Here is a 144,179-nt window from a genome sequence, read left to right on the forward strand (position 1 = left end):
TATTACAAATCGCATCAAAAAGGCAAATCAAGCATTTGGGGCACTGCAAAAAGTATGCAAATCACCCCATCACCCATCTGTAGACCAAGCTCCACCTCTTCTCATCTAACGTGCGTTTCGTCCTTTTGTATGGCTGTGAATCCTGGAACACCACAGCTAGCGACTTGCAATCCTTGCAGGTATGCATTAATCGCTCGTTACGAAAACTGCTCAAGATATTCTGGCCGAATGTTATCTCAAACAGAGACCTGTGGGAAAGAGCAGGTGAAACACCAATACGTAACCAGATAAACATTCGTAAATGGAGTTGGATTGGCCATGTTCTCAGACGCACCAACGACAAAGTAGCTAAGATGGCAATTGATTGGAAACCCCAAGGCAGTAGAAGAAGAGGCAGACCCGCTAACACCTGGAGGAGACAAATAGAGACTGAAGCAAACTTAAATGGAAAGTCTTGGGCCGAAGTGAAGCTGATAGCACGGGATATATCACAATGGAAAAACTTTGTTGTGGCCCTTTGTTCCACCTTGGAACCATAGGAATCAATATAATACAATGAACGATTTAGAAAGAGCATATTATCTAAAATTATTGCTCGTTTTATAATCCAAGCTTTGAGATTTCAGAATACTAACGCCTAAATTAAAAATTTCGATAAAAAAATAGGTTAAATTCAAAAGGGCCTAGGCAAACCCCTATTATATTTTTATATTTTAAAGCTATCTTTAAAAAAATATATGTACAATTGATCATGTCATATTGTCATAATGTTCTAATATTTCACAACTCGGCAGCTCGGCTTAGCTCTTACGCGCAGGTCTCTGCTGGTTAGTTACGATATTATTGTGTTATCGTAACTATCCAGCAGAGATAGCATTTTTTGCTTGAAATGCAATAATTTGAAACTTTTTTATACGAATTGTTTTATTTATTATTTAATTAATAGAAACAATGAATTATTATATATTTTATATTGATTTATTTGAAAATTCAAATTAAAAAGAATTTTCAAATAAATCAATAACTATAAGAAATATATAGGGATAATAGAGATTTTTAATATTAGAGTCTTTGAACCACAAACAATTTTCCAGCGTTTAATACTAATGATTTTCTGAGGTGCCCTACTTTGAAACTCCTCTGGCATATGAATTTTCGTGGCAATCGGAGCAGTCAGTTAGAATTCCCCACTGTGCAGTATATATTCCTCAAAGGTGCAAAATATTGTTCTAATTATTTAAATCGGATGAAAATTGTAAAAGTTATTCCACTTTTCGTTAACACCTTTTTTACTGGCATTTAAACATACTTTATTCCAGTGCGTGAAACATTAAATCGGATTTTTTCTATTAGAATAAATATAATATGGAATTTTATCAACGATATGTTAAGAGCAGATCTTCGAATTAATTAATTCAATTTGAGCATAGTTCACTAAAATATTAATTCAGGGAGGGGTTACTCCCTAAATCGAATTATAATGAATTTAGCACACATTTTCGTTCTTGGATAGAGTTACGCAGTAACCGCCCGTAATTGAAATTCCAATCTAATACAAAATTGAATTAAAATATTTTTTCTGCATTAAGTTTTGTTTTGCATTTAATCATTTAACGGTAATAGATTTGAATTTAAGGAAATTTTAATGATGAATTAATTCTATAAAGAATGAATTCACAAAGGAAGAAATTCAATATATTTGAAGTACCTATGAATTAATTCATAATGAATTCATTAACGGAATGGTAAGAGATAAAATTTAATTTATTTTCGAAAATGGAATTAAGAATTAATTCTTCCGAACCTTTGTTTAAGAGTCTTAACAAGTTTTCAAAGTAAATTTTTTTAGAACGAGTAAAAGCAGAACCACTTCAGATTCGCTATTAACACATTTAGAGTTTAGTAAATATAAGAGTTTTGAAAATTATTTTATAAGAGAATCAACTAAATAAGAACATTTTCTCAACTGCTTTTCGAATCTTGATGCAAACCCCACAATTTTAAAATGTAAAAAACACCAACTAAGTTATCAATTAAAGAACACTTAAGAAGAAGTATTTCCAAAAATTAAAATTTCAAGCTAAAATCATTGAATAATGAAACCACCATAGTCGGGATGGTATAATGAGTTTTTAACCTAAGCCATCCTTAGAGTATACCGATCTACTCAGAATCACTATGTAAATCGATTAAACGATGTCCGTCTGTTTCGCTGGTTGTCCATGTAAACCTTGTGCCCAAAGTACAGTTCGCAATTTTGAAGATATTGCTTTAAAATAAAATAAATAAATGTATGTACCACAGTACAAAGTAGGACACCTCGGGTATGTTCAATTTTTAAATTGATCCTATTTCTTCGTCTATGTTCCGATTTAAAAAAATTACACATATAGAATCAACTCGTCGATAACTACATAAAACCTTGCCGTAGCAATCAATTATCTCTTATAGCTTAGGAGATATTCGCATTTGAAAATTTAATTTTCCACATTTTTACCCACCCTACTCCAGTTTTTTGGTGACCGCGGTTCCAAATATTCCCCGATTTTATCCATTTTTCTTTTATAGGATTAACAATAGATGTATATATCAAATCAAAAATCATGACTGAGTCCAAAGTTACATGCATTTCAATTTAAAAAAATTAAAAAAAAACCGATTTTTCGCAATTTTTTTGGGAAAAAGTACTTTTATTCTTTTTAAGTTATCTAAAAAATTCCTAAAAGGATGTATAATGTATTTGTACTTTTTGAAAACTTAACTTTACGTCAAATATTTTAAATGTAGTGCTCGGCGAGGAGATTCTATATGTGTAATTTTTTTTAAATCGGAACACAGACGAAGAAATATGTTTATTTTAAAAATTGAACATACCCGAGGTGTCCTACTTTGGGAACCCCTAGTTCCGCTCCATGAGGTCCAAATTCAAAACTTAAACTCGACTACACTTGCTCTTTGCGCATGTGAAATTTCATTCAAATCGGAGTAAGGGTTTAGAAGTTACAGATTTATATCCCTCTTTTTTATTCTCATACCACTGTGCGACAATAAATCTCTTCAAAATTTTGATATCCACATAAAATTCAACAGAAATAAGTTTCGTATACCCATAAATCACACGACCTAATTTCATGGCGATCGGTCCATAACTAGTAATAGCTCCCATATAAGGCCAACTTCCCAAAATCATTCACGAAAATAAATTATTGAAATTTAAAATAAAATATTTTTGCACACTTACTGAGTGTAGGGTATTATAGTATGGTTGGGTTTGACCGACCATACTTTCTTACTTGTTAATTTTTGCGGTTATTAATTTTTATAAATACAGTATATTATTTGGGATTTTTTTTCGATAAGCTTTGGGAACTGATATCCTGCAAATGATGGCAATTTTTGATTGAATTCAAGCGTTATGTCAACCGGGATTGAATTCATTATTTAAATTTAATATGTGTACTACACTTTGAATAAATTTTAGCTCAATATCTCAATTATTCTTAGTTTTATTTTAAAACAAATTTGTTGTCCTCATCGAAAACCACTTTATACGAGTATAAAAATTTCATAGTTATAATAAACTCCCTTTTTAGTTTTTAACTAAAAATTTTACGTTTTTATAATATTTCTTTTTTTATACCCATTATATTTTCATGTACTGGCAACAGGTATTTAAAAAGTTAATTTTAAAATAAACTAAATAATCGTACACAAAGAAATTAATCAAAAATGTCAACAAAAATGTTTAAATCTTTATTATTCGTATAAAAATTTATGTTAATAAAATTATAATGATATATGTAGTAAATTTTGGCATATTTTATGTAGGTTTTTTTTTAAATTAATTGTGCATAAGAGAAGAAAAGTATGAAGGTAGAAATTATGAATATAAAAAAACAAAAAATTTTGTTCAACTTTTACAAACTACTAACAATAAAATAATGGGAAAATTGAAGGAATACATAATATAGTTACATATTTATATATTGTATGTAAAAGTTAAAAAAAAAATAAAACAATAAACAAAAGTATTATATCGTAATAATAAAATATGTATAAAATTCATAAATAAATTGTTCATGCAAGTGTTTATAGTTGGATTTGAGTTGTTAAGTTGATTGGTTTGAAGGTTTAGTTCAGTTAGTTGGTTGGTTGTTCTTTTCCTTGCTTCATGATTTTTTATTAAATTTTGTGCTTCTTTTCTTCGCATAAGTAGAAGAAGATATTTGTTTGTGACAAACAAAATTACGAAAATATTGGATTTAATTTTTGTGTTTTATTTTTTATTTTATTTATTTGGTAGCTTCTTGTATATTTAAACATCATTGTCCTCAATACGTTCATTGTCTTCATAAACTTGCTTACGTACATCCTCATAGGAAGGTATGCCCTGGATTGTTGTGATGATACAAAAAGAAAATTTAGAAAATTATATTAAAATGAAATTGTAAATTGTACTTTTCGAAAAGCAGACAAAGTATTTAGATATTATAATAATGTATTTTTATAAATATGTATGATGGCATGCCATGTTTATGAAATTAAATTTTCGAAAAAGTATGAAACTTTTTAATAGCAAAATAAATTTAATAAAATTTTAAGCAAATATTTTGTTTTAAAAGATTAAAGCAGTAAAGTTTTAAACTTAAAGCTGTTTATGTTGTTAGTAAAGTTTTCTAAGTGGTTAATTACTACATTTTATGAAATGATTTTGTACTTACCTTTATTTATTCATGATTTTCAATTAATGTTTTAAATGAACTTCAGTTTACGAAAATTTGTGTTGCAAAATTTTATGATTATGTTAAAAATAACAACATAAAATCATTAATTAGATAAATGAATAGGTTTTTAGTTTAAATACATTAATTAATATAAGTGGGGACTAAATCAAGCACTTGTCTTATTTAAATTCTTAGAAGTAAAATGAAAAGAACTATATGGAATTTGTATGTAAATGTATTAAACATAAAATGTCAAATGAATAATTTCCTATGACAATTCCGAACGTGGATAAAGTCTTCAACAGTGTACCCATCAACACGCTTTGACAGATTTTAATGAGGTAAATTTCGTCTTCCATAAGCGCTTTCTAACTTTATAGTATACAAATAAAACAAATAATCGAAATAAATGTGGACCGATGACGCCGCCAGCCTAAAATCTCCACCAAACAGTGACTTTTTCGGGATGCATTGGACGCTCTTGGATCTCATATGAATTGGTATCGTGCCAAATTCGACAATTTTGTTAGTTGATGTACCCATTCATCCAGAAATGGGCCTTACCATGATAAAACCATTTTATAATTTGAACGTGTATTTGAACGCTATAACCATCCAGGGTGATTTGGCAAAACAAACTGAATGATAGCCAATTTGTTCGGAAGTCCTTATTGAAGGAGCGTTTTTATGGCGCTCTAAAATAAATCGAATAGTTGATTTATTAGAATATTGTGTGAATATTTGACATTTAAATAAATATGTTCGAGTTGGATACCGGAGAATTATTCTAAAATTGCTAAATATAAGAATAATATTAATTGGTCCTGACAAATCGAAATGACCGCGACTATGTACTAAAGTGCAGTCTTTCTAGGTCATCCAAATCCAACAACATGTCAGCAGCATTATTAGTGGGATTAATAAGCAATTCAAATTCTGGAAATGGAGCATTCTACATATGTATTTATATATAGCCAGAGAAATTTTGTTAGAAAGACGAAACTTAGTCCGAGAAAAGAACCAATTTCCTAAAGAAATTAACAAACTTTATTTGAGAAACGAACAAATTTCATAAAGAAACTTTGTTTGAGAAATGATCAAATTTCTTAGAGAAACTTTATTCGAGAAACAAGCAAATTTCTTAGAGAAACTTTGTTTAAGTAACAAATAAAAATTCGCAAATAAAATTTATTTCTGAAACCAATAAATTTCCTAGAGAAACATCATAGAAACATATTCGAGAAATGAACAATTTTCCTAGAGAAAGTTTGAGCGAGAAACGGACAAATTTCCTTGAGAAACTTTAGTGAAAAACAAGAAAATTTTATAAAGAAACTTTGTTTGAACATTTTATGACAAATGAATTATCGGTTAGAGATCTTAGGAAGTCTTACTATGTGTATCCACGATACAAAACCCGAAAATTTTTGAGGTTGCTTTCGAGCACCTACACGTCAACCAAATGAATGGTATATCCACAATACAAAACCCGAACATTTTTGGGGTCGCTTTCGAGGCACCTACATTTTTTCTCGCACTCCACTTACGTCAACCAAAAAGTTAGAGGTCGAAGCAGGTCATAAAAGCTAGTATTGGTACCTCTTGGTGCATGAAAAGGTAGACAATATTAGCAACATATAAGGCAATTAGACTCTCTATTCTCAATAATCATGGCTCAGTATGGACCTCATTCCTAAGTGAGATGCAATGGAGACGTTTACAAACGGCGCAAAATAATCCACTAGGTATCCCAACCGGATGTGTCGATATGGCGAAAGTGGATCATTGTATATTATAGCAGACCTGTATGATATCAGTCAGGCATCACAATGAGTATTTGTCCAGATACTTTCTGTTGAATTGTCAAATCATCTGTATCTGTTGTAGGATTCCCTTCCACGACAGATGAACTTCCGACGCTATCGTAACAACATCCGGGTCATCATCCCATCCTACTTAGAAAACGTTGCATTAAATGGATATCTTCGAAGCCATTTATAGCTATAGATGCAACAGAATCCTAAATGAATACCTCTTCCCGATCCCGAATAGTGAGGTACACAACATCTGCCATTGTAAAATTAACAACCGGTTGTTGCAGTTTTGTCAAATGCTACCATGAACAAATTGTTTTTGACACTTTAAACCGTTGACCTGCCCCCAGAGACCCCACGATACTATGCATTTATTCCACTTATATCCACTGGCTTACGCTTCTTTGACCTATGGTAAAAAACCACTGACCCAATAAAAGATCTTATCAGATTAAGATTATGAGACTTTAACGAAAAATATAGGTCATAATTAGTTTAAAAAAATGTACTAACTACTAATTAAAAAAATCCAAATACAAAATTAATACTATTAATAAGTTTAGGCTATTAATATAAGTAGTTATGATCAAATATTTATTTTTAAAATTAGTCACAAATAAACACAAAAAATACAATGCAAAATGAATTAAATTAACTAATTAATGAAATTAATACTACAATACATAAAAAATAAAAACAGATAGATACATTTTACAACAAACAAAATAAACTAATTAAGTATAACAAGAAATGAGCTGCTAAAATAAATACATGGAATTTGTTATGAATTTTCTACTAACCTGCCAATAACCCTCTTCCCAAGTGGGGAACATGCGTTTGAAGACGCGAGGTTCATGATCTTGAGAAATGCGTATAACACTGACGGTGTCAATGGTGCGATCAGTGGGTTCGGATTTAATGTATTTCTAAAAGTAAATTTTAATTATTTTCACCATAAATTTAAATTATTGTTTATATATTAAAGCCTACCTTGGCCATGTCCAAAATTTTGCCATTTTCATCAGCTGTAGCTCCAGAACCAACCCACATATAAATCTCATCACCAGCATCCATAAGCATAACATCATCCATATCCAAATCGGCCTGTTCAAAGTGATTGACCTCTTCAACCTTAATGCGATTACCCACCAATCGGCAGTGGAAGAGACGTGGCTCCAAAAGAGGAGCACCCTTTTCGGACATGCTACGGTCATATATACCTTCACCATTCAAATCTTCCCAGAAATCATCGGGTTCAGCACCTTCTTCAATAATCTCAGCTTCAACATCGGGCCAATATTGACCAAAACGTTCCAAGCCCATGGACTTTTCAAAATCAGAAGATCCCTGCCAACGAGAAATAAGCAATCAATTATGTTTTCCTTATAAATTCTTCCTTTTAGATGATTTCTTACCAAACCAATCCAAATGTAAACCTTGTTATCACGATTTGTTACCAAAGCAAATACATCAGACGAAGACAATGATGAAGAATCGGCCTTGACCTCATAAGCATGCACATTTGATTCATCGGTACCACGAATATGGAACAATTGTGGCTCTGTGGGAGTAGATGTGAATAATGTCATCAACTTTCCCTTGAACATTTTTAGGAAATGTCTGGGTTCATGATTCTGGACAGTGCGAATCAAAATAGCATTTTGTTCCATAGCCAAAGACATAGCATCCTCGAAAGCACGTTCACGGGCATCCTGGCTGGCCTTAACACCCTCCCAAACATAAATCAAAGAACCGGTATCGCCATGTTTCGACTCGAACTTATAGGTAATAACATAAGCCGAATAACCCAATAAAGGCATGTTTTCCTCAAACTCAAGAGTATTGCGCAACACTTCATTACTGCCAGAGTTAGTGTAATATTGAGTGATTTCCTCAATGGCGTTTTGGCCATTGTCGGGCATAAAACCGATAGCACGACCACCACGCTCTTTGAGATTCTTCAAGACAGAATCGACATCGTCAATTTCGAATTCAGAGTCGTCGGTATCGTAACCCAAAGCCGAACGCACTAGGCGAGTATGGGACATGCCAGCATCGCGCCAAGTGGCAAAGTATTGCTTGAATGGAGCCGATTCAGCGCTCTCGACAATACGATGAATTTGAGTCCAGGCGGGATATTTCTTGGTACGCAAAAATTCTTGGGCCTTAGTCATAGAATCGGCCTTTTCCTTGGGTGTGGCACCACGTCCCACCCAAACATATATACCGGAACCGGTATCCAAAATAAAGCAATCGCGGGTATCCAACATTTCTTGGCGTAAAGGCTTTTGGGAGATGGGTTCAATTTTAAGGCTACCAGAGCTATCGGTTACCTTGTACAAAGTAACCGAATTAGCATCAGCACTTTCAAAGGCAGCATCTTCTTCAGCGACAGATTCATCGGGTACTTGACTAGGAGAACCGGAACCCAATACATTAAAGAAGCCTTGCTTATCAATATCAGTGCTGAATTCATCTGTTTAATATGTTTGTTTACCAAACAAATTAAATGAAAAGGAATGTAAAGAAAAGTAAGTTATGTTAAATGCTCTGTCGTTTCCTTCCTGTTTCTGTTTGTTCTACTTATTTTTCCACATTCAACTTACCAATTATTTGCACTCGAGCTCTGCCATTATGATCTTGATCTCTGATTTGATTTGCTGCACTGATGGCTTTTAATTTTTCCACACGTTTTGCTTGGGCACCCACATATACGTAAATCTCATTACCAGCATCCAATATGAAACAATCACCCTTGTTCATCGATGATACCGACAAGTTAACTTGGCGTACACGTACATTACGTTTACCCTTTACTTGGAAGAGACGTTTTTCGCCCTGGGCATTTGTTTCAACATGTTTAAAGCCAGTTCCAATACCACCCTGTTCATAACGTACACCTGCATTGCATTGAGAATGGAAAAAAATATTATTATTATTTTACTGGATATGAATGGAGCTAGGCGTAGTGTGTGTATTAATGATAATAAATGACGAGCATACCAGTATACATATTTAATATTATACGAAAATATTTTTAAAAAGGACTTTTTATAACTTAATTAGTACACGAACGTGTCTTATATGTAGCGTATGTTCATCAGCATGTGAAAATGAAGATATACACAGGCTTACATTTTGTTTTGCATTAAGAGAGAAGTCTATAACAAATATGTGGAATTTAAGATGCTCTATATCATAGTGTTTTGCCATTTTCGCAGTAAAGTTTGGCAATCAAAAACAATGAAAAGGATAGTGGGTAAAGTCCGGCCATATAATAATATCTGAGCCTTAAAGCAAAAACTTTTTTCTTTTAAGTTTAAAAAAAAAACAAGTTCGGTCAAGTAAATGAGCAAAAAGATTTTTCTTTTAAAATATCAATAATTTATATTCGTGAGTGATTTTCGAAATGGGCCTTATATGGGAGCTATGACCAATTATGGACCGATCACCATGAAATTAGGTCGTGTTTTATGTCTATATGAAAGTTATTTATGGTGAATTTTGTGTATATACCGACATTTTTCAGAGATTTATGAACGTTAAAGTGATTTTCGGAAGAGGGTCTATATGCGAGCTATGACTAATTATGGACAAACTCTTGTCCGATTTTGCGTTTGAGTCACTGTATAAATCTTATTTGTGGAGGAATTTGTGTTGATATCTATATAAATCAGATATTTACAGTTTCATTGGGGTTATGGCGACCTGTACATTTCGCAAACTGTTAACATGGACAACCAGACAGTTAGACGGACGATATAAATCGTTAAATCAACTCAGAAATGATTCTGAGTCGATAGGTATACTTAAAGGTTGGTGTTATTCATTCGACTAAAGATCGTTCGATTAATCGAACAATTTAAAAATAGCCATTTTCGAATAACGAATAATTCGAACAATTTTATGTAGAATAATCGAATAAAACGAATAAATTTAAATTTATTAAATTGCTTAAAATTTTTCATAATTTCAAATTTAAATAAGTAATAATGACTCACAAAAATTGTATTGTTTCTGAAATTCGACAAATAACTAAAGACAAAGGGACTTTCGATCACTGTAGATGAGTGTTCCGATAGCTCCTTCTATAAATATATAAATAATACTGCAAGAAGTTACAATTCTAAAAACAAGTCTTTCAAAATTTTTAACTTACGACTTGAACCAATGAAAATAAAAGGTACGGAATAAAATATTTGTTATTAGCTGGCGAAATATTAAAAGAATCGCAATTAATAATCAAAATGTTAACTTAGATTAAATTGGAGTTGAATGTGATGGAGAATGTGATTTTGAAACGTTCGTCAAAAGTGATATTAAGGATGACATTTATAATGATTACATTGAAATAGATGAAGGCCATGATCTTAAAATATATGAATAGAAGTGATGTTATTAACCGCGTACGTAAGTATTGCAAAATATTTAATAAATCGAATGATAAACACAAATATTGCAAACTAATGTTTTGTTGCAAGAAAAGCATGGAGTTCGTTATACATGATTTTGAACATCGTTGAACATCTTTGTCTAACATGGTAATAAAATTTTTGCGTATTTGTAAATGCGTCAATCATGCACTGCCTGACTTCAAATTAGCCACGTTCACTGACAAACTCTTTCCCTTTATTGTGTAATTCCCGAAGATCACTTTATTAAGCAAAAATTCAGCAACGTTGATAGAGCTTGATGTATAATACAATTTGTTATAAATAATTTAGAAATTTCATTTACTAAAGAATTAGTTACTCAATTTAAAACCCAAATTAATGAACGACATAAAAAAGTTCTTAATACGTTTATATTGTACTTGAATTCAGGATCATGTCCAACTAGCTCAAATTTTTTAAAACATAGCTCTAAAACGGAATCTAAAGGGTTTGCTAGTCAATTGTTTTGTAGATTTTTCGGGATTTAATCTGATCATAATATTTCTGTTGAAAACTTAATGATTTATTTTGTTTTCGAATGTTTTTTAACATTATCAATACTTGAATTGTTAACTTTAATGTTATTTTTTGTTTTTCTTTAACAATAAAATATTAAAAAACCGACATCAAAACTTCATTCTTTACTTTTTTAAAAAAATTTAAATTATTCGAATAATTCGATTAATTTTAAACGTGTGATCGAATTATTCGAACAAGTTAAAATATCTTATTCGAATTATTCATTTTATTCGAACAAGAGAAAAATCGAATAATTAGAATACCCTAATAGTTATACTCTGCACTATGGCGGTGTAGAGTATAACAAGAATTGTTACGCTTCTTGATAGGCCATCTATTTGTGCACTCAATGAACAATTTCTTGTTCACACATGAATTTGTCTTGTGTGGACAACTCTTGTTGATGTTATGTTCTTGTTTGAACAACGTTTTATATACTCAATCCTTCAATATAGAATTTGCCAGTTCTATAGTTCCTTGCAAATTCCATGTTTAAATTACACTACATTTTTAACACACACATACAATATGTGAATAAGGAAGACCTCGAAAAAATGTTTTAAATTTTTCCCAACTAAAATCATACAATCGATTTTATGACTTCAAGTTTATAAATCAAAATAAATGTGTAGGTAATGTTGGAAAATCTAAAATTGTAATTGAAAACAAAAAAAAAACTTATATTGGTAAAATTATGACACAACAATATAAGGTAAACTCAGTAGAAAATAAATTCTCAATTATACAATTCCTATAACGTCAAACAAAAGAAAATATGAAAAAATATGAAAAGATATGAAAAAAATCAAAATCAAAGTTTGACGTTATAGGGGTAAATATTAAAAACTCTCCCTAGTGATTCTTCCTTCTACAATTATTGGGTATCAAATTATCATGGGTAAAATCAAAAATTTTGGGGAATTTGACAAAAAGTATTTTAACATTTTTCTGTTAATACAGATATCAAATTAATGAAAAACCTTTTGTAAGTTTCAAATTATATTTCTAAATTTTCAACTTGACCATAACCTTAACCCATATCCTGTACTCATGGGTAAAACTTGTTCAAACTGTTTTTAAAAGAGGACATTAGCAATCTAAGAGGTGAAAGATTTTTTTTCCATTACATTTGGCTTCACAAAGCATCTGAGGTGAAAGATTAGCAACCTAATTTGTTTCTATGATCTATCGATATGTGTCAATGTTTTTTTTTTTTCATTTCGAAACACAAAATAAATTCAAGCCATCTGAATTCAGTTTCAACGATTCTCCAAAATTTTTGATTTTCCTCATATATTATTTGATTTATGGACATTGTTACCCTCCTAATGTACATATCTACATACCCTTCCTGATAAACCATTAAGAAACCAGAAAATAACTTGGAAAAGTACAACCATTAACCACAATAACTCCTTAAAAACAAACTTAGTCAAACATACTTTACTTCAAGCTGAACGACTTACAGTTGAAGGAAACGCCACGAAAAAAAACACACACACAAAACTAATAACCGAAAAAAGTTAAGAACATAGTTACACCCAGAGTAACAAACAAAAATATAAAAAAAGTTTTAAATTTTTACCACTACCATATTAAGAATAACAGCAAGAGTTACCATGTTGCACACACACATAACAACAAATAGGCAACCACAGGTGTGTATTTCAAAAACTGTAAACTACAATACATTTTCCAAAATTGTTTTGCTTTTCTTCGTTCCATCCTGCTTTCTATGGATCAAGAGGTACGCAGAAAACAAAATAACTAATAAGCAACTGTAATGCATACACTGACTGGAGAAGTGTCAGTATCAGTTGCAGGTGCATAAATGGAAATAGTTTTAAGTAACAACTTCTTACCATTTTTAAAGTAGCTCAAAAACAATTGCGATTCATGATCCTGAACTTCGCGATGTTGCACTGGACCACCGTTAAGTAGGTCATCAAGTTGTACGGTTAAAATGGCAGCAGCACCAGCCTCATCAACGGATGTTTCCGAGCCCAACCAAAAGTGTACATCCCAAGAGAGTTTTTTGTCTTTACCTTCGATAGTCTGTAAGATAAAAGAAAATAGAAATTAATTGTATGTATGTATAAGTATACAACGCGGTAGAAAACAATGCATAAGTACTTTTTTTAAATAAAATGCTACAATTTACCAGAACCCAGCAATTCCAAGGATACTGTCCCAAACTAGTGATTTTACCTATCATTTAGGTTGACAACTAGTTACATAACTAGCTACGTGACTAGATATTTTAATACGAGCATGTTCTATGCTGGAGGTCAATTGAATATTTTGGATTACAATGAGTCTGCCTGATAACTGGTTTAAAGTAGTCAACACATTGAATTCACATATTGGTTACATAGAGTCAGTTACCTAACTGGTTACTTGATCATCTACATAACTAGTTATTTTAACATTTACAGTTGCTAATTGAACTCAAACAGTCGTTAAAATAGACAGTCCAATAACCTATTGTTTGTAAACAAATCTTCCTCCGACAACTCTGCAATAGATTACTTCTGGTGGGTAGAAAAACTAAATTTTAAAGTGCAGTACGTTTAAACTATGGTTACTTAAAGACGCAAAAGAGACAATTGACTTCACGCCAGTATACACGGTATATTAGTATACTTAAGCAAGCCAGCTTAGTGACCACCTGCTTAGGAAATGTACGTGTTAAAATAACTAGTCACTAAGCTAGTTATCTAACTAGTTGCTGCCCTAAATGATAAAATCAGTACTTCGGAACTGTCTCCTAGAACAGCTGGGAAACTTTATGTGAATTATTTCAACACAATTTGTATAAAATTCTTCACGCTAGATTACCTGGGATATATAAAGTAACCAATTGAATTGTCTCTGGACTACAAAGAGCACATACCTGTTAAATGACCCAAAATGTATAAATTGAGTCGGACAATAGGTCTGTTCATTTACTTTTCCAGTAAATACTTGCAACGAGAGAAGAATCTAAATTTACAAAATTACTCTCTTAAATTCTCAAAAATAGTAAAAAGTAAATGAACGATTTTCTAGTAACAATTGTTTTATACGCACAATTTTCTTATCTTATTCCTTTTAAAATGTATATAAATAATGTGAGTATAAAATACTCACATTATCTTAAATTTTATTGAAAATTCTTTTTTTGACATTTTTCCACCACAAAAATAAAATTGTAAATAAATAAACAATAACACAAAACATATGAAATATAAGCTGCTAACTATTACGAGTTCAAAATAGAACTTGTAATAGTTTGCAACGAGAGAAGACTCTTTAAAATTTATACGCTCTTGCTTTTTTCTCTACTTGCTAGTTTTTTGAGTTAATGAACGCTTTTCCAGTAACAATTGTTACTAACTAGTAACAACTTTTAGTTATTGAACAAAGCTATAAATGACAACTACTGCCTATAACAGGCGCGGATCCAGATGGGGTGAAATATGAAATTTCCCCCCAAAACTGAACATTTTTTTTATATAACAACAGAATAAAGAAGTGGTCACTTAAAATCGGTACGGATTAAAGCGAGCATAATTTTTAAATGAAACAACGTATGTTAACATTTTATACATGAAACTAAAGGTAATCTATTAAGCTTTAAAAAAATATAACTGTAGGTTTATGTGTCTTTATTGCAAATACATTTTCTGGCTTTTCTTCTGATGCCTCCCATTAATCAATGTTATTCTCATTGTACCAATTCATAGTTGTATTATAGTTGAGTAATAATAACTTGGCTAAAACTTTGTATCAGATGTGTGATGTCTTATAAATGATAGCAATCGCTTTTCCAAACTCTCTTTTTATATATAATTCTGAAAATTCTTTTAAAACATGTCTGAAAAGCTTGACTCTAAAAAATTGTGCAAAATATATTTGTGCACAATTTTTTCTCTATCTTCTTTTTCCATTGTGTCTAGAGTTTTTAAAACTAAACATAATGACTTGCAATTCATTGTAGAATAACGGTAGATTTGTTGTTAAAAACATATGTATGTAAATCTTTTTCCATTTTGATAACAGGGGCGTTGTTATGATTACTAAAGGGCGTACCACTTCTTTAAAATGAAAAATGTAGAACAAATTTTAATTTTCAAAATGGTTGATCTGGATCCTCGCCTGATCTATAGGGGATACATTGAATACATGCTTAACTGCGGGGTATCTATCGAAATGTATACAAATGTATGCATATCTTCTTTATGAATGTGTAAGAAAACGTACAATGAAAATTACGTGCAAATAAAGATGTTTTTACTCATCCCTACATTAGTGTTGTATGTTTCAGAGTTTTAGGTACAAAAAATGACGTAACATAGTATTAAGTGGGGTACTGGGATTTATGAAAAAATAATGTTTATTTGGTACACTTAACAAAAAACGGTCTTAAAAACAACAATTATGAAAAGCTAATGGAAATAACGAAACTATGAAATATACACAGAAAAAAAAATGTTTGAAATCAAATTTGCTTTTTATTATTTATTTTATTTGTCGATTTTAATAAACTTTCCATATGTAATAGTTTATGTTTTGAACTTGGATTTTATAGACTAAAGGGATCTGAGTCTCATGGACCCAAATTGTTGTACCTCGGGTATATGCAAAATATTATGTTCTCGATCTGATTTGAAAGATTTCTATTAGAAGAGATCTACAAAAACAATTTTTAACAATTAAAAAATTCATAAAAGATATTAGACAAAAACAAAAAAAAACAAATTTAAAACGAGAACAAATCATTTTAAATTTATGTCCAATGTCTAGCGGCTCTAATTTATGTTGAATGGAATACGTAAGTTAGAAACTATGCGAACAAATATTATCTTAATGGAAATACTTTAGGAAGTTTCAAAACATATTTTTAAATTTTTAACATTTAAATGATCACACTTTTTTTTACAGATGCTCGATTAGCAACCTAATCGCGGACCCAAGATTTTTGGTATAGTCTACCGATATGAGTCACTGATTTTCATTTCGAAACATAAAATTAATACGAGCTATTTGAATACAGTTTCAACTATTTTTCATAGTTTTAGATTTTCCTCATATATGTAATTAAAAGCTCTCATAAGTAGTATTAAGTATTAACTGTATTAGTTTCCCATTTAAATTTGTTCATTTAGTATGTGTATTGAGGAGAAATTGGAAAAAAATATTAACGTTTTTCGTCTGTTCATTAAGCATTATTTTTTGCGGAAAACCCATCACTCAGCTTGATAAATTCTATGAGACTCTGCACCATCAATTTCAATTCAAAAAAACCAAATACTTTCAAATAAAAATTTTAAATATTTTTAGGTAAACAAAATTTAAATTTTTTCCAGTTGTTTTTTTAATTTCTGAATTTTTTTTTAATTTAAAAAAAATTTTTTTTAATTTAAAAAAAATTTTAATTTAAAATTTTTTTTTTTTAATATTCCGATTTTGACCCATTATAGGTCCAACTTACTATGGTCGTTGCACAGGTCTTTGAAATATCTATCATTAGATATCCATATTGTCTATATTAATGATTTAGTAATCCAGATATGGGTCAAAAATCGAGGTTGTCCTGGTTTTTTCCTTATATCTCAGCCATTTGTGGACCGATTTTCTCGATTTTAAATAGCAACCGAGCCGGACGAATTTCGGACGAATTAAGTTATTTGAGGGTTTCGGAAAGTTGATTTCAACACACAGACGGACAGATGGACATGGCTATATTGACTACGATATCTATAACGATCCAGAATATATATACTTCGTTGGATCGCAAATGAAAAATGTAGAAATTACAAACGGAATGACTAACTTATACATATGTATATACCCTTGCCACTCATGGTGAAGGGTATAAACAAGTGGTTTACTGAATTTCGTTGTGGCCGTACAAGCACGGAAAATGCCGAACGTTCTGGAAGCCCAGTTGAGATCTCTACATCCGAAACAATTGAAGAAAATCACGATATGGTGTTGGCCGATCGGATATTGAAAGTGTGAGAGATTGTGGAGATTTGGGTATCAGAACGCTTTCCGCAAGATGGTTGCCGCGTTTGCTCGCAATCGAGTGCACAAAGAGGTATACACATGTACAGTTTCCATGGCTAAAATCCATGAATTAGGCTACGAAATGCTCCCTATTCCGCCCTATTCTCCGGATTTAGCCCAGAGTGACTATTTCTTGTTTCTAAGCCTCCAACGTAGTACCTATTTTGTTGACCTCAAAATATTTGTTGTTTTTTGGAGCTCTTTTCACGTTACACAGTGGTATAGGACAAAAAAGAGGAAAATAAATCGTGTATCTTCTAAAATGCAAAAATAAAAACAAATTTTTAAATTTGTTATCAAAGATTGGGTTACTATATTTTATTATCGAGTATGAGATTTGAGAATTTTTGCCCGAAAATTTAATTTTACATAAAAACTAGGCCTGGTATCAAACATTTTCAATATGACTTAACCGCAAATCGTTTGAATCCCCCAATTGTATAATCGGATATATAACACCTTGTTTACGAAATTCGTAATTTATGCATAATAAAATTCATTCAACCTTTGAATGATTACACTTTTGTTAACTCGAATCTAATTGGCATTGGAACACATTTTTCTGGGAAGCTGTACTTTTATGAATATTAAAAACAAATATTTTAAAAAAGATTTAAAATTTTTAAAAGCTTTCATAAAAAACATATTTTAACGTTTAAATTACTAAAAAAAAAGCTAAAATTTGTTTAAAGCTCTAAATTTTCACCATGTGCTTTCTTTTCCTGCTAACACTTTACTGGCATATTTTACTAGGCTGTCAGAAAAATATTACCTTGAAATAGCGCACAAAAAAAGCAAAGCATTTCACCAAATAACAGCATTCCCATGCAATTTCTAAGTAAACATTTTATAAGGTGAGAACTTTACCTTACTTTTAACATCTCAACACTCGCACTTACAGAAGCACATACAGTGAATAGGGGTAAAGTGTCCATAAAATGAGGCAACATACCGCTACTTATATGCTACATTTCAATGTTTTTTACGATGCTTTTTGTTTCTTGTAAATTGTATGTTAAGGGTGTAAGTGTGAGTAGTAGAGCTCTTTTTTACCGCATAATGTTTTGTAGAGCTTTACATTTTAACTCCTCTATGGTGCAATTAAGTCAATCTTTAATGAGTTTTCTATATAAAATAAAAATCGTTTCATTCTTTATTTTTTGCTGCTGGTTTTCCAGCAAAGAAAAGCGATTTTTATGTACATATGCACGTTCATACTAACTATATACATAAATATAAAACTTTATAGGTTTAAACAAACTACACGTTTACTTTCAGTTTAAGTGCAAACAGTGCACAATGAATGTGGTGCGATATTAATAAAATCTGAGAGATTTTTCCAAATTCACAAAACAACCTCTATTAATTAACAAAGATTAACAGATTTATTTTATGAATTTAAAATGAAGCATCCGTAATGTAAAATTTTGCATGACTCTGACGAATAAATCTGGCTGAATTTGAACGATGGTATGGGCTATGTTGTCTTTGAGGGTTGCTGTGGTTTGTCGCTTATTTGCCTAGACCTGCAACTTAAGAAAACCCCACAAGAAAAGGTCTATCGGGGTAAAATTCAACGATATCAGTGGCCAGTTCACATCACCTCTCACATCGCTCGTGCAGAATGTCCAATGTACCATGAACTGTGTAGCACGTAGCGCCATCCTGTTGAAACCACATGTCGTTGGTGTTCATATCTTCCAATTCAGGCCAAAAGAAATTGGTAATCATCGACATATTGCACTTTGTGTTGACGGTGATGACGTCTTTCTGAAAGAAACCAGTATCGTCCCAAATTTGACAATTTTGTTTGATCACGAACCCATTCATCCAGAACTTGGACTCATCGGGTAAAATGGACAACGCGAACATTGCCCGAACAAAACACTCACTTTGATAAAACTATTTTATCATGGTGATTTGGCCGCTATCAACTATCAAAGTTCTGAAGTCCCAATTGGAACCCCCTTTATTTTCCTAAATTTAAATACTTTTTTTAGTTTTTCATTTTCACTTTTAATTACCACTGTATCTCTTTCATATCACATAACAACACACAAAATTTTAGGGGGTAAAAAGTTTAAAGTGCATTATGCTAAATTCTATATTATAACAGCAAACAATGAAAGAAAAAGTACATAATAATGCAGTTATCTTTTTTTAAAAAATTTAAATAAATATTTACTTACATTCAAAACAATAAAAGAGTCTCCGGTGAAAAATTTGCCATAGTTATTTTTAGGATACGCCACAGGTTCAAAGTTCTGCAAATGATATAAGAAAAAAAAACAATTCAATTAAATTGCTCAACTTTTGTTTACAATTTAAGAAAGACACACATAATAAATTACAGTATGAAAAAAAAAGAAATAATAAACAAATATAATGCGTTGTATACATTTGGAATTTGCTTAATTTTAAGAAAATGTGTTCAACAGATGTGCTGTAAGTACAAATGTCTGATTTTTATCTAAATCATTTCATAAGAATTTTGTATACTTATTAAATCAACAATTTGAACAAATATTTAAAAATTTGTCAATTATAGCCACATATTAGAATAATGTAACCCACCATCAATATGTAGTTTTGGGCTTCTATGGGGACTTGAATCAGTACATACTGATTCAAGTCCCCAGAATCAGAATTTAATAGAGTGATTAATTTCTTAAAACTTTAAATGATTCATGTCGAAATTTATATTTATGTATATCATTAAACATAAATTACACTATACAACACAAAAAAAAAATTACGAGGTCCGACCAATAAATTTTGATAGAGGATACAAAAAAAAGACACGTGTATCGGCGTTTTGAAAGTTAACATCTGAATTTCATTTGAGGGGGGGTTAAAGTTTCCCAACTCTGGCACATTCTTATTGTTAATCGTTATAAGAAACCATGTGATCCTTACATTTTAGGTATAAAATGTGTTCAGCAATGTTATGTAAAATGTTACGGAGAATATTTTTGTAGAAAATGTTAACCCTCTAAATCCTCAAGGCATGAGTCTTTTTTGTCCTTCTTTTAAAAAAAAAAGTGCAAAAACAACCATTAAAACAGGGATTTAAGGGGTTAAACTGTTCTGCAAAGAAATTATACGTGAAATTTTACTATAAGTCCCTGAATACATCAAAACGGAAAATTCAACCAGAAAGTCAGAAAAAATACATAACAAAATAGAGCATAGGGTTAATTTCGCATTTATTAAGAATTTTATTTTAAAGAACATTTTAGGTATAAAATGTATTCAGCAAAGTTATGTTAAATGTTACGGAGAATATTTTTGAAGAATATATTAACCCTCCAAATCCTCAAGGCATGGGTCATTTTTGTCCTTCTTTCAAAAAAGAACAACAAACACCATTAAAACAGGGATTTAAGGGGTTAAAATGTTCCGCAAAAATATTGTCCGTGAAATTTTACTATAAGTCCCTGAATACACCAAAACGGAAAATTCAACCAGAAAGTCAGGGGCCTATTTCACTAAGCTACAAGTTCACAATTATAAGTGTTTTTGCCTGTAAAATTGTGTACTTGTGAATAATTGTGTTTCATCAAAATACAATTACAAGTTTGTAGCTACAAGTAAATTGTACAAGTCACAAGTCTACAAGTCATACTTTTACAAGTGGTTTTGTTTCACTAAACTAAATTTGCACTTGTAAACTTGTAGAATTGTAGAAAAAAAGCTTAGGGTCTACGGAGACCCTCAGAAAATTTTTTACAAGTTACAAGTGAATTATAAATTGAAATAAAATTTGATTTTTAACTATTTTTTAATAAAAATTAGTTAAAATAAACACAAAATCCAAAAATTTTAATATTAATTAGCATTTGGTTACCTTAATAAAGAAAGGCCCTAAATCGTGTTTTTTTAAATCGATTTTTTTTGCTAAATATGATTTATGAGTGGACCATTTATCGAAATAATCGAAAACCTGGGCTTATAAAAACACGAGTTAGGGCCTTTTTATATTAAAGTAACGATTTATTTATTTTTAAATAGGTTTCATATATACAGAAGTTACCTAATTTTAAGGCGATTGATATAGGGTATCATATGGTCGGGCTTCAACGACTATACTTTCTTATTTGTTTTTTTTTTTTTTTGCATTTGGAAATAGCCACTTTGGAAATCTAAACATATATAGACAATTCTAAATTAGTACCCAAAATTGCAAAAGTATTTATTTTTAACAGTCTCCGCACATAGATTGGGTATAAACAAGTAAGAGAGCTATATTCGGCTGTGCCAAATCTTATATACCCTTCACCAAATTATAATTCAAAATACAAATTTTAAATATTTTTAAGTAAACAAAATTTGTTGTTTTTTTAATTCTTTGGAAAAAAATATTTTTCGTTTTTTTTTTTAAATTTTAAAATTTTTTTTTAAACTTTTAATATTTTTTTTGGTTTTTTAATTTTTTTTTTTGGTTTTTTAATTTTTTTTTTTCACCAAAAAATTAAAAAACAAATTCGGGTTAAAAATTATTTTTTTTTATATAAGAAATATTATTGAAATATGTTATATTGCGTTTTTATAGGATATTATAGCATTTTCAGTAATAATCACCCTTATCGCGGATCAATATTTCACATGAAATATGTTCCCTTTTCCCATTTTTCGTTCATAAACTTTGTTCACGTGAAAAAACTCCCCATGTTGGGAAATTTTTAGATGGAATTTTGTAAACAATAAACAGCTGTTACGAACAAAATCAACTATTGTGAATGAAAAGTTCAGGGAAATATCACGATAGCAATTTTCCATTCGAGGGAAATGGATATTTCATGGGAACATAAATTTCACATGTTTTTCATGATAGGGGTGAATAAATAAGAATTGTAAAATTAATATCACAATATATGTATATGTACAAGAACTTGTAATTGTAGAAATTGTAGTTTACAAGTGCAAAAAGCTACAAGTGTTGTGAAAATTTTAATGAAACACAATTCATCAGCACTTGTAAGAATTAGACTTGTAATTGTAACTTGTAAACTTGTAGAATTGTAGTTTAGTGAAATAGGCCCCTGATATAAGACACAACAAAAGAGAGCTTAGGTTAATGGATTCAGGGACTTATAGTAAAATTTCACGTATAATTTTTTTTTTGCAGAACAGTTTAACCCCTTAAATCCCTGTTTTAATGGTGGTTTTGGCACTTTTTCAAAAGAAGGACAAAAAAGACGCATGCCTTGAGGATTTAGAGGGTTAATATCACAGATTATACAGATATGCAACTAATGATAGGTGTCAAATAAGTAATATCGCACCGTATGGTTATATTGACGTTTAAAACCATTTTATTATGGTCGTGGTTTACAGAGCGAGAACAAAAATATAATTTTCAATATAAGCAACTAGTGTGAGAAACCAACTATATGACTGTAAGAAACTTAAAACAAAAATAAACATTGAAGAAGAAATATTTTATTTATTTTTGTTGTACATACATACTGAATAAAAACAAGTAAGAAAGTATGGTCGGTCAAGCCCGACCATATAATACCCTACACCAAGTAAATGAGTAAAAATATTTTTCTTTTAAAATATCAATAATTTATATTTTTGAGTGATTTTCGGAAGTGGGCCTTATATGGGAGCTATGACCAATTATGGACCGATCACCATAAAATTAGGTCGTGTGATTTATGTCTATATTAAAGTTAACTATGTTGAATTTTTTGTGTATACCAACATTTTTAAGCGATTTATGCAGGTTAAAGTGATTTTCGGAAGCGGGTCTATATGGGAGCTATGACTAATTATGGACCGATCGTAACAAAATTTGGTGACATGAATTTTGTATATATAAAACTTATTTGGAGCGAAATTTGTGTAGATACATAGATAAATTAAACATTTATGATCGATAAAGTCCAATTTCGAGGGGACATTTGTATGGGGGCTAGGTGAAATAATGGACCGATTTCAGCCAGTTTCAATAGGCTTGGTCCTTGGGCCGAAAAAGTAATATGTACCAAATTTTATCGAAATATCTTCAAAATTGCGACCTGTACTCTGCGCACAAGGTTTACATGGACAGCCAGCCAGCCAGCCAGCCAGCCAACCAGACGGACGGACGGACGGACGGACATCGTTTAATCGACTCAGAAAGTGATTCTAAGTCGATCGGTATACTTTAAGGTGGGTGTTAGACTAATATTTTTGGGCGTTACAAACATCTGCACAAACGCATAATACCCTCCCCACTATGGTGGTGTAGGGTATAAATATGATAAAATTTGTAAAAAAAAATAAATTACAAACCAAACTCAAAAACTTCTTGCAATACATGAAAAATATATCTCTTGGAAACTATTAATACGTTTACAGTCCACACTCCATGTATGGGCTGTGAACGGAAAACGCCAGCAGTCCACAGCCCATATGCAGGCTGGCTGTCCATGTAAACCTTGTGCGCAAAGTACAGGTCGCAATTTTGAAGATATTTTGATGAAATTTGATACATATTATTTTTTCGGCTCAAGGACAAAGCCTATTGAAACTGGCTGAAATCGGTCCCGAAATTCGACTTTATCGGTCATAAATGTTTAATTTATATATGTATCTCCACAAATCCGCTCCAAATAAGTTTTATATACACAAAATTCATGTCACCAAATTTTGTTACGATCGGTCCATAATTAGTCATAGCTCCCATATAGACCCGCTTTCTTACTTGTTTTTTTTTTGTCTCCTCTATCAAAAATTTATTGGTCGGACCTTGTAATTTTGGATTTGATTTTGTTGTATAGTGTTATTTATTGAGTTATATTGTGGATTTTTATGGAGATAATTTTTGTGGAAGATCTTAACTCTCTATCTCCCCTCTTTAGGGGTCAATTTGACACTTTTTTCGAGAAAATTAAAAAAAGTCCTTTCAAAAAGGACATTTAAAGATTAAGATATTCCACGAACATTTTTTGCCGGAAAATTTCAGTGGGGGTCACCAAAGATACCAAAGTTGTAAATAAAGCTCTTTACGCTTAATTAGCGAAATTTAAAAAAAAAAAATCTCACATTTTAAATAAAAAATCGCCAAAAATCTATTTATGATCCGAATGAGCTGAAATTGAAAATATAGACAGTTCTTGAGAAGATCTACAAAAAACATGCAAACATAAGTAAGTTATCTCTTTTTTTGGTTCAAGAGATATTTAGGTTTATTTATTTTTTTGAATTCTGCTCGACTTTTTTGTTTTTTTTTAGATATGGAGGCTCAATTGTTTTTTAAATATCAGCTATATTTGCTATAAAATTCTGAATAAAATCAAAAGAACTTGCTATAAAATTTGATCAGGATTGCCGAATAATCATCATATTTATGACTGTTTCTCAAACAGATTTCCAAGGTGAACATTTGTACGAAGGCTAGGTGAAATCTTAAACCGATATTTGCCATTTTCAAAACAAAAGAAACATTAACAACAGAGAATGGCAAATTTCAGCCAACTAGCTCCTTTCGTTTGGGCCCTACGTGTTTTCAATAGACAGACAGACGGACGGTCAAACTGCTATATATTTTCCGTTTAAATTATAAAACAAAGAATTCTTCTAAATCTAAATTTATATTGACAAAAAACCAATTGAAATTGAGAAATCAAAGAATTCAAAACTTTTCGAAGCCTCCAAATAATATACAAACAAGATTGGTACATCAATATGTCAGGTATGGTCTTGTTCGGTTGCTATATAAAATCGACCCATAAATCGATGAGATTTAATCAAAAAACACAACTACCTCTATTATTTTACCTATTTAGTCTATATTTCGATTATTAAGTCATGTCCATAGACAATATGTATATCAAATTAAAGGCATTTCAAATACCTATTCGGCGATATATAACAATTCATAATTTTCTTTTCACTAAAAAAAACTGTTATATATCTCAAATTATACTTCGGTAAATGGTATACAAGATTCGACCCAGCTGAATACAGCACTCTGACTTGATTTTTTACTTTGACGAAGCCTTTTGATATGTCATAGCGTCCAAGGACATTATTAATCAAACTTGCAAATCCACAATAATATGCTAAATATCTAATTTGTATCAAAGATGTAACGGAAATTTATATTAAAAAATAATAACCAAATGTGATTTTAATTATTCCTCAGAATATCTTGTAATTTCATATACAAATTTCTATTTTTAAATTAACAAACTCAAAACGTTAAAAAGTTATTAAAATTTTAAATCTTTTAATCTTCACGCTACACATGTTATTCCAATTAATGAAAATATAATTAAACATAGATTAATCTCATTCATTGAAACGTTTATCATCTTGATCTAAACTCATTTTATAATCTTTAAAAACAAAAAAAACAAGTAAGAAAGTATAGTCGGTCCCGCACGACCATATAATACCCTACAGTTATATGATCAAATCATTATTCTATTAAAATTTTAATAATTTTTTTTGTGATTGATTTTCGGAAGTGGGTCTTATATAGGAGCTATGACCAATTATGAGCCGATCGTCCTGAAATTAGGATTCCAACATGTTTAAAAGATGTATGCTCGTTTAACCCTCCTTTACAATCACAATCATTTTCAATCGAGACTAGTCGCAATGTATCAAATCGATATCAATAAAAGAAAGGCGCGTTTTAATCGATCGGTATACTTCAAGTAATATTTTTGGGCGTCACAAACATCAGCAAACCAATAAGGTGGTGTAGGGTATAAACATTAATTATCTTGCAGGCATCTTAAAACATCGATAAACAAATTCTAATGCACGCTATATACACATAGTAGGTATCAACAAACAAAACAGAAAAAACTTTAAATTAAAAAACACACAGAGATTTGCAATTTTAAATTAAAAATAAAAATTGTGTGCCAAGTAAATATGTGAACAAATAATAAAACAAAAACTAACTTTTATGTTTAATGCCACAAACGAAAATTAATATGAATTATTATTTTTTTTTTTTAATTTTTGAAATGTGGCATGTATGTTTCCTTTTTTATGTGTTTTTTTTATTTGCGTGCAATTATGTGCAAAATGTTTTTATTTATTTTGTTATTTTAATCATATTTAAATGAAAACAATTTTATTTTTATTTCATGCTTTAATAAATGGCTCATAAACATTGCACATCAACAACTGAGAGGGTTAAAAATAACAATATTATAAACATGATTTACATTAAATAAATGAATGCTGGTAAAAAGATTTATCTTTATCATTTTCATCGACAATAACACATCATCATTATATGGCTGCTCAATTGCCGCTACTTAACTAAATATGAAATATGAAATGATAATGAAATTCAGCCTCAACTAACTTTATTTATGTGTAAAAGTATTGGCTGCAACTGCAACAACATTAATAAAAATATTTATTTATTTATTTTTGGTTGCTAAAAACAATAAAGAAAACTCACCATACTGACCGATACTCTATATCCAGTCATAAATATCTAGGAATTGTTTAGATATTTATACAAATAGGTTCTTATAAGAACCTAAATATTTTGTTTATGTCCAATGTCATCACGTTATTAATTATTTTAGTGGGTTATAATGGGTTAACATGTCAGAAAATTTGTATATTAAAGAGTGAGTCAAAAAAAAACACACTAATCCAGCCAATACTTATCCTTGGTGCAAAAAATTATTATTATTTTAACCACGATAGCCTTTAAAACTATTAATTAATATTATCTTTTCTAAATCATTCATTTACAACTATTATTGCGGTCAAAATGGACAGAAAAAAAAGTACGTGTAAAAATAATTAAAACTTTTCAAAAAAATCCAATATGGACTTTCAAAAAAAAAAACAAAATAAAAGATCTGAAGGTTCATCGTCACACTGTCTCAAAAGTCATTGAACAGTACACAGTGGGGCAGAATCAAAATTTTTTGGAAATAAATCTGGCATTTCTAAACGGCTGGTACGATCGGCATAAAATTGACGTGGGCGTAGCCAAGGAGTATTCGAGTTTAAGATATTAAAACGGGCCATACAAATGATCCAGAGGCGGCGCTATTGGGACTCAAATTAGGGTAGCTTCGATATGTAAAATTTTTAAACACGTGCAATTGTTTTGTTTCCTATCCGATTTCAAAGATTTTTATATTTTAGGAAAGCGCTCGGCCAGGTCTTGAAAAAAAAAGAGATAAATCTCTTATACTTTTCGAGTTATAGGCATTTCAAAATTGAAATTTTAAAAATTTGCCATACCATGGTCCGCTTTTTTAAAAATATGGGTCGTACTTTTGGACCGAATGGACTCGAATTTTTTGTATTAGTTAGAAAACGAATAACATACAAAAGATTTCAGAGCAATATCAATTACGTATCCAAAAATAAACGATTTTCAATTTAAATATTCAAAAAATTTTTGATTTTTGCTGTTTTTGTGCGAAAAGATGACTTAACTCCTTTTTAATTAAAAAAAAACTTTCTTTAAGAACATATAACAATTTTATGTTTTTCTGTAAGATATCTTTACGGAAAATATTTTGTTATAACAAACATGTAAAATTTTTCAAATAAGTCGCCCCTACGCCCTTCGGAATTTGACCTATTTTTTTATCAAAAATTCAACTTTGGGCCACATGTTCTAAAATCCCAAAGCTGGGAATCAGAAAACAAAAAGCAGCTTTGGAAACCTTGATGTGTTCCCTATTTATCGCCAAAGTATTTTCCCAGCCCCGATGGAAATGTGGACCCTATAAGCAAAATTGAAAAAATACCATTTTTGCGATTTTCGCTCCAATTTTTAGGAATTGTGGGATTGCCTTTGACCTTTTAACAAGTTTTTTTACACCTTGTTATTTAGAATGACAAACATAAAAAACGTAAAAAATTCAATTGAGTTTCGTTAATAAATAAAGATTTTATTACATATTCATTGAGTTTTTAAAACTAAAATTTATATCAAAATTTTAATAGGATTGCAAATATTAGGAACAATTTGATCCACATTTATTCCGATCTATATTGTTTTGTTTAGATAAGTTAATTTTTGGTCATAAAAAAAAATTCAAGTTAATCACCCTTAAAGAAACAGTTTGCATTTTATCTTTTATCTAGTACGAAACAGGCGTAGGCGTATGGCGTTTACGCCATGAGTGATATGGGTGAATATCTCAATTAGATTCAAAAATATGTCACTTTAGAAATTTCGATTCTGCCCCACTGTGCAGTATAAGGAAGACTTTAACATTGAAAGAAAACTGGATCAGGAAGATAAAAGGTCTAACAGATATTGATAAGGCAAAATAAGTCGAAAAAATCTTTCGAAGAGCACCGAACACTTCTATCAGACAAGCAGCTAATAATTTTTAATGCTATGATTCTTTTGTGCACAGAGCCAAAGCTAATGCTGGGTTGAAGTCGTATCAAGTTAAGAAAGTTCCAAATCGCAATGCGGTAAAGAACTCAGAATCAAAAGAACTAGCGAAAAAATGTAGGTAAAATTGTATGTACTGATGAAACTTATGATTTTTATGTGGCTGATGGACGAGGTGAAGCTCAATAATAATATCGGACAAAAAACAAACAAAATTCTCCAAGAAGTTTCTTGTGTGGCAAGCCATTTGCAGTTGTGACAAAAGAAGCCAATCATTTGTGACATCAGGCACGATAAACACAGAAATATATTTTATGGAGTGTCTACAAAAAAGGCTTTTACATTTCATAAAATAGCACGGAGTGCCTTCATATTTCTTGCCCGATTTGGCATTATGCCACTATTGAAAAAAGACCCTTCAAACAATAATGTCAATTTTGTACCAGTGGAGACAATTCCACCCAACTGTCCAGAACATGTAAAATATCAATTAAAGAACACAGGAAAGGTATCCCAATACATGTCCGATTTTAAGCGTAAGCAGACCACTTCGTCCAAAAAGGTAACGGAAGCAACTATAAAATCTTTAATGGGAAGATTTCCGGAAAAAGCCAAGATTTTAATGTTTGATGAATTTGTACAATATTTGATTAAATTTAAGTATTTTTGAGAATTTTTATATTGAAGGGTTTAAGTTTTATTTAACTTAATACAAGTATAAGTGTTTTTTTGGCTCACGCTTTTAATTAAATATTTTTTACAATATTTCATTCTTTGAAAATAATGTTATTATCAAAACCAGAAAACTTAAATATAATGTTATACAGTTTTGATAAAATTAACCATGATAAAAATATAGAAGGTAGTTTCAATCAAATTTTTTTTTTATAAAAAGCGTTGCCACATTCCTAAAAATGATTTTTATTTTAGAGACATTTTTTACAAAAAATGTGTAATTTATAATTTAGTATTTAAATAAAAATGTATTAAGTATGTTGTGTTGGAAGTTAATGTATTAACTGAAATATAGCTTTTATGGAAATGGTCGGAGCACACCATTGGCTCTTTTGGCAAATCTTCTTCGCAAGTTTTACATACATCCAGCCACTGTTGTCGTTTGTTAGGTAATGTAGGGACTTTAAAAAAATTTACATTTGAATTTTTGCAAAAATATTTGGTATTTTCGCAGTTGGGGAAAATGCAACTCATGTTTGTTAAATCTTAAAATAATGTTCACAAATTAGCTTTGAAATATTTGAAAATGAAAATCTTACCTTTGATCCCAATTTGATAGTAATAATTTTTTATATTTTTTTTAATATTTTTCAAATTAATGAAAATTATGTATTAATTTTTTCACAAACTTCAAAGAATATATGGGAAAATTTTTAATTAATATGGTATTACTATTTTAACGAAAACGTCAAAATCCTTAAGCATGTCAGACGTAGAATTTTAAAAAATAAAGAGAGAATGAAACTACCTTCTATTTTTCTACTATGGTATAAACTAGTTTATTAAATGAGAATGAAATTAGAAATATTTTTTTAAATTTTTAAACATTGTAATAAACTTAAAATACTCTTCCATATCTTATAGCTTATAGCAGAGTAAAATCACACAATTAAAATTACAAATAAAAATAATAAAAATCATTGCATTTAAAATTATTTAATTCGAAACTTTTAATTGTTTACTTTTTTTATTTTACTATTATTTTTTCTCGAAAATTTTTTTATTATCATATTTTTTCACGGTGTTTTTTTTTCATTATTATTATTTTTTTTAATTAATTCGTTTTTTTCGTGCGTGCATCTTTAGTAATATAAAACAAAGTTGTACATTATTTTATTGTACATTTAATATTATTAATACTCAGTTTTCGTTTAAAAGTTTGTATTTTTTTATTAATATTTAACTGTGTAGTAAGGAGTGAGATCGAAAAATTCTTAACATACATATATGTTTATAAAAAAGAAACCACTAAACTTACAGCTTTAATTTTTTTTTTATTTGATTGAAATTATTATTACAATTTACAAAAAAAATTATTTTTATAGTTTTAATCACTAGTGATGAAATTTTGAACCTTTTTCGGAAACCCTTCCATTAACGTTTTTATAGTGCTTTCTGTCACTTTGCTCGAACATGTAGTCCATCTCCGTTTAAAATCTACCACACTTTTGGACACCTTTTTTGTACTCTTCAATTCTCTTTTAACAAGAGCCCAATATCTCTCCACTGGCCTTAGCTCCGGGCAGTTTGGAGGATTTGCCTCTCTTGGTACAAATACCACATTATTGTTCTTGTACCACTCAAGGGCTTGTTTGCCATAGTGACAGGATGCCAAGTCAGGCCAAAAATAAGTGGACACATTATGAAGTCTTATGAATGGAAGCAGCCTTTTTTGTAAACATTCCTTGATGTAAATTTCGGTATTTATAGAGCCCGTTGTAACAAATGAGTGGCTTCTTTTGCCGCAACTGCATATTGCTTGCCATACCAAGAACTTTCTGGGAAATTTTGTCTGCTTTTGGGTCCTAAACTTTTCTTCAACATTCCCTCGAGCATCAGCAACATAAAATTTTTGACCTGGAAGTTGCGAAAAATCTGCCAGAACATACGTTTCGTCATCCATTATGCAGCAAGAATATTTTTTTATAAAACTTGACTTCAATTTCCGTGCTCTGTTTTTGGCCTCTAAATTTTTAGTAGCGTTCCTGTCAGGAACTTTTTGAGCCTTGTATGTTTTTAAACCTGCATTAGCTTTAACTTTTCGTACCAAATAGTCCGAGCACTGAGCTAACCGGGCTGCTTTCCTACCGGATGTGTTGGGAGCTCTTTTGAAAATGCGTTCTATTTTTTTGGCTTTAGAAACATCATGTGGACCATTCCTTCTACCTGAACCAGGTTTTCTATCAACTGACAAGTTCTCCCGGTACTGTTTAATAACATTGGAAACAGTTTGACGGCAGACCTTTGTATGCTTGGCCAACTTTTTGTAAGACCAAGTTGGGTTTTGTTGAAAATATTTAATAATTTCAGTACGCACTTTTTTCTGGTCACTCATTTTAATCAGATTAACAAAAAAATTAATATAATTGACATTACACATAATAACTGACATGTTTTTCAAAGGTAACTTGATCAAAAAAAAATTCAAATAATACTTGGGTTAAAAAATGTAATGAAAAACGTGTGTTAAGAATTTTTCGATCTCACTCCTTATGTCCTTGAATTGAAATTGTATATTTTGTATATTCAACTTTTAACTTACAATTGAAATGTTTACCGAAACATTAACAGAAATAATGAAATAATTACAACAATTATTTTAATTGTTTGTGGATATAAAATAATTTATATTTTGCAGAGATTTCACTGCGAAAAGGGAGTATGATGAGTACATCTAATAGTTTCCCAGTAAAATACCCTTTAGGTTGACAACTAGTTATATAACTAGCTGCGTGACTAGTTATTTTAACAAACAAATAATATAATTCACAAAATTTTTGCTGGGTTAAAAAGACATATCATAGACAGTCCAATAACTGATTGCTTTTAAACAAACCTTTCTCCGACCACTCACCAATATAATACTTCTGATGGGTAAAATAATTACTTTCTAAAAGGCAGCACAAAATAAAAGTTTAAAGTGACTACACTCTAGGTTATTTAGAGACACTAAAGTGACAATTGACTTCACGCTATGTTACATGGGATGTCAGTGTACTTAAGCAATAAGCAAATTGTATGAGAATTATATCAACATAATTTGTATAAAATAAGTTTGTACGAATTACTCACAAAAAGTGCAGTACAAAACGTTCAAAGTGACTACACTCTAGATTACTTAGAGACACTTAAGTGACAATTGTCTTTACGCTAAATTACCTGGGATGTATAAAGTAACCAATTGACTTACCTATGCACTACAAAGAGCACAAATGACCCCAAATATATTAATTGGAGTCAGCCAAGTGTTCAGACATTAATGACAATTACTGTCTATAAGGGAGTGCAAGGGAAGAATTTGTGTATGATGAGTTCTGATCTAAGCATAAATAATGATAAATTGTTATTGAAATAATAGCTTTTATTACAATTTATCATTTATTCCCTTACGACATCTAAGAAGCGCCTACGTGAAATCAAAGCATTTTTCTTAGTTGCTTTCAGAATATGTTTCGAGATCTTCCTCGTATCCATTTTTATTTTTCATTAAGCAAAAAACAAATATTAATAAAAAAAAAACCACGGCGATAATGTCAACGATTTTATTACATTTTAATGGATTTTTTTACATTTTAATGCAATAACACCAGTAAAATATTAAAAAACATAAAAAAACCTTAAGGGAAACAACAATTACAATAAAATATTTTACACACAACTGAGTCAGTGGCCGAACAAAAACAATTTAAAAGAAAATCTGAAAGAATATACAAAGAAAAGCAAATAATTTTATAAGCAAATTGCAAAAAAAAAACACAGTTAAAACACAATACAATAATACGCATTCATGCGTCTGAAGAACGCATGTTGCATGCAACCAATGCGAGAAGGATACAGAAAAACACAATACAAACATATTTGAAACATTCTTGATAAATTGTGGAGAAGGCATGCAAGCTTATGCGCGTTAGGGAGGTCCCATTTGTGGGGAGTTAAATATATTCATCTCTTATAAGTAGTTTTCAAGTTATAAGCTAAATTCAAAAAATCGCTTTTAAGTTTGAAAATGGAAAAAAATCATTTGCTTCCTAAAACATAAATTTCTTAAGAAACTTATAATGTAATGTATAACTGCTGATTTACAATATAAACCTCTTTAGATAAAAAGTTTTAAGAATTACAATGATTCTGAATAGTAAATTCTTTCAATAAATTTGACTTCATTAGTGTGGTTTGTTCTTAAAATTTTATTTTATTAATCATTTCGTTAGCTTGGTACAAATTTACTTTTCAGAAATAAACGGTCTAAAATCCATGTTTTGAAATATTTTTGAAATCTGATAATGTTTTTTTATTAATTATTTGGTAAGATTGGTTAAGATTTTTTGCGACTTGGAACATTTTCTGTTTCATATCAGAAAGTCGAAGTTATAATAAATTTTTAAAATTATTAAATATGTATTTAATTAAAAAAATTTTAATTTACATATTTTGCTTGAAATTTAACTTTTAAAACGCGTTTTACCGCTTTAATGGATAGAATTTTCAAACCATTTTTTATATTGTGCACATCTAGAGAAAATAACATTTTAAACCATATAAGATTTAATATTAACCATTCCTGACTACTAAAAACCAAACATTTTAAAGTTGTGTATACTTTATTAGACATTTAATGTTTTCTTCACATATATGTCGGTTAACCGGTTTAACAGGTTTTTTCGAAGTCGGTTAATCGAAAAACCGGCTTTTCAAAAAAGGCCAATTTTCGGTTAACCGACAAACGGGTTTTTTAAAAATTCGGTTTTTATAAACACCACTAACAATTCTTTAATTATCATTTGTCAGATTTTTTCAAATATGTTTTAGGAAGTATGAAATTTTGTTCTTCAAAATATTTTAATTTTATCTCTTTTTTCTATAGTCTTTTAAACATAGTTTATTGGCATCTATTGCCATTTTGCTAAACAATTATATTTTTTGTAGTCATCGTTTATGATTTTTTGCAAAACTTTGCCATCAGGGTGCTTTGGTTAGATAAATATATTAATTTGAAAAGATTGTAAAAATCCGTTTTTTAAGAGACTTTCACGTTTTCAATAAAAAAAAAAGCACAGAGTGTTTATTGTTCATCGAATTCAGTGTTACTTTGATATTTCGGTTGTTTGGACAGAAAATTTAGTCAAAAATATTCGATTTCAAAATTTATACGAAACAAAAATGTTCATCATAGTTATTTTTAATGCCAACCACCACGGTGGTTAGCAAACTAACCACATCACTCCACAAAAAAACTTGGAATGGGGTGGTTTTTCATGTTTTGATTAATTTTTTCTTACTTTTTATAATAACTTACTTTTTATAATAACCTAACCTTGATTAAAGTAAAAATGATTTTAAACTTATACACAAAAAGCGTGGCTGAAAGAGTTAACCTGCTATGTATATTTATATTTGAAGTTTCTTTTCGGACCAACCAAATTACTCAAAGAGCATGATATTGCATAATATTAGAGTAAAACACATTTAATTACCTTTCCGACGAGTAGTCCCGGTCAATAACTTAACAATAGATTATTTGTAAATATATGATTTGTCTTTGATTTTAACAAATTTTAAAAATTTGTATTTAATAAATTTTTGAACATTTTGAACATGATAAATATTAGAATTACTAATAAACGACCGCACTTAAACCTTGGTTAAAATTACAGAAGGGAAACAAATTCGAGATTGTATATCAAAAAAATAATCAGAAAAAACTTGTAAAAATGGTGAAAAGGTTATGGGAAAAATGTACAACTATTTTTTTTTCTCTGGGTGTAGATTTCCAATGCTGAGAAATGCATGATTCGAGTAAGTGAGGGTTTTTGCAACTCATAAATCATAATCGGAGAGACATGATGACTATGAACGTTTGGTATACATGTAAATAGTTAGATTCAGACTCCCTTTTAATAACTATTGACGTAGCGGGGGAGAGGTCCATGGCAAAGGAAAAGCTCAATGCGTAACAATAGATTATTTGTTGGGCAAATTGGATTACCCGTCTGTGTCCTCGGAAATTTCAACGTGTGATAATTAGATATCCAATGTCACTGGTTGGATCAAGTACTTTTGCACTAGTATCTAATATTATAATCTCTAACGATTGGTGTGATATTACTTTGATGTTGCTTCATAAAAATGGGGCCATCCTAATATAAATTGTCCAGTAGTATGAGAATATTGTAACGCTTTGAAGCACATACATACATACAATATACATGAATACGTATAGGATTTCTTTATTTGCAAGAGTATAATAAGGTGGCCTTGATATTCTATTTCTTGGATTTTCGATACTACTAAGGTCTGAAATTGTGTTCCATCATCTAAAAACAAAATACTGAAATCATAAAGTCCAAGCATACAATGTTCTTAACAAACAAATTTCATGTATTTTATATTTTTAATAAGTTTTAGTTAGAGGTCTAACTTTTTTGTATTGTACAATTTTTAATCCCCATATAAAAGCGTCCTAGAAATTTAGAATTGCAACTCGTAAATATTCATCCCAAAGCAACAAGCTGCCCCTATGGACTAGATGATAGTGCGCTGGACTAACAATCTGAGTGTTACGGGTTAGATTCCCACCAGGGACTGCACAGTTTGTATACTTATGTTTTGAAAAAAAAAAATATTTTAAAATGTATTTCTAAGAATTAATCTTAACAAATTTGTTATCACAATCAAAATTTCCTCGAAATTCGCCAAATTCAACCATTAAAATTTGCATTTTTAGTACTCATTTAGCATTTATTAGAATCGAACACAGAGAACAATTTCTCTGGGAGCATCGAAAATTGCAAAAGTTCAAATTAAGTTCTCCTTAATGTATACGAATGGAATGACTGTTTAATATAAATTTGCCACTTCTTACTCTTCTTGTTGCGCTTCAGAAACTCATACATGTTTTTGCCTTAAAATTAACACACCTTTTTTAATTATAAGCCGGCCAACAACAGTTTACTCATATTTATTGTATTGTACGTCATTTGTTTAAATGCAAAAACACAAACGTATGAATATATTTAATAAAAAATGCAGTTTTTTTCGTATCAAATTTAAGATCTTATGTATACATATGTTTGTTTAATATAGGCGGATAGGTAATTGAATTTTCCTTGATTAATATAGTTGGCGACATTTTTTGTTTAATGTAGTAAGTTCTTATCATGTAAAATATCTTTAATAAAGGCTTGTTATTAAATTTCTTAAGATCCTTTTTAAATATTTGTATTACAAAAGTAAAAATTTCCCGCTATAGTTTAAAGAAAACTTTAATTTACAATAAAATTGTTTTAATTTAGTTAAATTTTAAAACTTTAGTTTAAAATGTTTAAAAGCTTTAAAACATTAAAAATTCCATTTCAGCACCTTCAAACACTTACAGAAATTCATTGTCAATGCCAGCTTTCACCCAACAATTATCTGTAGTTCAGAATAAATATTTGAACATTTCTGCTGCATACTGTTGCACGTAGATGCAGTTATAAGGGTAAATAGTTTTTACTTACGCGTTTTTTGCGTTTGACTGCACCCAATTTACAATTGTGGTTCTGACCAGGAAGTGCTGCTTTTTTTTTTGTTTACCGGCACTCTGCTATTTGTGCGGAAACTTAAATCTAGATTTTTTGTCTATAGATTTTGTAGTTAATGCGGCATTTATTAAAGCGCACAACATTTGCTGTTGGCTACTTTTGTCTCAATTTGTTTTGTAATGTTTTTCTCCCATTTTAGTAAAGCTAATTATGTCAATGATAGACTATAAGTGTTATAAATAAGTGTTAAAGGTAAGTAGATCATTAGAATCTCCTCATTCAAGGTTTAATATAACTATGAGCTGATCTTTCAATGGTGGTTTCATAGAACTTTAAAATAACATTTCAATCGTGGTGTCATAAAGCCTTAAGATCATGTTTCAATCGTGGTTTCTTAGATAATTAAGATGTGTTCTTATAGAACCTTAAGCTGATCTTTTAATCGTGGTTTCATAGAATCTTAAGCTGATCTTTACATTTTTTTTAGATAGTCTTATGATGATCTTTCCATTGTGATTTTTTAGAACCTTAAGCTAATCTTTTAATCGTGGTTTCATAGAATCTTAAGCTGATCTTTCAATAGTTTTTTCAGATAACCTTAAGATAATCATTCAATCGTGTTTTTTTAGAAGCGTAATATGATCTTGCAATCCTCGTTTCTTCAATAATCAAGATGATCTCTTGAAGAACCCTTATGTTCAAATTAACCTTATGTTCAAATCCCAATCGTGATTTTAAAGAACCTGAAGTTCAGCTCTCAATCGTGATTTAGATATATAAAAAAGTGATTTTATGAGCCTACCAACATAATATGTAGAAGGAATGATTGTGTGTCAGATAACAAAAACAAAAGATATTTAACATTCAAAACTGAAAAAAATTCAAAACATTCAGACCTGTTTCTTCTAAACCACAATAATGTTTAAAAATATTTACGAACATTAAAGGCCTTATTCATAATCAATTTTTAAATTTATCAAAGGTTTATAAAACAAATTGTGTATGGAAATTCTGTTTTATAAACCTTTTTATACCCTTCACCACCATAGTGGGGACGGTATAATGCGTTTGTGCAGATGTTTGTAACGCCCAAAAATATTGGTCTAACACCCACCTTAAAGTATACCGATCGACTTAGAATCACTTTCTGAGTCGATTAAACGATGTCCGTCCGTCCGTTCGTCTGGCTGGCTGTCCATGTAAACCTTGTGCGCAGAGTACAGGTCGCAATTTTTCGGCCCAAGGACGAAGCCTATTGAAACTGGATGAAATCGGTCCATTATTTCACCTAACCCCCATACAAATGTCCTCTCGAAATTGGACTTTATCGGTCATAAATGTTTAATTTATATATGTATCTACACAAATTTCGCTCCAAATAAGTTTCATATACACAAAATTCATGTCTCCAAATTTTGTTACGATCGGTCCATAATTAGTCATAGCTCCAATATAGATTCGATTCCAAAAATCACTTAAACGTGCATAAATCTCCTAAAAATTTTGGTATATACACAAAATTCAACAGAAATAACTTTCATTAAGACATAAATCACACGACCTAATTTCGAGGTGATCGGTCCATAATTGGTCATAGCTCCCATATAAGGCCCACTTCCGAAAATCACTCAAAAATATAAATTATTGAAATATTAAAAGAAAAATGTTTTTGCTCTTTTACTTAGTGTAGGGTATTATATGGTTGGACTTGACCGACCATATTTTCTTACTTGTTTAAATTTAACAAGTAAGAAAGTATGGTCTAAGTAAATGAGCAAAGACATTTTTCTTTTAAAATTTCAATAATTTATACTCGTGATTGATTTTTGGAAGTGAGCCTTATATTGGAGCTATGGCTAATTATGGACCGATCACCATGAAATTAGGTCGTTTGATTTATGTCTATATGAGAGTTATTTATGTTGAATTGTATTTGTATACCAACATTTTTTAAGGGGGCTATGAATAAGGGGGTAAGCACATTTGTATTGAAAATTTATTCCAAATTAGTCTTGAAAATAAACATAAAATTGTACACACAATCTAAATTAAAGAAAAACAGAAATGTTCCAACAAATCTATTCAATAGCAGATAACCCACAATCATTTCACTCCCATTAGAACGTCACATCATTAATAATATCCTATCTGAACTGATACTGTAGTAAAACACTGAATATACTAAAATTAAAAGTTACACTTACACTATTCCCTGCTCAACTTCAACTATATCAATTTGTTAATATGAATTGCATGGAAAATCTGTAACTCTTTATGTATAAATAAATTAATGTGAATTTAAATATTTGTTTGGCGACAAATGCAAAATATTCGTACCATTTCATACTTAATTATACATATATTCATGCATCCATCCATTCATCCATCCATCCATCTATCCAATCCATCCATTCCATTATACGTCTATATACATTTATTTATGTGTTTGTGTGTGGGTATGCTCAAGTATTGAGTCCTTCGCACAATCTCTGTGTAATTGACATAAATGTGACTGGATTTTAAAAGCCTTTAAACAAATGTCAACTGTTTGTTGCAAAATATGATCATCATCATCATCAACACTTTGACAACAATTATGGTCATGACTTTCTATACACAAACACATGGATGCATGCGTACACACATGTACAGTACAGAAATATTACAGTATCGGTCAAAACATATCGAATTTCTTTTTACTGATTTCCCATAAATTATATATAGGGTTAGGGTCGGGTGAGTGTTCTGACCACTGCATGACATTAACACTTTCCTGTTCTAAAAACCCCTTTACCGAATTGGATGTGTGTTTAAGTCCTACGCTTTCGCCAGAAAATCAACTCAATGCTATAACATGTCCGCCTCCACACTTTAACTGTTCCAGTACAGTATTTGGGATTTAGTCTGTTATTGACAGGTCGTCGAACTTTCCTGAACCCCTCATATAAAAAGGCGTTCAGGAGTCCAGTTCAAGTGTTATCGAGTAAATTTACAATTAACTCTCCTCAACCCATCAAAATTCAAAAAATTTAATTTAGATTCATCGGAATATAATGCCATTGTGCAACAAATGCGATATAAATAGTTTCTTCGCAGCTATGTAGCTTTTTAAACCAGCTGAAACTGCTCTTGTTTGTACAGTTCGTACACTTAAGTCTATATTGTGAGAATATATTACTCTAGAAGCTGGAGTGTAGTATGGATCTTTTTGAACTCATTCACTATCCGTGCATCTTCCTTATGTATTGCATGTATATTGTGACATGTATTGAGACATTTTTCCATATGTAAACATGTACATTAGGGTGAGTCGATTTAGCAATCGATATGTATCATCGATTTTTCGATATCAAAAATCATTTTCGAGAAGCTCTTTCATAAAAAATCTGAAAATTTACTTTTTCTCAACATTAAGTAAATTAAATTAGCCGATTTCTTTTTATTAACTACTAAAAAATCCTTAAAGATAAAAGTAATTTTTTTTACTTTTTCTTAAAATTTTGCAAATTTCTATTCCTTATAGAAAGAGTATAGCAGCATTTATTGTCTCATGTCTTTTGACCGACACTGTATGTTTGTATGTGAATATACAATTCACGAGAAAGGACACTTACACTTTGTAGAGACCAGAAATTTGTATTTGTTTGTATCGCTGATTGACATTCAATCAATATTCATACATTTTTACGTACATATGTTTACTTTATGTGTAAGTATTTGTGCTTGTTTGTGTGGCTGTGTGAGAATTTTTACAATTGTTTGTGTTTAAAACATGAGAAAAATAAAATTTTATTTTTTTTATTTTCCCTCTCATAGGAATGTTAAAATATGTAGAAGTGGTACGAATATGGTACCATTAGTACATCTTACTTTTGTACTACCTTTTAGCCAAGGTTGGCTACCGATTTGAAATGGTAAAAAGATAACGATTACACTAATTTGGATTATTTTGGTAACGGTAATTTAGGCTTACTTCGATAAAGTTAATTTAGCCCAACGGTATTAAATTCTTAATAAAAGTTATAAAAAATTCAAAATAATGTCAAACTGGTGACATGCAAGTACTGTAGATTTTAATAAACTCAATTACGAAAATCAAAAATGCGAATTTTCACAATTTAAAAGTATGTATAGAATTTTATTTACGATTATATCGATAACGGTAATTACAGTTATTTCTGTAACGGAACTCGAACTGAAAGAGTATTTTTCGGGAACGACAGCTAACCTTACTTTTAGTCCAATAATAGTTTCTATACCCACCACCAAAAAAAAATTAGTCGGTATAATGATTTGATCAGTATTTTTATAACACATCGAAATATTGGATCGAATAAAATTCTAAGAGGATCAAGCTATATTCGTCCATGTGTCTGTGGAAGAAAGAGAATAAGGCCTATGGAGAAAATTGGTTGGTGTTAAATACAAAAAATTAAAAATAGTAAGACTTCTCGCCACAAAAATATTTTAATTTCGTTGTTTAATCAATTTAGCACTTTCTTAAGTTTTTTTAAAAAATAAATAAATTTTGTGTTTTAAAAAAACAAAAATTTTTTAATTAATCTTAAATCAATAAAATCCGACAATAACTTAGATACGAATATACACTGGTGCACATTCCTATAAATGCACACTACTTTTTTTTAAAAAGATTGTATAAATTAAACATGAAAATATTTAGGAGGCTACAAATTTGTTTATTAAATTAGTTAAGACTTCACTTAAAATATTGTTTACAAAAAAATTCATTTGTACTTTATTTTTTATTTTTTAAAATTAATTTTCGAGATTAACAGCCATTTTTAAGGGTATTTTCCTATAAACGCACTTTAATTTATGGGCCACTGTAGCATTATTAATAATGTGTGGATGATCCTTTGTTATGGATTGTTTCAAAAATACGGTCTGGTATTGATTCCACTAATTTTTTAAGCTGATTGGAATCAATTTCCTCCCAGACTTGTTTAATTCTTAATTTCAGCTCTGTCACAGTCATTATGCTTTCATTCTGGACATTATTTGCATAAACTTTACGGGCCATGTATCCCCACAAGTTCTCCATTGGGTTTAAGTCCGGACTACAAGCCGGCCAGTCCAACAGAGGAATGCTATGTTCATTAAACCAAGATTTCGATTGCTTAGAAACATGGATTGCAGCATTATCTTGTTGATATATGAAAACTTCATACATTTTTTCATCCATAAATGAGAGAAGAGCATCTTCCAACAGTTCGTTATAAATCGCACTATTCATTTTTGTCGGAACAAAACATATTTTCAACTTGCCAATTGCAGAAAACGCTGCCCAAACCATAACATGCCACCACCGAAATTACGTTTTGACATCCGAACATCGTTTGATCTCAAATCGTGCTATAGCATGAGTATTAGTCAGGACCGTCTAAATTAAATTTTTTTTCGTCAGAGAAAATTACTTTTTTCCTCTCATCTGTCCATTTCATATATTTTCTTGCGAATTTTAGACGATTTTCTTTATGATGCTTTTTTAGCATTGGTTTACATTTCGGCCTTTTCCATTTTATGTTTTTATCGTTTCGTAAAATGTGTGCAACGTGTTTGGAAGTCACTGGAAGATTCAATTTATTCTTTATTTGTTTTATTAGATTAAGTTGTCTTCTTGTTAGTTTTGTATTTCCCTTTGTAGGATTGCGACCTCCATAATTTTGACCTTTCTTCAAGAAATTTCGCACCACACTTTCCGAACGATCGATTTTACGTCCAATTTCTCTATTGGGACATCCTTGGTCGTGAAAAAATTTAATTTGAATCTTGATCGGACAAAAAAGTTCCCTTGGACATCTTTAAAAGTGATGAAATTTATTAATTCAAATAGAAAAAGTTGCAGTAAATTGAGATGTTACTATTAGAATCGTACCTTCGGTTGAAAAAAAACTAAAATTGATATTTTATTTTTGGTAACTTGTTTAAAAACAAATTTCACGTTTGCGTTTATAGGAATCTTCCACTTAAAATAGCACCAAGAACATTTGATCGCATAAATAAGGCAAACAACAAGAATAAGAAAAACAAGTAAGAGTACTATATTCGGACGTGAGCGTGTTTTACACAGACAGATAGACAGACGGACAGACAGACGGACATGGCTCAATCGTCTTAGAATTTCATAAGGATCAATAATATATATACTTTGTTGGGTCTCAGATGAATATTTCTCAATGTTACACACGGAATGACAAACTTATATATACCCTCATTCACCACTTATGGTGGTGGAGGGTATAAAAACTTTTTTACTTTCAAAAAGTACCGTTAAGTTGTCTCTCATTGAAAAAGTTAAATTTTGCTTTTGGATGAGAACAACAAAAATATAACAAAAATACAGAAACAAAAAATAAGTGCGTTTATAGGAATATGCACCAGTGTATATATATTTATATTTTTAATTTAATCATTCCAAAAATTTAAATCGCGAGTTTTTCCAAATTAAAAATAAAATAAAAATTTGAGAGTCCAAATGACAATTGGTCGATTCGCAACGTCTCCTACATTTCATATTGTCACAATGTCATAATTTATAACGAATCGGCGGCTCGGCTTAACCGACTCTTAGGTGTTCGGCGCAGATATCTGCTGGTTGATTGCGATAATATAATAAACATAGCATACAGATTAGTATTATTATAGGAAATTTTTTGCTTTCAAATCATTGTGAATTATTAGAACATTATGACAATATGACATGATAGGAGACGTTGCAACGCGTTGTGAATCGATCTTGAACGGTATTATGTATTCATAAGCTGAGGAAAATACGTTTGGACATTCCATGACGACAATGACTCCACACACAACTCTAGACTAAAATATAACCGAGACCACACTATATTTAAGTTGGGAATCTACTTCATATAACCAGTTACCTTACCAGCTTTGAATCATTTCCCTTGCCTCTAGAAATAAAACAGCTAAAATCAATCCTTTGGTACTCTTAACTATACAACTTTTCAATTTAATTTTAGTACAATTTGTAATTTTTGTAACCCTACTCTGTTGTAGGTCTATCCAGTATGCAAGTATTTATCCATTGTTTGTTTGTATATATGAACAAATATGTATGTATCTTATTTATTTAATACCATCATCATATCCTTGTTGTTTATTATAAAATCCGCATGAAAGTGTTTTTAATTTTATACTGTTAATATTTTAAATAAGCTTATGATTATTTTTTACTCCATTTTTTAGGTTTTTCTCCGATATTTTTCCTCATGGCTGCTGTTTTTCATTTACATTCGTTCACTGGCTGCAGTTTTTTAAATAATTAATACTTAATTTTGTGTTTTTTTCCTTACTGTTGATTTTATTTCTGTGTGTTTTTTATTTTTTTAAATTTCGCTTTATTTTATTTTCTGTTTGTGGACATAAACTTAAGGATGTGGAAATAATTTTTTAAAATATCATCGTTAAATGAAAAATGCTTTAAATGTGCAGGGGAGAAAAATGTGACTTTAAATGAGAATGAGTAGTAAAAATTTAAAGACAGTTATTGTTTCGAATTAAAAGTTATCTATCAACCAAAAGTCTATTAAGATAATTGACTGCATTGGTGTGGTGTTAAAAAAGCAAATCATTATTAGTTCTGTAACGATTTTAATGAGTACCACTTCAGATTCTTTCTCCTAACCTCTAGAACCGATTTTGTGGAACAATTGTTTTATTGTAGGTATAAATATTTACTTGAAATTTATTCATGAATTTATTGTATACCCACCCATGTGACAAAAAAAATATTTTTCTGATATAGCGGTTATATGGGCAGTAGGGTCAATTATGAGGTTAGGGTTTATATAAAACTTGTTTATGTCCAATTTCATCACGATATTAATTATTATAAGACAATTATGAATGTCATTTTCTGAGAGGGGTCTTGTATGCGGATTGAGACAAATGTTGCCCGATTTTCGCCATACAACTAATTTGAACAAAATTTTTTCAAGATTGCCGCATAATCAAACAGTCATTTGTATGGGGGCTAGGCGAAATCATGGACTGATATTGCCCATTTTCAGTATCAAACAAACCTTATGAACAGAGAGTGAAGAAAATCTCAGCCACCTAGCTTCTTTCGTTTGCGCTCTATCGTGTTTTCAACAGACAGACAGACAGACGAACGGAAATAGCTAAATCGTCTTAGAATTTCATAAGGATTCAGAATATACATATATACTTTTGAAATATGGTTGAGTATTTATTTGGCATTAAATAAAATAAAAACTTCCAACAATTTAATTAACAATTAAACCGTATGTTTATGGTCTAAGAATAAATTGTAGATAAAAGCGTCACTGAGAGACAAAAAACCTTATTAAAAACCTAAGCCCCATTTCTTAATCTCTGGCTATAATTTTACGTAACGATATACTTCCAATCAAAAAAGTTACACATACGAGTGTTGTTTTTGCTTTCACATAGTTTTTTTTACTAATACATTACCACCACTTAGTTTTTTCACAACTGAGTTAGGTCAGGAGAGTTTCCGCTCTATGTATATTTTCTATATTCTTTCAATTCATATAACTTTTGTATGAGAACTGTCAGTATATCGTCACTATAAAAAAAAAACAGAGATTGAGACAATGGGGCTAAGTCTTGCAACAACAAAATTCAAGTCTGATATATGGGGGATTTCATGTCAAGTGAACCAACTTTTGATATCGATGTCTTTCGATCAAGACATACAATTTTTGTGTTAAAACATTTATTTTGATAGGTATCCCACTCGCATACCACTAAGCGACCAAATAGGTCTTAAAAAAAAAACATAAGCTTTCTTTGCCCATTTTGAAAAAAAGTTCGATTTTGCAAAAAAAAAAAAGTCAAAAATTGTATGTCTTGAGTTTAAAAATATTTATATTGATAGATATCCCACTCGCATCCCACTAAGCGACCAAAAACCTCTTAAAGGAAAGGACATAAGCTTTCTTTTGAGCAAAAAAAAAATTAAAAAATGCCCATTTTGAAAAAATGCCGCATCCCACTAAGCAATCAAAAGGGTCTTCAAGAAAAATATCTAAGCCATCTTTTGAGCAAAAAAAAAAATTAAACAAGAAAGAGTGCTATATTCGGCTGTGCCGAATCTTATATACCCTTCACCAAATTATACTTCAAAATTTTAAATATTTTTAGCTAAACAAAATTTATATTTTTTCCAGTTGTTTTTTTAATTTTTTGGAAAAAAAAATTTTTTTATTGTTATTTTAAATTTTTTTTTAAATTTAAATTTAATTTTTTTTTTTAAATTTTAAATTTTTTTTTTGTTTTTTAAATTTTTTTTTTTGTAAAAAAAAAATTCGGGTTAAAAAATATTTTTTCCGATTTTGATCCATTGTAGGTCCAACTTACTATGGTCTTATATACGTCGTTGCAAATGTCTTTGAAATATCTATCATTAGATATCCATATTATCTATATTAATGTCTTAGTAATCCAGATATACAGTGGTGGCCAGGAATTTAAGACAAAAATTGTTTGCTAAATTCCATGTAATTTTCAATTATTTTTTCAAATATTTCCACAAATATGTATGCTAGGGGACTGTCTTAACACACAAGTGTGTTTTATTCGACTGTGTCAATTCATACATATTCACCATGAACACATAAAATTTTTCTACAACTTGACCAATTTTTTTTTTTTAAATAAACATATTACATTTATATCATTATAATTTTATTATTATAAAATATTCGGACCAAATTTCGTATTTTTAGTTCCATTAGTTTCGGTCATATCATGTTATTAACAGCGGAAGTTCGCTGAGGTGGGTCAACGTATTTCCACATATCTTTGTCCATATATGTTTTACCGATTTTTCCAAACATTTTTCAGAAACTAGAAACATTAATAATAAATTTTATACCCTTAGAGGTCCTTTTATTTTGGCTCTATCGCACTTAAAATTCAGTTGATGAAAAAAATTCAAGTATTTGTCTTAAATTGGTGGCCACCACTGTAGGTCAAAAATCGAGGTTGTCCTGGTTTTTCCTCATATCTCAGCCATTTGTGGACCGATTTTGCTGATTTTAAATAGCACACTTCTCGAAAGCATGTCTGACAGAATTATTGAAGATTTGGATCACGAAGATATCTGGGGTCTTCAGAAAATTGATTTCAACAGACAGACAGACGGACATGGCTTAATCGACTCCGCTATGTATAAGGATCCAGAATATATATACTTTATAGGGTCGGAAATGAAAAATGTAGAAATTACAAACGGAATGACAAACTTATATATACCCTTCTCACGAAGATGAAGGGTATAAAAAAGGGGTCCATTTTGAAAAAGAAGTCAACAAAGATTTTAATTTTGCAAAAAAAATATGTATGTCACAAAACATTTATCTTGATAGATATACAACTCGCATCTAGAGATGCTAATTGGGACTGATTTTTGAAAATCCCGGGGTTCGGGATTTGGTAAAGAATCCCGGAATCCCGACCCGGGGTTTCGGGATTTTCGGGAAATCTAAAATCCCGAAAATTATAAGAAAGAAACGTACATAACTATGTACAGTGCCGGACTTAAATATTCACACAGCATACAGATTTATCTTAAATCTTCCATATTTTTTTAAACGAAGGCCACAACTTGCGTACGGGTTTCAAAAAAATATTTATTTACGTATAACTTATTGAAATATATGGAAAAACTAAACATAAGTTGGCACATTTCAGAAAAAAAAATTTAACTAACGTTTCGAAGTTCGATTTTAAGTGGACAAAAATATTCACACAGTTTCTAATTTTTAATAGGAAAATAGTTTTTTTTTAATAGTTCAATATTTTGTGGAGTAGCCTATCTTTTTAATGACTTATTTTAATCGTCTTGGCAATTTTTGGTGACGTCAGCTCCAATATTTTGCCATTCTTTTAACAGGACTTCTTTAAGTTGAGTCTTACTAATAATATGGTGCTTTCCTACACGTTCGGCAAATTTATTCCACAGATTTTCTATGGGATTCATGTCAGGTGATTGCGGAGGAGTCGGGAGAATGTGGGGAACATGATGCACTATTCATATTCGGACGTCATGGGCTGTGTGTTTGGGGTCATTGTACTGTTGATAACAGAAATATTCCCAAGCTTTAATTTTAGAGCGCATTGTAGTAGGTTTTCTTTTAAAATATTAAGGTACACTGTTTTGTCCATTGAACCGTCGATGAAAACTAAGTTTCCTACACCAGCTACAGCCATACAACCCCACAACATGACTCCTTTTCCTCCATGTTTGACAGTGTTTACTACATTGTACTTTTCCAATTCAGTGTTTGGCCTTCTCCAAACTGTTACCCTGCTGTCCGATTATGTGTATTTACAATAGAAAGAAATTTTTTTATTTAGCAATTAATTTTTATTAGACAAAATACTTGCATGAGTAATCGTATAGCAGAAATGCATTCTACAGAAAATTCTAAGAAATTTTCCCCAAGAAACCATAGGTCTAAAATCAAATCCTATCTTGCGATTTCATCTTTTATCCAATGATATTTCATTATTTATTTTTTTTAATAGTTTTTTAATTCGATAAAAGACGAAATTCGCAAGATAGGATTTGATTTTAGACATATAGTTTCTTGAGGAAACATTCTTAGAATTTTCCGTAGATTGCGTTTCTGCTATACGATTTTTTACTTTTTGATCGTACATACAAATCGACACAGCCTAATGTACATACTGGTAACAGTACCTTATCTTTTAGCTTTTTAGCAATCGAAATATTTTAATTTTGTTCGAGCTCCTCATCTGAGATAAAATCTATTTCATTTGAATTTAAATTGAGTTTTGTTAGGCAACTTACAATAAAGGGTGAAGAATTGATTTTCAAGAGACCCATTCAAGGAAAACCAAAAATACCGTTTTCCTTTATTAACTATATTGTAGCAGGAGTTGAGCTTAACAACTTTGCTGGACATCACTTTGTGATATTCGGGCATGTAGAATGTCAAAATGCATGAAAAAGGCACACAAAAATGACAATTTCCCATATTTATTTATGAAAAACGGGATTTGGAAAATCCCGAAAAACCCGGGATTGAAAATGAAAAAATCCCGGGCTTCGGGATTCAGAAAATCCCGAAAACCCCGGGATTTTCGGGAACGGGATTCCCCGTTTAGCATCTCTACTTGCATCCCACTTAGTGAAAATATCTAAGCTTTCTTTTGAGATAGTCAAAAAGTTTTTGAATTCGGAAAAAAAATATTAAAAAATTTTTATTTTTAATTTTTTTTTCGAAAGATTGAAGAAATAGCTATCTAAAATATTTGAGACACATTTTGCTAAGAACAATAGGTAATACTTAAGTTACATACACCTGCTTGGCCAAAATGTAAAATTTTTACCCACTCTAACTCAGAGAGTTCTCGACCGTACTAAACTTGGTGCGAATTTTATCACAATCGGAAGACATCGATTTCAAAAGTTCAAAAGGTTCACTTGACAACATATAACAAACTCACATTCAATTTATATTTGTTTTACTGTCAGTATAACTATTAGTTAACAAATAACCAGACTTCGTGTTAATGGGGGTAAGAGTGTTAGTATTTTTGTTTATAGTTTACTATTTGAATTAAAAAACATCAAAATATTAAGTAGTATTGAGTCAATACTTAAAAAGTATTGAGAAATGTCGAGTATTTAAAAGTATCAATATTTTACAATACTTGCTGACAGTACAAAACTTGTATATTTGAAATATTTTCTCTCATAACTTACCTCAACTCTCCAGATTTCTAAACCTGGTGCACGGCCGGCATTTGCGAAGGCTGGATGCATAGTTCTTCTACCCGCTGATTTACTGCCTGGGTTTTGTAATTGATTTGTTTGAGTAGGAAAAGCTGGACGATTTTGTATGGTACCGGCTGAACTTAAAGTTGCCAATAGTAGAACAACAAAACAGCTGTTATAGTTGTAGACAAAGTGTCGTCACGCACCCAAATACACCAAAAATAGAATGATTCATACAATGCCAAAGTTTTTATTTGTGGTTTGTTTGTGTTTGAAAAGATAAAAGAAATAACAAAAATTAAATAATTTTTACTTGTATGTTAAATAAATGCAAAATAAATAAATAAAACACATGTGCTAAATATGGCTGTTTATATTTACGTATTTTTTGGAAGGCTTGTTAATTTACTTTTAATATATTTAAAAGGTAAAGTTATAATATAAACTAGTGTCTGCTTTAAGTGTCACAATAAAACTGATGTTAAATAAGTATTTTTATTTTTTCTATACGAGTATTGATTTTTTCCGCGGTAGTCATAAATTTTAGTAATAAAAAAACTGTTGTTATAAATAAGAACGTCATAGATTTTGTAAATAAAAAGACGATAATCATATGTATAATAAAACAAATAAAAGAATCAAATTTACAGTTAATAACAAAAGTTTTAATACATTTATGATTTGACATAATTGTCTGTCTTGAGTAACAAAATATTTATTTTGAAAGATATCCCACTGTCATCCTACTAAGCGACCAAAAAAGTCTTCAAGGAAAAGACCATAGCTTTCTTTTTAGAAAAAAAGTTTAAAAAAAGGTGATAGATATTCCAATCGCATCCCACTAAGCGACCAAAAACCTCGTAAAGGAATGGACCAAGGCGTTCTTTTGAGAAAAAAAAAATTTAAAAAAGGCCCCATTGTTTTTTTAATATTAATTTATTTTCTTCTTTTTATTTCTTGAATATTTCGAATTTTCGAACAGATTTTAAAAAGCTTATATTCTGAAACTACATTGAAAATACTTTAAAATTCGTGAAATTTGCTTTAAATAAAACTACAAATATTTTTTTAGGAATCCTCATGATTTAGAGATTATATTAACAGTTTTTAAAAATTTGGGAACATAAGTTCGAATTTTTTAACAAATTTCAGCCATTCGGGTTACGAGAACTGTTTGAAAATTTAATTCCAAATTTAGACCTAAAAAAACATACGAACAAAGATATAAATAAACAAACATTGCAAGTTAAATAAAATCTTGAAAAAACGTTTATGAGTTTATTTTTGTTTTAAATAAAACCTCAACCACATTCAAATATACTACTAATATTAGATTAGGCATTATACAAATATTGTAAAAAGTAAAAATACTGCAATTTCTCATTAAAATAAGAAAAGAAAAAAAACTAAAATTGATATAATCTTAATTAAAATATATGTATAAACTATTTACCAGTAAATTGTATAGTTCATTCATAAATTCAAACAATTTTCAAAGACTTTTTAATGAGTCTACTACAAGTTTATAAACAAATGGCACTCATTTTTCTAATATTCTGTTTATTTATTTCACCAAAAGCCAAAAGGAATTTTTTTATATATATTAAGTTGTTTATATATATTAACAAACCATTAAGTACTTTATCTGTTTATCTTATAAATTGTGAAATACTAATGATTCTATAGACACCACATCAACAAAAAAAAAATTAAAAATAAAACAACAAATTTGCTAAGTAAAACCGAATAAACAATTTTGAAAGTAAATACGAAAATAAATTACAATCATATATTTTGTTCTTATTATATATACAATTGAGTAATACTGAGTTTGTTTTCCAAACATACTTTAAATAAATTATGATGTTTTTTCACTAATTATGTAGAATTTTGCGAAATTTTATAAAGAACAAGGATTCAAAGGAATGAATTCTTTATTTAAATATTTCTTTAATTACACTGTATGACATCCCAAAACGGCGACGCACATTGGGTTGAATCGCATCCAAAGTGACGCTTCTTAACTCAGGCAATAAAGTTAGATTTTTTCTATATATTTTTTTTTAAAGATTATGCCTTATTAAGTAAAAAAAATAGAAAAACTTTTAAATAAAAAATTTTATAAAAAAATGTTCACATAAGAAAAAATTTTCAAGTCCATTGAAAAAAAATTTAAAACTGATGTCTTCCGATCGGGACGAAATTTGCACCAAAGATAGTCCTATCGGATAGTAATTTAGACACAACAAGATCGGTCATGAACTCTCTGAGTTAGAGGAGCTTGACACTTTGACCAAATAGGAGTTTTTCTCATCCCGAGTTACCTCACTTTGAGGCATTGAGGCTTCGGCGCGTATTATTGATATACCTCCAAATTTAAAACTTAAACTTAGCTACACCTCCTCTATAGCCATGGGTAATTTTTATTAAAATCGGACAATACGTTTAGAATTTACAGATTTATTTCCATTTTTTTTTTCATTTATTTCCAATTTTTCATTTCCGCCACAGTGCAGCTCGAGTCTTTTAATAAAATCTTAATTTAAAGAAAGGCGCGCAAAAATGCGCAACATTTTTTTGTTAAAATAAAAGCCTAAATGTTGTAGCTTTTTTTATTATATAGTTTAAAAACAAACAACTACAAACATATTTAGTTATTATCCATCAAAAATTAAAAATACTCTAAATTTGGAACATTTAGAAGAAAAAAAATAAAAATACTTTTCCAAAAACAATCTAAATAAAAGATTCTTATTCATATACCCAAATATCTGAAGTTGATGGTTCCATTATAAAAAGTTAGCATTTAAATGTTTTAAACAAAAAAAAAATTATTTTACTTATGTTTAATTTCCATTTTTATTAATTTATCTAAAAATACGAAAAAATTTTCCACTTTGACAGAATACTGCAGAAAAAGTATGCAACCTAGAATAACGATTTTAGCTATTAGTGATGTAGAATTATGTTTACTTTTACCCGGTACCAAATTTAATAAATAAATATTAATTCTAAAAAATCAATTAAGCGCCACAGTGGCTCATTTTCGTTTTTCATCGGCCAAAACTCTGTAACTTTTGAACCGATAGAGATATTTTAGAAATTTTTTTCTTGGTGGACAGATAACTTCTTGAATTTATCTGTTTTATCTGTAATTTCATTAAAATCGGTTCAGCAGTTGTTGCGCAATTTAAGGTTAAAGTTGAACTTTTAATATTTGTATAGCATTTAGTATGAAAATGCTAATTTTTTGTTTTTTGAATCAGCTATACTTATTAAAAAGTTATCAGCAGATAAAAACAAGTAAGGAAGTATGTTCGGCCAAGCTCGACTATATAATACCCTACACTATAATTTATTTTCGTGAATGATTTTCGGAAGAGGGCATTATTTGGGAGCTATGACTAATTATGGACCTATCGCCATGAAATTAGGTCGTGTGATTTATGTCTATATGAATGTTATTTCTGTTGAGTTTTATGTTTATACCAACATTTTTAAGAGATTTATGCTCGTTAAAGTGATTTTCGGAAGGGGGTCTTATATGGGAGCTATGACTAATAATGGACCGATCATCATAAAATTAGGTGACATTAATTTGGAGCAAAATTTGTGTAGATATATATATAAATTAACCATTTACGACCGATAAAGTATAATTTCGGGAGAACATTTGTATGGGTGCTAGGTGAAATAGTGGACCGATTTCAGTAATTTTCAATAGACTTCGTTCTCGGACTGAAAAAAATTTATGTACCAAATTTTATCGCAATATCTTCAAAATTGCGACTTGTACTTTGCGCCAGTCATATGAACAAGTAAAATAAAAATAGAACAAAAATTTGGGAGTAATTTCATTCAAATGAAAAAAGTGTTCAACAAACAGGTCAACAAGTATATATAGGCTTAAAGAGGACACTTTAAACTTTCTCCTGGTAGTAAAATTTGTTTAACCCCTTTTGACCCTAAGCACTTTTATTCCACTGAAATTCAAATTTGGCTAAAATATAGTACCTGAGAAAAAAATAATAACACATCAGGTATAAACGGTACAGTGACAAATCATATCAGCTCTTAAAGACTATTGTCTTACGAACATAACAAAAGAAAAATCATCAAATTATCTATAATAGTTTGCGAGTAATGATAATTTACTTCTGATCAAATTTACAAAAATCACATTTTTATAAAATGACATAAAATATTTGACTTTAACAGCATGCCACACAATTGACAATATTTTTATATAATTTTTTGGCTACCTTATTTTCAATGTATTTACTATTGAATGGCATTAAAATTTTTGAAATCGGAGTTAACAAAAAGTTGGACTTTTGGCCGATGAAATTGAGATATGAGCCACCGTGCGACGGTTCTGTCCACCGACAGTTTCGCAGGGTTAGGTTTATTAATCGAGATATATCGATTTGAATATAGTAAGTATTGTATAGGGATAATTGTATTTTAGCTTTTTCATGTATTTTGACCATCTAAATGTGCGAATATCACAAAGTGATGTTTAGCAAAGTTGTTAGGCTCAATGCCGGCTGCAATATAGTCAGCAAAGAAATTTGATTTTCCTTTAGTAGGACCCTGGAAATCAGTTTTTCATACCTGTTTTCGTAAGTTATCTTACAAAACTCAATTAAAATTATGTCATACTTTACCCGGAAAAAAATATAGTTGTACATGTTTATCATAACCATTTCAACTAGTTTACAAGTATTTTTTTAACAATATTATGGTTACCATTATTATGTATACGATTGCGGTAACCATAATATGTTTAAGTTACCATTCACATGATTGTAACTATCATCTTCTTCATTAATCATCTTCTTCATCTATCTATCGGTCTGTGGTCGGAGGAGCGTGGCAAAATCAATTATTTACATTATACCGCTAATGCCATCTATATATGTATATAAAAAACGGATGGACCGATTCAGAATAGCCCAACGGGTAACACTGTACAGTTAGATTTTTAATGTTCGGTCTGTGAACGGAGGGGTGTGTAAAAATCCAATTTTTACATTATACTGCTAATGCCCTATCTATCTATATCTATATATATAAAAATTAAATGGTCCATGTATGTAATGTCATCACGTGAGAACGGCTGGAGCGATTTGGCTGATTTTTTTTTATTCGATTCTAAATTTTCAGGAGATGGTTTGGAAAGAAAAAAAATTCAAAAAATCCGGGTAAAACTCGGAAATTCTTTTTTTTTGTGAGTCCATTCAACTGTAATAAAAAAGCTCCCTAAAGTATGCAGTACAAATTTATATATTTTATTTGCAAATAAATAAGAACAGGCTGGTGTGCGTGGGTTGGAGAAACTTGAAGAACTAACATTAGTAAATGCTACCGGGCGAAGCCGGGGCGGTGCGATCAACTAGTATTTCATAAAAATGGATGTGTGTATGTATGTTCCGTATGGACTCAAAAATGACTGGACCGATTTTGATGAAATTTTCACGGAATCTTCAGAAAAGCCTTTTGGGTAACAGTGTAAAGTCAGATTTTTGATTTTCGTTTGGAACCAGCCGAAATTCATTGGAACCAGCCGAAATGCCACTACATGTATTAACATTGAAGGTTCACCGACTTTGTCCGACAAAGGTATTTTAAAATAGAGATCGAGATGCAATACAAAACAGATGTTTTCTAAAGGCCACCAACGCGGACCGGGTTCAGCTAGTTCTAGATAGAATTTCTTGTAGCCTTCTGTAGTAAAATATTTGAAAATTCTTTGCTCTAATCTTACAATCAGTTCCTTAAATCCTCTGCACTAAAGAACTAAAAAAAGAAAAATTCAATACGAGTATCAATAGAAAATTATGCATAGGTATGTAATGAAGCATCAAATATAATAAATAATTGACTATTTATTCAAAATAATGTAAAGAATCAAGCTACACCTTTTGTAGATGTGGTTGTTCTCGTTCTTGTTGTAGTTATTTGTTCATTTGTTTGTTATTTGTTGTATACAAAACTCATACAATTTATTGCAGTTAATTAGTGTATCTAATGAGTTTAGAGGAAATACTTTTCAATGAAATGAACAAAAACAAACACATACATAAATACGTATGAAAATTAGGTTGGACCCATTTGTATGGAGAAGAATTTAGGTGTCGATGTTCCCAACTAAAATGAAATTTTATTTCATGTTAAGATAGCATTTCTCAAAATGTTTGGTGAGCTGGATCAAAATTAAAAAAAAAAAAACCTTTTTATGATTATTTTCAAATGGAAATATTGCCGTATCTCAATTCTCCAGCAAGTATAAAAATGTTCCAAGTTTTAATTTTTGCCAAACTCACTGAGATGTCTTTTTCCGTTTTTTTTCGATATTCGATCTAGTTTGAATTTTTTGAAATTTCTTTTCTTTTTGATCTTAGGTTAGCTATATCGAGCCCTTAGCGCCAAATTATCGTAAGCGACATTTTCTAATTTTTTTTTATTGCAAACATTAAAATTTTATGGACCGACTGATGTTTTAGTGGTCTTAGAATATCAAAGTCAATGTTTACATTTTACAGTATAGAAAAAAGGAGGGAAATAAATCTGTAACTTTTAAATGGTTAATTGGTTTGAATGAAATTTCACATGCGCAAAGAAGAAGTGTTATCGAGTTTAAGTTTAGAACGTGGACCTCATGGGCCCATCAGGGGCGCGACCAAGGGTCCTCAAAATAGGACACCTCGGGTATGTTACATTTTTAAAACGATCCTATTTCTTCGTTTGCGTCGATTTGTGCTATCAATTATCTCTTATAGCTTAGGAGATATTCGCATTTGAAAATTAAATTTTCAACATTTTTACCCACCCTACTCCAGTTTTTTCTTTATTGAACTAACAACATATGTATGTGTCGAATAGAAAAAGAATTGTTTAAAAATAATGACTAAGTCCAAAGATATATGCATTTGAATTTAAAAAATGTTCACAATTTTTTTGGAAAAAATAACTTTTTTTCTTTTTAAGTTATCGCAAACAATTTCTAAGAGGATGTATAAGGAAATTATACTTTCTGAAAGCTAAGATTTCATAAAATATTTTCAATGAAAAAAAATTTAAAAATTATTGTTACCGAGGGGACCAGGTACATTAAAAAAAAACACCTATTTTTTATGTAAAATTAAACTTTAGGGCAAAAATTCTCAAATCGCATATTCGATATCAAAATATAGTAACCGATTTTAGGTGGCCCAATATGTTTCTAATTATTTTGTAAAGGGTTCCGAAAACCCCTACCCTGGTATGGATATTATAGCCAAAAAAACTAAAAATTACCATTTTTGGAATTTTTCAACACTTTTTTGGGAATTGCGGGATTGCTGATTATAAATTTCAAAATTCGTTTTTATTTTTCCATTTTAAATAGAAAAATCTACATAACTGTGAAATTTCATTAAAATCTATTCATAAATAAAAATTTAGTTTCAATTCGAAAAATTTGTACCTATGCAAAAATTCAATAAAAAACATTTTTTGTCATATTTTTCAATAAAGTATTCCATGAATTTTTAATTGTCAAAAGTTATAAATATTTTTGAAAAATAGACAAATAGCCTGAACGAAATTATATTAAATCGCATCACATTTTTAATTCTATGCATAAATTTCAAAATAATCAAAAAAACCTACTCCTGTAAAATTTGTAGTTTGTCGCTTACGATAATTTGGCTCTAAGGGCTCGATATGTTCAAGACAAAGTACATACATCGAAATAAAGATAATTTAATAAGCTTTCCACTGGTATATAACACTTTATAATTTCATTAGGTTATAAAATACCACACTAAAAATGTTATTTGTCATACTTTTTTGCGATAAACTTTTTTAACATTTTTATTTACATTTGCGTTGTCGTTCAAATAAAAATTATTCGAGTAATCGAGAAAAAAATATTTCTTATTCGAATGAATAAAAATTTTCAGTTTTCAATTTAAAAAACAGAAAGTATAGTCGGTCAAGCCCGACCGAGAAGATGATTAAAAAAAGGTTTTCTTTTAATATTTATATGGGAGCTATGACTAATTATGGACCAATCACCATAAAATTTATTTTTGTTGGGGCCACCCTAATGTACATAGTTACACAAACATTTTCTAATTCATACAGAAATCGATGTGGCATACAACCATCTTTGTTGATGAATGCTGCTTGAACGAGTATTTATAAACTGTTTCATGTTTATTATGACTTTTGTTGTGTTGTTAGCTTTGGTTCTGGTCGGGGTGTTGACGGCATAATTTGATTTTCTTTTAAGGCGTAGAGCGGAGTTTTCTTACTTGCATTCAATGCAAAAAATTAATAATAATAATAATTGTTGATTAAGTTGTTTTTCTTAGCATTTTGTTCTTTTTTGTTATAAAGGTTCAAACATTAGTGGAAACATTAACAAAGATGTTCATTAACTATTGTTGAAATAATATGTAATTAAGCTATATTTTATAATAAAGTTTTACTGGATTTCATGTTTATTGCAGCTACAGACGAATGTATGCATATTTTTATTAGCTTTTATTTTTTATTTGTTAAAAAACGGTTTAAAGAAGTTATTAATCGATATATTATTATGATAATCATTCATACTTTACTTGCAAATTCACAATGGTGAGATTATGGATGCCAAACGGAACTGGATTTTTTAATCCCGCCATTCGGGATTTTATAAATGCAAAATATTTTTTGTTTGACATTAAAAACTTATATTCGAATTATAAGTTCAATTTGAGCTTATTTCACTAAAGCATTAATTCGGAATTAAAAAATGTCAGACATTAATTACATAAATGCTTTCCCAACATATAATTCAAAGGCTTTTAGTTAAATAGAATTCATTCATAATGGAATTATTAATTATAACAGAATTCATTCAATCTGTGAATGATTCCATTTTGTTAATTTAAATAAATTTTAATATTTTTTCTTCATTCAGTTTTGTTTTTGTTTTAATTTTAATCATTTACAAAATTAATTGAAGAAAAATTTAAGCATTCAATACATTTTTAAAGCTATTTTACAATGGATTTGAATTCAAGAAAATTTAAATCATTGAGGGAGGATCCATGTGACAGCAGTCGGATTTACCATCTCCGATTTTAATGAAATTTACCGCAGACATAATATATCCAATATGTTCCTCATATCAGTGACTTTTTCAATGGAAACTCATTCTGATGTAAAAATATTGCGATTTGAAAAATGAAAAATTTTTTAAAATTCTCTAATATTACATACACATAAGTGCCCATAACATTGAAACTACTAATAAATTTTATTAATATCGAAGATGTCAAATCCGAAAATAGCAGTTTTCTGTCCGTTTTGATATGGATTCTCCGTTGAATAACTAATTCTATAACGAATCAATTCTCAAAGAAATGAATTTTACTTTAAAATGGAGATTAAGTTCTGTGTAAGCCTTGGGTGCAAAATGTCTGTAAACATTTAAGACATTTTGAAAGCGACAAACGTAGTCATTTAAAGTATGGCGTACCTATGATTTGAACAGAACAGAAAAACCACATCGATGACTGATATTTTTGTGTTGTTAAAAAAGCAACATCAATCAGATTTGTCGGACACAGGGATGGTGAAAGTTTTTTCGGATGAACTTGCCAGCGATTGAAAAGTCACTTAGTTCAAGAGAACTAAGCATCTAGACCATTGGTAGGCGTTCATATTGTTGAGATTACGAACATTTTCGTGAATTTACACGTACACAACCCGAAAGTAAACAAAACACACAGCAAGAGCGTAAAAAATACAAATAACTCATTTAGTTGCAAACAATTGAGCGTAAAAATACAAATATTTCATTATGTTGCTTGATGTTGTTGCGGATTTTTTATTTTTAACCTATACATGCACACAAACCGCAATTTCTCTTTTTGCGCTTCCCTGATCTAGACCATTGTTAACCAAACACTCCCATCAATAGATTTGCTTCGTGTTCTAGTGTTACGATATGTGTACACTCAACCAAATTTCTTATGAAAATATCCCTGGCAATACTTGTAAAATAACTCATGTTCGTTTTTTAATTTCGGTTTCACATGTGCCCGCGGGCGTACTGCTGGAGACCAATGATCTAGACTCAAAGATAGAAATCTCTTAACTCAAGGTACGAAAGAAAGTCTTATTTTATCGCGGTCGCTAAAAATAACTTCTTCCATTTTTTAGCTCCGAAAATAATGTAGTATTTTGTAATGCCATTGTTGGACTTTTAACGAAATGTGGGTCTGATGAATGAAGATTGTTTATGAACAGCTCACAGCATGCAGCTGTGACTATTGCTCATTTTACGAAATTAAAGGAGTATCGAAACGTGGATCTTGTTTAAAAAAAAAAACATAAGTTCTAGATTAAGAACGACTGGCTTCTGAGAGAAAGTCATGACTGTTTTGCCTCCACTACTAGGGTATTCAATTAATCGGGCTTCTCGTTTAATCGGTTAATCGAGCAAATAATTAATCGAGGTTTAGATTTATTCGGTTAATATCGGTTAATTTTAAATTATTCGATTAACCGAATAATTTCTATTTTAATTTTAAATTGAAAATACAACAACGAATTTTGTGTACAAAAACATAAAAAATGGCAAATAAGGTATTTGAGATCATTTATGTAAACATATCGCCTATTTGCTGCAACAACGTCTTAACTCAAAATCCGTGTTTTTTGAACTGAGTAATAGAAAATATGCGCCGTTCTATAATCTTTCATATAGTTTTATCAGTTTTCAAAAAAGTCAATTATTTTTTGTGTGAGTGTTATTTTGTTGTAAACATCAAAATTAAAATTCATGTTATCTCGTATATTTGATAAACAAAAAGTTTGGGTTAAATACAGATTAGAAAGATATTAACATCTACTATTTATATTTCTGAAATCGCATGATTTGTTGAAAATTTATTTTGAGAAATAGTAAAATGTCATAAAACATTCAAAGACGTTTTTCTCGAAACGACTTTTTTTGAATTATGACGTTGTTGCAGCAAATGAGCGATGATTGAGTTTTTTATAATTTAAACGATTTTTTTCTTTAGATTTAATAAAACTTTTCTTGGAAAAAAAAACTCTCTCGCTGGTTGTATATGTTTCAGAAATCAAAAGCATGATAAAGAATATTCCTTTTTGGATTGTTTTAGATTTTGATTAATTTAATAATTTCGTTTATTTATGATAAAAGACTCATTTCAAAAAAAAGTTTTGTCTATACAAAGTTTCAAAGAAATGTAAATTAAATATGCCAGTTGTTGTACATACTCACTAATCATGTTTATTGGATGTTCAAAAAATATCTAATTTTAATTTGAAATTTGTATTTGAATTGAAAGGCAAAAATAAATACAAAAAATTGTTTAAAGTACAAAAAAAAGGAATTTCGGTTAATCGGTTAATCGACACAAATTAATCGGTTTATTTGTTATTTGAAAATCGGCAATTTTAAATTATTCGAACAGTTAACCATCCAAAATTAATCGGTTAATCGATTGAATACCCTGTCCACTACAAATCAAATTGGGAATTATGTAAGAGTGTGTGAAGGCATTATATAAAACTGGTTTATATTTTGTCTTTCTTTCAAGAAAGTGTCCAGCTTTGAGTACAGAAGAACTAACAGTTGGCATTTTTTAATGACCCACAAATAAGACTTTTAATGGAATACAACGGCTTCCAAAACTTTTGTTGCCATTGTTAACAAATTTTGGATGTAACATAAGCATAAAATTACACTATCCGCACAGTAATCTGAAAATCTTGGATCGTATAGCGAAGAACAAGGAGAACATTTCCATCAAGATTTAAAAGTGATGGAAGAATATACCAAGATCACTGGGCAGATTACTGTTGGAGTATCAAACGAGAGCGTCCTAAGTAGACAATTTAAAATTAGAAGCGTCTAACCTGTAAAATAATTTAATAAAATGTTGAAAAATTATTTATTTACATTTTTATACTTTTTCGAAAACTTGTTAGAATTGAAAAATAAGTATAGAATATACTTAAAATCAGTTTAAGTTTTGGCGACACTAAATTCATTGAAGATCTGTGTTGTCTTTCAACATTTCAGAACTAACTAAAAAGGCTACAATTAGGAACATGAACCAAATACTAAACTAAACTTCCTGATGTTTCAAAAATAAACAATTTACTTTAAATGTACTTATTCTTGAAATGCATATAGTATTTTTTAAAATTATTTACTATAAAAATAGACCACAATCAAACAAAGGACAAATATCAAATGATTCAAATACCATAAAAATACAATTGTATATTCATTGCGGTTTAAGTTTTTTTTTATAGTTTTCTATATAAAAATATGCAGAATGCATAAAAATAAACCAACCTTGAAATAAAATGTATTAACTATGTGAAGAAACACTAATTTTGTATTTGAATTTAAAGGCGGCTTGTCAAATACTTAAAGTAAAACACTATTTTTTAAATTACAGTTTTGACAACCATTGTATCTAATACAATATCATTATATCAAATTACATTTGCAAGCTATTTTTTTTTTTACAAATATGGTTAGAATATTAAACAAATAAAACCTTTGAATCATTAAGACTAAAAAAGGCAACAATTATAAATAAAAAATGTGTTGTTTTCAAACTCCAACAACAAAACAATCTCTTATATTTATTCTATGAGTCAGAATAGGAGATACCAGATTTCAAGATAATGATCGACAGGAAAATTTTAAGATAAAATTGTGATAATTTAGTAACAAATGACAATTAACCAATTAATGATAAAATATATAAACAATAGTGTTTATAAAAAACCGACATTTTTAAAAATCGGTTTGTCGGTTAACCGAAAATTGGCGTTTTTAAAGAAACCGGTTTTTCGGTTAACCGACATTGAAAGGAATTATTTTAAAAGTTTAAACAATACACGGTTTTAACATTTGTAGTTTTTAGTAGTCAGGAATGGTTAAAATATAATAACTATAAATATGCAAAAGTGCTAAGTCCAAAATTATTATCTCAGTTTAATATAATTGAGTATAAATATGTATGTTACTAAATATATAATACTAGTTTAATTATTGATTTATTTATTAAATTTCAACCAAACAATTTATTATCACCTCGACTTTCTGATTTGAAACAGAAAATGTTCCAAGTTCCAAAAAAGGACCTATAAGATGCAAACGCACTTATTCTTAACTGTGATTATTTGTAATAATAAGTAATAAAACTGCATTAACATATTTCAAAAATATTTAAAATCAAAGATTTTAGAACGTTTTTCTTATTTTACTCGTTCTAAAATCGGAAATAAATTTTAATCAAATTTTGTTTTAACCCTCTAATGCCCAAACATACCTAAGGCACACTTCGTAAAAATGCCAATAAATGCAAATATAACTGATTTTGCATTTCAAAAACTCGTGTAACAGTTGCTAAAACAATGCACTTAAATTATTTTAAAAATCTTTCAAAGTTTTTGAAATTAAATATCATTTATATTTGCATTTACTGGCATTTTTGAGATGAGTGCCATGCTTGGGCATTAGAGGGTTAAAACCGAATTTGATTGAGGCATGTTTAAGCATTAGAGGGTTAAACATGCAAAATAATATCGGTAGCTTTCTCTTTAAAATGCTATATTTTCTTCCCAAATTTAGATACAAACTTAGACTTCTAATATACTAAAATCACTTAGTGTCTCCTAGCGGCTCTTCTTTTTCTAGTGAATACAAAATTATTCAAGGGAGACATTGTAAACTTTCCATTCCCTTTGACACAACCTAGCAGACAATGTTGAAGACAATCAAATTCAGTGAATGATCTGCCGATTCTTACTAATATCAGTAAATACAGTATAATATCAGTATATCAGAAATAACTGAAATTGGTACAGTTTTCAGCTCAAATACTTTCTATAATACTTAGACAATTAAAACAAAATCTTCAATATGAGTATTTCAAAATAGTTAATAAACTACAATGCGCCGATCGCCAAATATATACTAACAACTTGGAAAGTCAATAAAAATGATTTTAAGTAGTTTCGTTAGTTTCATACGTTTGAAGCTCCGATAACGTTGCAGTGGGGAAAAATTGGTCACATGGAAACGACATGGAAATTGGTCTATTTAGGAGGGGGAATACGGGCTAAAATTTTTCTCTAATCCAAAAAATATTATTCTCTAATCCAAATACATTTTTGGAAATTGAAACTTTTAAGGGATTAAAAATTTAATAACCCCCCAACTAGACCAGCAATAAATATGTTGGCAATAAGGCGGGCCGAATAACGGAACAGTATTCCATATTGCTTTACTTATGTTAAGGCTATGGGAAAACGTAAAAGACGATTTACTTTATTTTATCTTTGTGTAAAATTTCGGCAAATATTTTTCTTTTGATTATTTATGAAGCGTCTTTTTTTAGTTTTCTTTGAAATGTCAAACACAAATTGACAATCAAATTTGACATTTTATTTTCGCAATAATTGTCAACGAAAAACAGATGACAATTATTGCTAGGTACGAAAAAGATCCGTCTTCAATGGAAATTGGCTGCTATATATGTTAATGAATTTATTGCCAGTCTAGAGTCTAGACTATGAGTAAATAATAAATTTGAGACATATTTACCGAATAATAAATCAAAATGGGGAAAACAGGAAACTGAATTTGTCTTTAAAATAATTTGGTACTTTTTAAAACAAATTTTTTTTGGAGTAAATAAACGCAAATTTGTTCAGTTTGAGCCATATTCATAAAAATGGAGCATTTTATAAAAATTAAAATTCATGGAGAAAAATTTGATGTTGATAGTTTTTGTTGTTAGTAACAAGAAAATCTTTAGATATAATAATTTGATCGTCAACAGAATTTCTGCGGAAATATAACAAAACCACTTTGAACCACTCTAATGGACATACATACATATTTTCATTTTACTGGAATCTTCTACTACATTAATAAATATTCGCCTCTGGTTTATTCATATCTAGGGCAAAAATTAAAGGAATTCTTTACTGTCCACGCCTGGTTTACAAACAATCCTTTGTATCACAAATTCTCAGAAATGCTACGTGTGATCTCTGTTTCGTATGATATTTAAAACAAAACAAATCAATATTAAACTCTTCTTATTCCTACAAATAACTTTACCACTGGTCACCTCAAACTTACAAACAAAAAAAAAACACTCATCACAACACAATGAAAAAAGTTGAGGGACATGACGTTTATTCCAGAATCCAACTAAAGTTACACATTTTTATTTTATATAAATATTTAAAAAACCAAAACACGTTTGAAAGTTTCAGTTTCGTTGCAAAAATTTAAAAAAAGTGAAAATTTCACATGGTACTTCAAATAATATACATACATATGTATGTAGTTGCTACTAAAGGCCTGCACAAGACAACATTTTGTAGAAAAATGTCTTACTTCAAAATTTGATGCTTTGTTTTGTTGTGTCGACGCGCACATCATGTTGTTCAATGTCATCGCGCCGCAAAAACCATGTTGTACCATGTCTTCGCGCCGCGAAAACCGTGTTGTGCCATGTCATGTCTATAACTATTGATGATGCTGTTGTTATGTGTGGTAGCTTGAATTGAATTGATGTTAACAAGTGTCGCATTGTTAGGCAGAATAAAATTGCATAGCAGAATGAAATTGTACATAACTGCTGAACTGTGAAAATCTGAGAACTATTATTATTTAGCATTATATATTTTTTTTTAAATATTTAGAACAAATAATATAAGGATTTTTAAAAAATATAAATAATAAAGTGTAACACAGGAAAAAGAAATTCATAATTGGAATGAATTTTTTAATAAATATTATTAATCGAACATGAATTTTTTCCAAACTTTTTTCATTCAGAATAAGAACATGTTCATAAATATTATTAATTTGTACATGAAGGAAATTTTTAATTTTTTTACACAAATTTGTTGCTATTTTATAATAAATTGCATTATGTAGTTCAAATATTTTTGTATAATATCCCAATATTGGCCAATATTTCTAAATGTATAGAAAAGTCTGAAACGTATACATATTTTCTCATTGTATAGCTGAAAATCATAAAAAAATTAAATATTTTCCAAGAAAAATTTCAAACATTTTTGAATAACATAAAAATATACTAGAAAATTTAAATAATTTTGTTCAAGCCTTCTAGATTTTATTTGAAAACAAAAAATAGGAAAAAAAATTCTGTGAAGTTACGCAATAAATGCCCTACACTTTTTCTTCAAATCGTTGGGCAGTTGCTTTTGTTCCATTGGATCATTTTCGTAGATTTATATTTTTGTAGCAATTATGCCGCGAACGATTCAGAGACACTTCATTAAATTTAAACATTAAATATATTATAAACTTCACCGTTAAGGATTTATACATTAATTTAATTTTCTTTAATTAAACACCGTCTAATAGGCCAATTGGCTTTGTTCATGAAGTTTTATTTTATTTAGCAATGTAATTATTAAATGTCCCGTTAATAATATTCGAGCGGTCGTACCTAAGTCAGGTAGTATTTAAAATATGTAAGTGAAACACATTACATTTTTAATTCCATGAAAATTATTGGCATTTTATGGCTTATATTCCACGTATTCCTTTTTAAGTAATAATATAACAGGTAATATTACTAAATATTGTAAAATTTTCCAAAACAACATTAAAAAACCCATTGGTGTACTTTCGTATTTTTATTTTGACCTACTATATAATATAAATATAAATTTCAGTTGTATTTTTATAGTCAACTAGCTTGACTCGGTGCGCTTCGCTAACCCTGTCGTAGTAAAAAAATATATAGCCTATTGACGCTTCCCAGTAAGGATCTATCTACGTTCCAAATTTCAATAAAATCGGTTCAGCCGTTTAGGCGTGATGCTCAAACAAATAAACAAACCAACAAACTTACAAAGACATTTATATATTAATATAGATTTTTTCTTATTGCACACAATAAATACTACAAGTGAATTGAAATCATCTCATACAAAAAAGGCCTCATACATGATTTAAATGACTTGAAATTATTTTCCATGTCATCCATGCATCTGTTAATTTTTTTAATGTTGTGTGTGTTATGATGTTGTTAAAATGATGCTGCGTTTGTTTTTTGTTTTGATATACATTGCCTTTGCGTGTTGCTGTTAAGTAGGTAAAAGAACATAACATGACATGACAAAAGCATCATGTGGCAATTGTCTTCGTGTTAAACAATGCAGCTTGTGCAGGTCTTTAGTTGCTACCATTCACTCCAAGAATATTAAGTGTTTTAAAACAAAAAATTACCCAAAAAAAAAAAAAAAAAACAAAACTCCTATCTTGTTACAAACATTAAATAATAATTCACACACTACATTATTATACCTTTAAAATTATTTCTCAAATATACGAATTTTTTTAACCGGCGTTTAAAAAAAAAACTTATTTAGTCGCAATTATTTTTTACTTTTTTATTTCACTTAATTTTCAGTTAATTCAAGCGTTATTGTGTTTAAACTGGTGTATTACCTGTAGATCACTGCCATCATGTTCGCTGTACGTTTCAATGGAGAGCAGCCCCAGCAAAATCAAAACAAATGGATAGTTTATTTTTGGAGAATTTGTTTTTTTTTTGTGATATTGTTTATTCTTGCTGTTGTTGGTTTGGTTTATTAAGATGATGATTCACTTTTACGTTTTTTCTTCAGTTTACTAGAGCAAAAAAAATGCTCTCGTTTTATTACCAAGATCTCAATTTACTCCACGATCTGTAAGATAAAACAAAATGAGAGGGAGAATAATATTAATAACAATTTGTTTACAAGCAAGTAGTACATAACAAAAATAAATAAAATTTTTAAAAATCTATTAAAACTTCAACATTTGGAATCATATTCATGTGTATGTGTTTATGTGCATTAGGACGGACCCTATTGTATGAAACCGAAATTAAAATCTTAGTTAATAACTTATCAACTACGTATAAAATTCAATATATTAACGAAAAACTAATTAAGTTTTTAAGAAAACCTTGCAACTGCTATCAATATTGCCAACTCTTCAGCTCAGAAAATGGCCAGATTGGGAATTAACAAGCAAGAAAATATGGTCGGTCAAGCCCGATCAAATAATACCCTACACTAAGTAAAAGAGCAAAAACAGTTTTCTTTTAAAATTTCAATAATTTTTATTTTTGAGGGATTTTCGGAAGTGGACCTTATATGGGAGCTGTGACCAATTATGGACCGATCACCATGAAATTAGGTCCTGTGATTTATGTCTATATGAAAGTTAACTATGTTGAATTTTGTGTGTATACATTTTATTTAAGCGATTTATGCACGTTAAAGTGATTTTCGGAAGCGAGTCTATATGGGAGATATGACTAATTATGGACCCTGAATTTTGTGTATATAAAACATATTTGGAGTGGAATTTGTGCAGATACATATATAAATTAAACATTTATGACCGATAAAGTCCAATTTCGGAAGGACATTTGCATGGGGGCTAGGTGAAATAATGGACCGGTTTCAGCCAGTTTCAATAGGCTTGGTCCTTGGGTCGAATAAATAATATGTACCAAATTTTATCGAAATATCTTCAAAATTGCGACCTGTATTCTGCGGACAAGGTTTACATGGACAGCCAGCCTACCAGCCAGCCAGATGGACGGACGGGCATCGTTTAATCGACTCAGAGAGTGATTCTAAGTCGATCGGTATACTTTAAGGTGGGTGTTAGACTAATATTTTTGGGCGTTACAAACATCTGCACAAACGCATAACACCCTCCCCACTATGGTGGTGTAGGGTATAAAAATGTCTAAAACAAGTAAGGAAGTATGGTCGGTCAAGCCCGACCATATAATACCCTACACTAAGTAAAAGAGCAAAAACATTTTTCTTTTAAAATTTCAATAATTTATATTTTTGAAGTGGGCCTAATATGGGGGCTATGACCAATTATGGACCGATCACCATTTATGTCTATATTAAAGTTAACTATGTAGAATTTTGTGTGTATACCAACATTATTAAGCGACTTATGCACGTTAAAGTGATTTTCGGAAGCGGGTCTATATGGGAGCTATGACTAATTATGGACCGATCGTAACAAAATTTGGTGGCATTAATTTTGTGTATATAAAACTTATTTGGAGCGGAATTTGTGGAGATACATATATAAATTAAACATTTATGACCGATAAAGTCCAATTTCGGGAGGACATTTGTATGGGGCTAGGTGAAATAATGGACCGATTTCAGCCAGTTTCAATAGGCTTGGTCCTTGAGCCGAAAAAGTAATATGTACCAAATTTCATCGAAATATCTTCAAAATTGCGACCTGTACTCTGCGCAAAAGGTTTACACGGACAGACAGCCAGCCAGCCGACCAGACGCACGGACATCGTTTAATCGACTTAAATGATTCTAAGTCGATCGGTATACTTTAAGGTGGGTGTTAGACTAATATTTTTTGGCGTTATAAACATCTGAACAAACGCATTATACCCTCCCCACTATGGTGGTGTAGGGTATAAAAATGGTCATTTCATGTTTCAACGCTTCAATTGTCTCTGGATGGTTTGTGTAACATTTATCCATAACACAGGTCAACAGCAAAAAAAAAGGGTTCACTAACCACTATATAGATTTGATGCAACATGGTTACATAAGTACAAATATGGTAAAAATTTTTAATTCTATGGATAGATTTTTTTTTAAATTTTTTTTCTAAAATTGTGAATTTTGTTAGATGTTTCTCCATATAATTTCTGATAACTCAAAAAGGATTAGAAGAATATTATTGAAGTAAACTTAGAAAAGTTCAAATTTACATAGCCTTTAATCTGTTAATATATTTCATTTTAATCGGCTCAGTAGTTTCGGAATTATAATACCAAATTTAAGCAAAAAATATATTTTTTAGGTGAAAATAGCAAATTTAGCATGGGGAAAATGTTTTCAATATTAAATCAATCGAAAGAAGAACATTAACTACTCAATTTTATCTATATCAAACAAAAAAGTATAATTTTGTGAAAATGAGTGAATTCACTTAATTGTGAATAAATTCGTAAAGAATCAATCGATTTTTATGATCGATATTTCATTTTATTCCTATTAAATGTGGCTTTGCGATAAAGCAATAAACCTGAAAAATTTCTGGAGTTTTTAAAACACAAAAATTTGCTATTAAAAAATATATTTTTTGCTTCAATTTTTTAATATAACTCCGAAACTACTGAGCCGATTAAAACGCAATATATAATTAGATTAAAGGCTATGTAAATAATATAATAATATCGGTCTAACTCTTTTTGAGTTACCATAAATTATGTGGAGAAACATCTAACAAAATTCACAATTATAGAAAAAAAAATTTAAAAAAAAATCTATCCATAGAATCAAAAATATTTTACCATTTTTGTACTATTGTGGTTCCAGACAATACATCAAAATTGTGTAGTGGTTTAAAAAGCCTCCAAAATTTTTTCGATTTTGTTGCCCTGTATAATGGCTCCCACAGAAAATAATACAAAGGGCTCAAATCACAGCTCCGAAGTGGCCAATTGACATTACAATTTAATCTGTTTATTCGATTTTCAATGTACTGAAAAATTGGGTTGATCGGATGAGGTACTGCTGAGCCAGTCGTGGTAGACATATAAGATATAATTAGAATACGCTTTTACATATAGTATGTAATTGTAAATTTGTTTATAGATTTTTTTATTTGGGCTATCCTATTATTGTACAATAGACATGTATATAAACTATGTACTATGGAAGTAAAAAAGTGTATTATTTTTAATTATTTATTGACATTATACACTTTTTTTAGTTGTGAGTTTTTATTTATTCACTTTTGAAAACAGTGGCGTTGACTAAATTTTGTTATTAACCCATTAGTGGTTGGTGGATTATTAAATACAGTGCTACAAATACATAACCTAGAATAATCAATCACAAACGATTATTGTCTATTCAAATTAATTTCAACTTTATTTTAAAATATTAATACAATACTGTTTTAAATTTACGTATAAGGGCAAAAACACTTTTCTTTTCAAATCTATGAATCGGACTTTAATTGCTTATTATTTCTTAAGTTTTTATGATCTTGTCAAAAATAACCGAAAACATTTTATCAAAAAAAAAATTCTACCAGAAAAAAATTTTAGAGTTCAGGGTATAAATTTTTTTTAATTATAGTTTTTTTTTAAGTTTATAAATATAAAAAAAAACATTATTGATACGTTTGAGAGGTTTTTGTTAGCGGAATACGATATACTTTTATCCCCATCCAAGATCATTCATGAATGTTTTCAAAACTTAACAAATTTTATCATAAAAAAATTCTAAATTTGGAGATTTAAACAAGTTATATAGATTAGTGAACCAATGCGTTTTTGCTTATTCAGCTAAATTCAAAAATTCTTTTAAAACCCGTCCATCTCTTCTAAAATTGGTGTACATCACAATTAAAATTGATATTTTGATTTTGAATTCTTTAATCTAACGTAAAAGTGATTACTTTATTGTAATAGATTTTAAAAGTATTACTTTCACGCTGATGCTATTGATTTATAACTTAAATTTGATTTATAAATTAAATTAAAATATGAAATTTAAATTTTATTTTCGAGATTGTTTCAAATTTTTAGCTTTTATTTTGAAACAATATAATTTTATTGAAAGTATTGGCCATTGTTAGCCATTGTATGGATTCCAGGAACGAATCAAGCCAATTTCGGATACTCTGTTCTGAAATGAAGCGTATCCCAAAGAGAGCGTTGTGCATTGATCGAAATAAATAGTAGTGGGACGAGGCAAGGTCTGGACTATAAGGCGGGTGAGGAAAATTTCACTTCTTTCTAAAAAGTTTTTAACAGGTATTGCAACACGTGGCCTAGCGTTGTCATGATGGAATATTACGGTTTCATGTCTGGCCGCAGATTCTGGTTCCCAGATTTCAGCAGTCCATAGATCTGATCTATGATCTATTTTGATCCCACAAAATACAGGGCATTACCTTAGCGCCATGGATATTTGTCTTTGGTGTCGATACGGCTGGTTGGCCGGGCTTCACATACGATCTCTTACGCTTCGGATTATCGTAATGAACCCATTTTTCTTCGCAAGTAAAAGATTTTCTTTTATAGCGTTCAAGCAGCATTTCAGACATACAAAATCATCTTTCAAGATCTCTCAGCTTCAATTCGTATGGTATCAATTTCCCTACTTTTGGATGAATCCAGCTGCTCGTAAACGTTTCGAAATTGCTGACTGAGTAGCTCCGAATTATTTTGCAAGCTTTTGTTGAGTTTGACAACAAACTTCATGGAGCAATTCCTCCAATTATTGGTATTCAAACTTGTTTGGCTGGCCTTGGCGACATTTGTCTTCCATGTCAAAATCACCACTTCTAAACCGCACAAACCGTTTCTCGCACGTTGAAATTGGTGTGCTTCAGCGGCACTTTTTATACCCTACACCACCATAGTGGGGAGGGTATAATGAGTTTGTGCAGATGTTTGAAACGCCCAAAAGTATTAGTCTAACGACCAAAGTATACCGATCGACTCAGAATCACTTTCAGTCGGGCTTGACCGACCATACTTTCATACTTGTTTTCTTGACATTTTCGAATCAAAAACAAACTTTGTTCTTTACACTATAATGTTCAATAACTAAGTGGGAATAAATGACAGATATGTACCCTTCAAATTGACATATAAGTTATTAAAAAGAAAAACCCCGATCAAAAGATACGTCATCTATTGTAAATCCCTCATTTTTGTGTAAATTTTCGGGTCCTTTACACGCTGAAGTACTACTTCTTGTTCGTTAGGTATGATGAGCTAAGAACAAAAATGAGCTAAGAACAAAAATCATGAAAAAAAAATCTACTCAAATTTAAACAAAATTGAGTTTTTGCCAATATACAATTTCCTTTTAGCAAATAAATTATAATAAAATCTGTCATTAATTAATATGGATTATATTGCTTTTAATTTTTATTATTAATTCCCTTTCGTCAAACTGCCTTTAAGTTTAAAAGTTAAATTTGAAAGACATAAATCCTTTTTACTTCAAGCTTAAGCAATTAATTACATTTCATTGATATTACAACATAATTGCTTCCTTATTAATTGTGTATCGTCATCATCAGCTAAAGTGTTTGAAAATTATAAATACGCGATATAAATTTCGTTATGATAATAGCACATAGTTACATGACAGTGATTAAAAGGAGTAACTTATTATGTACAATATAATTTCAAAACAATTTCCGATTTATATTTTCTCACTCTAAGTGAAGTTTGGTAAAAGTTATTGAAGGGTTGCCTTCTTATAAATATCCTCATTTCTTCAATTACTAATTTGTTTTGAATAATTAAAAATTTAACAATGGAATTCATTCTTTTAAATTCGCTATGATGGAATACCTGTTCATTATATTGTCATTATGTAACCATGTTTACTATTCAAGTATTAAAATATTGCTGAACTCCAATTATTTAGGCTGTAAAATATTAATAAATTCATATCTTTAGAGTGTTGGTATTCCTATAAAGTAGAAGCTGTTTATAATAATTGTACACACAAATGTTAATACAGGCCATAAAAAACATGATCTTAACTGTGACTTAAGCTTTATGAAAGCCTAACCACAATTAAATCGACAAGCGTTAACAACTGAATAGCGATATGTATACAAACCAGTGGTTGTTATATACATATGATCATCTGTTGTGATCATACCAGCTGATTATTTTATGAACTTCGTTGATATTCCTCGGCCACTTGAGTTTTAAAAATCTAAATCCAATCTATAATATACGTTCAGTAGTAAAACAATTAAGAGAGTACTGAGGGCAATTTGGAGTCCCTTCGACTCTACTTGATTGTTCGCACGTAGTGAACTACCACGTAAACCAACTGAGGGCAATTAATAAGATAACGTATACCTGTTACGAGCACACAGTACTCCATTATTCAGAATGGTTCATATATAATGGTTATTTTTCAATGTAAAAAAAGTTCAAAAGTTCAAATTGCTATTGGTGTCGGTAACGACTTCTCTCGATTTATATCGAGCTTTCTCAGAGATCGCACTATACGTGTTGTTGTAGATGGGATCTCATCAAATGAGTTTAAGATTAATTCAGGGGTACCGCAAGGCTCCGTTCTTTCTCCTACTTTATTCCTTATTTTTCTAAATGACCTTCTAAGTCAAACTTCCAACCCTATCTATTCTTTTGCAGATGACAGCAACATTTGCCATTCATATTCATTCAGCTATAGGCCAAGCCTTTCGGAGATTGGGGCAATGAGGCAAAACATGAATGATACACTTAACCAAGATCTTGTGACAATCTCTGAATGGGGTTATGCGAACATAGTTGATTTTAATGCACGTAAGACTCATTAAGGAATCAGAAGCTCTCGATGTTTTAGGCATGAGAATTCAGTGTGATGTTCGCTGGACAAAGCACATTTTTCAAGTGTCGAAAGAAGCATTCAAGTGCCTCGGTTTTCTAAGACGGTGTAAGAAATACTTCACTTCGTCTGATCTCCTTACTATTTACACCACTTATATCCGACCTAAAATGGAATACAATTCTCATGTATGGGCCGGTGCTTCGAAGTCTATTTTGGAGTTACTCTACCGCGTACAGGAGAGGGCGAAGGTGCTTATCGGTGACAGTAGGGTAATGAATAGGTAGGTATTGATTCTCTGGAGCATCGTCGCAATATGGGTTGTGTTTCACTGTTCTATCGATACTACAATGGAATGTGTTTTGATGAAATTAGGGAACTTGTTCCCGATACCCGTAGTTTCTCACGAAATACGCGTTCATCAGCGAGGGCTCATCCATTCGTGGTCGATTGGTCAGTCGATCGCACAACACACTACAGAGAAAATTCGTCCGTATGTGGAACAAACTTCCTGTCCCTTTCAATGTAGGAAAATTCAAATCAAATGTCTACAATACTACTCCCTCTATCCTCCTTCCCATAACCTATTTTCCTAGTTCCAACACAATGCATTGCATGAGTAGGGGTCATCCCCTGAGTGGTGGTGCAAGCAAAAAAAATAAAATTATCGTTTGGGATGAGTGTACAATGGCGCATAAAAATTCTTTGGAGGCATTAAGATATAAAGATTCAAAATAAAATTGCTATCGAATTGTTGACGTACAAATCGGTGGTTTCCGTTACTTTCCAAGATGATGTCGGATTATCGCCTCACCGTCTTCAACTGAAAGTCGGATTGGTAATAATAATATTACGATAACACCCATCCAAATCTATTTGTTAAGGACAGGTCTACTAACATTATATAGAGACCGTTTAAAATATGTCGTAAGGACTTTTGGATATTAAAGCTCTTTGATGTTATTGGGTGTTTGCTGTTGTTATTTTAACTAATCACACTTAAAAACGTCAACATGCAGAAGCATGCACATTACATACCACATGGATATTTTGTATGAATAATGCAATAAACGTTGCAAAATAATTTTGAGCTATAATTTCACCTGCTGCATTAACAATGTCATTTTACTTTATATACATAGATAATGCACACATACGATTTTATGTACATATGGGCAATTCCACGAGAATGACAACCACGACTGAAAAAACAAAAACCCTTGAAATTAAAAGAAAAAATAACGCATCTTGCGATTCGCAAATTTTCGCATATTTTTGCACGTTTTATGTCACGTACGATATAACCTTATTTCGCTCGATATTTTGGACAACAATGTTTCGAAAGTACTTATTCTTTTTTAAAAATATAGTACCCTCTGAATGGAACATAAAGACCAAATTAATTCTCCCATACTCTTATTTTTGCAAAATCTATTCCACTCCAATAGGCGTACAAATGTCACAACGATGATATGGAATTGCCCATATGTATATATTTGCATACATATGCATGTATATATGAAGTGTGAAAACATACTTACTTAGGTATGAATTGTTTAAATATTTAATGAAAACGAAATGTTATGTTTTCCATTTACTCTCAAACTACTTGCAAATACCAAACCAAATTATTAGAAGTGATTTTAATCATAATCATGTGTACACACATAAAGTAGCACATACTTCACACACATAAGTACATATCGTGAACTAAAATGCAAAATAACATAACATCACTTTTCATGAAAACTACTTGAATTATTGAAACAAAATTTACAAATCTGAATTACAATGAAACTGGAAATATATTTTATAAAAAAAAACATCTAATTTCTTCACTATGATGCTATGTGTATTACGTTATTTTCAATTGTTGTTTTCAAAAACCAAAATAACATATCATCAATATACATTTTTATGAAAAAATAAAAATGTGTTTTTTTATTTTTTCTAATTTAAATTTAAATTTACAACTTAGTAAAAAATATTAAGTTAAAATACTATTTATTAATTAATTACTCAAAACGTATACGTTATTTTGTTTAAGAAAATGTAAAATATGTAAAATATAATCATTAAAAGCTAAAAAAACATTTCATTTAGGAAGCAATATTGCAAAATTTAATATATAGTTGCAAGTGATTTTTGCTTTATAACTGCCTCGAGTAGCTTAGGCATGAATCTACCAACTTGTTTGTGATATCTAACCCAATACTTTGCCATTATTCAACTAATGCCTTTTTCACTCGCTTATCTAGCTCTTCCCACAGATGCTCTATTGGGTTGAGATCCGGAGATTGTTGAGGGTGTGGTAGGACATGCGAAATATTGTATGAAAGCAACATACGTCCAGTATAGGCCGAATGTTTGGGATCATTGTCATGTTGAAAAGTGAAAGAAAATGGTAAATTTAACTTTTCTGTACTTTTCTTGAGGTGTATCCGTATATTTCACTTTGTCCATTATTTCGTCAATGAACACCAGCTCTACAACCCCTGAAGCGGACATACAACCCCACACAATTACCTCTCCAGCACCATGTTTTACTATTGAAGCAATATTTTGTTTTTCCAGCTCTTTATTGGTTTTTTTTTCTATACCGTTTGACGGCCATCAGAGCGAAAAATATTATAGCACTTGGTGCTAAAAATCATGTGGCTTACGTAAATTCCTAAACGGCATATACTAAACGCTTCTTTTGGTTCACAGATGAAATAAATGGTTTACGCCTAGCAATACGACAACTATAGTTTGTCTTCTGGAGCACTCTTCTGGCTATTGCTGCGTGAACTTCTTTCCCAAACTCTTCCTTAATCTCTACAGCAACCTGTGTTGAAGATATTTTTGGACATAACTTGACCTTTTTACGCTCACTTAAGAATCTAGGACGACCTGTATGTTTAGCACTTTCAAGTGTTGATGTTGCCTTAAAACGTTGCACGATACTCCAAATTGTAAAACGGCTTCTTTCCATAATCTCTACAATCTCAGCATATGATTTTCCTTGATTGTGCAAGTGAAGTATGATTTTGCGCTCAGATTCTGTTGTTTCATTTTATTTGATAGCTATTTTCAGCAAAATTGATAATTATTGTGCTCATTTTTTACAAATTGACATTAACAGTTATAGAAACGAAAACTGTTAAATAAAAGAAGATAAAATCGCATTTTCAAAGAAAAAAAGTGGATAGATCGATCAAATTTGAAGAATCTGGTTAAGTGTGCCAATAGTTTTGTTCTACGGAATTGTGGAATTTTTCGTCTTTTTATTATTTTTAAATAATATTGCAAAATTGTTGAAATGAAGTTGGTGGTATTTTGTAGGAAATTCATCAATCTATCTGATAAATATATATTTTTATTAAAAATGTCAACAATATGGCCTTTAAATCGACCTTATAGAACAATGAGCATCCTGTGCCAATACTTAAGTTCGGCACTGTATATGTATATGGAATAAAATATACTTAGAGACAAAGAACCTAAGTCTGTTGTCAAAAACCTATGTCTTGCAACAACAGAATACATATAAATCAATGTACATATTTTGAGTTTTTATATAAGTAATCGAATTCTGGTCTGATCACAGATCGAACTCCTTTTCTTGATTAAACGCTTATTGGCCAAGTTATTAGCGATTTTAAATATTGTAAGTTTTTATATATAAAAAATCGATTTTTTATCAGATATATGAATGATCACAGATCGAGCTCCTTTTCTTGATTAAACGCTTATTGGCCAAGTTATTAGCGAATTTAGATATTGTGAGTTTATATAAAAAATCGAATCGATTCGAGCTCTTTTTCTTGATTAAACGCTTATTGGCCAAGTTATAAGCGAATTTAGATATTTTCAGTTTTTATATAAAAAATCGATTTTTGCTAAGAAATATGAGTGATAACAGATCGAGCTCCATTTCTTGATTCAACGCTTATTGGCCAAGTTATTAGCGAATTTAGATATTTTGAGTTTTTATATAAACAATCGATATTTGTTAAGAAATATGAGTGATCACAGATCGAGCTCTTTTTCTTGATAACACGCTTAATGGCCAAGTTATTAGCGAATTTAGATATTTTGAGTTTTTATATAAAAAATCGATTTTTGGTCAGAAATATGAGTGATCACAGATCGAGCTCCTTTGCTTGATTAAATGCTTATTGGCCAAGTTATTAGCGGATTTAGATATTTTGAGTTTTTATATAAAAAATCGATTTTTGTTAAGAAATATGAGTGATCACAGATCGAGCTCCTTTGCTTGATCAAACGCTTATTGGCCAAGTTATTAGCGAATTTAGATATTTTGAGTTTTTATATAATAAATCAATTTTTGTTCAAAAATATGAGTGATCACAGTTCGGGCTCTTTTTCTTGATTACACGCTTAATGGCCAAGTTATTAGCGAATTTAGATATTTTGAGTTTTTATATAAAAAATCAATTTTTGGTCAGAAATATGAGTGATCACAGATCGAGCTCCTTTGCTTGATTAAACGCTTATTAGCGAATTTAGATATTTTGAGTTTTTATATAAACAATCGATATTTGTTAAGAAATATGAGTGATCACATATCGAGCTGCTTTTCTTGATTCAACGCTTATTGGCCAAGTTATTAGCGGATTTAGAATTAGATTTATAAAGTTTAGGGAATCGGAATTTTAAAGTTTATTGAATCCCCTTATATACAAAATTTGTTTGCATCCTCAAAACAAATTTTTTTGTATGACAACGAAGGGTAATTTTATTTGTTATGTAATTTTATTTCAATGGATATTTGCTCGTGATCTCGTTTTCGAATTTTAATTAATAACACTCTGCTAATAAATAACACTTTTTGTCATAACTTGAAAAGCGACCTAATGAGGGTTGTAGGCCTAGGTGAGGGCATACTACTGTTTTTGGGTAGTTCGTAGTACTTTAGTACATCTAACTCACACAATTTTATACCGATTTAAAAATTTTAAACAATTCTGGATATGCTAAGAATAAAGCTTTCATAAATTGTATGCATAAAATTTATTTTCAAATTTTTTTTAAGTTTTAATAAAAAGTTTCGCTTTATTTTTCTTACGAATTTTTCAAATAGTTGCAGCCGTTTTCCGATTTTAGATAAATCAAAAAAAGTGGGCGTAAAAGTGGCCGTGGTCAATTTTTCCTTCAGTAAAATCTTAAATTGGATAACTACGAACATTTAAACGAAAAATTAGCCAAATCGGTGTAGCCGTTTTCCGATTTTAGATAAATCGAAAAAAGTGGGCATGGTCAATTTTTCATTCCGTAAAAACTTAAGTTGGACTATGACCAACATTTAAAAAAAACATTTCTCAATCGGTGCGGCCGTTCTCAACTAATGCAATTACCAACGAACGACATTTGATTTTTATTTCTATAGATAGATAAACCGACTTTTTAAAAACCGGTTTGTTGGTTAACTGAAAATTGGCCATTTAAAAAAAATAAAAGTTTTTTCAGTTAACCGTATTCGATAGCCGGTAAAAGTTGTGCCGCATTTTGTAAAAATAAAGCTGCAATATCTAAACGCTATCAGATTTTGCTCAATCAAGATTTTTCGCAAATGTGCAAGATAAGGGCCACCCTAATGTACATTTACACAAAATAATGCACTTAGCAAATATTACTAAGCCTTTAACTTTGTATTAGATTTGGTTAAATAGTTATAATTTGTATTAAGATAGGTTATTTAAATTGATGTATGAGATAAAAGGAGTTTGTGGAGTGATTCTATAGAGTTTTAGATGTAACATGTTAGTTTCTACACGTCATGACATTTAAAAGCAAGCTGACTATTTTTAGCTCGATCTGTCAAAGTTTCTTTACATTTATTTGTTAATTTAATAATAACGTTTTTGTTTTCTTTAAGAACGAATTAAAACCGCGGAAAAGCGAATAAGTATGTTTAAATAAAATGAAATTACTGTTGCTTTTTTTGTAGCATAGTGTTACTTTTTTCCTATATAGCACAAATTATAATAATTAATACCACTACATATTATAACCGCAATTATTATAAATAATTATTTTAATAAGTTTAAATTTAGTATCATACTCTACTCTATAATTAATGATTTATGACAAAGTCGGAAAATAATAAATTAGAAACTTAATACTTCTAACGTTTTGTTAAAAATACAAAACATTAAATCAGGTAGTAGTAGCTTCTCTTTTAATAATCTAATTAAAAACAAGTTTGAATAAAGTTTTTGGTATAAAAAGTATTGTTTTAAAATAAACAATCATGTTTAAAGTTCATTAACTTTATGAATATATTCTATTTACTACGCAAAATTTTCAGTCATTCACAATGAAAAAGCTGACTTTAAAGTGAGGTGTTAATAAATTTTACTCATAAGTGTATTATAGAACGAGTTTGTAGAGCTCAAGGGAATAAACGATCAATTGTAAGGGAGAAAACAAAAGTTATGATTAAATCAGATCAAAACATAAACAAACCTGCTTCCAAGTGGTAAATCACCATATTAAAATCAGGTCTTCTGCTAGGGAGAATGTGAACGCTACGTTTGCTATTCAGCTTCCGAATTTTTGTTTTAGAGCTTACAATCTCCTTTACCACACATCTTGAAGAGCCATTATTTTGTGATCATAAGAAAAAACCCTCAGCCGAATTACGAACACAAATTTGTTCATGTTCTGCTATGGGAGAAAACGTGTCGTTCTTCTTAGATTTCTTTGAAATTGTTTGTGTGCAAATCTCATTCGATGGCATACAGTTGTTTGGACAAGACATTTTTCGCCGAGTGAAACACTTGATGGTTTGATAGACATGATTTGAGTTGAGTTTGTACTGTATATTTTGTACTGTTTTAATCATAGCTATTATTTTCACTCTTAAAATTTATCGTTTACTCCCGCATTTTTTTAAGTAATAATTGAAATACAGTGCGCCCTCCCTTAAGGTAGGGTCACACATGATAAATATTTGACGAAAAAGACGTAACCACTAAATAAAATACCTTTGAATTCTTTTATTTATTTTAAAAAACTTATTTTAGTTTAATTTTATTTGATGCTGTTTGATCTTACAAAACACTTGTAAGAGTAAACACGTCAAACAAATTTGTGCTAAAAAAAGTGGTTACGCAAGTGTTTTTTTTTTTTATCCATGTAACTTATTACCTATTGTTCTTAGCAAAATGTGTCCCAAATAGTTTAGATAGCTCTTTTTTCAATCTTTCGAAAAAAAATATTTAAAAAAAAAAACAAAATTTTTATATTTTTTTCCGAAATCAAAAACTTTTTTGACTTTTTTTTAAAATGTCATATTTTTTTTTTTTTTGCTATAAAGAAAGCTTAGGTCTATTCCTTTAAGATGGTTTTGGTCGCTTAGTGGGATGCGAGTGGGATATATATCAAAATAAATGTTTTGTAACTCAAATAAATGTTTTGTAACATCCCACTAAGGGACTAAATATATCTTAAAGGAATGGACCTAAGCTTTCTTTTGACTAAAAAAAAATTAAAAAAGGGCCCATTTTGAAAAAAAATCGAATTTGCAAAAAAAAAGTTTAAAATTGTAAATCTTGCGTTAAAAAATATTTATTTTGATAGATATCCCACTCGCATCCCACTAAGCAACCAAAAGGGTCTTCTAGAAAATATCTAAGCTTTTGTTTGAGCTAAAAAAAAGAATTAAAAAGTCAACAAAGTTTTTGATTTTGCAAAAAAAGTCAAAAATTGTATGTTTTGCGTTACAAAATATTTATTTTGATAGATATCCCACTAAGCGACCAAATAGGTGTTCAAGGAAAACATCTAAGCTTTATTTTAAGAAGAAAAAAGGCCCCATTTTAAAAAAAAGTCAAAAAAGATTTTGATTTCGGAAAAAAATATTAAAAAATATTTAATTTTTTTTTAAATATTTTTTTTTCGAAAGATTGAAGAAAGAGCTATCTAAACTATTTGGGACACATTTTGCTAAGAACAATAGGTAATAAGTTACATGGATAACAAAAAACACCTGCTTGACCAAAATGTCAAACTTTGACCCCCTCTAACTCAGAGAGTTCTCGACCGATCTTGTTGAAAAATTGTGTCTGAGTTGGTGCAAATTTCATCCCGATCGGAAGACATCGATATCAAAAGTTGGTTCACTTGACATGAAATGCCCCATATATATAAACATTGCTTTAACTATTTGTATACAAACGGTATTTGATGGCTTTGTTGTTAAATAATGTATTTATTTAACTTTAAAAAAAAATATTTTTAAATTTAATTTATTTTATTGAAAATATTTAAATACATATCGTCACCTAGAATGCAATACAATGTATCATCAAACACAGAGAAAAACTATATTTCAATTCAAATATTTATCACATTGAACTGGTTTCAATTATTTCATAATTGAGTTAAGTATTCATGTGCTCAAAAACAAAATTTTCTAATATTTTCTATTGAATTTTGAGTTTTGAATTGATAATTTTGTTAATTGAATATACAATTTTCGTTATTGGTTGAACTTAAGTATTCATGTGCTCAAAAACAAATTCAAATTATTAGATCTTAAAAATATTGAAACAAAAAAAATCATAAACTTTGTATGTATGTATGTATGTTCAATATAGTTTCAGAATATAGCTTTTTAATATATGTTCGAAAATTTTAATAATAAAAATACATTTTTTAAATACATACTCTAAAAAGAAAAAAATAAACTTTACATTAAATCGAACTACATATTTATTACATACCTTAAAGAATTTATAAAAGCTTGGAGCGACAAGCTGGCCCAACATCAGGGAAATATCGTGACAAGCTTTTAATCATATAAATTAAATAATATAATAAATAGTTTGATTTAATTTAAAGCTTATTTATTTTCTTTCTAGAGCATGCATCATAAAAAATGTATTTTTATTATTAATTTATATTCCTAGGTGCTTCCAAATGTGTGACATTTTTGCTGGAATGTTTTGTTTTAAAATTGAAAGCCTCATTCACAATTTATTAGTTTGAAAGTAAACACCTGGTAAAATATGATTCAATTTCAATAGTACATAATTTTATTAAGGTTCTAGGAAATATTGTATAATATACATATATACATATGTATATGTATAATAGCAATCCATATTTGGGCTTTGCTTCCAGATAAGTCGTATTTGTCTCATTTCCAAATGGGTTTAATATTAATCCGATTAAATTTTTTTATTACTTCAATAATTTTTGAGATGAATATTCTATACATGCATTAGTACATATGAAATCAAATATATTGTTTAAAAAATAAAAATTAACATTAAATAAGTATTTAAAAATTAAACCAAAACAAAACAACAAAAAAAAAAGTTTAATCTTTATTAGATGTCAAACGAAATGAATAACAATAGGCAAACTAATTATTTTAAGAGTACGAGTACAGACACAAGTGTCTAAAATTGCCATTGAAATTATATACCCAGCCATACATAAATATTTAGCAACAAGGTGTGTCCAAAAATTTTCAAAAGAATTACAAAACAAATATATGACATAAAAATAATAAAAATGTTTTGGAGTAATTAAAGAACATCAAACAAAATATTAGATTTTTTTTTAATTATTTGCTACATTTTGTCCTTATAACACTACTGTTCTATTAATTTCGAGATATTATGACCCTATTAAATCATTGTATGTCTAAATATTTCTAAGTGCTTTAAATTGTTTACTAATGAAGAGCGAAAAATAAAAACAATTCCAATTTTAACAAAAAATTAAATGTTTTAGTAAAAACATTGTAAACAAAAATCGTCTCATAAAATAAATAAATTAATGAATGAATGACCTTTATTAAATATACAATAACTATGTATGTATTTATGATGTTTACATATATATATGACATGTTTAATACTTAAAATTCATATCTTTACCCAAAAATCTGTTAATACCCCGAAATTTGTATGGCATCAAAAAAAAGTGTACAAATTATTTAAATACGTGTTGTGCCATTTTTTATAAGATACTTTTATAAGATTGATTAGATTTGTACATTTTGAACAAAAAAAAACGTAACTTTGAACAAAATAACGTTATATTCTTTTGAATTTCAGAAATAAAATATGAAATTTATTATACTTATTATCGTGTAGGCGTGAGAATTCATGTATTTATTAAACATTTCTTTGAAAATTACACGGGTATTTTCAAATAAAAAGCGTAATTAAATTATCTACAATCAACCGTTATTTGTTGAATATTTTTACCCAACCCCGTATTCATATACATTAGAGTGGGTCGATTTTTTTCCCGAAAAATCGTATTGCAGAAAAGTATGCTACGGAAAATTCTAAGAAATTTTTCCCAAGAAACCATAGGTCTAAAATCAAATCCTATCTTCTGCATTTCGTCTTTTATCCAATGATATTTCAGTATATACATATATTTTAATAGTTTTTTTATTGGATAAAAGACGAAATGCGCAAGATAGGATTTTATTTTAGACCTATGGTTTCTTGAGGAAACTTTCTTAGAATTTTCCGTAGATTGCGTTTCTGCTATACGATTTTTAACTTTTTGATCGTCGATACAATTCCACCCGGCCTAATGAATCAAACACAGGTTTTTAAATAACAAATTATTTTATTTTTCAAAATTGTCTCCTTTGAGTTCTATGCAATTTGTCCAAAGTATCTACAATTTGTTTATCCCTTTCAAAAAATAAGATTTGTCGAGGTCATCAAAATATATGTTTTTGTGTCTCTTTCCTTCGAGACATTTCTTTAGGTCTGGAAACAAGAAATAGTCACTCAGGGCTAATTCTCTCGCACTTTCAATCTCCGATGGTGATTCTTTTCAAATGTTTTGCGTGTAGAAACCACGGAATCTACCGTGCTTGTACGGCCACAACGAAATTCAAAAAACCACTTTTTCCCCTTAAAATTGATGGTGCAGAGTTCCCATAGTATTTATCAAGCATAGCCTTTATTTGAGTGATGGGTTTTTTCTGCAAAAATAATGCTTAGTGAGCAGACGAATTCACTTTTTTCCAGTACTAAATGACTTAGATTGTTCAAATGCCTGTTGACCCACCCTCATGGCCCACGTTCGTGAGCTGAAAAGATTTGTATTTACTCCCAAGATGGGTTATCATTTGAAAGGGCTACCTAAAATCTAGTTAGTCGTGGGTTTTATCTTACATCTCAGTCATTTATGGACCAATTTTTTTCAATATCAAAATTTTGAATATATCTGATATAATGATAGCAATATTGAGTCCGTAACACACGGATATCGCTATATATATTTCTATATCCAAGATCCAGCATATATTTATATACCGTAGACAAACAAAATTAGAAATTAACAAGTAACAGTGCGATTTTTGGCTGTGCCAAATCTTAAATTTCACCTTCATGAATACATGCATTTAAATGTTATCGGGAGCAAAATATGTATATCAATAGCTTAACATAGAAAGGTCGTATCTCTTTTTTTACAAAATCGAGTTTTTTACATATTCTGGTAGACAACACTCAAATAGACCTCTCTTAAAAAAATTCAGTTTCCTATGTTGACGAATAACAGAATTATAGTAATTATAAAAAAACCCTAACTCATTTAAAAATCGTTTGAAAGAAAAACCCCTAACTCATATAAAGTTGAATGCATAGTTTTTGGTTTATATTAAAACAAACAACTTTTCTAAAAATATTTTTTGATATATTACGAATTTTTAGTTGTTTTTTAAATTTCACTTTCTGATATTATTGAGTTTTTTCCTTCTTCTGTAAAGTAACTAAATGTTGAGATACGACCTTTTTATATTAACCCATCGATATTTATTGATAAAACTTTGGTCAGTTTTATCAATAAATATCGATATTAGAATCATATATTATGATTCTAAATTGTTTACTGGTTCAAACTCTTTTCTTCATTTTTGGACTCATAACTTTTATTGCTATTAGCAATAACAATTTGTACCAAATATCGGTTTAGAACGTGGAACGGACGGATATTTTATTCTAATTTTATTTTTTGGTTTGGCAAATACGGATTGCTCATTTTCAATACAAAACTTTTCTAATCAACAGGGAATATTTGCGGAAATTTAATCTCCCTATCTCGTCTTCAACAAACAGATGGACGGATACACCTATGGCGTCTTAGAATTCTAGAAAATGTATCATATAGGGGTACAACGCTTTAATAGGATCATATCTCGAAATTAATAATGCACAACAAAATTTTCCCAAAACATTTTTTTTAATTACAAAGAAAGCTGTATAAAACTGAATTTAATATGCAATACAATATCATATAAACATTGAATAATTGGTGTTGATTTACTTACTCGTAAGTAAATTACCGGGCTTTTTTTTTATAAACACACATAAATTTTATAACGAAAAAACACTTGACTTTGACCTCTATTGCAATTTTCAAGTGCAGCTCATGACAACAATGAAAAGCATGCAAAAGTAACATTGTTTTTTTAAGCTGTTAATTTGATATTATTTGAATAATTTGTATTGCTAGCAATGTGTCAAGACAATAAAAGGCAAAATTGAATGTTATATGTATTTGATAGTTCTAAATTAAATAAAGCCTGTCCTAAAAGAGCTAATTTGTTTTGTAAATAGATTTATGAGGTGTTAAGTCAACAAATGCGTAATTCGATTTGTATTGAATTGAGAAATGTATTAAAATTTGTAAATTTTGTACTTTCCTTGTACTTTTTGTACTTCTTTTCGGCACCGTAATAATGCCTCACTTATTATTATCATACAAAACTGTTCCTGGAATTTCACATCTTCCGATCTCAGCTTAAGAAACGCCTTTCTTTATTTAAATATTATTTAAATGAAACTTTAGCACTACTGTTAGATGTTTATATTAAAATTTGTCATCTAAAAACAATATTTTAATAAACATACAAATTCAATCCGTGCCCTCAAAAGTCAATTTTGAAATGATAATAGAAATTTAACGTTAACTGATAAGAAAATGTTTTATTTTATATAGAATATTTAGAATAAAAATTATCAAAATATACTATATACAAGTATTCGCTTATTTCTTATAACATTTTAATCAGCTCTTGGAATGCAATACAACGGAAATAAAAAGAAGAAAATACATTAAATAGATTTAGTTTAAGGTTTTGAATATAAAACTCAGAATAGTACATATTCGAATATTACATGAAAAACTTTTACAATGAAATTAACACAAAGAAATCTAAGATTCATTGTTGCAATTAAATTGAATTAAAGTAATTCTCGGAAGTAGGCTTTATTTGAATTTTTAAAATTAACCTATCAATTTCGAGATATTATGAACCTAATAAATCGTTGTACCCCTATAAAATACATTTTCTGGCTGTCAAAATATTTATATGTTATTCAAATTGTTTACTAATGAATAGCGAAAAATAAAAATAATTCAAATTTTGGGAGTAGGCTTTATGTTTTTGAATATCATAAACATAATAATATCGTTTGAATTAGTTCCGTGACCTGTCACATAGTGTCTAAACAGCGGTTCTCAAATGCGGGTCCGTAACAATAAATCTTATTTGATACTTTGCCTTAACAGTGGTCGAGGGAATTTTCACCAAGTTTTTTTTTTTGAATTTGTATGTTTATTAAAATATTGTTTTTAGATGACAAATTTTAATATAAACATCTAACAGTAGTGCTAAAGTTTCATTTAAATAATATTTAAATAAAGAAAGGCGTTTCTTAAGCTGAGATCGGAAGATGTGAAATTCCAGGAACAGTTTTGTATGATAATTATAAGTGAGGCATTATTACGGTGCCGAAAAGAAAAAAATTATAAAAAGCGGGACAATTTTTCAAATACATAGGTGCAAAAATATTTCATAAACTCAATAATATAGTTTATGAAATCATCAGAATTTAAAATGTAATGTGTCAGCTTATTTCTAATTTTATTATAAATTTAAATAAGACCTAAATTAATGCTATCATTAAAATATTATTAACGAAATAACAGCAACTAAAGTTACGGAAGTATCCAAATTATCGTTACATTTTAAACATTGTTTATAATAAATTTATATCAGCAAAATTAAAGAAATTTTTTGCATGTTTTCAAATATTAACACACACAAAAACGAGTTACTTAAAAGGCCAGCCAACTTGTTTTTAGATGACAAATTTTAATATAAACATCTAACAGTAGTGCTAAAGTTTCATTTAAATAATATTTAAATAAAGAAAGGCGTTTCTTAAGCTGAGATCGGAAGATGTGAAATTCCAGGAACAGTTTTGTATGATAATTATAAGTGAGGCATTATTACGGTGCCGAAAAGAAAAAAATTATAAAAAGCGGGACAATTTTTCAAATACATAGGTGCAAAAATATTTCATAAACTCAATAATATAGTTTATGAAATCATCAGAATTTAAAATGTAATGTGTCAGCTTATTTCTAATTTTATTATAAATTTAAATAAGACCTAAATTAATGCTATCATTAAAATATTATTAACGAAATAACAGCAACTAAAGTTACGGAAGTATCCAAATTATCGTTACATTTTAAACATTGTTTATAATAAATTTATATCAGCAAAATTAAAGAAATTTTTTGCATGTTTTCAAATATTAACACACACAAAAACGAGTTACTTAAAAGGCCAGCCAACTTCTGTAAAAATTAGATCTAAGTTTCCATTGTTTTGGCATTACCATAATAATGAATATTTTTAAGAATGAATTATTTTCTTATTTTTTGTTGTTAATATAAGTAAATAAAGTACATATCGATGTCTTAATATAAAAAGCCCCATACTCGTGTTATATTTTTTTTTACAGATTTTCGTTTATTTCGATAAATGGTCCGATCATATATGTATCATAATTAGCCAAAAAAAAACACGATTTAGGGCCTTTTTATATTAATAAAATACTAAAAAAATAAAAATTTCTTATTTTTTTTTGGGAATGTGTCTTGGTGTTTTATCAAAAATTAAAAGCTGTCACTCTTTGACATTTCAACATTTCCGCATACAATGTACAAAACAAAAAGATTATTAAATTCATAATAGTCAATGATTGAAAATTAATTCTGTCATAAATATAATTGTGATCACATATATTAACGATCTAACGGAAATGTTTCATTTAAACAGTTTTTTTTAAGCAGGTATAGGGTAAAACAATTATGTTTATGTGGTTTGTCATTTAAGCTTTTTTAAAACAATAATTTTTAATTGTATAAAAATTAAAAAAAAAACACTACTACACTACTGCAATAGTAAAACTGCATACAACCTCTGGCAGCAGTAAAGTGACTGTAATTTAAACAATAGACACACAACGCAATCGGAAAATAAACACCTTAAAATCTGAATATATTATTTCAAATCAACAAAGAAATTATACCAGTTTTTATAATAAAACAACAACAAACACTTTAAAACACTTTTTCCTCTTTGTTTAACAACAACAAAAACACGCACAAATTAGCATATTTTTGAAATATTTTCTTATAAAATCAATCAAAATGAATGAAATTTTTGATTATATAGTACATTAGTGCAAATTAAAAAAATAACACAAAGACCAACAGCATCTTTCACTTTTAATTTAAATAAATAATAATTTGTTTTTTATTTATTTATTAATATATTTATTTAAATGTTGTTATAAAAAAATACCTTTTAATTTCTTAATAAAAGAAGAAATAAAAAACCGTTTTATTTTTTTTAGTTTCACTTCTCAAGTAACGCTTTGAACGACAGTTTTAAAAACACTAAATCTTTAACTTTAGCTGTCACTGATTTTATTATTTTTATTATGTCAAGCTCTGCTCAGTATGCCATCATTTTAAAAATGAACTTAAACAAAATTTTAAATTTTCTGTTTCTCTTACTCTTACTCTCTATCTCTTATTGTTCGTTAAAAAAAAAAAAACTATTTAAAAAGCATTTACATACAATAACAACAACCAAAAGCATTTAAATCTTTAAAGCCGTCCTATATACCAAGCAGATCTTACTCAAATTCTCATACTTAATTCAGGAGAATGATATATTCTCAAGCCGGCTTTTGTTTTTAGAGAAGAGTCAGTCTCATATTTTTTATTGCCAGTGATAAGAACTTTAACTGATAACAAATTTTAATTGAATTTTTTATTTAACAATTCTTAGAATTTAAACAAAATTGTAAATATTTTTGTATTGATTTAATTCTTTTAAAAAAAAATAATAGCAAAACGAATTAGTATATATGTTGTTATATTCAAATTATCGTCCATTTCTTTCGAATTTTGTTAAGAAATAAAAAAAATTCACAGAATATAGGTTTTTTTTATAACATTAATAAAAATTAAATCAATTATACTTGAGAAGGCTTTTCACATTTAAAACAGGTTTCTTTGAAAATTTACGGAAAATTAATTTCAATTTATTGTAACTGGAAACTCAAGTTCGTAGAATTATTTAAGGATGATTGAAAATTTTATATATTTAATCGATAACTTCATTCAAAGGCATGTTAAGTCAACATATCACATTTCCACTTTAATTAATATTCCATCAAATTATTAAAAATATCAAAAACAACATTTTATAAACCGCCTACAGCATAAAGAATATTGCAAATTCCTAAATATAATAAAAAGTAGATATGCATTAAAGATATGTTTTCAGATTAGTCAAACTAAATCGCAGGGGACACCTATTGCTATCGCCTCGGTTGTAAAATATATTATAATAATAATTATACAATTTTATTAACCAAGTCCATTGTGCCAAATATCGCTTATTTCAAAGTTTCTTAACTTTAACAAAACTATAAAAACAATTTTGGGATAAGTTAAGACAAGTTCATTGAAATTGGACATATGTAGAGTAGTGTGTAAATTCAATTCGAAAGGAAACCTTTTTGAAATACAATGTACGAGTACACAGAAAAAACTTTCAACATAAATATTATGATTTGATATCATTGATTTCAATTCATAACATTTATAAATAAATTCCTAAATATTAAGATTTTTTCATATTTTATGTTTTCAAATTAAATCTAGAAGGCTTGAAAAATATAATATAAATTTTTATTTATAATTTTATGTTGTTGAAAAATGTTTGAAATTTTCTTTAAAAATGAGAAAATATGCGTGAAATTGATTAAATTTGTTTAAGGTATTTATAGACGGCAATACTGAGTATTAATATTTGTCAAAAACTCAAGTATCATAATACAATCATAGTCTAAACAAAAATTGTATTAGATTTTCAAAAAATACAAATGATTTTTTTGATTTACGGTCGGTATTCAAAATTTGTTTAAAACAATTCAAAAACTTCTTATTTTCATACAGTGACGGACAATACAATAGAATCACAACATATAAATTTAAGTAAATCATTAAAACTACATAATTTAGTTCAAAAATTTAAATTATTTCAGTATATATTAATGCCTATGGTGTACACAAAAAATAAATAAAACTAAAATAAAAAATGAACACATTCTTATGTTAAAAACTATGACAAATATAAAAAAACTAAATGAGATACGCGACATTAAAATAGAATCAATCAGTCTAATACTTATAAAAATTAAAGAACATCTTAAAACGCATCGTTTTCATAATATTTTGTTGCATAACCATTATTTTTGATAACAGCATCACATCTTTTTGGAATTGAATTTACCAATCGTTCGCATGTAGAACGAGGAATAGCGTACCAGATTTCCCAAATTTTTTGCCATAATTCTTCCTTGTTTTTCACTTTTTCAGGTCCAAGTTTATCTTTGACTATTTTCCATAGGTTTTCGATAGGATTTAAGTCAGGGGATTGCGAGGGCCACTCCATAATATCAATTTTGTTATCTGAAAACCACATTTTCGCAAGACCTGAAGTGTGCTTTGGGTCGTTATCTTGTTGGAATACCCATTTTAAGGGCATACTCCATTCTGCATGTGGCTTCATAACATTTTCCAAAATATTCACGTACAGGTGCTTATCCATATTTTCCTTAATCCAGTAAATTGGACCAACGCCATACCAAGAGAAGCATCCCCATATCATAATATTTCCACCACCATATTTGAACGTTTTTGTTGTATACCGAGGATCTAATTCAGATTTTTTTGGACTTCTGACCCATGTTTTACCATCGCTACCAATCAAATTAATTTTTGTTTCATCCGTCCACAACACATTTCGCCACTTTTTTATATTTACCGGGCCACACCAATCCTTATGTTCTTTGGCAAATTTCTTTCTTGCTGCCACGTGCTTTTTAGTGAGCATAGGAACTTTTCTTGAAGTTCTGCCATGCAGACCAGCATCCACCAATCTTCTTTGAACAGTTCTTGTGGATACTTCACAACCAACCTCCTTCCGGATTGCGTCAGCGGACTTAAATGGATCTCGTTTGGATATTATAACAATTAAATTATCTTCATGATGACTAGTTTTTCGCGGTTTTCCTATGGAACGTGGTGGCTTGCGGATGGATAACACATTGAAAACAAATTTCTGGGATCGTCCTACTAATTTAGCAATTTCACGTTGAGATCGGCCGGAACAACTTAAATTTTTAATAATTTTGCTTTCTTCTTCAGTGCAATGTTTTGCGCGACCAATTTTTTGATAAATATTTTATTACCGATAGCTAATATTTAATAATTACTATTAAAATATTTTCTCATTAACAAAAAAATCAAAAATGAAAAGTCAAAGCCAACTTTTAATTTAATTTTTTAAATGTGATTCTATTTATTGTCGCAATGTATTCAACAAAATTTATGTTTCATATCATTTAATTTGAAAAGTAACAATGTTATTAATATTGTAATAAGTTGTAATTGTAAGCGTTGAACACATAGACATAATTCAAAGGCAAAATAAAAATAGAGTTTAATATATTATATATAAATCATAGTTTTATATGAAATATTGGTAGTGATTCTATTGTAATGTCCGTCACTGTATGAATCGTATGTATTTATAAATACAAATAAGGGAAAAAATGTCAAGAAAATATAAAAAAATAAATAAAGTTATCAGATAAATATCAATCAACAAAGATATAATATATTTGTGTAAACAAGAAATGTATTTTTCGAAACGATTTCTTGACATACCGAATGATTTCAATAATATTTTAAATTTGAAAAGTGTTAATACTCAGTATTGCCGTCTATAAATACCTTAACCCATTACAATCCCAATAATCACCAAAGCCTCAAAAATTCAAACACTTGAACATTTTTGAAAAAATAAAATATTTTTCAAACAAAAAACATACGGCTTGAATTTATGTTTCCTTTTTACTGGAGAATGCTATTGAAATAAAGTGTAATACAACTGTAATTCAATTGAAATAAAATGTAATACAACTGTAAAATACGGTCCCCATTCTAACCCACAATAGATCAACAGGTAAAATTTGCATTTTTAATCCTCATTTAGATAGTGTTTATAAGAATCGAAAATAGTTTGACGAAAATGACGTAACCACTAAGTAATATATATTTGAATTCATTTATTTATTTCAAAAACTAATTTTACTTAGGATAAAAAAGTGGTTTTTAAGATTCATGTGAATAGAAACATTTAGAAAAATTTATGCACATGAATTCAGAAAGTAAAATATTATGCTACTAATTACTAAAAAGTCTGAAGTATTAGGCCATAGAGAATTATACATAGAGACGAGACACTCCGATTTGTCAAACAAAAATACAACAAATAATATTTCTGATACAACAACAAAATATATTGTCTAGCATGTATTTTGTTGTTGCAAGAGATAGGTTTTTGACAACAGACTTAGGTTTTTGACAATTCCGTCTCGTCTCTATGTTACCCTATGTATTAGGCAGTTTAAAATTGAATTGATCAACTGATTAATATTGTCTTAGAAAATCTACAGAAAACTAAAGATTTAGTTTGAAAATTTGAAAACTTAAGCAAACACATTTATTATATTGCAACTAGCTGTCCCGGCAAACGTTGTTCTGCCATAGCTCACACAAAGTTTGAAGACACCCACTATAATACTACTCCAGATATGCATTAATAAATTTTTACTTTGTATGGGAGGTGCCATGCCCATTGTGCCCATTCAAACACACACAACAAATTTCATCGAAATCGGCCCAGCCGTTAAGGAGGAGTTCAGTTACTAACACACGTACAGAAGAATTATATATATAAAGATAATAAAATTAATTGAATCAAACTATTTTAAAATCGAAATCATTAAAATCGAAACTTAATCCTATAATAAACAATTTTAATTCATGAGCATAATATTTTACTTATTTTTTTAATAAAACTTTGAATCAAACCAAAACCAACGATTATTAAGGAAAACAAAATGTTGAAATGTTATTATACTTTGGTTGAAAAAGTAGAAATATGTACTGTAAAAAAAAAATAAATAGTAAAGTAGTCATATAAAAAAATAAATTGTTTCCATTCCATCATTACAGATTTTGTACGCAAACATTTTGTATTTCAAATTTACAATTCATAAAAATGTACAAGGATTCTCAATTAAATTTTAATGTTTTTCTTAAGCTTTAAAATACATACATATATTTTTACGTACACATACAATTCGTTTTATTTCTTATTCTAACATACATACGTAAAAAAAACAACACGTTCTTAATAATCTGCTGCTGTATTTGACAGATAATCTCTGCGTCCAATATTCGATGCCTGTTTGCTTTGAATAGCTTCCAATTTGGGACATTCGGTAATACGATGACCAAGACCACCACAATAACTGCAACCATGTGAATCTCCCAAATCCAAATATATTTCTGATTCTGGACATAGTTCCAACAGGAAATCTGGCACTTTCTGTTTAGCTTCAATCAGCAAATGTTTCAGATCTAATAAAACCGATTGATCTGTAGTTTTATTAACAAATGTAGTAGCTAAACCTTTGGTATTGGAACGACCAGTACGACCAATACGATGTACATAATTTTCAATATCTTCTGGCATGTCGTAATTTATAACATGTTGAATATTGGAAAAATCCAAGCCTTTAGAGGCCACATCGGTGGCAACTAAGACATCTTTTTTAGACTCTCTGTAAGCTTCAACGGCTCGCGAACGTTCCTCCTGATCCTTGCCACCATGTATAGCAACAGCTTCCACACCCTTAAGCAATAGATACTCGTGTATGCAGTCAACATCTTGTTTTTTTTCAGCAAATATTAAAACGGGGGGTGCTGTCTTTTGTAAACACTCCAATAGATATACAACTTTAGCTTCTTGTTTGACATACTCCACCTCTTGTGTCACATTCATCGATGCTGCACCGGCTCGACCAACATTTATGGTTACCGGTTTCACCAGAGCTGATCGAGCAAAATTTTGAATTTTCTTTGGCATAGTAGCTGAGAAGAGCAGCGTCTGTCTTTGTCCTTTGAAAAATGAAAATATTGTACGCACGTCTTCTTCGAAACCCATGTCAATCATACGATCAGCTTCATCCATACAAAGATAACGACAGATATCGAGAGTAACGATTTTCTTTTCCAACATGTCCATTAAACGGCCCGGCGTAGCAACCATTATGTGAACACCTTTGGCAATGACATCTAAGGCTTCTGAAACTGGAACGCCTCCAATTGCTAGGCATGAACGTATTTCCGGCAAACCACATTGATTTATGTGACGACTGTAGTGCTGAGAAAAATAAAATAGAGCAAATCTTTAAAATATGTATGTTTCCCGAATACCCAGATCTATAAGATATAAACGATTTTGATAAAAAAAACACATATTACAAACAAAGATTCTAATTAACACTAAATGAGGATTACAAATTTAATCGGTTGTACCTATCTTGGATTAACATAAGAACAGATTTAAAACGAAACTCCATACAAAATTTGTAACGTCTAAACCATATTTTATTCTATGCTGTAAACGCTATCCGATTTTCCATTTGAGCATTTGAGTTTTAGAGCATGGTAGCATCGAAAATAGTTAAATTGCTAAATAAAGGCTACCTTAATGTACACATATAATAAGGCAAATATGATTTAAAACTGGAAAAGTTGAATTACTACATATACATATTTAGAAGAAGTATTCATGTCTATATTTGTTATTAATTAGAAACTTATGTTACGCTAATAATGGTTTAAGCTAAATTGTTGAAAAAAAAACTTACCATTACAATGTCATAAGTCTGTTTAGCCAACTCCCGAGATGGACAAATAATCAAACCATATGGACCTTCATTTCGTACGAAAGGCAAACGATACTCCTGTTCCAGCGCAAACATAATTATAGGTAAAACAAATACCAAAGTCTTACCCGAACCAGTAAACGCAATGCCAATTAAATCTCTGCCTGATAATACCGTGGGTATACCCTGAATTTGTATAGGTGTTGGTCGCTTAATACCCTTGGCGGCTAGACCATTCAAAATGCCCTTATGGAATTTCATTTCTTTAAAACTTCGTATGGGTGGAGCCACATCATCTCCTTCCACCAATATACGCAAACGTTTACGTATAGCGTTACGTCTGTATTCCGACATATCTTGTATGTGTCTCGGAGGTTTCCAACTTGTCTTAATAGGATCTTCATATTGTATACCTTTGGCCAATTCTGAAACGGCCATGAGAGCCTTTTGTTGTTGAACACTTTCGAGAATCTTTTCTTCTTCTTTTAGTTGTTTTTCAACATCACTGATTTTTTTGGCCTCTGCTATTTTCTTCAGTTCTGTATGTTGATCCAACAAGCTGATATTGTATTTACGTCCCCACAATTCAGGATCTGTGGCATTTTGCGAATCTTCATCATTTTCATTTTCACTCGAAGATTTTGGTTGTGTTGCTTCTGATGTCAACTGCACGATACGTCCCATTTTCACGAGTTGCTGTTTTTTGCGTTCCTTGACAGGTACATAGGGAACGTATTTATCATCGTCTTCTGCTCCTGATGATTTGTCATCGTCTTCATGACGATAGCGTTTAATGGGGGGAGCTGAAGAAGAGGATTGTGACATATTTCCTGGCGATAAACGATAAATTATATTTGTGATAAAAAATGAAATGTTTAACTTAAACGTTTTGTTTATCCTCAGCTATTTGTTTACGTGCAACAGCTGTTTGATTAAAAGTGCCAGACTTATATAAACGTCAAAACTGACGTTTACAAAAACGGTGTATCGTTGTGTCTCATTTTCATATTGCGAATACACAGCATTTTATAATGAAAATAACATTATTTGCAAAATTTTCTGATATACATTGAGTTTTTTTTACAGAAAAAAACGTTTATATGTTCTATAGACACACAAATGTGCACGCAATTGCGAGACTCTATTCTTTTCAATATGGCGAATTTAAAAGAAAAGGAGATTAATATGACGGCATAAATCAATATCATCGAAACAGCTTGCATTTTAATAATTTGTTTGGTGTTGATAGCTATCAATCATAATTATAAACAGACAAATGTTAAAATGTGTGCACGATGTCTATTAGTTTAATAGTTAGGATAGGAATTTAAAGCCAATATACATATGTATGTATATAATAGTAAATTTCTAATTTATTCCCAAAATAATCTGATCTTTATGGATATCATTGAATAGTGCTTCAAAATACCTTTAATATGACATATAATAGGTACTGTTGTGAACCAAAAATTCCTTTTTGAATTTATATGACAGTACACAGAAAATTGTGATATACAGAAAAAGTGATTTTAGCGAAGTCGGTGTTCGATTCATCACAGAGTTTAAAAACCCTTCGGCCACCCAAAATCCAGCAATACAATACAGAAATAATTATAAAAATATTCTGTTACTGGGATCTTCATTTGTTCCTAAATATTATTTATGTAAAAAAATACGTTGGTTTTCCGCTTATTTAATTATATGTAATTATCTAAAATAAGAAATACATATCTAATACATACTTTTAAATGTCGGTTTCTTTAATTAATATGGCATCACTTAAATGTTACGTCACGTCATACGTTACGTTAAAATTGACAATTCTTCATTTTTTATTCCTTCATCACGCTATTCTTTTTTCTTTGTACACTTTGTTGGCATAGTTTTGTGAAATAATATTAGTAGATAAATATATATTTTTTAATTAATAAAATAATAAAAATTTGTTGTATATTCATTTATCAACATGTCTATGTCAAAGACTACAAATACTTACAATCGACAAAATTGGGAGGATGCCGAATTTCCCATACTTTGTCAAACATGTTTGGGTGACAATCCGTACGTGCGTATGATTAAGGAGCGATTTGGTAAAGAATGTAAAATATGCACCAGGCCATTTACAATCTTTCGTTGGTGTCCCGGTGCTAGAATGCGCTTTAAGAAGACTGAAATTTGCCAGACATGTGCACGTTTGAAGAACGTTTGTCAGACGTGTTTGCTTGATTTGGAATACGGTTTGCCCATACAAGTGAGAGATGCAGCCTTGAAAATAGCAGACAATCTGCCACAGAGTGACGTCAACAAGGAATATTACATACAAAATGTAGATAGAGAATTGGAAGATGGTGATGGCACTGAAGCAGCAGGCGCTGTTGGTAAATCATTGGCAGCCAGTGAAATGCTATCGAAATTGGCGCGTACAGCTCCCTATTATAAACGAAATAGGCCTCATATATGTTCGTTCTGGGTAAAAGGAGAATGTAAAAGAGGCGAAGAGTGTCCATATCGTCATGACAAACCCAACGAACCCGATGATCCTCTATGCGAACAAAATATTAAAGATCGTTACTATGGTCGTAATGATCCAGTGGCCGAGAAGATTATGAAGAGGGCAGCCTCACTACCCACTCTAGAGCCACCAGAAGATCGCAACATTACTACACTATATGTTGGAAATTTACCCGAGGAAATAACAGAACCTGAACTCAGAGATCATTTCTATCAATTTGGTGAAATACGCTCTATAGCTTTGGTGCCTCGCCAGCAGTGTGCTTTTATACAATACACGAAACGGTCCGCAGCTGAATTGGCCGCCGAGAAAAGTTTCAATAAATTAGTGTTGCAGGGTAAGAAATCAACCATAAAATGGGCTCACTCCCAGGCCAAACAGGGGGCTGCAAAAACAGATAGACGTTTTGATGTCAATGCTATAGCACCAGCAGCAACTCAAAATCCAAATGATTTCTTTAATTTACAACAGGAGCAAGTAACGGTTCTACCACCTGGTATGAAATTGCATCAAATACCACCAAGTCTTATACCCGCCTCATCATATCAAATGTATTCCCAAGCTTATGCGGCCCCATATTCTATGCCGGTGGCTTCTACATCCGCTCAAGCAGCTGCTGCCGCTGCTGCTGGCAGTTCCCTAGACTCTATACCACCGCCTCCCAGTGCTGGTGGTAGTGGACATTATCCCAGTCAGGATCCTAGTCGTTTGGGCGCAGTTAAAAAATAATTAGATGCCACAAGGAATTAAGACACATTTCCACTTCTTTAACCTCATAGTAGTTAAGAATTGAAAAAATATTTAAAAATGGTTTTGTAGTACAATAGCATTGTTTAGAAATGCTTAAAAAGAAAACAATAAAACTTTTAATTCTAAAATAAATTTATGAAAATTTGTTAGGGTGAGAAAAAACGTGACAGGCGTATAGCAAAATTGGAGTCTACAGAAAATTTCCAAAATAAAGTATGGGTCTAAAATTAAAACCTAGCTCCCGCTGAGAGACAAAGATTTAAGATTTCACGCTGCTACTAAATAACACTTTTTTATATGAAAACCTATTTCTTTTTGCACAGTATTTTAAAGACAATTTAATGTAGACAAAAATGAGACATTACTTGTCACAATCGGCTTATATTTGCAAATGTTATTAAACTTTTTCGAAAAAAGTTCGAAAAAATTTACCTTGTAAATTAAAAATTGTATGTACTATTATTTTTTTTTTTATTATTCATATGCGCTGGGGTAGAAAATACTAAAAAAAAGTGTAAAAAAGTTGAATAACTTTTACAATTTTCATCCAATTTAAATAATTAGAAATATGTTTTGTTAAGAATTAAATTTCCTTTATACATCGGTATACATTTTTATAATAAGCAATGAAAAGCGACTAAAATCAATTTTTTTTAATTGTGTATTTTGAAGCCTCTCAGCGGGAGCTAGGTTTTGATTTTAGACCCATAGTTTCTTGGGGAAATATTCTTAGAATTTTTCGTAGATTACGTTTTTGTTATATGCCTGTTGACCAAAAAAAAATTGATCCTCCCTAGTGGACATATTATTTTGCAAGCGAAATGGTGGAAAATTACTCAGTAATTCGAAGCGGAAGAAAACATTTTGGGTTTGCTTTTGTATGTGTAATGCATACAAATTTTTACATTATCGTATAAAATTACTCCAAAATCTAATCCTTAAAAAAAAATTCAAGACAAACATTTAAAAAAACACGAGACATTTTTATTATTAATTGTTTATAGACTTATATATATTTTTTAATTCATTTTTTTTTTACTTTTACAACTTGCAATTAACGCAGAGCGGTAAATGTACAGCACATAAAAACTAATCAGATTACAACGACAATCCGGTAGTATAATCTGGAAATAATTGACTTTTTGACTGCGGCACTTGTACAAAGTAACGATCAATAAAACGAGAATTTTTGTTTATCAATATTTCCTCCAATATCTGATTATCGCTAATTGTTTTCTTACAAATAATTAGACGACGTTGTTCATCATGACCATGGCTAGTGGATTTCAAATTAAATTTATTGGCAATTCTGCAAAAATAATTTTAAATATTTGACATCGGTTTATTTAAAAAAAAAAAATGCAAAAAAAACTTACTCGTGTAACATGGCTCTTTCGTCTTTGGTAAATGTGGGTTCAAACTGTAATTCGCGTATGTCATCCGATTGCACATAATTTTTCAGCATTTGCATAAAATATTTTCTGTCAAGCTTGCAGGCATCATTACCTAAACCTGCACGATTATTTTTCAGCAAATATCCAACAGGATCTTCACGGCCTTGTTTCTGTGAACCTAGGCCACCACCTGACCAACCCATCATTTTCATCATTTTGTAACCCTTATTTGTGTCATCAATTTTTTGTTCAGCTTCTTCCTGGGTTTTAATAACTCCACATACAACTTTATTGTCGGTTTTCTCAATTTTGATGGTATCCCGAGAAGGATTTTGCTGTAAAAGTTTTAATTTTTAAATATATTTCAACAGCTCTTCATTTATCAATAATTTAAAAATATTACTAACTTACCTTAATTGTGTAGCATTGTTCTTGTAGCGTTGTTAATGCTTTGCGAAATGCCTCTGCTTTAGAGGCCTTGAGATTATCTTCACAAGCTGTCGCCACTATATGCTCATTAAGCCTTATTTCAATCTGTTTTCGACCATTATCAAGAGTTACTTCTTTCTCTACGTATTGTATATTGCAGCGTTGTGCTGATAATCTTAGACAATTACGATCTCCATGTAGATACACCACAAATTTGCCATATTTTAAACCGGAAAATAGATCAACTCCTGATGATGCCCTTTTCACAGAAGTCTCATTGCCACCTACAGCTACATTGCCAAATCCTTTTCTTTTGTTACTGGCTTGAAATGAACTCGAGGGCTGTACATTATTTGCTGGCTGCGTCGATTTACGTCCTAAGTGAAGCAAGGAAAATAAAAGAATCCATCATTTAATAAGCCACAATCCTTAAAACACTTCCATTACTCACATATTTGTACTTAAAATTAAATTGGAAAAAAGAATATTGCATGATTAATTTCGTCTACCTTTGGCCCTGGCCTCGGCGGCATCAGACGCTGTCACAAATGTTCTCTTCAAACGATTCGCTCTATTGGCTCTAAATTCTTTGGCTACTTCTTGCGATAGCTCACCCACCATATGCATTGTTTCGGAGGGATATTTGCAGCCCATAAATTCCATGTTGGTAAATACTTGAGCTAAACACACCAACCTATCTTCGGGAAATTTATCTTTGTGCAGGTCCATAAAACGCTTTCTTAGCTGCCAATGCTCTTCGCTTTCATATTCCCGGCGATACTTTTCAACATCCCAATCGGAGGAAAATTCAGTATCAGACTGTTGATTATTTTCTTGGCTTTTGTGAACTTTTTTTTGTTTAGTTTTTGACATTTTAAAAAACTTTGGGAAGAATTACAAATAAATTTTAATTTTTTATAAAAAAAAAATTTCACGCGTGGTTTCTATTATGAAAAAGATGCTGTCATTCACTGCGCAATGATAAACGAATACTAAATAAAACAAAGAACATAAACAGCGTTGTCAACTTTTTCATTTCAAAAAGCACTGAATTGAAAATAAAATCGCTTATTTTTGGTAAAAAGCACCAAAAATAAATGTTACGTTGTTAATGGAAAATTGCATGTTTTTATGAGAACAAGGCGAATTTATACAATTGGTCTTAACAAATGTCAAAAAACAAAAATGAAAAATTAAACAAATATGTATTAAAACTTAATATACTGTAGATAATTGAATAGTGAGGGCTTTACTTATTTATGTAAAAAATAAATATTTTGTTAATAAGCTTTGAATATGTAGATATATAAATATAAAAACAAGCTTTGACATCTGTTAGAACAAGAAATGTTGGGCCGTACTGATTGTTGATTTAAGATTCAATTAATTTAATATTGATTCCTTATTAGGAAAAACCTGATCCCAATAAAATGTGTATATATTTGGAGAATGAAGTAGGTGAAATACCTATTTTGCCCATAATGCGCATTTAATGGGCAGAAAGGATAAATAAGTTCCTAAATAGTCCCTAAAAGCAATTTCTATTGTTTTTTTTAATAAATTTATTGAAATACAAGGAATCTTGAAAATTCATGTATTTTTGTGAAGTAATTTTTCACACTTTTTTTTGGAAAAAGTCAAAAGACTTTTGTGTAAAGTGGATTTTTAAAAATGTTTAAATTGTGATATAAATCATTTGTATTATATAGTTAATATTACAAATGAAAAAATATAAATAAAAGTCCAAAAGTCGACTTTTCGTAAATAGCTAAGTCGATGTGTCGACTATACAAACAAAATTTTAGAAATCGAAAAAAATCTAAGGTAGAAATGTCGACTTTTTATTTCAACTATAGAACCTAAGGTATTCAATTGATCGGGTTTCTGATTTAATCGGTTAATCGAGCAAATAATTAATCGAGGTTTAGATTTAATCGGTTAATAATCGGGTTATTTTAAATTATTAGATTAACCGAATAATTTCCATTTTAATTTTAAATTGAAAAGAAAAACAAGAATTTTGTGTACTTATATAAGCATTTTGTTAATAAAAAGAACATAAACATAAAAAACAAACAAAACATATCATTTCAACAAAACAATAAATAAACATATCGATCATTTGCTGCAACAACGTCATAATTCAAAAAAAGTCGATTCAAAAAAATTTTATGATATTTTACTATTTCTTAAATAAATGTTCAACAAATCATTCGAATTCAGAAATAAAACCTGATTTAAATAGTAGATATTAATATCTTTCTAATCTGTATTTAACCCAAATTTTTACTTGTGAAATATACGAGAAAACATGAATTTTAATTTTGACGTTTACAACGAAAACACACTCACATACAAAAAATAATTGACTTTTTTTTTAAAACCGATAAAACTATAATTATATTACTCAGTTCAAAACACACGGATTTTGAGTATGACATTGTTGCAGCAAATGACCGATATGAATTTTTGTAGGGGGATCTTCTGAAACAATCTTTAAAAAAGGAATATAATTTAAATGCATTCTTTTTAAAAGATTTTTTTTAGTTTTAAAACTTGATGTTGGAGAAATCGAAGGTTTTCCAGGCAGCCACGAAATGAGGAAGAGAGAAAGAGCAGCTCACATGGGTCCAACAATGGTCCTTTTGTGTTAAGCAATGGTCCTTTTGTGTTAAATCGAAAGGCATGATAAAAAAAATCCAATTTCTCAGTTCTTTTTTTAGTATTTTCTAAGCATATAAAATCCTCCATCATACCATGGGAGTCCTTTTTGGAATTTTTTTAGATTTTGAATGCTTTAATAGTTTCGTTAAGTTGTGATAAAAGACTCGTTTCAGTATGTCTTCAGTTTCGTCTATTACCATATCGTCCTCCGACTCATTACGACAAAGTTCATCATAGAACATTCTAGAAAAAAAGGGTCATTTCCAAATTCCATAGTGTCAGTTATCGTACTATACTTCAAAAAACTAATGCTAGATGGGAATGTTTACGAGTTATGAAATAAAACATGTGTGTTTAAAACTATATTTCTATATAAAGTGCAATAAAAATATAAATTTCGGTTAATCGCTTAATCGACACAAATTAATCGGTTTATTTGTTATTTGAAAATCGTCAATTTTAAATTATTCGAACAGTTAACCGACCAAAATTAATCGGTTAACCGATTAACGGTTAATTGATTGAATACCATTATAGAACCCTAAATTAAACCGCAAAATTTGGAAAAGCTTTTCAATGATAACTTTTTTACCAAAAAAAAAAATAATTTTGGTATGAAACGTCCCATAAACGTGTATTTTACCGAATGTAACATTCCAGGATTTCGATAACCCTGATTATAGGATACTGAAATCAGCTTTCCAAATTGTGTTTAAAATATAACAGACATTTGTGTATAAAAGAATACGATTTGAGGTACAATATTTCTCTAAATCATCAAATCTCTTAATTTTTTATTTGTTTAAATCTATTTTCTTATTATATTTATAACCTGCGGTTGATTTGGTATACACTTGACAAAACGAAAAACTTAAAAAAATGCGGTTAAAAAAAAGTTTGTTTTCTTCATGGCGATCTGCCACTTCTTAACTTTCTTACTTTCTATTTTTCTGTGATTTTGGTGATTGCGTTGTTGGAAGAAAACACCTAAAAATTTTCACCGAAAAAAACCATACAAAAAATCAATTTAAATAAATTAATCATTAAGAGAAAATATTAATTTATCAAAGATACTTAAATAAAGGTAAATATATAAATGATTCTAAAATTAATAAGGGTTATATAAAAAGTTTGAAAATTATTAATACAAAAATTAAATGAAAATTCTTTAGTAAAAAGAAGAAGCACTACGACGGGGACAGTAGAAAAATCGAAACAAGAGCAGCCTGCCGAAATAGCAATAGCAAAAACAAGAAAATAATGGCCGATGTAGAAAATGTATCAGCAGTGACTGCAGTGGCAACAACAACGACCACAGTAGCGGTAACACCAACTGATATACCGTCAACACAGGGAACCTTTAGTAAGTCAATTGGTGAAGGGGTGGGTGGTGCCGTAAGTGAGGTTACTGTTGAAGGTAATCAAACTACGAATGATTTGGGGACATCCCCTACACAAGAGAAGTCAAGCAATTCACATCCTCATGATTCCGAGTACGATACGGCCAGTGATTTGGAGGGTAATGAGGAGTACGACGATGATGATGATATGGATGATAGTCTAACGGAAGACGATGATGATGACGACGACGATAGTGATGATGAGACTGAAACAGATGATGATGAAGAGGACGATGATGAAGGCGTCGAATTACAGGGTCAAGAAAAAATTGATGCTGAGGCTCAAAAGAAAGTTGATGAAGATCGCAGTAATCCCCAATATATTCCCAAAAGAGGAACTTTCTATGAACACGATGATCGTACGGCCGAAGTGGAGGGTGAAGCAGTCGTTGGGGACGGTCAAGAGGCTGGTGAGAGTCCAGTGGTTATCACTGGTAATACTGGTAGTGTATCAGGTTCTAAAACCTCTACTACACCTACAATTTCATCAGCATCTAAAACCATGAAGAAGTGGCAACCAGCTTCGGGTGTTGATCGTTGGTCACATGACCGTTTTGATCCTTCGGAGCAGGCTCCTAAGTCGAGAACTGAACTGGTAAATTCATATGGCTACGACATACGCACTGAAGATGCTCCTCCCAAGGCCCGAAGAAGACGTCGTTACGGACGTGGCCCCAGTAAATATAATCGTAATTGGGAAGACGAAAGTGCCTATTTGAAGACCAATAACAAAGAACGTAAACCACCAAAACCTTCTGATTTTCCAGCGTTGAATGAAAATTCTGCAAAGCCCAGACGCACCCTACGTACGAGAGAGGAGAAGGAAAATCGCATGGAAAGAAGAAAACGCGAAGGTAAAATTGGAGAGGGAAGAGCTGAAAGGACTGATAAAATGGGACCATCATCGCGTAACCATCATGCCGATGAACATGACCATCGTGCAGAACCACGTAACGAGAGGGGAGACAGGAATAATGAAGGCGGTTATAAGCAACATAACCGTCAAAAATCCTATAACAATCGAGGACAAGGACAGAATCAAGCTTCCGTAGGACGTCAAGCTGCCATGGAGTTTAAACAGAAAAATCGACAAAATTATCAGAATTCTACAACAGGATCGTCAAATATGAATTCCAGTAGTCTATCCAGTCGTTTGGAGGCTCAAAGGCAACCCCAGATTAACCAACAGCAAACACAAAATATGGCCAGAAAATCAGCTAATGGAAGCGGAAATTCCAAGGACCACAATCAATCAATGGGTCATCAGAATCTGCAGCAGTCACAGCAGTACGATGGATATAACAACAATAAAAAGAAACATTTAGAACAAGGTTATCAGCCTATGCAAGCTGCACAACAGCATTCAACTATAGCGCCACAACAAATTCAGCAGCAATCCCAACAGACGTCTGTGTCTAATCACGGTATGAACAGGCCAAATCCTCAAATACAAAACAAGGCAACGCAGCAGCCAACATCGAACCTGTCGCAACGTTTGCAGCAGGTACAAAATCGTAATGATCCCAGTCATGTAGGTAGCGTGCAAATGCACGCTTTGGCTACACAAAACCAACAGCAGCAGCACCACCAGCAGCATCAATTAATGCAGCAACAGGCGACAAATATAATGATGGCAGGAGCACAACCATCACAACAACAACAGCCTCAAAATCAGAACATAAGTCAACAACCAATTGAGCAGAGGGGACCACCTAAGAGATATTCTAGTCTGAGACGTTCTCAGCATGATGCTCAGCATATGGCCGATCACCAACAACAACAATTACAACAACAACAAATGCATATGCAACAGCAGCAACAAAATCCATCTATGATGATGCCAGCTGATCAAGCCATGCTACAAGCGAATCTCATGCAAATGTATCATCAAGAAAACTTGCAGGCTCAAATGCAAGCCTTGCAAGTTACTCAACAACCTACAGTAGCTAAACAGCCCAATTATGCAGCTCAAGGACCTCAAGCACAGCCTCAACAACCCTATCCAGGCACAACGCCTACTCCGGCTGCTTACTATGTAGCATCTCCAGATGCTTACACAGCAGCAGCCACTGCAGCTGCCACAGCTCAAGCCACCCAAGCTGCTGCAACATATGTAGCCCAACAAGCAAATCCAAATTATTTGGCTCAACAACAAACTGCTGTCGCAGCAGCTGCGGCAGCGGCCAGTTTAGTATATAGCAATCCTAACAATGCTCCACAACAGCCCGTGCCCGCGGCTACAGCTTATGGTCCATCTGCCCAAGTGGGCGTTGTAACACAACCTCAAGCTGGCTCAGCAACGGCAGCTGGTTACCAAAACTATAATACCGTAGGAGGAACTACTTACTTTGTACCACCGCCTACACAGACAACATCACGACCCGTTTCTCTTCCCCAAAGAAGACCTACCAATGCTATACCCATACTGCCACCTTCCGAAAAGAATAAGCAACAGAAATCACAACAAGACTCGAAAGCCGATAACGATTCCAAATCGTCAACGAATCAACAGTCAAGCTCAAATCAACCTCCCATTGGTTCAGCTGAAAATATCGATCACATTATAGATAATATGTTTGTTCAGAGGCCAGCTTTCCAGCCACCACCGGCTACAACAACAACAACTACAGGTAATGCATCTTCAAAAACTCCCGCATCATCTACTGATGCAACTACTCCAGCTGCCGACAATTCAAATAGCGCCAACACTCCATCCCAGGATAGTAATACGCTCGCAACGGAAAATATCAATAAAGCCACTAACGATACTTCAACAGCTCCTACTGCTGCATCATCGTCTGCAACTAATAATACAACAACAACTATCACCACCACTGAAAGCAGTAATAATAATCAAATATCAGCACAAGAATGAGAACAAAAGAAACGTTATTATTACAACACACAATATCAGCATCAACAACATCATCATCCACATTCTCATCATAACTTTCTAACCCAACAACAAACACAACATAATAATAATCATCATAACAGCAACAATAATAACAATATAAACTTATTAATTAACAAACGTAAATTTTATTAAACAAAACTGAAAAACCAAAAATGTTTTTGCAAAAAACATTGAAAAAAAAAATAATAATTTCTAACAAAACTACTCAACACAAGCTAGATATACTATTTTCATAAAATTTTTAAATTGAAATGATATTTTATCAGATAAATGCAGCTTGCAAATATTTGATTTATTTTTATTTATTTGTTTTTTTTTTCTTATAAAATCAAATACATAATTGTTCTATGTTAAAATAATCAAAACTTTTTTTTTATAAATTTTAAACTTTGAAATGACATTGTGAATTATTCAATATTTATGTAATATTTTAAAGATGGCATACAGTCGTTTGTGTTACAATTTATAACCTTCCACCTATTACTGTTACACATGTTTTTTTCATACATTTTATTTTATTTTAAATTAAGATTTAATTTTTTCTTTAATTTGGAAAAAGTGTATAAGAACGTTAAATATTAGATATTTTTAGTTTAAAATTTAAAAACGTCCAAATAAATTAAGTATATAAATTTTTAAAATTGGATAATACGTTTAAAATAAAACTAACATTTTCAATTCATTTCTATCAAACTTATAAATATCATTTCATAATAAAATTTGTTGAAAATAATAGCTGTGTCTAAAACAAAAGTCTGCTGCTTTTCAATTGTAAATTGTATGCTTTTTAAAAAAAAGAAATTATGTGAACTTCCTTTTTAGTTTAAAAAATTGTTATTTTTTATTTTTTTTATTTTTTAATATTGTATTGAACTAACTTGTTCACTTTTTTATTATTATTTTATATTTATCAACTACTATTTAAAAATAATTGTATCTTAAAAATCATTTCTATTGTTTTCATACCTTTAATTTATTGTTTTTTCCTTGTTTCATTTTCATAAAAAAAACTTTCAATACATATGCAACAACGCTGTGCTATCACTTATTAAGCAGATAATGCAAAATATATTAAAATTGTTAGCATGATTTTGGAAAAAACGGAAAATTAAGAATTACGTCTATGTATAATAATTAAATACATTTCTATATACTGTATTTTGAAATAAAACGAATATGAAGTTATTAATATAAATCGAAATGAATTTTGAATTAAATAATATTAAAATTTAATTATAAATGAATGTTTTAAATAATTGAAAAATTAATAAAAAAAAAATCAATTTTAACAAACGGTCTTTATACGTGTTTTTTGTGCATTAATTATAGACTCAATCTACCGCAATGTAGGAGTAAATTGTCTAAGCTTAAAATTAAATTGTATGTAAAACTTTTATTAATTATATTGTGATTTAGTGGCATAATAAATCTTCCCAGAAGTTACTTTGTTGCTTAAAGACAATAGGAGAAAAGTGGTCCGCCAGTGCCTCTAATCTAAACAATGGAAATCTTCTAAGCTGAATTAAAAATTATTGTATATGAAAAATTAAATGCGACTGTACATTTAAATATATATTTTGCAATAAGTGTGGCTTATGACACAATAAACTCTCTTTAAATAATATTTTGTCATTTGATAATTGAACCCATAGAATGGAAGGAGAGAGTAATATATATGGAAAAATTACTCTCTTTTCACACATACGGGTGATACAATAACAAAATACATGCAATACATTCTCATGAATTAGGTTTTTGACAACAGACTTAGGTTTTTGGCTCTCAGTTACCTATCTAGTTGTTGTCTATGAATGAACCTGATCAAAAAGAAGTTTCAGTAATGTAAAATTGTAATTCACCAAATGATCAAACGCTACTAGTTGCGTTACATACATTGAACGGCTTGCTGCAGTAACTCTATAAGCCACCCGAAGCCTAAAACTGATTTTATTTGTTTATTTTTATTACTATAAGCCTTGGACACTTTCACCAATTTTTTTTTCATTAATTGTTAATATATCTATTCATTAAAGAACTTTAGAATGTTCAGCGTACTTAAAAAAATTGCATATATTTTTAATACTTTTTAAAACATTTAAGTCCTATTTTTCAATATTTTGATTTATTAGCTTGCTGCACCAAGCTCTTAATTGTATACTATATCATATAAATGTTTCCAGTCAAAACTAAAGTTATGTACATTAGTTTCACGCGCAATCGAGCCCTTTATATTGAATTTACCGATCAACAATACAATGGAGTTCTTTTTATTTAAGAAAAAATTTATGGGGAGGTAAAACACATTGAAAGAATTAAAATAACAGGATAATTACCTAATTCATCATCAAAAGTTAAGTTGGACTACCATAGACTGTTGTCAGCTCGATGAAAACATACATCATGCATTTTTAAATGATAGACCCTATTCAAAACTTTTTTAAAATATGAATAAATATACATATCGTCACCTAAAATGCAAAACAACGTATCATCAAAAAATTCGAAATTGATTTTATTATTGATTACGATTCACTACACATATTACATATGTGTACAAAATTTTAAACTTTTACTATCAAAAATAACCAAGTTATAACCAAAATTGAAACTAAAGTATCATCAAGTATATGATTTTCTTCAACAAAATAAAGTATACACTTTGAGTAATTAATTAATAAATCGTTTTTACCTTATTTTAGGTTGTATCCTAATTTTTTTTTTAATAAATTTGTTGTAATTGAATATTTTTTGCAGTCTTAATGAAAATTTAATGAAGAACCTTTTTAGTTTAAAAAAGTAGTTGTTAGTAAATAAAAAAAAAAACATAATAAAATTAAAAATGTATATATAAACTGCTTTTATTTAAAATAAAAAAATATTTTTATTTAAGTTTATATTTTTTCATAAATATTTATATTGATGATACGTTTTTTTGTTTCAGAAAATAACAATTCAAAAAAACGTAATTCTTAAAGTGTTCTTTGAAAAAATTAGTTTTTTTCATAAAATTTATTTCTAGAGTCATTGTAATTCAGATTTGAAAATTTTGTTTCAATATCTCAAGCAGTTTTCATTTTATATCGTTTTTTGCTCCTCCTATAAACTTATATAAAGTGATGTTACGTTATTTTGCATTTTATTTTTACATACAATTATAATTAATAAAAATAGTATTATTCAATTATATATCGCTAAGTTTATCACTAAATAATTTGATATCAAATTTTAATAAAAAAAATCTTGAAACTAATCTCTATAATGTAGCTAAAATAATTTATGCAAAAACAAAACACCCTTAAACAAGAGAGCTATGCCGAATCTTATGTACCCTTCACCAAATTATACTTCAAAATAACAATTTTAAATATTTTTAGGTAAACAATTTTTTGTTTTAAATTTAAAATTTTATTTTTTTTTGTTTTTAATATTTAGCGAAAAAAAACTTTTGGTGAAAAAAAAAAAATTCGGGTAAAAAAATATTTTTTCCCATTTTGACCCATTGTAGGTCCAATTTACTATGGTCTTATATACGTCATTGCAAAGGTCTTTGAAATATCTATCATTGTCTATATTAATGACTTAGTAATCCAAATATAGGTCAAAAATCGAGGTTGTCCTGGGTTTTTCCTTATATCTCAGCCATTTGTGGACCGATTTTCTCAATTTTAAATAGCAACCGAGCCGGAAGAATTCCGGAGATATTGATGTATGAATCGTGTATGTAAGTTATTTGGGGGCTTCGGAAAGTTGATTTCAACAGACAGACAGACGGACATGTCTTAATCGACTCCGCTATCTATAGGGTCGGAAATGAAAAATGTAGAAATTACAAACGGAATGACAAACTTATGTATGTATGGATATGTAAAAATAAATAAGCTCTTTTTTTCTCTTATGCTTTCCCTACAATACACCCGTGTTATAATTTTTTTTATAACAGCCTCGGAACTAGTGATGTCGCAATTTGTTCTGAAACACGTTCTGTAAAACTAAATTCAGATTCTAAAGGACTTCTATAGAGTTTTTAAGGGACTAATCCTTTGATACTAGTTATCCATGGGTTCTAGACTAGTTCTATAAACAACTTATTAGTTCCGAAACAACTTTTTCAAATTGTTTACTTACATATGTATATACACAAATTAAAATCAAAAAGAGTTTAAAATTATTTGATACACCAGCTGCTCGAAAATAAATTTTTAGGTCGAATTTTTCGAATTATATGTGAATGCCGACCGATTAAAAAAAGTTGGCAATCGATCGCCAAATAATCGGTGCTTGGTTATAATTTCACAGAATAAAAAATAATTTCAAAGAATTTAGTTAAAAAACCGTGTTTAAAAGTTACAAAAAAAGAATGTTTAAACCAAAGTATACTGTTTAAACAATTTACAAAACGGAAACAATAAACACATCACATAATTATTTTATTTTTAAATCGTTTCGTTTTCGTAATCGATTTCCATTACGTACCCTAATTGAATTTATGGTAAACAATTCAGTTCTGTCATTTAAACGGCACACCCGAATGGATCACTACTGCGTCACCTTAAATGCAAACGGACATAACTACACAAAAATTCAAAATCGAGTTTTTGATTGATTATGGTTCTTTTTTATCAAACTACAGCTAACTCTTTAATATTATTAATTGTATAAAGTTTTTTGCTTCTCCTGTAAAAAAAAATAAAAGTGTAGTTACGTCCGTTTGCAATTAATAGACGACTAGACCGAAACCGAATCTAATATTTGATCAAAAATCATTATTCGCCTTAATCCGAAACAACCCGAATCATCTCAAAAGTACTAATATTAATATTCAAATGTATTAATTATATTAATTTTTGCTAATTGTTGGCGCCCACTTTAAACTCCATAAATCGTGTTTATTCATCTGAAACAGAAAAATGGTTTTAGAAGAAACTGTTTATCTGCATGCTTTTATATGCTTAAATATCTTTAGTTTTCTTATTCGTAAGTCCTTTGATTTTATTATATACAAAACTTGTCCCCCCTTTAAAATTCCATAAAGTCCAATTTTTTTACCGAACACGAATATTCGTTCGGACTCTAATAATTACATTAAAAATGCATTTTTCTTTCTTTAAATTTGTTTCTATACTTTTAAAATTATTAAGTTAATAACTATTCTCTATTCTCAAGAATTTACATAATCCTATCATCTTTTTTTAATATTATTTAAACATTTTAAAAGAAGACAAGGTATGTGAGTCTCCTGAAGGGTTGAGCATTATGTACAAGTATTTGGTATTATTTATCATTAAAACTGGCAATTTCATGATGTAGTGATTTTTCGTTAAAATTCGAACCGATTAAGATATCTTATGTGTCGATTATGGATGGCAACCGAACTTCAGTTGCATTGCCAGAGGGCAACCACAAATTTCTGGTTGTCATTTAACAACAGAAAATGATGCTGCCAGTTGCCATATGTAATATCATTTAGGCAACTGACAACGCAACTGAAGTTCGGTTGCCATCCATAATCGATCCATTAATAAAATTTGGAACTTATATAGATCGAATAATTCGTTTAATCAATGGCTTGATGACTTTTGCAATTGTCTTCACTTAAATATCGAAATTCCTAAAACGGAGTGGGAAAAACTTTTGGAAATTTTATGTGGTTAATTAGAAAAAATATCTCACTCCATTCCATAATCCATAATGTAACAAATATTATTAGATTAAAGGATTTAAAAATATGTTCTTAACATAAATAGAATTTGATTGGAATTGAGATACAAATTTCATATGTACATCTTCTTATATATAAAAAGAAGTGTACATTTTGATGTCATCACTAACTGCGAAAACGGGTAGACCGATTTCAACCAAAATTTCAGGGTACGTTGGGGATGGTCTGTAGATGGTTTATGTGAAGTTTGCACGAAATCAGCATAGTGGTTCCGGAGATATGGCTGGACCGATTTTTATCAAATTTTCAGTGAATCTTCAGATTTTTGATTTTCGGTCTGTGGGCGGAGGGGCGTGGTAAAATCAAATTTTTACACTATACCGCTAATGATTTCAAGGTCAGTAATTGTGGCCAAACTTTTTGTCCGACACTGTATATTCAAATCGAGTTGCAATATATAACAGAATTATTGTAAGGGCCAGCAACGCGGACCGGGTTCAGGTAGTATGTATATAATTTATTTCAATCTTATATCATACATTTTTTAGATACATACCATATCAACATATCAAAAATTATCTTATATTGTAAAACTAGACAATTATTGGTGTTAACAAAATATAACAAATATTTTAAATATGATGGGGATAAAACTGCAATTATTACACGGCACCAATTTCTAACTTAAAATACTTATATATAATATGTGGTTCATTTATTTATAGTCTTAACAATAAACAATGAATTACAGCTTTGACCCTGTCACACCATCTAGAACTGATCTCATTTTACGGAATGTATTTATAAAATATTGATTAAATTTGTGGGCACTAGTTTTCTGGCTATCGCGAAAAGCTGAAGTTTGTATAAAAACGCTAAATGAAAAAAATAATACAAAAATTAGAGACATATTATGAAATGAAAGTTAAACTTACTGTTCTCCCGTGATGGTGTAGAAAACGCCATAACCATCCAAAACCATAGGAGCAACAAAGCCCACATTTACGGAATAACCTAAAGTACTGGTTGATAAGACAAAATTGCCACCACCACCCGATTTCAAATACAATGGATCTGAATAAAAATCAGGTATATCAATTTTATTTTCATAGGCAGTACACCATAAACCGAACAGATGACGATCAATTCCATGTCCTTTGCGGGCCTCATTCATCATATGGTTATGATGATTGACGGCTTTGCGAAAAGCATCAACAATTTCAGCTTTTGTGGACTTTGTGTTACGGGCGATTTGTATAAATTTATATACTTCACTAGTGCAAGATCTCAAGGTTTCAGTACGGCCATTGTAATAATGACGCATCAAGGCGGTTTCATAAATGGGAGCAATTCTAAAATTAGATTAAGTTAAATATATGTAAATAAAAACATAATAGTTTTAAAACCTACTCTTCGTGCATTTCTGTGTATGCTAATTGCATAATGACTTGTACAAATGAATCTGGATGTAATTTACATGTTTTGATATAATCTTTACCATAATCTTCGAATATTTCATGGGTTATTAACACATCAGTGCGCTGAAAAATAAAAACAAATATTACAGCTTAAATGGATCGTTAAAAATCTATTCATTTGTAACCTACCCTTTCATCACAGACTTGTTTAACACGTTCGATTTCCGATCTTAGAGTGTCATTTAAATCAAATTTAATTTCTCTTAGCGGTACCAAAGGCTTAACACCGCACTCTGACCAATTGGGTTCAGGTTCTTCAATTAAACTAAGTTGTATAAATAAAATGTAGCTAACACTAACGGTTCCATCATAACATGAATGCTAAAATAACATAAAATATATTTTTATTTAATGTATATTTATTTAAATAATATTTATTTTTACCTCTCCCACACAAGCGAATTTTCCATTTTTATAACTGATTAAGGTGCTACTACGATCACCCCACTTGGAATGGTAATCACCATTAACAGCTACTTGTGAAATTTCGGCATAGTCGCGTGGCTCATTTTCATCAAGCACCAGCACTACATTTGAACTTTCAACCAATTTCAAAGTATCCTTATTGCTTGGTGATAATTCTGTTAAACGTGTGCGGTTCTGTGAGTGAAATAATAAAGATTTATACATATATAGATAAAAATTTAAAACAAACTTGTATTTACAAATCGAACTCTGGAAAAACAATTTCATTTAATTTGGAACATGATTTGTAGAATATTTGAATTTACTAGAAATTTAATCATATAATGAAACTAATCTGAATTAAGATTTAAGTAGATTCGACAAAAATGAGCTGAAACATGCGGCATTGGTTTTGAAAATAATTGGGTGAACGATTGGACATATCTTAGTGAAACTTCAATCAATGATGAGATGTTTCTGAGTTGATTCGTATTTGCTAGTGGACGGCCCCAAACGTTGCTCACCTCAGGCCTGCAAACTGAGCGGTTTTGAACTGCGTTAGTGATATAGGCTATATGATAACAATTGGGTAAAGCATTTCTACAAACAAATACATATATATCTGTTATCAAACATATTAGCAATATGAATGAAAACGTCTAATCTAATTATGATATGAAGTCGATTAATAATACACAAACACGTAATTGAATTTTCTTACCTCTGCCCAACTAGTTCGGTCATCATGCGTTAAAACCGGTACACAATCACCCATAGGTTCGTAATCTATAATACTTCGTACTCTTTGCAGTACTACTAAAATTTCTTGAGGTGTAACTAGGGAACCATCACTGGAATGTAAGCAATCAAACATAAAAATGCGACCTTTACCCGAAATCAAACAGTGAGAAGGAGTTTTACCATCCTTAACTGAAAAAAATAAACAATATTATTTTTTTCAATATGATAATTAATAAAATAGTTATTATTGATTTACCAGTCTTAAAATGGGATTCAACGTGATCAATTTCTAAGCCTGGAATACGGCTAGTAGAATAGAAACGTTTATACAAGGCAGAAGAATATTTAATTTTACCGCCATTTGAAGATAAAGGTTTAATGGTGGCCTTATGCAATAGATCCCAAAATTCAATAGTATGATAAGCAAAACGAGCTAAATTCTATCAATTAAAAAAAAAAAAAAATTTAATATAAGATGCAAAATACAAATACATATATGTATGTATGTATGTAATAATAAAATATATAATTTACCTTTAAGGCCATGTCTGGTGTTTCGGATAGGCCTATAACTTCCAACTTGATAGGCATAGCCATTACAATATAAGGATTTAGTGGCAATCTTAACATGTGATAAGCATAAGCATCCCACCATTCATCTAACCAATTTTTCATTTTGGATGCTCTGTCTTTTAATTTTCCTTGCAATTCAGCTCCAATACCTTTTTCAAATGTCTCTATAGCTTTACGAGTTACCGCCAATTCCTCTTCACTCCCAAAAGGTTTAACACTTTCGTAATATCTCTGCATAGTATCACGTAAATCTGGCAAGGGTAGCGGTGGTAATTCTTCATCAAAATCATAAGTGTTTTGTTGACTTTCGTCCATAAAATAAATAGACGCCCGATCCATGATGGGTTAGTATTTAGTATAATGACTGTAGACAAACGAAAAACAAAACAAAATTTTGAATAAATTATCGGTCATTGCGTTCGTGCCATAGATAGATAGGTATTGATAAGAAAACAATATTTTTTTATTTTTGTACTTTGTTTGGTCTATATATATATTAATCACAGACTTGTGTGTTTAATTTATTTTAACATAAATACATACATATATATATGCATATCTCCTGATAAGAGCCGTCTGCTTTTTGTATTAATTAAATCAATATAAATTAGTAAAATTATTGGTGTTTATTACATGTATACATAATTATCAAATTAATCAAGAACTTATAATGTATCAGACATGAACAATGTACATTAGAAGGACCCACATTATACCGGATAGGAAAAAACAGTTTTTGTTACAATAACATTATTGAATTGTTTTGTTTTCCAAAATATTTTGGGTGTAAAAAACTTATGAGAGCTGGAGTTTTTCTACTAGAAAATCTGTTGAAGAAGAATTACCATTTAAATAAACGAATTTCTGTCACCCTAACTAAAATTTTTCAGCCACAAGAGAAACATTTAGAATAACTCATTTGATTAGCAAAAAATTCAGTTATTACAACCACAACAATTTGCTTTGTGTTAATGGTTTTGGCTTAATTTAGTACGTAAAGATTTTTTTAATATTTCCCGGTTCGTGAATAATTGTAAAACATGACAATCTAAATTTTTAACCAAAAAAAAAAAAACACTCAAATCTGTCAGAAATACTTTCTGAATATCATGTTGAAAGAATCATAAGATAAATTAAAAATCTATTGTTGTGGTACAACAAAATAAAAAGTATTTATGGGAGATAAATACAAATATTTTTGCTATATCTAAGAATACTAAGTTCTGTCCATAGACATATTAAAGTAAATCTGAAAAATATTGAAAATAAACCTATACCTATAAGTAAGTGTCTAGTAATATTAACATTATGCTTTCATTTTACACTTAATAATTACCGCATTCGATCACGAAATTATAAAAAATTTACAAAACTTATTGCTTGATATGGAATGTTATAAACACAAATTACGATCAGTTTTAGTAGGACCCAGCTTTTGCATGTGCTGAAATTCGAAGATATTAGTCGATTTTTCACATAAAACGGGGTTACAAAAAACGTCTTTTTATAAATACATATACATACAGTGGTTGACAAAACAATGGAAACTTTTCCAAATATTTCATTAGTGGCCTAAAATCTGAAATAATTTTTTTAAAAATTTTAACATTTTTGTAGTATTTTATTTGTATACTTTGGGTGAATGCCAATATGTATGTATGCAATGCAACCTTAAAAAGTCGAGCGATTCTTAACGCAACCGTGTAAACATTAATAATGTGTCATATCGCAAAATGTATGAAAAAGTAAAAACAGGCAGTATGATAAGTTTTTTTTTTAAATTTTAACTACGCGTTTGCATGCTTTGTCTTGATAAAGTTATGACTGCATTGCATACATACATTTTGGAATTCACCCTTTTATTATCGTAATTTAACAAAAACAAAGGACATAATTAATTAAATTATAAAAATGAGAAAACAAAATTAAAAGATTTCTTTATTACGGCATTGACAAAACAATGGAAACTTAGGTATTATTTTAACAAATATGGTCTAAACTTTGCAATAACTCAATATTTTGTTGGGTTTCCCTTATTTTTTTGGATTCGTCGGAAAAGAGGACAGAATTCCATTTCTGTATCAACCAGTTTAAATGATCCCTGGCAAATTGTAGACGAGCAGAACGGTTCTTTTTAGAAATGAGTGGTTTTTTCACAGGACGATAGCAACCAAGAGCAGCGTCATTTGCCCTGTGACTAACTGTTCGGGTACTTATTTCTAATTTTAGGCTATTAACAACCTCTCGAGGAGTTATTTTTGGGAGTTTCTTGAACTCTCTCGCTATTAAATTATCTTGTCTAGGAGTAGTCTTACGAGGTCTTCCACCTAAATGTTGAGTTTTTACAGAACCAGTCTCACGAAATTTCTTTATAATTTGTGAAAGTGCTGATTTATTTATTGAATATTTGTCACAGATACTTTTTTGTTTTAAACCAGCTTTAAAATCGTTAATTATTTTATTTTTTAAGTCTTCACAAATCTTAACTTTAGCCATTTTCGTTAACTTTGAAAAAAAGCAACTATGCGAAAAACTTAGAAAAATAAATTGTGAAAAATTACCAGAATTTAAAAATAAAATAACTGTAAATAGGATGCTTTTTACATCGTTCTTTTAAATATTATTTTCGTTTTACACTTCTTTCTTGCAGAAGTTTAAAAGTTTCCATTGTTTTGTCAGTAGCGAAATAGTGAATATTTTTAATTTTGTTCCCTTTTTCCAGAATATAATTAATTATGTTGTTTGTTTTTCAGTAAATTTATATAAATGAAACTATACTAAAAAAAAATTTTATTTTAAAAAAATATTTTAAATTTTGGGCTACATATGGAATATTTGGAAAAGTTTCCATTGTTTTGTCAACCACTGTATGTACCTAGTTGTAATAATTTACATACAAATAAATAAATAAATATTTTTCCTTCTTTGCAATTATGATGATTTTGCGAACCTGATCAAAGTTCATTACAAGTGGCATGTGTTAAATTACAATTTTTCATCAATATATTTACATATAAAACTTTTATAAAATTTGTGTTAATTTATCTGAATTAAAAATTCGATTATTTGTTTAAACTTGTATTTTTAATAACAAATGTTATTATAGACTATATAGGTACATATGTACATATGTACGTAAACTGACCTTTGAACACTTCAATAAAATGCAAAAATTTACTTAAGAATTAACGTTTGATTTTTTCGGTTTTCGTCCGAAAAACACAACTGAACGTATTAAACATATAGACAAGACTGAAGTTAATTGGAGCCGGCAAAAGCCTACATATGGACAAAGAGATATCAAAATAAACGAATGCAAAAGAATAAATAGAAATAAAATAAGCTTTACATACAAAATTTCTTCAACACTTAAATTATAAAATGTACATATAAAATAACCAATACAACAAAAACAATAAGAAAATCATCAAAACAAATAATAAAATAGTGAAAAAAATACAAGTTTAATGTCTAATTGTTTGGACTGGAACAGAATTTGGCAAGAGTGTGGTGCATTAATCTAATAAAACGACTTTAAAATTATCGCACAAATGCAATTTATGTGAAAATATAAATAGGTACATTTGTATGGATTTGACGTAAACAAAAGATTTTGTTGTTTTTTTTTCTTTTTTAAATAAAACATCCAAAATGTGGACTTTGAACTCACGTACTCTACATTTCATGTTTTTATTTCTTTTGTTGTTTATGTTGTTATTGATGTGATTTGCATAACAAGTTTACATACATACATATTACATTAAATTTTTTACCTTTTATTAGATTCCTTAAATCTAATTAGGTATTATTAAATAATTTACAAACACTTTAAACTTAATTTAAATTTAGTTTATTAACCTAGTGTATTTTCATTGATAAATTGACTGAAAAATATACCAGGCATGGTAAAAACAAACTCTTGCAAAAACAAACTACTTTTTTTTAGAATGAAAGTGCAAACAACTGATAAATACATATGGGGGATTCAAACGGTCTGTTATTGTCATAAAGTCCTAATATATTTTGTTTGAAGCACAATAAATTGATGTTGTGCTTCAAACAAAAAAGTTCTAAACTAATAAGCAGGGCAACCAAAAATGTGCACTTAAAAAATGTTTTATGCGCATAAAATATTCACTTAAAAATGAAAAATATACATAAAATATTAAAAATATGGACTTAAAAATATTTGGTTATTGTTTGATTTCAAAGTTTTATTAAAAAAATATATAAGAAGTAAATAAAATATTGAGCTCATAAATTAAAATTGGTTATTATAGGATTAAATTTCGATTTTAGTGACTTCGGCAATACACGAAAATAATTTGATTCAATTCATTTTATTATATTTAGCAATAAATTACTTAAGTTTTCAAATTTTCAAACTAAATCCTTGTTTTAGATTTCCGTAGAGTTTCTTAGACAATCTTTATCAATTGATTTGTCTCATATTTTAAACAGCCTAATACTTCAAAATTTTTTTTTAGTAATAAGCAGCGTTGCCACTCATAAAATATTTTTCCTACCAAATTTCTAATTAAAAACTACCAAAACCTACCAAATTTAAAATATTTGAGAAATGCTATATTGATTCGTTTCAAAATTAATAGTTAACTAAAAATTATATTATTGCTGCTATAAAATTACCCAGAGGAAGAAAGTTATTTAATAACACTACAATCATAAATATGTTAAAATCGTTCAGTTTTCGAGATTTTATTTTTAAGTCGATTTTACGATGTCCTTCCATGCGTCTGTCTAGCTGGTTGTCCATGTATTTCACATAGCCCCCATATAAATGTCCTCCAGAAATAAGACATTATCCGTCATAAATGCTTAATTTATATAGATATTAAATAACATTTTTACTAATAAATTACACCTAAAAATTCAATTCATAATTGACCATAGCTCCCATATAAGGCACTCTTCCGAAAATTACTTAAACGAGCATAAAACTCCTAAAAGTGTTGGTATCCCGAAAAAATTCAACACAAATAAGTTTCATATAGAAATAAATTACGCGTCCTAATTTCTATAATTGGATATTTAAAGTATCAGATGAAACTGAAATATTGAAGCAGAGTTTAACACATATTATTAGAAAATAAAAGTTTTGAGAGCCCTTTGTCATTTTTTGAACTCAACATAAAATACACATTTACCTGACTAAACTAAATATTTAAGAAAATGATATCATCATATTTTGCAAATATGTAGTTTTATTATTTTGGCTTAATATAAGTAGTTTTTTCGTTATTATTTTAATTATTTTGTTCTTAAAAATACTTATGTATTCAGAAATATCGTAGCCTACCAAAATACGACAAATATCGGAACAAACCAACCAAACTACCAAAAGTCAATTTGTTAACTTGAAACTACCAATTTTGATCCAATTGGACCAAAGCGGCAACGCTGGTAATAAGTGCCATAATATTTAACTTTCTCAATCCATGTGCCCCAATGTTTTAAAAACTCTAAGGAGAGCGTGTGTAATTTGTTGGTAAAAAATTGCAATGGATTTCGTAGCATTCATCATGTATGCAGTTTAAGATCTAAATAAAGTCGGCTTCTAAAATTTAAATAGAATTATCAAAAAACCTTACAAGGATTTGTTCTCATCCATTGTTTCGTCTATCGATATCAATGTATATATCTGTGGAGTTTGGACAAAACATCTTAAGTCGTGATAAGAAAATATCTTAGTTTTTTTATAATAAAACTAACTTTTCAAAACGCTCCGTTTACACTAATCTGCATCTTCTTACGAATATTAGTTTCTGAGATATCATAAAATAACAAATCAACTTATTTGGAGTTGTTGTTGATTTGTTTTTGACAAAACAACTTAATTCGCAAAAACTGTTGAATTTATCGATAATTATTTTATTAATTATCCTTTGTATAATTCTTTGAGACAAATAATAAAGTTCTTCAAGGACAAATAATAAAATATTGATTGATAAATTCAACAGTTTTTGCGCTCTCCTGAAAAATTAGAAAATTCCACTTAAGTTGTTTTGTCAAAAGTTCACAGATATGTTTGTATCTTCGTTAAAAAGTTGAGTAAATCTATTTATGATTTGAACACGAGATTTTCGATGGATCTTAATAATCAGAACATTTGTTGAATAGTTGTTTAAATATTAGTGGTAAACTGTTAATGGACAACCATAATTGTCTCTAACAAATTTGATTCTAAGTCGATCGGTATACTTTAAGGTGGGTGTTAGACTAATATTTTTAGGTGTTATATGGTGGTGTAGGGTATAATTAATATTTTTATAAATGTTATGAAATTTTTCAAAAATATGTTCAAATAAGCTTTAATAGGTATAGGTACTTTGCTTTAAAATGTATCTCGTTAAAACCGGTTAACCGTATTAAAAACAGGTTTGTAAAAAAACCGAAAAGCTAATCACCACTATTCTGTAAGTCGTTGTCGACAGCAAAAAAAATGGTACGTTTCGTCGATATCGATAACAATTGGTTACGATTGACAGAATTTCGGGTAAAACTACGTGACTTTGTGTCGCCAACGATTTACAGAATTGGGGTGATTGAAAACCGAACCCGTTGGAGTTTAGAAAAATAAAAAAAACGGTTGACCGGTTTTGGATACTCTGCTAGCCACCATATAAATGTCCTCCCTGATAAGTGTCTTAAATATTTCGATTATGAAATTATATTTATCATATTGTTCCAAGAACTGAATGTGTGGCTAATATTCCTTTCAGCTTTGTGATTGCTTTCTCTGTTATGATTAGCACGCAACATCGACGAAAAGTGGCTCTTATCTTATTATCAATTTTTTAGCGAAGTATGATTTTCGAAGGCCTATATGTATATAACTTGTAAAATATGTGAATTAAAGATTTTGTAATATACAATCACACAAGGCGTAATACCATGCTATTAAATATGTTAATTTCTAAAATTACCTTTTAATTTTAAGTGATTTTAGCATTTTTTTGTGTAGTATAATTTTTAAATATAATGAAGTTCTGTTTCACTTTATAAAGTGATAATTTTCTATTTTCAGTTATCAGGTCAGAATTTGTGCCAAACAATTAATTTTTTTATTTATTTATTTAATTTCAAAACCAAGTCCATTGGGCCAAATATGGCTTATATTCTACTCAACAACAATAATACATTTATTTAAGTTAACATTTTATTATAAGTTGGCAACACTATTCACAGAATTTCATAAAAAGGGGAAATTCAAAAGCAGCTGTACACATTGTTGATCATAAAAGTACTGTAAACAAAAGTTCCTTAACAAATACAAAAAAATAAAAAAAATATTAACATATTAAAAAAATAATTGAAATGATTACATACAACATTATTTAATATCATGCTTTTAATATCACTAATGACTAATTTTCAAAAATGAGTTTAGAATTAAGTTGGGATATATAACTCTATATTACTATTTTTAACAACTGTGTAAAGTTAGACTATTTTTTCACACAGTCCAATGCTTGTGCGAATTCTTTGTTTTTTTAATGTAATATTCTTAAAGAAAACTTTTAACATTTTTCAATTAAACAATTTATTTTTTTAATACTTTCACGAGGGTCATGTTACCCTCGACGGGTTTATTTAAAAGTTACGTATGTCCCTATTACGATGGGACTACCGCAACGAGTACACGTAATGACATTGAATCGGGGGTCACTGCGGCAACAACATGTCATCGACCCTACTGTCACTTTAGGCATGTTCGAAAAGGTATAACTGGAACTATACAATTTTTAATAAAGCACAAATATAACGAATGGTAACTTTTATTTTCAGAAGTTGTGGATAAGAAAACCATTGTGGCAACAGCAGCCGTGCAGCCTGCACCGGAATATAAGGCTACGCCAAAACTATTAGCTTTGCCTCTGCCGGAATTGCCGTTACCAACAGCCGTAAAGAAGAAAACAAAAAAGTTAGAATACCAACCAGAAAAACCAGCTATTAACGCTTCGCCGTCAAAAAAACGTAAATCTCTTGATTCTGTGCCCGTGTATATCCCAGCTCCCACTTCAAAGTATCTCGATGACAACAGCCAAGAAAGCGTTAATATAGATCTAGATGATTGCAATGATGAGTTAAACGAATTGACTGGAATTATCGATAATGAAGATTTGGGGGAGGCGTCTAAATTGCCCAATGACGATGATGAATCACGGGATTCAGTAGTAAAAGAAATAAAAAAAGAAAAAATCAGTAACGAAGATTCTAAAGATAAAGAAGAGGAACCAAAAAGGGGAAACAGCAACAGTGAAAGTTTGGACAGAGATAAACATAAACGAAGGGATTCGTCAACGTCATCTATTTCTCATAGTAGACACAAACATCACAAATCTTCTTCTAGGTCGAAAGATGGGACGGAAACATCTAAAATAAAAAAAGAGGATGATAAGCGGAAAGACAAAGATTCTAAACACCGCGATAGAGAAAGAGGCAAAGAGGATAAACAAGAACACAAATCATCATCTTCAAAACATAAATCGTCTTCATCATCCCACAAATCATCATCAAGGGATAAAGATAGTAAAGACTCGAAATCCAAAGTGTCATCTTCTTCAGCTTCGACAGACAGAAAACATCACTCTTCTTCATCTACCTCCTCTTCCTCTAGAACTAAATCTTCGTCTTCTAAACCGTCCTCTTCTACTACTTCTTCAAGTAAACATTCTTCAGCTTCATCATCTAGTGATAAGAAATCTTCAAAACAACAATCTTCATCTTCTTCAACTTTAAAGACTGAAAATACAGATTTGTTGACAGAGGACACAGCAATATTTGCTACCACAGAGGAGGATATTATGAAAGAATGTGAAATGATATATGATCAATTAGAGCAAGAATTTGCTTCTCTACATCAAGGCGGAGCGGCTAGAGAAAAGGCTAAAGTAGATGCAGAAAAGGCAAAGGAGGCATTAAAACGTAAAGCTTTAGATGAAGAAGATCTGTTAAACGCTCCCAGCAGAAAACGAGTTGCATATGAAAATGCAGACAAGCATAAGAATCATGTGCCGGTTACCGTATCCAAACCAGATCATCGAAAAAATGCTATGCAGGTATATTTAGTTTAGAATATAAAGAAACGACTTTGGGTTATTAGGCAATTGAAATTTTTCAAGAATTTGTTTAACGTTTAAACTGTTTTCCCACTTTATTTTTTCAATTCCACACATTTTAGTCTAAAAAGCAAAATTCTATGTAATCAAATATATTTCTTTCGCTCATAGGCAATTTTTGACCGCAAAGAAACAATTAAACGTAAACAAGAAGATGAGGCTGTGGCAGCCGCATCTGCATTAAGAGAAGCTGAGGAAAAAGTTCGCGAAGCAAATGAAGCCTTGCGAAAAGTAAAAGAAAAAACACTTACACCACTCGTACCAAAAACCTACTTAACACCACCCTCAAAACAAATAGGTTAATATAATAAACTTAGTAATAAAATAAAAAATTTTTTTAAATAAATTAACTCTATATTTCTTAAACAGGTCGCTCAATGATTGCTCCCGTTGCAAACATTATTGCTCTTGAACGAGCTAAAAAGAAAGTCGAAGAATTAAGAGCAGAAAAAAGACCAGCTTTTACTCCAGCACAAACCAGTAGGGCTGGCTCTCGAGTAGCTCACAAAATCACTGCAAAGGCTACTGCAACTGAGGCAACCAAAGAACCTAAACCACCCGTGTTGGAAGCAAATTCTACAAAAATTTCATATAACATACGTATGCAGTATTATGATATGATGGTTAAACATTGCCTGGCTATGTATCCAAATACAACTGATGCTTGGGAAAGGGTATTTTGTGAAATTACTTTAAATTATTAACTTAATGCTTAAATTTTAATTCGTCTCGTAACACAGGCTCAAACAGAAGAATTGGCGGCTTTTAGGAAATGCAATACTCCAGTTATTTATAAAAGTAGTGCTATGTTAGCTATAAATAAATTAAGAAAAGAAGCCACAGGTAATTTTTATAATACATACTGCAATAGCGACGCAACTCAAGATGTTTTAAGTGGTTAATAAAAACTCACCATTTTAATAAAAAACCATTTCACATTGCGAAATTTCAAACTTTAGCACAAATACACCAACGACAACACATGCAATATGTATTGTTGTTGTGTTTGTAAAAAATTTTGCAATTTCGCAAATGCAAAAATGGTGACAGAAATGCCATCTATAGTAGAAGTATCTTATTTGAAACCATATTTTTTGAGTTGCGTCGGTCTTGCTCTAACTAAACGATATTCTTAATAATGGTGCAATATTAAGTGAATTTGTCAATTATTTTTTTGTTATAGATTCTGGTAATAAACCATCAAATGCTAATAAAATAATATCTCATGAAGTGGTATTGGCGGGTAAATTAGCAAATAATACATCGTGGAGTGTACAAAAGAAAATGTAAGTTTTTAAAACATTTTAACAATAATCTTTATTAATAAAATAGAAGTGTATGATCATAATCGATATTTCATTTTCACGATGTCTGGATATTTTTTAACATTAAGTTTACTAGATGTTAAAATAATTTTTTTATTAAAACTGTCAGTATAAATTAAGGTTATTCTGACTAGACATTGAGAAAATATAACAGCGAAACAATTCCAAGTCCAAAACAACAAACTTTACAGAGTAATCATTTTCGTGATTGTTTGCATGTTTTCATATAGCTGTGATCAGTACCATACAAAATTCAAAATTTCGCAGCAATCAATAACAAAATACACATTCGCACTTTATACTCTAATAAACTACATGATTATAATACTCGTGAAAATATAGTTATTTTTGTCGACAGTCAGGCGTCACTTCTCTCACTGAGGGCATCTTCATTAGTCAGGCAATGTAAGAATGCTCAAAAAATTAAAGACATATGATCCTGACCAAGTTAATAATACTTTTCGAATATTTTATAAGGATGGACCTAGAAACACGGTTTAGTGAATCAATGGTACTATTTGTTTATTGTAATGGTACTCTTTTAATATTTTATAATAATTAACCTAAAAAAGGCTCACATGATTTTGAATGAGTTAAAATTCACAAAAGGTGACTTTAGTGGTACCTTTCTTTTGCATTTTCTATAATAATGGACCCAGAAATGTGAGTGGGAATACAAAATGTGGGTCTTTATGGTACTTTTTTATTATAATAATACGTTTCGAATGAGCTACAATGAAGCAATAAACATGAAACTAGAGACATGATATCCTGAATTAGTATTAATTCACAAAGGAAGACTTAATAGTAATATTTCTTTCTTCTAATTGGGGTAGCGATTAAAAATAGATTAAAATTAAAAACCGAAGAATAATTGTCGGTTTTAGACCTTGAAAAACCGCGTTTTCGGTTTCGGTTAAAACCGAACCCAAACTCTAATTCTACCCTTCACCATGAGTGGCAAGGGTACATGTATGTATGTTTGTCAATCCGTTTGTAATTTCTACATTTTTCATTTGCGACCACACAAAGTATATATATTCTGGATCGTTATAAATAGAGAAGTCGATATAGCCCTGTCTGCCTGTCTCTCAAAATGAAATCAATTAATTGCCTTATAATAGTTAATATTGTGATGAAATTGGACATGAACCAACTTTATATGAGGATATAATATAATAAGAAATTAATCACTCTATCAAGTTCTTGGAATTTAACTCATTCAATTCTCCATAGAAGGCTACATATTGATTGAGGGTATACAAGATTCGGCTGCTATTTAAAATCAACAAAATCAGCCCACAAATGGTTGAGATATAAGGAAAAAAAAAGGCGTAACCACTAAATAAAATATATTTGAATTCTTTTATTTATTTCAAAAACTTATTTTACTTTGGATGATTCAAAACAAACAATTTAGTTTTATTTTATTTGATGCTGTTTGATCTTACAAAAAACTTGTAAGAGTAAACACGTCAAACAAATATGTGCTAAAAAGTGGTTACTCTTTTTTGAGCAAATATTTGCCATGTGGGCAATTCCGCGAGAATCGCTACCACGACTAAAAACACAAAAACCCTTGAAACTTTTTTTCAAGATGATTTGAATAGAAGAAAATAATAAAATGTTACTATGTGAAAGTATTTAGATCATATTCCAACAAAAATAATAGTTTAAACTGATTATATTTAATTTTTTAATGTTTTAGGCAAAAATTGCGGCGAAAACTAGGCTTCCAATCAGTGTTGCCAATTTTTGGTGAACAAAAAGGGCTAAATACTTAGAAAAAAAGGCTAAAAACGGCTAACATTTTTTAATTAAAAAAAAATACATACATTTGGCACAAAAAACAACTTAGAATGTTACATTTGGCTATGCCGAATAGACCAACAAAAATGTATGAATATAATACACGTTCAAATGGAAGAAAATAAGAATATTTATTCCTGTATGATGATCCTTAACTTAAAAATAATGTAATATGTGGTGACACGTATATCATATGCAAAGTGCTCCTAGGCAAATTTTTTATATGAAAGACAAATTATGTACAAAGTAATCCTTTGTGATATGGCAAATATGCCTCTCATGTAATGCAGAAAAAAAATTTGCCATTAGTTAGTAAACGTATCAAAACTACGGTAGCAAAAATATTTGATCAAAATATTAGAAATCACGGGTGTGGCATGCTGTAAGCATAAATATTTAATTTTGGAAAAAAGTTAATTATTTATATTTGATCAGATATAATGATCATAGCTAAACTATTATCGATAATGAACTGAATTTTTCTTTCTAAATTGGTTGGATTGTAGTCATTGAAAACGGCATACATGGCATGTATAAGGTGTTATAAAATATTTTTTAAAGTACTATATTTACGTCAAATTTTAATTTTAGAGGAACCTAACCTTTAAGGATCAAAAAATAAAGTAAAAAGTATTCTCTTTAACACTATATATAATTTTATAAACACCCGGACCCGGCGTAAAATATTAACAATTTTTATTCAAATAACGCCAATTTTCTCTATAATAGTTATGGCATTTTAATTTACATCTTTGTAGTCGCTTTTATTATACATGCTTATATTTATGAGTCTAATATATGATTTTATGACCATTTAACTATGGGTGTTCAAGAAGTTATCTGTACATTAAAAAAATACAAAAATATCTCAATCGTTGCAAAAGTTACAGAGTTTTGGCCGTTGAAACACAATTCTGAGCAACCATGCAAGAATATTAAATATTAAAATGCTTGGGCAAAAATTTAAAGATATAATATGGAAGGTTCCAACAATTTGTATGTGCTTAAATTGTTTACTGGTTCAAAATTTTTAGTTAATTTTGTCTAATATTCCTGCCAATTTTTTTGAACAGATTTTACTAATTTTCAACAGCAAACATTTCAGATCATTAGAGTAAATATATAAGTTTTTTTTAGACATAAAAATGGCTAAATGAAAATAAAAAAGGCTAAAAAATTACTAAATGCTAAATTAATTTTTTTGTGGCTAAATAAGATTGAAAAGGGCTAAATTTAGCCAGAAAAGGGCTAAATTGGCAATACTGCTCCCAATTAGCTTGTAGTATGAAATGAATTTGACTCTGATGTTTTATTTTGGATAACAACATTTCGAAAGAACTTTTTATTATATTAAAATATAGTACCCTCTGAATGGAACAAAAGACCAAATTATTTTTCAGATACTCTTATTTTGGCAAAATCTATTCCACTCTATAGGCGTACAAATGTCACGTACGATGATATGGAATTGCCCATGTGTGACCCTACCTAAAGACATTAATATAGACAATATGGGTCAAAATCGGGAAAAATATTTTTTACCCGATTTTTATACCCTTCACCTTAGTGTGAAGGGTATATATAAGTTTGTCATTCCGTTTGTAATTTCTACATTTTTAATTTTCGACCCTATAAAGTATATATATTCTGGATCCTTATAGATAGCGGAGTCGATTAAGCCATGTCCGTCTGTCTGTTGAAATCAATTTTCTGAAGACCCCAGATATCTTCGGGATCCAAATCTTCAATAATTCTGTCAGACATGCTTTCGAGAAGTTTGCTATTTAACACATTCGCGGACAGTTAAATTTTTCATTGTCTCATTGTGGTGCATAGTCTATATCTTTTGATTAACTGAAGATATTCAATCCGGGATTGGAGCGAAATCATTAGAATCAAGAGTGAAGTAATATTTAGTCACATTTTTTAATAATTTTATTTAACGGTTAATACCGTCATGTCCCAGCCATAATATCAGGTTGGTATCACAGGACGCGACGGGAAGACCCGTCTTGACGGTATTTACCGTCTTGTCCGGGCCAGTTATTCTAAATGTGCCTAATGTGACAGTGCGGGATATGCCGTTATTACTTAAAAGCGATGTAAATGTAGATTACAAACTTTATTTTTACTAAAATTCAAGATGATTAATAGTTTTTAGATAAAAAGTGATACAAATGAATTTAAATAAATTTAAAATAAAAGTTATGATACAAAAACAACCAAAATAATTCATTTATTTAGAGTAAAAAGTTAAGACGGAAATAGGGAAAACCTATCATAACCATCATTGCATCTATGCCTAAAAGTAGCAAAACGTGCCTTTCGAATTTAACTTACTAATTTCATAATTATCTTTGACGTTCTTGGACTTCTTGGAGTACAATTTTTATCAACATACATTTTCTTCCGCAGTTTGTTGAATTAAAATTGAATTGAGATACTTCTGTTGTGTTTTCAAACCAATCCTATTCGAACTCTACCTCAGGACAAGGCTCCTCATTTTCTTCTGAATCTAAGCTATTGTCACAGTCAGCATCAGTACAATCGATTAAATTTCCACTATATCTTTCTTTATCATTTCTGAGTATTGAGACTGAGTAGGTTATCCTTCTTTATCTAGGACTTCGTTGCAATTTTCTTCATCTGGCTAATAATTTGGTACTTCGCCATCACTGAATGGATCACTTACAGATTCTTCGCCAGAATCTATTTCTTCAAACAGTTTAAAAACTCTACTTCTCTCTTTGCTGTATTGATAAATTTTTCCTGTAATCATTCCACAGAAAAAATTATATTTCAATTCAAACATTTATCACATGTTGAACTGGTTTCAATTATTTCATAAGCTCTGTTCAATAACTAAAAGTTGTTACTAGTTAGTAACAATTGTTACTGGAAAAGCGTTCATTAACTCAAAAAACTTGCAAGTAGAGAAAAAATTAAGAGCGTATAAATTTTAGAGAGTGTTCTCTCGTTGCAAACTATTACAAGTTCTATTTGGAACTCGTAATAGTTAGCAGCTTATATTTCAAATGTATTGTATTGTAGAAAATGTGAGTATTTATACATTTTAAAAGGAATAAAATAAGAAAATTGTGTGTATAAAACAATTGTTACTGGAAAAGCGTTCATTTACTTTTTACTATTATTGAGAATTTAAGACAGTAATTTTGTAAATTTTGATTTTATTCTCTCGTTGCAAGTATTTACTGGGAAAGTAAATGAACAGACCTATAATTGAATCAAGTATTCCTGTGCTCAAAAACAAAATTTTCTGATATTTTCTATTGAATTTTGAGTTTTGAATTTGATAATTTTGACAATTGAATATACAATTTTCGTTATTGGCTGAACTTTAAATACAAAAATTATCTATTCAATAATTTTTGTATTTAAAGTTCAGCCAATAACGAAAATTGAAACATTTGACGAAAAAAGCGTAACCACTAAAAAATTTAAATTCTTTCATTAAACCAATATTTATTTAAATAAACAAATTTCATTTTAGAAATTTTCCATAGAAAATTCTGTTAATCACATGATTTTGTATAGAGTACCAGGTGATTTTAAATATAAAGTAGTATCCAAAAATGTACTTTTCCCAAGACTGTTGTGAATTAACTGCTGTCCCGATTTTAAGTTTTCCCTACTCACCAAAATAAAAAATGAATTCATATAAAACTAAACTTTAATTTTGGCCATCCTAATATACAAATGTATGCTTCTAAGTTGAATTTGTTCTTCATTTACAGCAAAAATGATGCATCAGCAGGTGGTGAGCCATTTGATAAGTTATCCAGCGATAAAGCTTATGACATGGTCTATGATCTACGATTAACCGAAGAGCAACTAGTAGCAAACGGTTATCCCAGGCCAGGCAAAAAGCCAGGTACAGCAAAAATACAATGTACAAAACCAATGCGTAGACCAAATGACACCGAACGCTACTGCGGCCGTTGTGGTAAAGTATTCAATCTACAAATGTACGATGAGGTGTGTGTGGACGAGTGCAATTATCACCCCAAGGGTACAGGATACAGAAGAGGTTTGTTAAACAAAAAATAACGTTTATTGTTAGAGAAATATTTCATTTTATGTTTCTTTATTTTATTTTTTACTCCTTTTAGGTTTTGCTGACAATCATCATCGTTGCTGTCAACAACCAGCTGGCACACCAGGTTGCAGTTATGCCAATTATCATGTCACTGACTTTGTAGATATGGATAATCTTACCGGCTATGTGACCACCATTGATAAGGCCGAACTGCCAGATGGCACAGAATATGTACCAACGAAAAAGGATATTTATGCTTTAGATTGTGAAATGTGTTATACCACCTATGGTATAGAATTGACACGTGTCACTGTTGTTGATATTAATTCTCGGACGGTTTATGATGCTTTGGTTAAGCCAGATAACAAAATTATTGATTATAATACTGTGTAAGTTAAAAAACACAAATATTTTAAGAATGTATTTAAATTAATTAAATATTTATGGAGCAAATGTTGAAATCCGGGGATTGTTTCTTTAAAAATATTACTTTAAATATTAACATCAAAAAGAAACTGAAAGGGAAAACCTTTTTCTTTAAATATTGTGTTCATATTAATTTCAACTTAATAGGTCTTAAATATCACAATCGGTTTTTACATTAACAACACTATTTTGTATTTCAGTTACTCTGGCATAACCGAACAAATGCTGTCAAATGAAACTCGTACATTGCGAGATGTTCAAGCGATACTAATGTCTATGTTTCACTCCAAAACTATACTAGTCGGTCATAGTTTGGATAGTGATTTGAAAGCATTAAAATTAATACACGATGTAGTTGTTGATACCTCTGTGCTGTTTCCACATAAAATGGGCCCACCCAAAAAACGTGCACTTAAAACTTTATGCATAGAAAATCTAAAAAGAATTATACAAGAAAATGGTAAGAAAAAGTAATTCAGTTTCAAAAAGACACATTTTCTAAAATGTATGAATTTCCTTGTTTTATTTTAGAAGCCGGTCACGACAGTGCTGAAGATGCTGAAGTCTGTATACAATTAGTGAAATTTTATTTACGCAACAAAATAAGTTGAGAACTTTTCTCAGGTACCATGTATTTTTCACAACTTTGTTTCATTGTAAAATTTAACAAATCAATCATTGCTTTTCTTATTTTTGCGAACAAACTTAAAAGATTTACCCTAATTTCAACAAATTATTTAGAAATGTTTATGCCTATGAACCTAATTACTTATTCCTTATTTGAATTTTTTTAGTTAATTATTATTTTTATGGATTCTCAGTTACATTCTTCTTTTTTTCCATTTATTTTTTACAATAGTTTTTAGTTGCCTTCGTAATTTTTACGAAGTTCAGAAATGATCTTTAAAACGAATTATAAAATGAAATATATAAATAAATAAACATTAAAAAATGTTTTAAAATGATGTCAAGTATTGTTAATTACTTTTAAAAACCATTTTTTTTAGATAAAACTTCAAAAGCAATTGCTATTTTTGTTTTCAATAAATTTACATCATACTGAAATAAAAGTCTTATTTGACTGAGCTAATATAGGACAATAATAATAGCAAAACTGTTGGTTTTGGCGAGAATTTCACGTTCCAAAGAGAAAAGGTGAGTGTTATATGGGGGTTATGGTCGATTATGATTATAATTTGACACATGGTGGAGTTCCAAACAATAATCATTTTGTAAAATTGTGGAGTACCAAATAAAACACATTTTGAAAATTGGTGGAGACCATAAAACTTAGGAGTTAAGCTCGAGAATTCCGGCTTCTTGTATGAAGGTCAATTGGCAGTTCATGGACGAGGCTCTTCCTAGGCGTAAGCCGTAATTTGTGATACCGTTGTGCATTTTTTCGATTTAAGTGTGTTACTTAAAACACCAAACAAACAAAAATCAAATGCGGTTAGCGTTTAGAGTAGTGGTTCTCACAAGCCCCCTGACCCATTCAATGAAAAGCACGGCCCACTTTTTTTCAAACCCACATTTGAGAACCGTTGGTTATTTTGATCATCCATTGGATTTTTGAGGAATATTTTTTGTATCTTATGCATATTTTAGTGAAGAAAAATATACATATTTTATATTGTAATTTCTTTTAATTAACTTTTAGTTAATAGTATTAACTTATTCCCTCTTATCCAAAATTTTTATGAAACTTTTTACTAAACCGAGTTTTAGGTGTAATCGAGGCAATAAAACTTTGTTTTGAGGTACCAGGGGGTCTTCAATGACGTTGAGATACACTTCTATGTATGAACTTTGTACCTATCGCCCTTACATGTGGAGTCCCAGTCACATAAAAAACATATGTATTTAATGTATATTTTGATTCCAGGGGCCAAAAGATGACTTGAAATCTAGTCAGTTCTTCGGACTAGCGTTGAGAAAGTCAAACTTTGCAACAGAGACAATGCTTCATTTAAAGTAGATTGTATGGTAATCCCTGATGCCAGGTCCGGGCTCGGAGGTTTTGGAACTGGAACATTTTCTGAATGTTATATTGGGATTTGATCACTTAAAACTCTTTTATAAATTTTACTCCTTATATTTAATTAATTTCCAAAACAATAAATAAATTTCAAGTACATATTTTGAATACCACTAATGTGTATATTTAACGGACTGTATATAATTTGAGAGAAATTTTGGAAAATTTCAGCAAAATAGATACATCAAATAAAATTCGTATAATATTTTAGAAACTAGTTGTTAGAAATCTGGTTGGTTTCTATATAATGGAAAAAGTAGAATATAATTCGATAGTCAACTAAATACTATCAATTCATAATATTTTAGATACTACGAAAGCAAATCTAAATGATAATTTTGCCGTATGTCTGAGATGATTATAAAAAAAATCTGAAGATTCATTGTTTATTTTGTAGTTGTTGTTGTTGTTTTCTTAATTGAAACTTTTTAAAATAAATTATTTTTTCTCCTATCTCAAAAATAAAATAACTTATGAACGTCTTTTAAACAGGTACCCGAAATAACTGTTATTTTTTTAGGTCTCGTAATAATTATAAATAACTCAAACAAATTTTAGTCTATGATAACCATTATGAAAGATTTTTATTTATTTCGGTCTCTGATAACCATTATGAAAGATTTTTATTTTTTTTGGTCTTCAATTACCATTATGAATGATTTTTATTTTTTTGGTCTTTGATAACCATTATAAAAAAATTTTATTTTTTTTGTCTTCGATAGACTACAGCCATTACAAATATTTATACCCTACACCACCATAGTGATATAGCGTATAGTGTCCCAAGGACGAAGTCTATTGAATTTGGTTAGAATCGGTCTATTATTTCTCCTAGCCCCCATACGATTGTCCTAGCTGAAAATAGATAATCCCTCATAAATATCTTAGTTATATAGATATGCAAACCAAATTCAGTACAAATAAGTTTTATATAAGTCGAACTCTCACTACTAAATTTTGTGACGATTGATCCATAATTAGTCATAGCTCCCATACAAGGCCCACTTCCGAAAACCATTTTAACGAGTATAGATTTCTTAAAAAAGTTGGTATTCAAATAAAATTTAGCACAAATAAGTTTCATATACAGTGACGGACAATACAATAGAATCACTACATATGAATTCGATTAAAGCTGTAAAACTACAAAATTTGATTTCAAAATTTAAAATTTGTTCATTATATATTAATGCTCACAACGTAAACCATAAATAGAAAAAAATAAAATAAAAAAATAACACATTCTTATGTTAAAAACGATGTTAAATCTAAAAGACTAAATAAAATATGCGACATTCAAATAGAATCAATCAGTCTTACCCCCATTTTCTGTATATCTGGTTATCGTTTTTCGTAACGATAAACCTCCAATTAACACTTTTATTGTATGTGAACTGTTAGTTTATCGTCACGATAAAAAATAACCAGAGATTGAGAAAATGGGGGTTAAAATGATTAAAAATAAAAAATCATCATAAGAATTCGTTGTTTTCTTAATATTTTGTTGCATATCAATTATTTCTAATAACAGCATCAAATCTTTTGGGGATTGAATTTAAAAAACTTTCGCATGTAGATCGGAAAATTGCATACCATATTTCCGGAATTTTCTGCCAAAGTTCTTCCTTGTTTTTCAATTTTTCAGGTCCGAGTTTGTCTTTTACTATTTTCCATAGGATTTAAGTCTGGTTATTGAGACGGCCATTCCATAACATAACAATTTTGTTATATAAAAACCATTTTTTGGCAAGACCTGACGTGTGTTTTGGGTCATTATCTTGCTGGAAGAGCCATTTTAAGGGCATATTCCATTCTGCATGTGGCTTTATAACATTCTCCAAAATATTTACATACAAGTGCTTATCCATATTTTATTTAATCCAATAAATTGGACCAACGCAATACCAAGAAAAGCATCCCCATATAATAATATTCCCCCAACCATGTTTAAACGTTTTTGGTTTTTGCCATTTTTTGGACGTCTAACCCATGTCTTATCATCACTACCAATTAAATTAATGGTCGTTTCGTCCGTCCACTACACATTTTGCCACTTTTTTATATTTTCTGCTCCTGGTTTTAAACAGTGTTTAAAAAGCTACAATAACTAACAAATTTTTAACTGTTGCTACAACTACTGCTTCAAAAAAGTGTGTGTAGCAGTAGCAGTAGCATTTGTTTTTTTTTCGTTTTCTTGTTTTTTTAAAAATACTCCCAGTATGCAAAATGATTCGAAGTTATATCGAAAATGAATCATTTTTTCGTAAAATTTTATCGATATCGACTTCGATATAATGTCGAGAATGTGCGTGTTTTCCTAAGTAGAGTGCAGAGCGATAATGAGTCGAAAATCGTTTATTATTCTGATTCTAATTTTTATCGATATACTATACCTTTTTCGGTATTAAAAATGTTCTAAAATAATTTGATTTCGATTAAATATATGAACAATTTCGTATACTTTATACCATCGAGCAATTTATTCTTGAAATAATGCATATTCCATACTTTTATTATTATCCAATAATGTTGCGTTAGATGTGTTTTCATTTTCTAATGCAATAAACTCTGCACATATTTCTGATGTTTGCTGATTTTGAAGATTCGAATTGTCAAAAACAACATCAATAATTGGCTGCGCTTTTCTTTTAAGACGTCTTCGATCCATTTTTCTTGTTAAACTATATTTTTATGAATATGTTATTGATAGGATAAGAAATAAAATTTAATTTTCTCACAAATTGACAAAAGAATAATATGTATGTTCCTATACATACATATTATTCTTTTGTCAATTTGTGAAAAAATAAAATTTGACATCAAAAAAAAAACTCGAACATTATTCGCCATTTCTATAAAATATTAAAATTCGATATTCTAAAATATGTAGATTGGATAGAGCATCATAATAAATTCATATTTTCGATTTTAATTCGAAATAAGTTCGATAAAAAGAACTGACTCGAAATGTTGCATACTGGGCTGCTACCTTCAAAATATAAAACTTTTAACAGAGCAGTAGTAATAAAACATGAATTATAAATGGAGTAGTAGCATAAAAATTGCTATTGCTCTATATCGAGTTTTAATTTTTAAGGTAGCAGTAAAGTAGCAGTTGAGCAGATTTTTATTTTTGACTTATTTTATTGCTACCTCAACTGTTACTTAGCTGCTACTTCATCTGCTACTTAACTGCTACTTCTTCTACTAAATCAACTGCTACTTCTATTACTACTAAATTTTAAAAGTAGCAGAATTAGTAAAAAACTAATGACTGCTACATCAAAACTTTTTCTTTTTTAAGGTAGCAATAGAAAATAAATTACTCTGCTACTTTTAATTTTTGCTTTTATTAGTACTACTACAACTACTGCTACCAAAATGTGAAGGTAGCAGTAGTAGTAGTAATTATTGACTCCGAGTTTTTATTAATTTTTTAACTAGACTACTTGTGTTTTTTCGTTGCTACTGCTACTTGTAGTCTAGTTTTTTAAACACTGGTTTTAAATGAAATATTGGTAGTGATTCTATTGTAATGTCCGTCACTGTATGCAGAAGACGTGTCACTTAATTTTATGCCGATTGGTCCATAATTAGTCATAGCTCCCACATATTGCACATTTTAAAAGAAAACTATTTATAATCATAAATATTCTTGATTCTTATGAAATTCTGAACCGATTTGTCTTTCTCTGCCTATTTTAAAATACAAGAAAACCAGGTCCATTCGACCAAAAAACTTTGTTGTTACTCATAATGTTTACGGAAGACCAAAAAAAAATAAAATTCTTTACTAATAGTTATCAAAGACCTAAAAAAATAAAAAGTTTTTATAATGGTTATTGAAGACCAAATAAAATAAAAATCGTTTATAATGGTTATCAATGACCAAAATAATATTGGTTGTTTTTAACTGTTATTCAGGGACCATTTTTCAAAAATTCTTGATAAACAATTATTTCAGGATTTTTTCCAATATTGGTTATAACAGTTATGTTCCTGCTTTTAAATATTTACTTAACTGCTCATAAATTATATATCGACATAAATTTTATTTTAATCATACATGAATTATGAGTTATTTTCATTTCTATTTCTATTCTATTGTGTTGTTTTTGCGGTTTTTGTTGTAGCTTTCAAATTATAATACATTCATTGTTAAAATCCTATTATAATGATATTGCCGCCTTTCTGTTCTGATCCATTTTGTTGCTATTGTTGTTAGAGACAATTTTCGCTTCTCAGATTCCACCATAAATTCGAGTACAACACTTGGTGTATTTATTGTGTATAACTGTGTGTATTTTGCAGCTTTTGTTTTCAATGTTTAGAATTTTTACTCTTACTACTAGGAGTACTTCTACTACTTACTGGTTTATTCGCTCATACTATGTATCGTCCATTCATTCATACGTTTTATTGTTGATTCATATTATTGTTATTGTAATCTATTGTTATTGTTGAATGTTTGCTTAGCCTTTTTTATACCCATTACAAAAAGTGGGGATTATATTGAATTTGTCATTCCATTTGTAACATATCAAAATATTGGTCGTAAAATAAAAAAAATTCCCCGGGAGTTTTTTCCGTTTTCCTATTCAAATTCAATGGGAAAAAACTCCCGGGGAATTTTTTATTCATAATTGGGCTGTATATGTATTCTAGGGTCCTTATAAAATTCTAAGACGATCTAGCTATGTCCGTTTGTTTGTTGTTGGTACGATATGGCCTTGACGTAAGGACGTACGGTTATGAAATTTCGTTTGTCGATCAGAAATGTTTGGTATTGAAAATGGGCAAAATCGGTCAAGTAGAACCAGAGTTATGGACCATCATAATGTGAGTTAACGTCCAAAATATATTTTTCAGAAATGCATATATGTATATTGGCAGTATCCATACAGAAGTCCGCAAATATATGTAAAACGCAACAACAAAATTAAATTTCGTTTGAATCGGTTCATATTTGACCACAGCCCCATATATAGTCCACTTTATAAAATCATTTAAATACGCATAAATCGTAAAATTCGTTCTTTGGTCGTACCGTCGGTAAGTGGAATAAGCCCTTCCTGTCCCTTTCAATGTAGGAAAATTCAAATCAAATGTCCACAAACACTATTCCCTCTATCCTCCTGTCCATAACCTATTTTCCTAGTTCCAACACAATGCATTACATGAGTAGGGGTCAAACCCTGAGTGCTAGTCCAAGTAAAAAAAAAATCGCCCTATAATAGGTTATAGCTCCTAAAAATACATTATTGCGCTTAAATATCCATATTGTTAACAAATTTAATACAAATTTGTTTCAAGTATGGATATATGGGTGACATCCGATTTTTTTTTAGATTTCAAAGTGTGCAGGGTGGAATATTGCGACACTAGGTCTAAAAGTTAAGTGCTGAAAATTTGAGCCAAATCGGACAATGATTTTGGCACGCGCATCGATGTCAAATGTCAGATAAATGCAAAATTTTACTATTTATATGAAATAAATATGTGAAACTTGTTAACTTTCTGCATTATGTTACAGAAATATGTAGATTTATTTATATTAATGATAATTACAGTAAGAAAAAACTTTTGAAGATTAACCGTATATCTCCTTTGGGTCAAAATGACCCACAAACTGTATTATCGCAAAAATTTTGCAGTTTTTGTAAAAATTTTGCTACTAAATTATTACTTTTGCAATTAAATGCAAAATAATCAGAATGTGTACGTAATTGTCGTTCGAATGAGATATAAAAGACAAACATTGATTAAAAAAATGTTAAAATTATTAAAAATTCCCCAGACCATTAACCCGCCAGTGCACAGTGGTCGGTGCTGTATGGAGTCGGCGGCCAAAAATACTTCCAGTGTAGGTATCAACTTGTAATTTCGGTCACGGCTTTATAAATATGTCAGAACTGTTTAATGATAAAATGGGAGTGTTTGATGACTCATACCCACCCCCTACCATAACTTACCATCCAAATTCACCACAACGCTCAGTGCGAGGTTATGACATTCTAGTTAATCAAAATTCCATATCTTGGTAATAAATAATAGTACATTTATAATTTTTGGTACAATATATAATAAGGATATTACACAATTTTTTTTTTCAAAAATGGGCGTAATTGTACAACCGCCACACCCACTCCCCATATAAGTGAAACTATAAACTTTTTAAAATTGATAAAAAATTAAAAATCAGTAAGAATTCTTACTAAAAAAATTGCAAAATAAATCTGGGTGTGGTCCGCCCGCTCATGTGAGTTTAATAAAATCGACTCCTTTTAGGCAAACCAATCAGAATATGTATTTTGAACTTTTGTTTTTATACGATTGCATTTTTGCCAATTATAATTTGAGCGTATTTCTAATTACTTTCTTCAAATGTGTAGCCCTCATTTTTAATATAGTTTTTCACGACATCCTTCACTTTTCGAGCATTTTAAGCACCAAAATCAAAAACATGTGAGCGCGAAAGTTTGCAATTATAAGATGTGACTATTGTGACGTGGAAAAGAAAAAAACAAATGCAAAAGGATGCAGCTGAAATTTCCAATTTTAGAATCTTGGAATATTAACTAATAAACCAGAAAAAATCCCATTGGAGACATCAGGGGGAAACACAACTAAAACTCTAGTTGAAATTGAAATATATGGTCGAACGAACACTAAAAATTACACTGGGCAAATATTAATTTTATAAAAAATACACAAGAAGCTAAACACATTGTAATTATCTTAAAATTAAGTTAATACCTTCCAATTCAATATTCATTTTGATTTATTTCAAAAAAACATTTTTTTATATGGTTTTAATTAATTGAAAGTTGCGCTTAATTTTCCACTTTTTCACTCTGCAAAAACCAACTGTCAACATGCTCTCACTTTTGAAGCTATTCCTGAAGAGTATAGTTGGAATAAAACAAAGACAACTATAAATTTTAAAACCTTGTTTTTATAAGAAATAGTGATGACACATTTGGTGAGAAACTTTTCACTTTGTTTTTTTATTTTTGGCCTATGGGATCGACCAGTGTGCAGTGGTGACGCAAATTTTACTTTCATAAATGGTGAGCCCGGTCTAGTGCACTAATAGTTAACATTTTTTTTTTAAATTTATGTTTTTTGACAATAAAACATAGTTGTTTAATCAATTTAAGATCTTTTCCTTCAATTTTAAAATTCATAAAATTGTTTAAAAACAATAACGGAGAATAAATTTATTCGATTTTTTTAACACACCCGGTCTCACAGACATATAGGTCACTTGAACAGATATATTTTCACTTTAGGAAAACAATTAACATATTTTGAGAAATATTAAAATAAAAGGTAATTTTTACATAAAATATATCCGTATTTTCTTGTGTAAGAGTTTTTGTCCTTGTACGATACCGGTATGAGAATGAGACTAATTTTCTTACTGTTATGAATTTTAAGTAAAACCTATTTAGAATATTATAGTCCAGATAATTTTAATTATAATATGAAAGTTTTACTAAATTCGGACAATGTTAACCCTTAAATCGTGAAGGTCAAAGGTAAAATTTAGCAATATTTGGAATTTTTAATGGAATGATTGTGAAATGTTATATATTTTTGGGTCGATTTTAATGAAACTTGAGAAAAATATACCTTAAGGTCTGAAATTTACAATAACAGTGCAAAAATGGAAATTAACCCTTAAGAGTATATGTGGTCTTAATTTGACTTTGTTTTTAAAAGTTGATTAAGGGTTAATTACCATTTGCTATTAAGGGTTAATTTCCATTTTTGCACTGTTATTGTAAATGCTGGACTTTATGTTATATTTTTTTCAAGTTTCTTTCCATTAGAAAAAACAAATATTAAAAAATTTTACCTTTGACCTTCACGGTTTAAGGGTTAACGTTTTAGGATTTTAGTAAAACGTACACATTTCGATTCTTTTGCAT

General features: G+C 29.9%; 7 protein-coding genes across 7 annotated transcripts; 3 read left to right on the forward strand and 4 right to left on the reverse strand.

Annotated features, from left to right (window-relative positions):
* Positions 1-3,719: 3,719 nt before the first annotated feature.
* Positions 3,720-90,107, reverse strand: Gel (Gelsolin). The gene is made up of 10 exons (XM_065515813.1): positions 90,012-90,107; positions 67,440-67,678; positions 49,895-50,078; positions 19,731-19,805; positions 13,353-13,545; positions 9,145-9,438; positions 7,954-9,014; positions 7,529-7,885; positions 7,339-7,464; positions 3,720-4,390 (listed from the first exon to the last, which is right to left on the reverse strand). Exons 2-10 carry the CDS (start codon positions 67,457-67,459, stop codon positions 4,316-4,318), a joined length of 2,385 nt encoding a protein of 794 aa, XP_065371885.1. The 5' UTR covers positions 67,460-67,678; positions 90,012-90,107; the 3' UTR covers positions 3,720-4,315.
* A 4,694-nt stretch (positions 90,108-94,801) lies between these two features.
* abs (ATP-dependent RNA helicase abstrakt) lies at positions 94,802-97,400 on the reverse strand. The gene is made up of 2 exons (XM_065515814.1): positions 96,511-97,400; positions 94,802-96,020 (listed from the first exon to the last, which is right to left on the reverse strand). The coding sequence occupies exons 1-2, from the start codon at positions 97,351-97,353 to the stop codon at positions 94,986-94,988; spliced, it is 1,878 nt and encodes a 625-aa protein (XP_065371886.1). The 5' UTR covers positions 97,354-97,400; the 3' UTR covers positions 94,802-94,985.
* A 977-nt stretch (positions 97,401-98,377) lies between these two features.
* On the forward strand, positions 98,378-99,922 carry LOC135963826 (pre-mRNA-splicing factor RBM22). Its single transcript, XM_065515816.1, has one exon. The coding sequence runs from the start codon at positions 98,495-98,497 to the stop codon at positions 99,767-99,769; it is 1,275 nt and encodes a 424-aa protein (XP_065371888.1). The 5' UTR covers positions 98,378-98,494; the 3' UTR covers positions 99,770-99,922.
* An 830-nt stretch (positions 99,923-100,752) lies between these two features.
* On the reverse strand, positions 100,753-102,577 carry LOC135963825 (NF-kappa-B-repressing factor). The gene is made up of 4 exons (XM_065515815.1): positions 102,123-102,577; positions 101,596-101,990; positions 101,167-101,519; positions 100,753-101,099 (listed from the first exon to the last, which is right to left on the reverse strand). The coding sequence occupies exons 1-4, from the start codon at positions 102,484-102,486 to the stop codon at positions 100,889-100,891; spliced, it is 1,323 nt and encodes a 440-aa protein (XP_065371887.1). The 5' UTR covers positions 102,487-102,577; the 3' UTR covers positions 100,753-100,888.
* Positions 102,578-105,229: 2,652 nt separating this feature from the next.
* On the forward strand, positions 105,230-108,732 carry btz (barentsz). Its single transcript, XM_065515817.1, has 2 exons — positions 105,230-105,361; positions 105,450-108,732. The coding sequence occupies exon 2, from the start codon at positions 105,538-105,540 to the stop codon at positions 108,550-108,552; it is 3,015 nt and encodes a 1,004-aa protein (XP_065371889.1). The 5' UTR covers positions 105,230-105,361; positions 105,450-105,537; the 3' UTR covers positions 108,553-108,732.
* Positions 108,733-114,818: 6,086 nt separating this feature from the next.
* Positions 114,819-120,706, reverse strand: CROT (Carnitine O-octanoyltransferase). Its single transcript, XM_065515818.1, has 9 exons — positions 120,596-120,706; positions 117,412-117,814; positions 117,134-117,317; positions 116,858-117,066; positions 116,116-116,331; positions 115,861-116,052; positions 115,664-115,794; positions 115,189-115,605; positions 114,819-115,128 (listed from the first exon to the last, which is right to left on the reverse strand). The coding sequence occupies exons 2-9, from the start codon at positions 117,787-117,789 to the stop codon at positions 114,999-115,001; spliced, it is 1,857 nt and encodes a 618-aa protein (XP_065371890.1). The 5' UTR covers positions 117,790-117,814; positions 120,596-120,706; the 3' UTR covers positions 114,819-114,998.
* A 4,188-nt stretch (positions 120,707-124,894) lies between these two features.
* On the forward strand, positions 124,895-135,172 carry LOC135963830 (RNA exonuclease 1 homolog). Its single transcript, XM_065515819.1, has 10 exons — positions 124,895-125,190; positions 125,257-126,530; positions 126,702-126,888; positions 126,960-127,264; positions 127,331-127,433; positions 127,774-127,876; positions 133,480-133,772; positions 133,855-134,170; positions 134,408-134,667; positions 134,739-135,172. Exons 1-10 carry the CDS (start codon positions 125,040-125,042, stop codon positions 134,816-134,818), a joined length of 3,072 nt encoding a protein of 1,023 aa, XP_065371891.1. The 5' UTR covers positions 124,895-125,039; the 3' UTR covers positions 134,819-135,172.
* Positions 135,173-144,179: the final 9,007 nt, after the last annotated feature.

The sequence above is a fragment of the Calliphora vicina genome, chromosome 1 (genome assembly GCF_958450345.1).
Source record: "Calliphora vicina chromosome 1, idCalVici1.1, whole genome shotgun sequence".
Classification (NCBI taxonomy): Eukaryota; Metazoa; Arthropoda; class Insecta; order Diptera; family Calliphoridae; genus Calliphora; species Calliphora vicina.

Coding starts and splice junctions, on each gene's coding strand:
- Gel (XM_065515813.1), bottom strand. CDS start 67,459: ATGATGGCAGTGATCTACAG. Junction 7,886..7,953: donor TTTACATTTGGATTGGTTTG/GTAAGAAATCAT, acceptor TCTCGTTGGCAG/GGATCTTCTGATTTTGAAAA. Junction 7,465..7,528: donor AAATTTTGGACATGGCCAAG/GTAGGCTTTAAT, acceptor ATTTACTTTTAG/AAATACATTAAATCCGAACC.
- abs (XM_065515814.1), bottom strand. CDS start 97,353: ATGTCACAATCCTCTTCTTCAGCTCCCCCCATTAAACGCTATCGTCAT. Junction 96,021..96,510: donor AGACTTATGACATTGTAATG/GTAAGTTTTTTT, acceptor TATTTTTCTCAG/CACTACAGTCGTCACATAAA.
- LOC135963826 (XM_065515816.1), top strand. CDS start 98,495: ATGTCTATGTCAAAGACTACAAATACTTACAATCGACAAAATTGGGAG.
- LOC135963825 (XM_065515815.1), bottom strand. CDS start 102,486: ATGTCAAAAACTAAACAAAAAAAAGTTCACAAAAGCCAAGAAAATAAT. Junction 101,520..101,595: donor AACAATGCTACACAATTAAG/GTAAGTTAGTAA, acceptor AAACTTTTACAG/CAAAATCCTTCTCGGGATAC. Junction 101,100..101,166: donor GAAAGAGCCATGTTACACGA/GTAAGTTTTTTT, acceptor TTATTTTTGCAG/AATTGCCAATAAATTTAATT.
- btz (XM_065515817.1), top strand. CDS start 105,538: ATGGCCGATGTAGAAAATGTATCAGCAGTGACTGCAGTGGCAACAACA.
- CROT (XM_065515818.1), bottom strand. CDS start 117,789: ATGGATCGGGCGTCTATTTATTTTATGGACGAAAGTCAACAAAACACT. Junction 116,332..116,857: donor ACCGAACTAGTTGGGCAGAG/GTAAGAAAATTC, acceptor TTTCACTCACAG/AACCGCACACGTTTAACAGA. Junction 115,129..115,188: donor TACACCATCACGGGAGAACA/GTAAGTTTAACT, acceptor TTTTTCATTTAG/CGTTTTTATACAAACTTCAG.
- LOC135963830 (XM_065515819.1), top strand. CDS start 125,040: ATGTTACCCTCGACGGGTTTATTTAAAAGTTACGTATGTCCCTATTAC. Junction 127,877..133,479: donor TGGAGTGTACAAAAGAAAAT/GTAAGTTTTTAA, acceptor CTTCATTTACAG/CAAAAATGATGCATCAGCAG. Junction 133,773..133,854: donor GGGTACAGGATACAGAAGAG/GTTTGTTAAACA, acceptor TACTCCTTTTAG/GTTTTGCTGACAATCATCAT.